We start from the raw sequence: 144179 nt of genomic DNA on the forward strand, positions 1-144179 counted from the left end.
CATTAGCACTCAGGAATGCATTTAATTCACTATCAAAATCCTTATGGTGTCCGATACCCAGCCCTTTGCTGGAGGTTATTAGAGATAAATTGATGCCTGTCATTACCTACAAAAGAGAAACAATGAGAGGCAGACCCACCACTCTGTTGGACTGTTTGATTGCTCAAACCTGCAGACAAGTATTTGGTTTACCCAAATATACAGATCAGGCCCAGGTTTGACTAGAGTTTGGTCTATTCAGACAGGATTTTGGAAGTAGGCGTGTGTCACAATTCAAGAAAGCTGCACGCCGTATGTTTAAGGTAATTTAAGTTTATTGTGAGTACATACAAGTCGTCTCCTTCTCGGGAGAGAAAGCCAGGGCTAACCGCCTCTTGTGGAATCCTGTAACAATCAACAACGTTTCAACAAGTAATAATTGTAGGCAAGTATGTAAAGTGTAAAACATCAATTACAAATGAAAGAAAACAGGGAGACAACAATAGTTTGTATATGTTGTATACTATGGTCTGTATTGAAAGAATATTTCATAGAATTAGTATATCAGCGCTATTAACATTGTATGTGGGTGTCACCCAAACATTCATATGCACAGAATGGTGCAAGAAATATAATTTAAAGATTGGTTACAAAACAAAATACTGAGAGGACGTAAAGCAATCAACGAATTCAAGAAACCAATAAACGCCAAAGAATGTGCTGAGTGGTTAAAAGCGTTTCAACCTGCACTTAATTCAGGTCATCATCAGGACCGGGTTACAGAGAATTCAGTAAGTGCTGTACAAAAAGAATGGAAAGGGATAGAATAAAACTACAGAAAGGATCAGGGGAGGTTGAGCAATGGCCAGATGAAGGTAAATGGCGGGATACCTGTAGTGGAAAGGAAGGTTGCTTCAATTAATGCATCCAAGAATCGGTATATGTGATTTTCAACCAGAACAGTATCAGAAGGGAGTGTTCACATTCTGGTAAACACACTGAGAATCTTTGAGGAATAAAAAGGTGTGTTTCAGCGTAGAATGGCTAGGGGCACTCCACGCTGAAACACATACAACTTATACAAACTATTGTCTCCCTGTTTCCTTTCAGTTGTGATTGGTGTTTTACACTTTACATACTTGCCTACAATTATTACCTGTTGAGACGATGTTGATTCTTACAAATTAACTACTCAGGTCTAGACTGGGTTTTTGGGTTATCTCCTGTGGGTTTTTCCTGCTACTTGTTGAATCCAGGCCTTTCACTCGGAGAAACCATGCCAAGACTCCGCGAGGATGCCACAGAGTGCGTTTAAAAAAGTGCGCCATAGGCTGAGTGCAGCACAACTGGACATGTTGGACTACTTATTATGAGTACTTATTATGGCACAAGATGTCTACAGCGAGCCCGGCATTACTTCACAGACATTACCTAGAGAAATCCATAATCTACATATTCGAATATCATCTCTCGGCTCTGCCAAAAAAAAAAGAGCAGGGCTCTCATTGTGATGGCAGCTGGACCGCCACCTACAGGACGTGGGTGGCGGTCCGCCTGTCATCCAGGGTATTGATCCGACTCCTGCATTACAATGCAGCCATTCTGACCGCAGAGGTCGAGGGTAGGACCGCCACCTCTGACAGGATCAAAGATCCCGTCGAGGCATCTGTTGCAATCCTAATCCTACAATGGGGGTGGTGTGTGCGCAAGCACTGGCGTAGAGATTAGGAAATCCTATTCCGACTGCCTGTTCATGGTGGTCCCACCACCATGAAAGGGCAGACAGAAAGGGCCCCGTAAGCTGCTGTTAAGGCTACTGTTGTGCCCCCTACACATCAATGCACCTTGTGCCAGGCACTAGATGGTGCCTGGCACACGGTGCATGGATGTGCAAAAAGTGCCTTTTTCTACTGCAGCTTGTGCTGCGCTCCTTTTCCTGGGCCGCAGCACAAGCCCCTGTGGAAAAAAGCATTTTGCGACTGGCTGCATGGCGGTCTTATCCTAACAGGGAAGGTGGGACCGTCGACTGGTTGTCTTCTTTTTCAGTTTAAGAAATACATAAAAACATGGTTGTTCCCTAAGTAATCCTTCTGTGCTCAATTTCTCCTTTGGTCTAGCGCCTTGATACCTCCCAGTAATTGTATGCGCTAAATAAAACATAACAAGGGTCACCTGCCCGATCCATGGCGGTCAACGGTCTGACTGACCGTCTTCTTAGTAAGGACCTAAGTTTCTAAAAATGTCCTGTACAAATGAAGGAGCACAAAGTTTTATTTAGAAGATAAAGATCTAGTAGCAAAACAATAGCAAACTATACACAATCTTAAAGACACAAACATACTTTGTTAATATCGCTCCAAAATACCTAAATTCAAAATTCATATTGGATATGTTTGGCATTCACTCCACTTGATCTAGCCTTGACAGAAAACCTGAGTTGCAGGCTCTGTGGGGCAACAGAATACACATTGCTGCATGTTTTATTGATGTGTCTGGCACTTTTGAAAGAACGGTGCCTAATGCTTCGTCCATTGTGTATACATCTCTCAGTCCGGATGTGCAGGCAAGCCATCATGGATGTGCAGAATCCCGTATACGTAAGACTAAACTACAATAACATAAAATGTATGCTCATCCATGGGACTGAAGTAGGCTTAGTGCAGGACATTTGAGTATACACATATAGTTAATTTCACTACACGTGGACTTTTTAACGTTTACATTTTAATTTCAGAATGGGCAATCACGGGATCTTGTTTGATGCAAATTTGCAAATTATGCATGTGATGTTCTTTTTTGATTCCCGCAAACTTATGCTTAAATTAGAATTTTATAAAATCTATGCTCACCTACATGATATCAGTAGTTTTGGTGCAGGATATCTGAGCATTCACATGTAATTGTTTTCTCCGTACGTGGACCTACAACGTTTTAAAGCATGGATAATCACACGAACCTGTTCGATGGAAATTTGCAGTACCTTGTATAAATATTTATTTCTTTGATCAACTTTTTTATGCATATGATGGGCTTTTTTTGGCTATTTGTTTGTTGATATTTGAGCAACAGAACATACAGACTGCTGACTTGCTCCTCTTCTCACCCTTTCATCTATAGACCATGGGACATAGAACTGCTGACTTACCACTCTTCCTAACCTTTCATCTATTAGCCATGGATTATATTATGGACTGCTGACTTCACAGACTGCTGGCCAGCAGTTGTACAATGCTGGCCACCAAATCATTGCTTAAAAACAAGAGAACTTTTTTGATTTCAAGCTTACCGAGACTAGTTATGCTGTGACTTTATTATGTTTGAGGGAGAAACGTTGTTTGACATCTTGCGGGTGAGATCCGGCTAATATAGTCTTTAATATAGTAGCCTGGCGAGCATGAAAATCCAAAAAGAAAATGCTTCTTTGCTCTTCTCATTTTTGGTGTTTCATGCATAATATAATGTAATTGTGGTGATGTCTTGGGAGAGTGCAGTTGATGGGCTCAGTTTGCCAGCAGTGCTGGTGCCAGAAAATGGTAGCCATACAAAATGTTTCCATACTGCCCAGTCCTCTAAAAGCAAGTTGTTATTATTATTGTTTGGACATTCTTTTGTTTATAACTAACTCTAATGCGATAGGCAGAAAAAACACAAAAATAATGCAATCTCCACACAAACTTGACAAGCATACAAAGCTAGTGCTCAACAGTTAGAATGAGGTGAGGGCCTATTTAATGCAAATAAAATGAAAATAATGATTGGCTCTATTAGGAGTGAACGAACTCTGGGGCATATCAACAAGGGCTTTATCTCTGCTTTTTTGGCTTTAAAAGCCAAAAAAGCAGAGATAAAACTAGCGCCCTATCAACAACAGGGTGCTAACATGCAAATTTGCATGTTAGCACCCTTTTACTCTACGCTTCCCCTTGCATCTCTAATGAGATGCAACGGGGGCGTTCCAGAGTAAAATAATAGGAGAAATGTCGCTAAGCGACATTTCTCCTATTATCAAGAATATCGCTAACCCTGTTAGAGACAAAAAAAGCAGCGCTAACCGCGGTTAACGCTGCTTTTTTACGTCTGCTAATTTTCAGACTTAGCCATGATATCCTATGGAAGGAGGATATCATGGCTAAGTTTGCCTGTCCCTATCAACAAGCTAACGTGTGATTATCGTTGGGTTTCCAGCGATAATCTCACATTAGCCTGTTAGCGTGTAGATTTTTATCGCTATTGAGATAAGCGTTGCTAATAGCACGCTATTGCAGCGATAAAAATCAACGCTAGCCGGCGATAATTATCCTAGCGCTAAGTGCGCTTAGCGATAATTATCGCCGGTTGTTGTTGATATGCCCCTCTCAGCGGTGAAGGCAGAGGAGAGCAGATTTCACGGGAAGCATTGGCATCAAGGAAAAATTCCCCTCCACATCCCATTCCAGCTAGATAGGGACATGGACATTTCAAAAGCTCTGTTTGTTTATTTGTTAAGTGTAAACCAACATGAAAACAATCATCATTGCAACGTAAACATCTTCAACATTATCTTTAGTGGCATCAGGAACATGTCCCCTCACTGAGTCACTCGCTCAGCCTTTACTGCCTGTAGGTTTCCCTCCTCCAACAAGCGTGTGATTGAGTGATGTGATGGTCATCTGCAGGATTACCAAGCTCTCATTTGACCGCATTAGTAAACTGCATTTACTCAAACGTCACCTGCAGTGTGTCTGAGATTGAGCACATCTCTTTCCTTTCTGTCTTGCAGAGACAGCACAAACTGCAATCCGGATTCTTCCAAGGAGGAATTTCAATAAAAAAGCGTAAGGCCAACCGCCTTTGCTTGCAAGTAATTGTTAAAAAGCCACTAGTCAATGGAAAATAATCTCTTACAAGCCACAGAAAATAGCACGAGTGGGGATTCGACCTGCTGACTCCAAGATATGAAGTTTTGAGAGCCTGCAGCTTTTAGCGTTGATCTCACACAACTTCAGTGTAGACATCTTAGAGTCAGTCTGCCCCAGTAAGCAAACGGACAACCCTATGGTGCAACCATCTTACATTCAAGCTTGCGTTCAAGTTTTGACAAAAGCATGTATGTATGCCTGCTGCAATGTTAAAATAAACAGTATGTGAAATGCATATGAAATAAATAAAAATTCAAGTGGCAAAGTGTCATGATTGAGTGTATTTCAGTGCCAGACCAGACACAATAGGCCTGGCTGTGGATGGTCAGACATAAACTACGCTAGATCTTGCATGCTGAGATGTGGAAATACACCGATGTACACTTTTTCTTTTTTGTGGGCTATGGAGAGAGGGTAAATCTGATCTGTGGGCGACACCATGTTACAATCCCAGTTATGTTTTAGTTGTCCACAACATTATTATCCGCCACCCGAGTTAGCAATTCGCACTGTGGTACGTTTACTGCCATCCATCTGATTGAGTGTACTTCAGATGTGAAACAGTCTCTCAAACATTCCAATGAAAGCATATATTTGAGACAGAATGATACACCAAACATCTAATAGCATAGTGATGAGGCAAAGATACACCTCTGGGACTATGCAAGATGTGATTGACACAGTCCGTTAGGTGATCAACTTGGGAGAGGGTAATACTACCAACTTAACAAACACAATCTGGTTATGTTACAACTCATTTTTAAGAGAATATATGCACAACCTCTATGAAAATTGAGGCATTCTGGTGGAACACTGACTTGGAATATTGTTGCTCAAGTTCAGCATTCTATTGAATGCCCATTGAAATGGGTGCCTTCCAGCATCTTCATATCAAAATAATGAACCCTTTCTTTACACGGCAACAAGTGGGTCAAAAGGGGAGTACATACCTATCATCACAGGCTTTATATGATTGCCTTTGTGATTCCTGGAAAAAAAAAGTTGACTGGCCATCAGTTCTGAGAGGGAGCATTGGGACAATGTGGAGCCAGAAATGGAGAGGTGTGATTCATGCCAATTATGCATTATGCATGGGCAAAATAGCAGCAAGGTGAGGATTTTTGGATATCTACGATACTCATAACTGCGGGCATCAGTAAGCATGTGCTGCTTGTTGCCTAACTTCAGGAGCATGTGACAGGCTGACGTCATCGGGTGGATGTGCTAGCACATTGTGATTGGCGGCCATCTTGGCACGGACCACCAACAACAACCACAAATGTACAATAGTGATGTACGCACTCATCTGCAGAGAAATAACGAAGATGCAGCCACCTAATTGCTAACTAATCAACAAATCAACTGACCAATTAACTGAAAATTGAATATGGTGTATCATTCCATGGTGATATACATTACAGAGTAGTTAAAACCCGAGGTGAAATTACCAGGAGGATCTGTGAATGTGTGGTTTTGTACATGAACACAGAGTTTTGTGTCTTTACCAATTGAAGTGAAGATATTTAATCTTTTACCGCAACATGAAGGGTGCAACAACCTAGAGGACCAGCTTGGAGTGGTCTCATTGGATAGAGCGATTTGAAGCATATATAGAGGTTGCAAGGGGTTATAGCTGCACTCACAAGCAAAGGTTGGAAATACTGAAGCATTGCCGCGCAGCAGAAGGGAAAATAATTTTGAAACATTTCCTACCACTATTGATGAACAAACATGAGAATGAACTGGAACTTTATGAGACAACTTTGACGAAATTTTAATTGAACATTGAAAGGAAGTTAATGAAGTGGTAACAAGACGTTTATTCATATGCAGAAGAAATACATTTATGGATTACTTTGAACTTGGAGTTTTGTAAGCCAAGTGTAACTACCTATCATTTTGGGGCCAAATACCAAGAGATCAATTGGTGCATAGGATAAAGATTAGTAAATGATAGGAGCCACTGTTATTGATAGATAATTGAAAGTTTGATAAAGTATAACTATAGCTCACTAATTTTATGAAATTGCTATAGAGATGAAGGAGTTATCACACAAAACTAAGGAGGGAGCAAACATTTAAGCGGTCAAACAAGAGATGAGAAATACCCAAAAGGCTGATGGAGATAGGGTAAATGTTTCAGATTTGCATGATTGTGCTGATGGGGGTAGTACTAGCAGCAGGGAAAGTATTTGTTTCACATGTGGCATTCTAGGTCACCTATCATAGAACAATTACATTCCACTGTGGGGCAGATCTGTAAATTATGTCAAACCAAGGGTCATATTGACTGAATGTGCAAGAATAAGAGCTGGTGGAGCGGGCTTAGGGTAAAGGGAACAGTTGCAAAAGTGTTTACAATCAGTTTAGAGAAATAACCCATGAGGAAAAAGTTGAGAATGAACAGTTATATTGGAAATCTGTGAGGTAAAAATAGAAGGACGAAATATAGTCATCGTGGTTGACTCTGGAGCCAAGTACACATTAAGTGGTGATGATATGTTGGTCCAGTTCCCTAAAGAAAAGTTAGCAGCACCAGGTATCAAATTGATAGGGTATGATAACAAATCTGCTGATAGGGTAGGTTACTTTCATATCACATTTGAGTGCAAAGGTAAATCAATCACGTTGAATGTGTATGTAGCTAAGGAAGGTTCTTATCTGCTGAGATTGCCATTGCAAAGAACTTAACAGGTCATTGGATCCTTACCACCTTGATCAGGTGTTGATCTATAGTGATTTTGTTGCTGAAGTGCAAGATACCAAGTCAGTGGAGCAGGGATCTAAATGGTTTTCAGGGGTCTTTTCATCAGCGTTATGCCTACTGAAGTATTTCTCATAGAAGATCATATTAAAAGATTGGGTTACACCCAAAGTAGATAAGGTACACAATGTAGAGAAGACATAACCGAAGTGTAGAAAAGTAGGATCTGCTTTCATGGTTACCCCCACTTTTTGTTATTGTCATTCTTTTTTCTGATTAGTCTGACTGGGATTCTGCTAATCAGGACCCCAGTCAGTGTGTTCTCTCCCTAAATTGAACTATGATATGTACTTTGGTACCTTTCCTAATTAGCTACTGGTGTATCCTTCTAAGTCCAGAGTATATGGTACTAAGGTACCCAGGGCGTAGGTACACCAGGGTTCTCCCATGGGCTGCAGCATGTATTATGGAACCCAAGAGAAACCGCTCAAACTCTGACTACAGGCATGTCATCGCAGTGTGTGAGAGCTGGTGCTAGCACAACTCACCACAGATATAAGTTTCCTTATATCTGAGGTCACTGTACTTACAACCTATAAGTCACCTGTAAGGTAGGCCTTTTAATCCTGAAGGCAGGGTGCTAGAATATAAGTGTGAGGGTGCCCTGCATGAGTAGGACACCTCCTACAGACCCAGGAGTCATTTCTCCAGGCTTTGTAAGTGCGGTCAGCCATTTTATACATATAATGGACATCAAGTAAATTACGAGATGTCTAACTATATATTGGCTGCACTGAAACTAGTCATGTTTGGCATAAAACATGTTGGAATCCTACCCCAGCATCGATTCCAGTGTTGGATGTAGGATCCTATGTACTGGGGGGGGGGTCGCTTATATTCCCGGTACCAGCCTTTCAGGGTCTAACAGCAAACTAGTGCTGCTGTCGACAACAGACATGATTCTGCCTTCCGCTGCTGATGTGAGCTCAAACCCAATAGGTTTCCTGTCACAGGGAGGTGTGGCCACCTCCCAAACAGGACTTAGTGTATCGGGCTGGAGTGGGGGTGCTTGCTAGTGCCACCAGACTGCTTTGAAGGGCACCTTTGTTGTCATCCTTGCATACTCAAGTTGAAACCAGTTCAGGGAGCCGTTGGCTCCCGCACTGGCATTAAACTGGACAAAGGACATGGGAGTATCCTCCCCTCTGTCCAGCCCCTCCACTGGGAGAAACCCCTGAATCGTTCCAATCCTTTCCTTGGCATACTCAAGGGCTTACCTGTGGGTGATTCGTCATGGGACAAGATTCAGATCCAAAACCACTTCAACTTCAACCATCTGGCACCTTGGACTTCGTTGGAATTCACCTGGAACCGAGACTGCATCAAGGAAGACTCCTGCTGCTCCCAGTCTCGTCCTGCCAGTCTTCTGCGTCATCTGTGACTGTGCTTCATCCAGGATCTTTTCCAGGCCTGTAGGCATCAAAGACACCGAAAGTAATCTCCCTTGGAGTGAAGGAGTCACTCCCATGCATCTGCAGGCACCGCAACAAAGCTGACCGGTCTGCTGCTCCTAAGGTCCCATGGACTCTGAAAGGCCCTGCAACACAGGTGGTGGTTCTGCAACCCACTCGAGGCCCGCAATGTCTTTTCACTGAGTTTGAGGCCAGTATCCCTCGTTAAAACTGCTGGAACAGAGCACCTGTGCACCGCAGTGACTTGCCATTGCCAAGGCTTGGTGACTCTGTCCTCCAGAGATCTTCAGGCTACAAGAAGCTCCAGCCTCCAGCACCTCTTGCTACCAAGATCTCCGCCCTCACCACATCCTCTGCGCCGTGGGCCTGCATCCTAGGTCCTCTTGCGACTCCTGTGCCTTTGGCCTGTAGGTCCTCTTGATGGTCTTCTTTGGCTTCAGGGGGATCCCCTGCTTGCTTGGGCTTGCTCTGACTCTCCTGCAATCGGTGAGTCCCTTGAAACTTGCTGGTCCCAATTCTGCACCTTCTTCGTTTTCCGCGTCCGTTGCTGCTGCTAAGGCTTGTTGGTGTTCCCGCCAGATACTGACCCCCCTAGTTCTCGACGTCCAATGTGGGACAGCTTCTGAATGGCTCCTGCTTGAAGGTACTTCTCTTCAAGAATCCATACTTGGATTCCGCCGGACTCTTTCACCTTCTTCACCAGCGGCATCTTCACTGAAGTCCTCCATTGTAGTCTACGGTGGTTTCTGATGTCACTTCACACCTATGCACATGGCTTCCCTGGTGTAGGTATCCTGGTTCCTGGGGTATCCATGGGTGGGGTGACTCTCCAATCTTCTATCGTCCATGGGATATCTTCAGGGTCCACTGGGAAGGGTTTTTCTTCAAAACTGCAACCGTGACTTACCCATTGACTTGCATTGAGTATGCGGCTGTGCTCCCACTCTGCACACGGCCTCCTGGGAACTTACCTTGTGTGGTTCCTTAGGTCCCCAGCTCTTCTGAGTCTTCTGGGTTGACTGGCAGTTCACATTCCACTGTCTTAATATATCATTTGGTCTCCACCTGGTGGCCACTGTGTATTTATGTTACCTGTTCTACTTTTGAAATATTGTGTGTATTGTGTTGATATCTCTGGATATGACATATACCAATGTGTTAGTGAGTGTGTATAATAAATATAACTATTTGTATAACTACACTTTGTGATTCTTTTTCGATTTGTTTAACCTAGACTTCATGATTAGCTCTGGTAAAACAAGCTGCTTAACACTCCTTCTGTACTAAGCCTGAAGGCTGCGCTCCACAGCTACCACTTAGAGAGCTTTCTATGGTTGTATAAGACCACTAAAATCACCATTAGGCTTGTCTCTATTAGTGCAGGGTACTTCACTTAAATAAGTGTGCACCATATACTAAGCCAGCCTTCTACACAAAGATATTGATTCATGAGAAGTGTTATGACCAGTTGTGGTACATAAGCCAAATGGGGAAAACGTTGTGTTGATCTGAGGGATTGAAATAAATGTGTTTGGATAAACAACCACCCTAACCCAATATTGATGAGATGTTGCCATTAATCAAAGTAGTTATAATTTTTGCCATAGTTGACCTCACATCTCCATACCATTGAATGGCACTTTAAAAAGGAATCAAGGCCACTGATGTCCTTTATTACATCAAAGAGTGTGTATCATTATAAGAGGATGCCTGTTCATCTAATATCAGCATCTACTGTATTCAAGTGACTTATCATAAGCTTTTTAAATATCAACACAATGTAATGTACTATCAAAAAGACATTCTAATTTTTGTAAAGGACATGAGAGTGCATTATATTGTGTCCCAACTATATTAGAGAACAGTGGTGGGACTATTCCTAAGGAGAATTGAAGTTTGTAGTGAACTCAGTAAACTATTAAGGCTACTGTATCAGAAAAACGTGAATAGCCCCAAAGAAACCTTTGGTAAAAGCTATAGAGGAGACACCTGCACCAAACGATAAGGGCCACCTCAAGTAATTTTTAAGGTTAGAACTATAATAATATATTCCCATGTTTGCTGACAAAATGGTATAAATGTGGGCATTAATGAGAAAGAATGAGAGTTTTGTGGGGAGTGATAAATGTAGCAAAGAATGTGAGACCATTACAAAGAGATTCCATCTGCTTCTGCTGTGCATCCTTTTGACACTAGCGGCAAATCACTTACTCAAATCGATGTCAGCAATGTACGAATAGGTGCAGGATTGGTGCAATAACACATTACCAAGGTAGTCAAAAGTAAGTATTTGACACTGGAAAAAGAGACTTTACCGTGTTGGTGGGGTATTGAATATTGCCACACATTTGAAATAAATATGGCTCAAAGTTTCCTGTAAGAACCAATTACAGACCTTCAGTCGAATTGTCCACCACTGGTGGATGCATGCAAACAACACCTAGTGTTGCAAGGTCAGGTCCCAGAAAAGAAATGGAAAGAGTTTAATTTTCAAGAAGAATACATTCCTGGGTCAGTACAATTTTGGCAGATTGCTTATTGAGATAATGGCTCTAATAGTGTAGAGATATTTATTCTAGAGGAAGACAAATTGGTGTACATTTGGGAAGTATCCAGGAGGTACATTTCTAAGGATAAATGTAAAGAGGGGGAGATTGAGGATTAAACAATTCAACAAGTCATGAAATTTGGAGCATTTTAGTGGCCTGTACAAATGAGTTTACTGGAAGATGTGTTATTGTATTATAATGTTGCAGAAGAATTATCCATTCATGTTTATTAAGTAGTGCCCTTCATGGGCTAGTGTATTCACAGTTATGCGCACATGTCATTGTAGTATCAACCTGCTCATAAGTAGTGATGGGCAATAATTTGAGCGGGGTGCTGGCAGGCAGTTCACACGCACACACAGTCACTCACACCCATGCATTCACACATGTGCACACATTCACCCACTATTCACGAACGCATACACAGGTGCATACACACACCCATTCACAGCACACACTCACAAATACACATACTTTCATATATACACAAATGCAGACACGCAACAAACAATAAAAAACACTTACTGGACCGGAGCCGTGATATCGGGTGGCCGGAGGGAAGCTTCCGTGGTTCCTGTGGATTGCGAGTGCTGCCTCCTCTCACTGGTGGACCTTCAGCCAATGAGAGGCAGCAGTCCCTACTTCATCACAGAGTAGTTTGGAGTCCATGAGACTCTGTAACATGTCTCACTGATAAACACGTGGCGTGGACACTAAGGGGCTTAAATCTGTAGCGCCCAGACCTGCCGCTATCAGTGACGCTCTGACTCCTCATGAGATGGGAGGGCAAACAAGTGCTCTGCCAGCATGAGGAGGTCATGCCCACAGTGCTGTGACATCTTTAGCCCTGCAAAGTCCAGACATGCAGCCAGGTGCCTACACATTGAGCGCATATATAGTGATAGCCTGCCTGACCTGAACATGAAGAGTGCCTGCAAGGCTGGAAGCTGACCTCTGCCCTGCCTGACAGACACTCTTCATGTTTGGAAAAAGGTGGGTGGTAGGCCCCTTCACCTTTAGGGAGGGGTTGCCGCTCCCCACAAGGTTCGCTGTCATTGCTGAGTTATGCATTTATTTAGTTTATTCTTATTTGAAAGAATGTTTTAATATTTATGGAGGGAAATGTGAGACATTCTGGTGGAATGCTGGTTTCGCATGTTGTTGTTCAAGTTCAGCGTTCCACTGAATGCCAGTTGATGTGGCTCCCCTCTCACATGTAAACAATCTATTTGCACCCGTATAACAAACCCTATCTTTTTGCTCACATGTGACAGATTCAAGAAGAACCTCTGCTCACCCAATCCCCCAGAGAAATGTATGTTGAGTTCAAAAGTTACTCAGCAACGTTGAATTCAAGAATACAACTCATAGGTCCAAGGTTTACCTTTGATCTTATTAACTTTGTCACTATTTGAAGTCAGGCAGGGGTGCAAGGTTGGGACTTGTAGACAGAAGGGCTGTACAAGGTTGGACACCCTTACTGCAAGGTTTTTCTGTAGCCATTTTTCACCCAAAACTCTTTGAGCATGATAAATCTGAATATTTTGCCATCTGAGGGTGCCCCCTTCTCGGGAACGCCTCAGCACCTTTTCTTCATCCTGTGGAAGAGGAAAAAATAACTATGGCCAAAATTTCTTGCACTGCTGAAAAAGTTCTCCCAATTACTCATACAGTCCCTCGTCCTCAGGCAGGCATCCAGGCTCCAGGTCTGTCTTCAGACAGAGCTCCTACAGGGACCAGTCCCCCATGAACAGTCAGTCTTTTTGGAGTCACTAAGCCCTTCTGTCTTTTGTGCTAACGTGAGTTACAGAAAAATGGGGGAACCTGAACATCCATCGGACCCGGGTAAGATACAGTACCAAAATAATGGTCACAGTGGAAATTTGTTTTACCATGAAATCAAAACATCACCTTCATAAATCAATTAATACGATTTATTAATATTCAAATTATGCTTATATTCATATTTAGATGACAGCACAATTATCTGTACATTTCTAAAAAAGGTGCTCCAAGAAAGGGAAGGAGAAGGTGCTCAAAAAGGGTGTGCGCTTGTGAGGGTTGTAGAAAAGGAAAGGCGATGTGCAATATGTACATCACAGGCTTATAGAGGCCTATCCAGCCACATGAAGGCAAATTAAGCAAGAAACATAGTATCCTCGTGACACAGGAAATCAATTTCTTTTGTCTGTACATGACAAGACAAGAAAGACCGTTGATATTTCGACCCCCTTGTGTATGGGTTATTTTATCCTTAGCTTGGGGTCTTCATCATGATATGTGGAGACACCTAGGCGTAATTTAATTGGTTTTATTAATCAGGTGATGGAGAATACGAGTGTAGTTGATTATATGGGAAAGGCAATTAATGTTACCATTAGAACCACATAGACGAATCTGGCAGTAGAATTTGAAACAATGGGCCCGTAGGCTCCCTTTGTGCTACCGTAGCAGCAACTGGAATCCAATGATTTGACTCTTGGAGAGCAGATCCTGTGCCTATGTGCAAACAGTACTCTGGATTCAGAAGTCATACGGTCTTCTTTATCCCACCACCCAGTCTTCATCTTTTGAGAAGTTTCTCCAAGCCGAAGAATGCTCTGAGGGGACAGTCTTATCCTACGCACTAGCCAGTTGGGATGAACCGTCCCAAGACCGGTGCAGTGTGAAAAGTAATTAGCACATGTAGATTCCCTCCCGATCCTTTCCTTTTCCCGGAACAGGCCCAATCACTGACAAAATACCATATAGTGTGGGTAGGTCTTTCATTCTCTAGGTGGCCAGCAGAGTAATTAACTTGGTCCAGCAGGAAGAAAAAAAGCCAACAATTTAATTAATTAAGAACTCAGTCAGAGAAATATGATAAATCTTCAGGTGACTGAAGGAATGCAGATATGATAAAAGTGACAAGGAACCTGCCCTCGGGATCCATGTTCACTCTAAAATTAGAGTGACCTCTGAGTCTCCAGGCCTAAGTATAGCCAAACTGTACTGAGCTGCAGATTTTCCCATAATATATAATACAGTATAGCACCCACCATTTTCAGCAAAGCACTACAGTCATACACCATGGGTGCCCACACATGTATTAGAGGGCCTGAACCAAGTCAGCACCAATGTCTGAGAGGTCCCTGCTATGAAAGGCTGCCTGTGCGCAGGTACCAGGCTGAGCTGGCCTGTGTTCCCACTTGCTCAGCCCACGCAAGTGTGTGTACATGTTCAGTTACAGCCACCCAGAACACCTCACCCCCACTGTGCAGCAGTCAACCTTGTTTTAAAAGACATACACGGGCGGCTAGCACTCCCAATCCATTTTAACAGAGTTTCCAGTGAGTGAGACTCAGTTAGTGAGACTCACTCATAGTAAAAGTCCAAAAGCCGTGTGGTATAAACGTAAACACCCCAAGTGGTTAAACAGGTCAGAACCTATTTTTCGACAGCAGCCATGTGGACTTTTTGAGATACCCCGGTCAACATAAGTTAGCCCACTTCCCTCCATCCACATTGGTGATTGGAGCTTATTTCAGAACCTGGACCCTAAAACGCCGAGTAAGTTTTACTTGTAGCAAAGAGGTTTATGAGAAACATAGATATATATGCCCATGTGGTGTCAAGCCTTTTTCCTGGGGTTTACAGTTGCATGGGCCAGTTGCATGGGCCACTAAGCACTCTAAGCATGATACTGGTAGCGGACCTTATCAATTAAGCATCTGGGACTCAGTCTGCAATGGAAAGTTGGTCTTGCTCAGCCTCGACACTGTGGATAGAGGTTGGCGAGCATTCAGGACAGATCAAAGTAGGTGATGTAGGACAAGTCTGGGTACAGTAAAGTACAAGTATCACAGTTTCAAACTGTAGGCATTACCAAAACAACACACAATAATAAATTGATCATGTAACACAATATAGGAGAAACACTAGGGCTCCGGGCTACACGCGCCATACATTGATCACAAACACTGGCATAACCCTGAGAGAAAAGGCACAATACCACAACAATGTGGATATGGCACTGATAAAAATGATAGGTAATGTTTGCAAATCTATCAATACTGTGAACGTTAATTGATAGTGATCAATATGCTGCAAAAGGAGAGAGTCACAATCCTCCAACTAAAACTGAGTTACTTTGTTATTAGTCATCTATATTTACCTTTTGCGGCCACAGAATGTATGAACACATAAAACAATACAAACACAAAAGAAATATGAGAGCCAGTGCACTATATAGTTTGAAATGTGAGTGCCTGTTGATATATGAGCACCGGTAACTTGCAAAGGAGTCTTGGACTTAAGAAAGTTACTGGTTCTAGAAGGTAAGTCTATTGTTTGGGTTCAGAGAGTCATTTAAAATGGAGATCGCTCTATAGGCCAATGACCAGTGACTCCTCACTCATGGGGGACCAAACTCGGTGAAGAAATATCTTCGACTGTAATCTGGTCCACAGCATTGGCTGCAAGCCCACATGCATTGTGGCTAGCCTCAGGCCACGAGGATCTCTGTCATAACTTGGAAGCCATGAGCAGCTCTTGAGATGAATTCCATAGGAGAAGACCTTCAAAGGCCTCATTCTGAGCAAGACTCTCTCCCTGCTGAAACTGTGCACCTGGTAAATACTCAGATCGCTGGGTGAGGATTTGCCGGGAGTGTAATTTGTGCATAATTCTGTGGACAATTTTCTAACTGCATGTGTCCCACCGTTGAGTAGATATGAAATGTGTGCTATTTGCCTTCAGGGTTCATTTGAGCAAAAAACCCTCCAGTGCTCTTTTAGCTTTGGGATAGATTGGGCCATAATGGGAGTTTGCATTCAAAGCAGGACTAAGACGAGGTTTTGACTTGAGTGAAGACATACACTTTTTTTTGCAAAGTATGCCTTACGAAGAACAATACTGTTATTGTCAATTAATCATATATGCAAAAAAAGTATCTGTATTTTCAAAGAAATGCAGCAAAGTAAAAAAAATCCCAACGCCGCAAATTCTCAAAGTTTTCCATTGACCGTATTGAAGGTGCAGAGTAAAACTTTGCAACTTCTTAGGGCGTTCTGCTTTCAATCTATATGTGCTCTGGCGACGAGGAACTGCTGGAGTCCCTCAGTGCTGAACTCTCGTCGCGTGGCCATTCGAGTAAACCAAAGACCTTGTGTCGAAAGTTACAAGGATCCGGACCTCTACTCACGATGCCAACAATATTTAACTTTAGAGTCCATCACTGCAAAATCACTGCAGAACAAAAATATTCCTTTATTGGTCTGTGATTTCCTCATCCCTTAAAGGAGATGAAAATGAGCCACCTGTCAGCGCTCGTCTCATGTTTCCGCGGCATTAGGACCATTACAGAGCTTTCAGCTTCTCCGTATTTGAACATAATATTGTTGATATTAGTGCTCGGTACATCGTGTAATGCACTTCATCATTCAATAATATTAAAACAGAAAATGTTGCCGTGGGAACGGGCTCAACAAATAGAGCCCAGGCGCCATTTGCGCCGAGATTCTCCATTTGCGGTCCATCAAACTGAGCGCTCCGCCTCCTCCTCTAAAAACGCTGCTCGCGCGCTCCTCTCGGCCATTATCCATGAATGTGAATTGTGGATTAGTTTTGCTTTAGATTATCAGCGTATTGACGTTAGTTCATAAAATAATGCTGTCTAACTATGATTTGTATCATAATACTTATTTATAGCATGAGCTGAGTTTCTACTGGCGACACTAGCTCACACACAGAGGCTGCGTCTGCGGCGGTCGTTCTGTTCCCGCCCTTCATGTCCCCGGCTCTGTTGATGCATCTAAACATTCTGCATAAAAATGTAAACCAATTACTCTGACGGCGGTCCCTTGCGCACAGACATCTCTGCAGGTGCTTGGCTCTCAGTGTGGCTTAATCTGGGCTCTGCGTTTGTACTAGAAAATCCTGGAGCGCTGGCACTGAAATCCGTAAAGATTACATTTTAATAACCAGGAGTAACCTGAAATGTGCAGTGCCTATGGTGTCCGGCCGCCACACTTCCAGAGCCTTGAGCTATTAAAATAGGGATTGAAAACCTGAACACAACAACAGCACACAGAAATTAACATTAAGCACTAAAATTGCGCCAGTGGTAATTCTACTTTAGTACATCTACTTACTTCTCTATTAAAATAAGCATTGTCAAAGCCAGTAGGTCTAGCTTTAATGGCTGAACACACACAAACAAACACACACACACACAGAGCTTTTGTTGGTGTTTGTATTTTCATGTTTCTTGCTTCGGTTGAATGGTGACGGTAATGGCGATAGTAGTGAAAGTAATGGTGGTGGTAGGGTTAGTAATGGTGATGGCAATGGCGGTGGTAGTGTTGGTTACGATAATGGTGTTGATGGTGATGGTGATGGTAATGGTGGTGTTAGACATGATAACAGTGGTGGTGGTGGTGGTGGTGATGGTAATAGATGTCGTGGTTATAACATTAGTAATAGTAATGGTGGCAGTAATAGGTTTGGTAAATGTGATGGAGGTAATGGAAATAGTGGTGATGCTGATGGTGATCGCAACAGTGGTGATGGTGGTAGTAATTATGATGTGGTAATACTGGTGGGAGTAATGATGGTAGTAGTCATTTATGCAGTAATGATAATTCTACTCATAATGGAAAAAGTACTGGTAATAATGGTGGAAATTTTAATGGTGGTGGTAATGGAGTGATAATGATGGTGGAGTAACAGTGGTAGGAGTGACAATGGTAATGGTGGTCATGAGAAACTGGACTATTAATTTGGGAAGTAGTGTCCCAACCAAATGGTGAAAACACAATTGGTTAGGCACACATTTAATGTATAATATAAGTCAATTTATTGTATATTGTTAAGCTATGACTAATAGAATAAAATGTTACAGCAGATTAGCTCATCAAATTAAATCTTTATTGCATATATTTCCGAATTTATAAATAATTTTAAAACAATAACAAAAAAGTCCCACTCTAACATGTTTATTTTTATTTAGTATGCAGAACATTTTGTTAAAAGTTATGTGCTGATTAAAGAGAAATAATTTTTTACTTGATTGCCAAATGTTGAATAGTTTATCTTTTTACCTTTAGTAATTTATTATTATATTTCAAAAGTATATATATATATATATATATATATATATATATATATATATATATATATATATTTGTTTTTCAAAGAAAAAACTACAGATTACAGGTACGTTATAGTTAGGTTGACATTTCACTCTTACAAAACCAGAGAAATTCAGCCGTTATAGTTAGCGGAGTTAAATAACTCCCGTCCCCGCTATGCACTCTTGATGACGTCACATATTACATCACTCATGACAAGGTCAGTGACATCACTGATGGCATCTCAAATGACATACCTGATGACATCATCCACATAATCTTTGATGCACCTTCTTACACCCCAATATAACCTTTCATACACCCACTCCAAATTTCAGACTACCATTCTTGAAACCATTGACACACCAATACCAACCCATAAAGCCACTTACGCAACAAACTGACAGACTGATACACACATTCACCTCCTGGCGCACTTCTGCTTGGGGGATGAAGTCCACTTTAGTCCGGAGTTCCTCAACATTTTTGATCTCTCAGGACTCTCGTGGGATACTGAATAGTAAAAAGGTATAGTTGAGTTCTCAATACAGTCTACTTGTAGGAATGTATATTGTGCCCCTTATTGAGAGCAAGTGTGTAAGAGATATGTAGTGTGATGAGTAGAAGATAAATTGTTTTGTTTTTTGAAATTGTTGCGATTTAGCAGACTCTTGCAGGATTGTGAAAAATAGGAAAGATAAGGTAATCATTGATTACACTCTAGTATATAGACTTGTTACTGTAGGAATGAGAGTTACTGGAGATGGTATTTATCAGAGTCTACTACTTACAACCATCAGCTTGGGAAGAGTTCTGAGTAGATAGTTAAGACTCTTGCCACACCCTACTACGCGCAACCATTATACAATAAAGGGGTTTCAGCAGAGAGGTAAGTCCCGCCACACACTTTACTATGGACAGCCGACCTCTCAGAGAGAGGTCCCAAAGGAGATGTTAGTTCATCCACAGACCCTAGTATGCACACTGATCTTCTCAGACAGAAGTCTGAAAGGAGAGGCCAGTCCCTCTCCACTCACTAGTGCACACACCTGTCATTTGAGAGAGGTCCCAAAGTAGAGGCCAGTCCACCCACACACCCTACTATGCACATACATCATCCGAAGGAGAGTTCTCAAAGTAAAGGCCAGTCGCTCCCCACTGATCCTACTACGCATGCCTGCCATCTGAGAGAGAAGTCTAAAAGAGAGATCTGAAAGGATAGGCCAATCTCTCTCCACTCACTACTACACACATCTGTCATTTGAGAGCGAGGTCTCAAAGGAGAGGCCTGTCTCTGCCCATACAACCTACTAGCACAACCGCCATTTGAGACAATCGTGCACTTCACAGTTTTTTATTATGACAGCAGCTTGCTACCTTAGACGATTCAAAATTTGCATCTCGCTCCAGCAGGTACATTAGTCACCAGACAATGGTTAACCACACCTGAATATAAGTAAGGCCGCTTTTACTGTTGATTGAAAACTACTGGATATACAAGGAACTTTGCAGTGCCAGCCCCCAGTAACAAAACCGCCCCCTCCCATTTCCAGCCTCCCACCAAAACACCTGATGCCCGGTCCAGCCAGTACAGCCTTGCTACCACCCTCCAATGGTGCCTCTCATCTTCACATAGACCATCTCTCACATGTATTTAATTTCTTTTATAGTGTTACCCATCCCAAGTATGTAGGGCAGGGTGTCGGAGAGCGTTACATCACACCACATCATATAGAGACAATGGCTCATATAAAAGTGAAAGTCAAAGTATATGAAATGTTACTTAAGATAATGGGTGCTACAAGGTGTAATCATTCTTTTATCTATCATTCAGAGACAATGACTCATATAAACATGAAAGTCAATGTAAAGGAAATGTTACTTAAAATAATGCGTGATACAAGGTGTAATCATTCTTTTATCTATCATTCAGTCTTTCACCATTCATTATGTCCTTCCATCTGTGTGGCCATCTATATACAAACATATTCAACCATTTGCAAACCTATCCACCATGTATCTTTCCATCCATCATTTCACTTATCCGTGGGACGCCTTTCTGCATTTTTGCTGTGACCTGGTTGGAGTTGGGAGCTTGGAGTTTGCCATCAGCCATCAACCCACTTCTTGCGGAACCCGCTCCGCGGGTCCCGCTGCGCTTGGAGTGCTGCCTGCCATTGTTTACAGGGGGATGCTGAGGGAAGGATATTGGTAGGGGCTGCGAGCGAGCGCGCGCGCTGCACTGGGACTACATATCCCAGGAGCGCCCGCCTGCCTGCCTGACTTGCTACACCTGGGCCGCTCTCCCCGACCCCTCCCCCCTCTCACCGAGCATTTATCAGCTGTTCTTTGGATCTGGCAAGTGGGACGCCTTTCTGCATTTTTGCTGTGACCTGGTTGGAGTTGGGAGCTTGGAGTTTGCCATCAGCCATCAACCCACTTCTTGCGGAACCCGCTCCGCGGGTCCCGCTGCGCTTGGAGTGCTGCCTGCCATTGTTTACAGGGGGATGCTGAGGGAAGGATATTGGTAGGGGCTGCGAGCGAGCGCGCGCGCGCGCTGCACTGGGACTACATATCCCAGGAGCGCCCGCCTGCCTGCCTGACTTGCTACACCTGGGCCGCTCTCCCCGACCCCTCCCCCCTCTCACCGAGCATTTATCAGCTGTTCTTTGGATCTGGCAAGTGGGACGCCTTTCTGCATTTTTGCTGTGACCTGGTTGGAGTTGGGAGCTTGGAGTTTGCCATCAGCCATCAACCCACTTCTTGCGGAACCCGCTCCGCGGGTCCCGCTGCGCTTGGAGTGCTGCCTGCCATTGTTTACAGGGGGATGCTGAGGGAAGGATATTGGTAGGGGCTGCGAGCGAGCGCGCGCGCTGCACTGGGACTACATATCCCAGGAGCGCCCGCCTGCCTGCCTGACTTGCTACACCTGGGCCGCTCTCCCCGACCCCTCCCCCCTCTCACCGAGCATTTATCAGCTGTTCTTTGGATCTGGCAAGTGGGACGCCTTTCTGCATTTTTGCTGTGACCTGGTTGGAGTTGGGAGCTTGGAGTTTGCCATCAGCCATCAACCCACTTCTTGCGGAACCCGCTCCGCGGGTCCCGCTGCGCTTGGAGTGCTGCCTGCCATTGTTTACAGGGGGATGCTGAGGGAAGGATATTGGTAGGGGCTGCGAGCGAGCGCGCGCGCTGCACTGGGACTACATATCCCAGGAGCGCCCGCCTGCCTGTCTGACTTGCTACACCTGGGCCGCTCTCCCCGACCCCTCCCCCCTTCTCACCTATTCGTGCATATATTACGGGCTCTGCTCTTCCGCTGCGCGGGAGCGCGCGGGAGGGCGCCGGGAGAAGCCCGGGACAAGGGCGGGACCGTCTGTGGCCGTCAGGGGCCAAAGGAGGCCGGGCTGGGCCACCCCACTGACGAGTAGGACTCGAGATCTGTTTCTTGTAATTCGTTGTTCTCGGGACTCCATTGATCCATTATATTGTGTGCCCCACTGTGTTTATGTACTCGTAAAACCTATCAATAATGTCTCACATGTTAAATACTACCAGCTTACCACCTCCCCATTCTGAGGGTGGTACGACCATTCTAGGCCCCTTGGACAAATTCTTTTCCAATCGTTCCAATCAAGATATAGACAAAGAGATCTCACTGGCGGAGAAACGTGCAGACCGTAGGCTGTCCATTGAGCTTCTTAAAAGCTCTATGGAAAAAAGGTTGCCGCAAGCCTATCCGGCATTGGTAACCCCTCTGTCCTCTATAACTTTGCCTGGGGTGATTGAAATACAAAACACTTCTCCCTCTACTTTGGAGATTGAGGACGGCCCACTACAAAGATTGGACAATGCCACTCTGTCCACATCTTTACCTTTAGACCCCATTGTTCATTCATCTACAGTGAAAACCATAATTAAAACTAGTATGTTAGGCCTAAAACCATGTGTAAAAAGGAAAAGGATTACTGCCCCAAGGAAACTCCATCCTTCCAAACCCCCTAACAAGGTAAGAAAAGTGGTAAAAAACCCTTTATTTACACAAAAGGCACACAGTGGGGTAAGTGGAAGTGGCGACTTATTAAATGAGGGGGACAATGTAGTTATAGAGAGTTCTAATCCACTATTTAGTGATCCCCAGGGGAACGGGTTGGCTGCGAACATTCCTCCAATAGACTCATTGATACCTGAGCTGGAGAAATTACTAAGGTTGCTTCTGACACCCATTGAGGCCAAAGTAAATAAGCTAATGGATCGATTAGACCACTTTGAGCAGGCCACCTTGGATAATTTTTTCCATACTAAGTCACTAATTAAATTACAGCCCAAGATAACTGAGTCTAGTAGGGCTGAGGAAATTTCAGAAAAAGCACAAAATCTGCCTGTTGTTGTAACACTCCCCCAAGCAGGCTGCACTATAAGTAAGACCCAGGCAAAGGGACCAAGTCAACCGCTTATTTCACCAGAGCAGGTCTGTCCGAGCACTAGTGCAAGGGAAAAAGCATCTAAGGTCCAACACCCTATGGTAAAGGACAAGACTAAGACGGGCCTACAAAACAGCAACACTGTTGCAAGTAACCATCGGCCAATGCCAAGTATTTCCAATCCCGACATAAATATTGGAGCAGAGGGCCTTAATGGCCCCAGGACAACTAAAGCTTTATCCACAAACCCTCAGCAAAAATCAAATATCCCTAACCCTTGTCCTAGTGCCCCGGTTAATAGACCACCACCGACTTATTTGGAGAAACAACCCCGAAAGGTTCCTCCTGTGAATCTTACCCCGGATTCCCACCCTTTCGTGGCGGTTCTCACTAATGTTCCACCTCTTTTAGTCGGTCAAGGAGAAAACTTCCAGATGCTCAAAAATAAAGTAATGCACTGGTTGAAGGAAAATAGACCACTCCCGGGGGGGCTGGACGGGTTGATAATAGGGGTAAGGAGGATCGACTGGATTGGGTACACCAGTAAAAACTTGGGGGGTGACTGTATTATCATCAATTTTCAAGACCCCAGGGTGGCTGGTTGGATTACAAGGCAGGGCTGGGGTATAAGTAGTGGTGGAATTGGTATCGTGGATCTTTCTTTTTTCTACCCAAGACAAACATGCTTATTAAAAGGTGGGCCCATGAATCTAAATAGTTCCACCAATCCTCCGTTGGTAATGATTGCACCCTCACCCTCTACCCTACTGCAATGGCAACCCCAAAATATTGGTTCAAATTATAATAATCTGGAAGGCACTGAATGTTTGAACTGGGGATATTGACCAAAGCTTAACATAAGGGGATGCCTTCCACACCAGAAGCCAATTTGGGTCCCCGAAACCCCGGAAATGACTACTGATGCTGTGTTGAAGGTAATAGAAGGCGATGAAAATGTTGCATCTGTAGAGGAAATTACCGGGGATTTAATGCAAAACATGAGTGGTGAGGTGTTAATGGAACAGAATACTGTGGACAATGCTCACAATTTGGGAGATGAGGATGATGGACAATTGAGTCCCATGGGATTGCCCATTTCTGATATAATGGGTAGTGATAGCCCTGCTATGGAAAGCTTTGTATCTTGGAACGTTGCAGGATTGGGGAGTAAGTTGATGTTACAATCGTGGGCCGACTTTATTAACGGGTTTGAACTGTGTTTCTTCCAGGAGACTTGGGCCTGTGATCCTATTTACCTCCAAGGCTATCTAAATTTTTCAATCCCGGCATGTCGAGGTCCTAGGGGTAGACCCAAAGGAGGCCTCACAGTTTGGATTAGACAGAGTTCCGGACTTACTGTGAAAATGTGGGACTTGGGCTGCAGAGATATTCAAATGCTACGAATTTCCTCAGTAGAGTGGGGTGTGATAGATTTATATAATGTCTATGCCAGAGGTTGTAATAATGGGAGTTCCCCCACTTTAGAGGCTCTATTTAATTTTCTGCAATCAAAGTCCCTTGGAAACAGAATAGTAATAGCTGGGGATTTAAATAGGACTTTTGAGCCTCTAGATAGTACCGAAAACCCATTAGGACAGGAAGAGGACAATCTATGGGGTGTTCCCTCCCTGAATCTTGCCCCTGTCAAACGTTGGTCAAAAGATATTCTTTCCTTAAATGCTATGTGTTTAGAATATGGGATGCGTGCCCTCAATGGTAGAACAAAGGGAGATAAGGAAGGTATGTGCACATATGATAATGGTCATAATAGAAGCAGGATAGACTACGTTATTTGTAGTCTTAATCTTTGGCAGGGGGTTTGTGACATGGAAGTTAAGGGCAGGATAGAAAGTGATCACAACCCCCTCTGTGTGACCCACACTTGGTGGAAGCACACTCAGCCTTATCTACATGCTAGTAATGGGTTGCTCCCAGACATGGCGAATAATATGCGTAGATTGAAATGGCCCTCGGTATTGGCGAATGCAGCCTCCATGGATTTTATTGGGTCTGAAGTGGACAAAGCAATTGTTTCCATGGAATTAGCTAGTGCAACACTGCCAGGATCTAGGGCGATCACTGAAATCCATAACAATCTTTTCGCCACCCTAAAACCATACTTTATGAGAACATGTAAGGGTAATCGCACAGCTTCCTCTAAACCAGCAGGGTGGTTTAACAAACAGTGCAGGGCAGCCAGATTAACACTGGGTAATGCTATTAGAAGCAGGGACAGTGTAGCAATCAAAACTGCCAGGAAGCAATACAATACTAGCATTTTCTTGGCCAAAAAAGACTGGGATGAGAAGCATTGGGAGGAACTGAAGGAGGCTTCTGGAGCAAAGGATTCCAGGCTTTTCTGGAAGATAGTAAAGTGGGGCAGAGGCGGTACCCCAAACAAACCGGATAATAATGTTGCTGAATCCGATTGGGTGAATTACTTTAGGCCCCAATATGCTGAAACAAAGGAGTGGGGTGGTGGGGATGTAATCTTGGCTGTATTTCCTAAGGATGATCTGTTTTCCTCCAAGGAAGTTGAATTTGTAATTAGCTCCGTTCAAGGGGGTAGGGCCCCGGGATTAGACGGGATACCCTCGGACGTTTTTAAAAATGATAAAGATAGGTGGGGCAGATATGTGCTCCTATTGGGGAACGCAATTGCAAAGGGTGCGCAAGTCCCGGAACAGTGGAGGGGAGCCATCATTATACCCGTCCACAAAAAAGGAGATCGATCCCTTCCAGCTAACTACAGGCCCATAAGTTTGATTGCCACCGTCCAAAAAGTAATTGGGAAGATGGTGGTAAACAAACTTATGGACTGGGTGGACGAAAATGATTCTCTTTCCCCTTTTCAGGCAGGCTTTCGAAGGGCTACCAGTACCATCGACCAGGTGTTTCGCTTCACTATGCTACGGTGGGGGACGGTTCTTCTTGGTGGGGGCAGCCTGTATGTCGCTTTTGTCGACCTGCGGGCTGCCTTCGACCTAGTCCCAAGGGGTAAGCTCTGGGCAGTGTTAAGTAAGATAGGCATTCCCGCAGAATTGCTTACTTTGGTTATGAGGTTGCACGAATGCAATTTTGCCAAAGTACAGTGGGGGTCAAATGGCCAATCCTCTACTGACTTCCCTGTGGAGCGTGGGGTGCGCCAAGGTTGTGCAATGGCGCCCTTGCTCTTCACATTATATATCAATGGGATAGTCAGCAGGATGCAGGACGCTAGTGTGGATGCGCCTTCGTTGGCGGGCATCAGGGTTCCGATCCTGATGTTCGCTGACGACACTTTGATAATATCCAAAACCCCAGCTGGATTGCAACGGGCCCTGAATGTTTTTGATGACTTTTGCCAGGAGCATGGCCTGGAAGTAAACATAGGCAAGACCAAGCTGATGGCTTTCTCCCAAGGACAGAAGCCTCGCCCTAGGATACACTTGAATAATATCGGGCTTGAGGTCGTAAGGGAGTTCACCTACTTAGGGGTACAAATCGCAAGTAATTATGGTTGGTCCCACCACATAGAAAAGGCGGTCCTGAAACATCAGCAAATATCGGGGGCCTTACGGGTGGAGCACAATAGATCCAAAACAAAACCCATAAAACCTGTCCTCGCTGTATACGATGCTAAGGCAATAGGATCGGCCTTATATGGGGCGGAGCTGTTTGGCTTTGACAACTTAACCTCATTACAGATAGCTGAGAACTGGTTTCTTAGGGGCATTACGGGATTGCCCCAGAGTACACCATTAATTCCCCTTAGTCTTGACCTGGGAAGAAGATCGGTAACCGACCGAGCCAGACTGCGTCCCATCTTATACTGGAGGCGACTTTGGTCCACCCCTGAAATTAGGCATTATGGGGAAGGCTTCCTGGCAATAATCAAGAGTGATATATTCCATAAAATATCATGGCTAAAAAACCTAAGGGTATTGCTAGGCGAACTAGGTCTTTCCAACCTTTGGGACAATCCGTCGGGGGAAGTGTTCCCAAGCAAAAATATACTTAAAGCACTATATTGGGAATGGATAGATGAGAGGCTTTGGAGAAGGGTTAAATCTGACTCAATGGGAGGTCGCTTTTTGGAAAGTAAAATGTGTCCTGCTTTAGAAAATTACTGGGACAGTATAACTGTTCCTATGGACAGAAAGTTGTTTTTCCAATTAAGATCTGGTTCCCTCCCGTTGAGAGATCTAACAGGCAGGTGGAAGAGTTTGAACACCCAGTGCTGCCTAGCATGCGGCGCAACTAAGGAAAGTGTGGGACACTTCCTATTTGCTTGTAAGGCTTATGCCTCCCCAAGAAGGGTCTGGTTAACCCCTATCTGCAAGAACCTTGGGACATCCAGTGCGGCTGAGGCACAGAGAATTATTTGCACTACTTCTGAGGAGCCTATTGTTATGGGAATAGCAAAGTACCTGGGGTGGGCTTGGTCCATTAGACGGAGAGCCCTTTCTGTTTCTCCTAATGTTTCTTGATTATGTTTTATTTGTATAATGTTTTGTTTTACAATGATTAAGCTTGCGCAACTGTTTTAATGTATTGAATGAAATGCCCTGATTAAGTGTGATGTTTTTATAATATGCATGTTGTGCTTTTATGAGTTTATAACTCGAATAAAGCCTTCTACTACTACTACTACTTATCCATTCCTCCATCCACCCGTTCACTCATCCATTTACTCTTCCACCCATCCATCTATTCACTTATCCATCCAGCTATTTACCCTTTCACCCATCATTTCACTTACTCATCCATCCACCTGGTCACTTATCCTTCCACCCATTCACCCTTTCAGTCATTCATATTCCCTTTCTCTCTCCATCCCCCTTTCCCTTATCCATCTGTCCTTCCACCCACCCACCCACCCACCCATCTACCCATCCCTTCATGAATCCATCCATTGACCCTATTACTCATCCATCTTTTCACTCATTGATCCATCCGTTCTCTCATTCATCCATCCACCCTTTCACTTCTTCACTCATCTATCCATCCTTTTGTCCATCTACCCCCTTTCACTCACTCATCATTCCTTACATCCACCCTTTCACTCATTCATCCAACCATTCACCCTATCACTGATCAATTCATCAATCCATCCATCCTTTCACTCATCCATCCACCCATTCACTCGCCCATCATCTACACTTTTACTCATCCATCCATCCTTTCACTCACCAAACCCGCCCTTTTACCCATCCATCTACCCTTCCACCCATACATCCATTTGTTTACCTTTTCTCTCATCCATCCTTCCACTCACTCACCCATCCATCCATCCATCCTTTCTTTCATTATCTATCCATTAACCATTTCATTCTTCCATTCAACCTTTCACTAATCCATCCAGCCATTCATACATTCCTTCACTTATTTACGCGCCCACCTTTTCATATTATGAGCTAAGCCTTTGTCTGCAGAGTTGCAGACAGAAGAGACCCATCACGATCTTCACCTCGCTGTAGTTCCTAATGCAAGGGGTGGGGTGGGGGAGGGTTCACTATGCCCCTGCACATCGGCAATCTGAAAACTTAGAAGTCACAACTCATGCATGATGCACAGTGCCAGCACGTGAGGTGACTGTGACATGGTGTTGTTTCCATGGCTTTAAGTAGGGTAAAAATACTGGGGGGTCTCTGCAAAGGGGGTGTTCGATGTAATTAAGGGCATGGGTTAAAACACCTAGGCTAAAAATTTGTGAATAGCATAGTGTTCCGCCCGACTGATATAATGTTGTTTCTGTCATTGCAACCAGATATATATCACAGCAAGTAGCATTACACCAACAACAAGCCAGGACTATTGGCTGTGTCAATGGTTGTTAGTTGCTTAAAATAAAAAAGCAGCAAGCATAGCTTTGTTGAATAAAGTATTGAAAATGTGTCATTTCTAAAATGATGAGACCGTGAAAGAACTCTAGCCCCTTCTTTTTAACTTGTTTCACAGGCTTCTTTATATAAACTGTTTTCTCACGTTGCAGCGTGGGCATTTTACCTTTTATCCATTTAACAGAATGCCCTGCTGTACACTGAGGCAGGAGGAGGCCGCCACATGCTTTAACAGCCCAGACCGCCCCATTGTCATTCTGTATGTGGCAATCAGCCTCAGACAGAATGGCACTGGTTGGGGTGGGGCTGCTCTTGTGCTCTAAGAGGAGTGCGAGGCAGTTCCATCAAGGGGCTGAGGCTTCTCGCAGGGGAGCAGTGCTGCTCCCTGTAATGGCCAAAATTACGGACAAAAGGCGTCCGTAAAAGGGATCCTCATGGACAATGGACGTGAGGTCCAAATTACGGAGCATCCGTTAAATTTATGGACGGTTGATCACCCTAAGTATGCCAGAGGTGGTCACCGGAGCAACAAAGCATGTGACCGAAAAGAATTAGGCTGATGTGGGAGTATTGGCACTGTCACCAAGGTGAGGGACTTGCTTCAGGATCATCGGATCACCTCTCCACACTGTGTTATGAATCGGACAATTACCCTGCAAGGAGGAGGCGCAAAGAATCTCCAGTCGCTTCAGTGGCGTAACTGCATGTGATGAACTCTGCACTCGCTGAGTGCTGCGTGCTGCGTGCCTGGGCCATGTACAACAAACTTATCTGATTCTGCTGCTTTAAGTGCCCACAGACAGTGTGCCCTTAGGAACTTTGGAAGCTCCAAGCCTGCAGGTGCGAGTAAGACTCATTTCGGGCCAGTCAGCTTGGACGATCTTGCTTCTTAGTTAGAGCTGCAGTGCTGAAATACTGTTGGATTGAAAATAGAGTCAGAGTGAACTCTAGAGACTCGCACTACTAGTGGTGCTTGCCCTGGATGTTGCCTACAGTGAATAGGGGATAACCACTTTCTCAAGGAGTGAGAAGAAAGTGAGACCCAAGGGACCATCTAAAGAAACACTGGAGCCCTGGCCTAAGGGAAACTGTGCAGTTGTTTGTGAATGTGTAAATATCATATTTTTCCTTTCTGTAGTAGTGGTAGGAATACAATATTTTTTCATAAAAGTGAGTGTTTGACTGGACAATGATTAGTTGCTGCTGCACAAATTTTAAGTTGGGAGGTGGTGTTCACTTTCTAGAATCCACACCTTCCCCCAGAGGGAATCTTGAACTGCTCAACCATGTTACTAATGAGTGTCAAATGCAGAAGGATCACTTATCCCGGTGGTTCGGACCTGGGACATCGGGAGTATAAGGCTTCAACTCCCATAATTGGTCCCATGGCTCTCTAAGAGGGGTCTTCACAGCATGAAAAAGGGTATGCAAACAAGACGCAAAATCTTTGCCAAACTCACAAAAGGTGATAAGAGGAATGCTTGCAATAAGGTTAACCACCGACAGTTGCTCAGCATAGCATTCCAACCCATTGTTCTTTTACCCACCATGCCACCTCAGATATATGCAAATCAGTCTTTACCTTGCTCCAGTAGGAACAGTCCAGCTCAAAATTGCCAAACCAGGTCTTCCCTGAACCAGAGCATAAGCAATCCAAGATCAGTTTCACTCTGGTTGGGAATCTTCAGTCGAGTGCAGCTTGGTTCTAGTGGCACAGGCGTTACATCAAACACACAAAAGGTGAATAGAGGAGTGCCTGCAATAAATCAAACCACTGGAAATTGCTCATGGCAACATTCCAACCAATCTTTATTTTGCCTGCCCTGCCACCTCAGTTTGGACCCAGCTATATGCAAATCAGTCTTGAACCTGCTCAATAGGAATAGTCCAGCCCAAACTGCCAAGCAAGATACTCCATGAACTCGAACCCAAGCAACCCAAGGCCTGGTTCACCCTGATTGGAGCTCTTCAGTCGGGTGCAGCTTGGTTCCAGTGGCACAGTGAGCATGGGACTCATGTCTGGGCATCCCCTTGCCACTTAGGGCAGTACTTCAACCACACAAAAGGTGACAAGGGAATGCCTTCAATACACCTAACCACTGCAAATTGCTCAGTGTAGCATTCCAATCCATCTTTCTTTATCTTAGCATGCCACCTCAGTTTGGACCCAGCTATATGCAAATCAGTCACTGACCCTGCTCAAATAGGAATAGTCTAGCCCGAACTGCCAAGCCAGGTGCTCCGTGAATTGAAACACAAGCAACCCAAGGCCTGGTTCACCCTGATTGGAGCTCTTCAGTCGGGTGCAGATTGGTTCCAGTGGCACAGTGAGCATGGAACTCATGTCTGGGCATCCCCTTGCCACTTAGGGCATTACTTCAAAAACACAAAAGGTGACAAGGAATGCCTGCAATAAATCTAACCAATGCCAATTGCTCAGTGTAGCATTCCAATCCATCTTACTTTATCTTAGCATGCCACCTCAGTTTGGACCCAGCTATAAGCAAATCAGTCACTGACCCTGCTCAAATAGGAATAGTCTAGCCCGAACTGCCAAGCCAGGTTCTCCGTGAATTGAAACACAAGCAGCCAAAGACCTGTTTCATCCTGATTGGAGTTCTTCAGTTCGGTGCAGTTTGTTTCCATTGGCACAGTGAGCATGGGACCCATGTCTGGGCATACCCTTGGCACTTAGGGCTGTAAATCAAACACACAAAAGGTGATGGTAGGAATGCTTGCAATAAGTCTAACCACTGGCATTTGCTTAGGGTTCTCTTCGGCCCCACCCAGTTTGGGGAAAAAAAAACGTAAGCCTCAGGTGCAAGCATCAAAGGTGTCCTGTATACCCTCCTCAGTGTGATTCACTGGGGAGGGAGTATGGGCATTGGCCGACGCCAGCTCTAAAGGGTTTAAATATTAATGTAATTATAACAACTAAAGGAATGAAAACACAAAATATGAATTATTATAAATAAATACAACATGGCAAAAATATAAAAATGAAGACAAACACTCTCACATATTTATAATATGAAATATATAATATTATACATATCAATATGTACGTATGCAATTGAATAAATGAAAATGCAATTTAGAATGTTAGAAATAAGTAGATTAAAATGATCAACAAAAAAAGTGTTAAATATAAACTTCTACCACTGTCAGATAAAATGGCACAAAGATCCACATATATCACCTCACAGAAATGCAAACAACTGTGAGAAATCACAAGGGATATACATACAACAAGGAAAGCACCAACAACAAAAATGTTAACTGGGAATGTACCAAATATTATGCTAATTTTTTTATGGTAGGGCCACAACTAAAAGTAACATTATTAATGTTAGAGAACACACCCACCACTAAATGTAAGAGAGGTATAAGTAAGGCACGTTCTCCAAGACCTCAGAGAAGAAAGCGCTTGCACTCAGGAAGGCACAAGCACTATTTTAAAAGATGTACTGTCAACTACTGGCAATCCCCAATCTAAAAAGATTAATAGCATGTACAAGAAAAGTCACAACCCATGCCCCTGCTGCTCCTATAAGACACAAAGGCATAAACCTTCCAAAACACTTAGGTGCCGATCACGATCCGGTAAAAACCGGGTACGAACCGTCGGACGGAGGCTTTTTTCCGTCCGACTCGTACCCGGTTGTAAAACTTCACGAACATGCAAGTACGATTCGCACGGAAACACCATTTCCGTACGAGTCATACAAAACACCGACCGACGAAAAGATACATACAAATGTGATCCGGGGAAAGCGCCGACGTGACGTCGGGACGCTCTCAGGCAGCGTTTCACGAACCAGGAAGTACGATTCGAACCGACAGTGGTCCGGACGGCAATATTTTTACGGCACCCAAAAAGTGCCGGAAAAGCGAAGTACGCCGCGATGCGAGTGGAATTGGGGCCCTGGTACGCGCCGTACCCCCCCAGCCCCCGTGAGTACGTGCCGTATCCCCCCAGCCCCCGTGAGTACGCGCCGAACCCCCCCCAGCCCCCGTGAGTACGCGCCGAACCCCCCCCAGCCCCCGTGAGTACGCGCCGAACCCCCCGTGTATGTACGCGCCGACCCCCCCGTGTATGTACGGTGCGTACCCCCATGTATGTACGGTGCGTACCCCCGTGTATGTACGGTGCTTACCCCCGTGTATGTATGGAGCGTACCCCCCGTGTATGTACGGTGCGTACCCCCATGTATGTACGGTGCGTACCCCCGTGTATGTACGGTGCATAACCCCCGTGTATGTATGGAGCGTACCCCCTGTGTATGTATGGAGCGTACCCCCCGTGTACGTACGAGTCATACCCCCGTGTATGTACGGTGCGTACCCCCCGTGTATGTATGGAGCGTACCCCCCGTGTACGTACGAGTCGTACCCCCGTGTATGTATGGTGCGTACCCCCGTGTATGTATGGAGCGTACCCCCGTGTATGTATGGAGCGTACCCCCCGTGTACGTACGAGTCGTACGTACACGGGGGGTACGCTCCATACATACACGGGGGGTACGCTCCATACATACACGGGGGTACGACTCGTACGTACACGGGGGGTACGCTCCATACATACACGGGGGGTACGCACCGTACATACACGGGGGTATGACTCGTACGTACATGGGGGTACGCTCCATACATACACGGGGGTACGCACCGTACATACACGGGGGTACGACTCGTGCGTACACGGGGGTACGCTCCATACATACACGGGGGGTACGCTCCATACATACACGGGGGTACGCTCCATACATACACGGGGGGTACGCTCCATACATACACGGGGGGTACGCACCGTACATACACAGGGGGGGTCGGCGCGTACATACACGGGGGGTCGGCACGTACATACACGGGGGGGTCGGCGCGTACATACACGGGGGGGTCGGCGCGTACTCATGGGGGCTGGGGGGGTGTTGGGCGCGTATGCGGGCACATGTCTCCATGGTTGCTATGGGAGTTCGGTGCGGACGGTGTTTTTTCCATACGGTTGTGTCATCGGACGCACGGGATGGATCGTGATTCCGCGGTCGGACTTCACTTTTCACATTTGTACGGTAAATCGTCCGGGGACGTGTCGGGCACTTTTTCCGACCCGAGGACGTGTGGGGAAGTATTCCCAATGCGATTCGTATGGACTTTTTACCATGCGAATCGTGATTGGCAGTTTGTACGGCACTTGTACGATTCGTACGGTAAAAAGACCGGATACGAGTCGGACGGGGACATTTTTTACCGGATCGTAATTGGCACCTTAATTGTAACACATATTGAAGAACACTTTCTTCTGCAGAAGATAAATCATATATACACCACAAAACAATTTACTTACACTAAGCCAATGTACCATGTGAATGATGGATGGCGCCTTCAAATCGTGCCCTCCACCATTCACGCAATTATATACAATACAAGGAGAATATCATTATATTCCCCTTAATAACACACTACTGCCTAAAAAATAAAGTGCAACATATTTTGAACTACGAAACAAAATTAAAACTCAAACTAACAGCTACTATCCTCAAAAATAGTTATAGATTATGAGCAGGCAACAATACAAACATTATTCAAAATCTACCCACACACAGCCGTACTAAGCTGCTATTATCATTTTAATCAAAGCATTTGGTGACACCTCTAAAAATCTGCACTAAGTATAGATTACACAATAAACAGTGAATTTGCCTTTGCAGGTAAAAAGGTAACAGCCCTAGCCTCATGTACCAGTCAGAAAAGTAGCTACCCACTAAAAACAACCAAAGAAATGAGCAAAAATGAAGTACCCTTTTTGGACTACTTTGAAGACACTTTGGGTACCTGACTGCATTGTTCTGGCCACATAGGCCCACCCAAATTCCAAATTCTATGGCATATAGCAACGCAATAGCCCAACAATCCAGTCCAACAATGCAGTGAAAGGAGGACAGAATGCCTTTCAAGCTACATAAGTCTGAAGCCACCCTACCCCATGAAGATTCCTGTAAATCCTACAACAGGAACAAAGCTATGAACAACTAAAAACAGAACAGTCAGTAAGTCAAATTAAATCTAAAACATCTAACCAGACCAAAGACTTGTACAACATTTTATAATTCAAATTACAGCTCTTTGCAAATAACAGAGGAATTCAGTACCGTGAAATGATAGCTAAAACAATACTCGAACCAAACTAAATATCTTACTAACAACAGAACTCCACACAGAGCTACAACAACAAAACACATTTTTAAAAATGTTTACAATCAATATCTTTATTCATTAGCTTATGCCATTAATAGAAATTCAATAGTATAGAACTAGAATGTTGAATAATATTATTACAAACAGTAAAAATATGTCTCCTAATCTATTGCAACAAAATGTTATTTAATCACAGTGCATTGAAAACTCTACATCACATTCAAGAAAAATAACGCATTGCATTTGATATTACAAACAAATGAAGAAATATTGCAACAATACCATTACTGCCCAAAATATATATATGAATTAAGCTTACTGTTTTGTAGCTGATGTCGAAAATCCACCTTTACTCCACAAAAAATAGGTCCAAAAAATGGCAAAATGAAATAAAGAACAGCTCTACCGAAAACAAAGCATTAAAGAAAATGTTAAGTACTCTGAAAATTCTTTTACAAAAAAGTATTAAAAAACAGAAAAATTCTGTACTGAAGCTCGAGAACCTGTGAAAAAAAAGAACATACCTAGCCTCTCAAAACATTCACCGAGATAGATTGCAAACAGTGCAACATTACGTAGCAAATGTTATCAACATAACAACAACAACTATTATAACTACCTACACTACACAAACTACAGTAAGGCTCCCCTTTAGACTATGTTAGAACAAAATGCTAACTGACACAAATCAAAACCTAGAAACTAAGACATTCCACATCATTCCACAACAATACAAACACCTAACAACCCCCTGGCCCCAAAGCCCCCAAAAATAGGTTTAGATACGTCTTACCTTAAAACTTGAGCAGCAGCAGGGAACCACAACCAATTGGAACAAAAACCTCTGATCAATAATGTAAATAGAATACAGAATTCAGGTAGTGGAAAAAAATGGTAGCTTGATAAAAAGAAAAAAAATATTTTCTTATCAAATCATTACCAATGTATGTGGAATGTATATTAAATTGTTAATATTGAAAAAACTGATGCCAATGTTTATGATACATTCATATGTAAGAACAACATTGCATCCCTATTATCGAATGCATTCGTCATGAACCCTCCATCAACCCCGACTCAGAAATACGTGGTCAGTCAGGTGCTGAGACTTAGGCCCGAGGTTACTGATTGACAGGTCACAAGTAGGGTGGCAGGTAGCCGGCAGACAACCCATAAACGGGAAACTCAGATCAATCCCTCAAATAGGTGTAACAGCACCACAATGGCCCAGGGAGATGTTGCAGGGATTCTACTCTGAAACAGAACTATGCTTGGGACCATAGAACATTAGTATGTAGGGACTGAGTCACCATATCACCTCAGTATGCATGAGCCAGAGTCAGACTATCTATAGTGCCTCACTTGCTCTCCTAACCTTACCAGAGAAACAAGTGAATGGGCACCCCAGAACACTCTCCACCCATTCAGGACACACCCTTCTGCTCTCTCACTTGTACTCTTACACAATAAGCTAAACAGGAGACACTAAGGAAGTTAAGAATATTTATTTAAATTATTGAGCTCTGAAATAAAGTATTCGTACAAATGCATACTAAAAATACTGTTAGCAAGGTTAATAAAATATATTCCAAGAAAAGTCCTATCATTTTATAGGACAGAGTAGCCAAACCCAACCCCCTGCTACTGAGGCTTTGTGATTATATATCAAAGATCTCTGAGTTTAGTGGGGGACCCCGTACCTTAGCATACACAGATGAACGTATGACATCTTAGCTGAAGCGGTGTGCTTGTCTCAGAACTCATGTTCCATGTGTCTATTTTGGGCTCATGTGCTCATCTATATGTCAAGACATGTATGTAGATAAACAACATCTGCATTCTTGTGTTATGTCTAGGTGCTATTACCGGGCCAGAAAGAATAACAAGGGACATTGTTATTTGACCTGGTCAGTGGTGTTCAGACTAAATCCTAGGAAAATAACAAAAAGTGAAAATATATGCAGGTTCTGTGTGAAAGTACAATGTGGCACAAAAGCAAGTATGTGTATATAGTAATGTGTGCAAAGAAAATGAGGCCTGCAACGTGCACAGTTAGGTTAACACAGGGAAAATTACAATGGACAATGCAGGAAAAACACACCAGAGATTGAGCCCAATAAAGCACATAGGTAGCTGTAGGGGTGCACTCATTCCCAAAAACACCATCAAGTTAGATGTCACATTAAATTAGGAACACACAGCCAATCAGGACACAGCATGCACAGTACATGCAGTGATCCCGTGCCCATCATGCCGGACATCTGGACATGCTACCCACTGGACCCCTTTGTGTCCACGCAAGGTTGATGCCCACCTGCATTTTTTTATCAGTGGCCTTATTTATGATTTATACCAAAAAAAGGATCAACAGAAACACTTTACAATACCCCCAAAAATGTATAAAACCTTGTTCAGACTGATTGTACTTTGAGATAGCCCTTAGACACCTTTCCATATCTATGCTTCCGGCCGAACTGTTTAATTAAACCAACTGTTTGTATTTTGCCAAACGCCTTTTGTCTATTGTTTTTTCAAGGTAAATACATTTTTGAGTAACAAATGTACTATAAAAAGTCAAAATTCACAATTCAAAACAATTGTTTTATTATATATATATATATATTACCTACTGGCGGTCGCCAGTAGGTAGTTATAGTTAGGACCACGTTTCCATAGGAAATCCGCAACATTCTATTTTGAATAACTTTGGCGCCGGTCGACGAATCCTCGCGAAGGTTTCAAAATAGGTGGGGCGCTACGCTCCGCTCCTACCCTGAAAGTCTCGGGGGGATTCGTCAAGCGGGGGCTGAGATAAAAGGGGGGTCCCAAAACGCGTTTTTCCCATGCATTTTTCCATAGGACCTTTAGACACAGCTACAGCCCGAACGGCTGAACAGAATTACTTGAAATTTGGCAGAGAGGTAGTCCTCAGGTCAAGGAAGTGCCTTTTGTAGGTTTGGTGTAAATCTGTTCAGTAGATTCAGAGAAAATAGCCTTTAAATCAATATATATATCTGAGCCAGCTTACGGTGCGCTTACGGTGCGCTTACCGTACGCGTACGGTGGCGTGCGCGAGCGTGATTTTGATTGGCTGTTAGATCTTAGTAAACATTCGAATCGGTCGAAACCAGGAAGCGGCGGCCGCCATTTTCTCTCTCGCTCTCTGAGTTGGGCAGCAAAAACGATGCCAAAAAATGTCTAAAGAGGCAGTTTCTTGAGATCCTAACCACCCAGCATTAATATAGGGGTCCCCAAACAACCCCCAAGCCCAAAAAAAAAAAAATTTTTTTTTCAGTAAATCGCCGATTACGCTTACCGTACGCGTACGGTAAAAAAATTTATAAAAAAAAATTATCCACACCCTCCCCACCCCGTGTGCAAATGGTGCCCGATGGGCACCATTTGTGCATGGCTTATTACAGGTAAGAAATAAACAAAGAATAAATTTCACAAAGATGCGCATAATATGTCCCCCATGTGCGCACGGTGCGCGAAGCGCATCGTGCGTACATGGCCCATCCCGCATAACGTGGGCACAACCACCGTGCGTGCACGGCACTAACTGTGTAAAGTGGGCGCGCGGTGCGCTTTGCGCACCGTGCGCGCACGGAACGAACTGCGTTAACTGGGCGCGCACGCCACGAATGGCGTAAAGTAACTTAGCATTTAAAAAACCGTACAAATTCACTGAAAAAACCATAGGTTTCACACACGTTATAGTTAGGAATTAGCATTTAAAAAACCTTGCAAATTCACTGAAAAAACCATAGGTTTCACACATGTTATAGTTAGCTGGACATTTTATTGATAAAAAACCAATGAAATTCCCCCGTTGTAGTTAGTGCAGGCAACTATAACTCACGCGACCGCAATCTTCTGCTGATGACATATGTGTCTTTATGAAAAAAAAATATTTGTAATATATGTATAGCTAAAATTTAATGGAAGAAGACATGGGCAAATAAGTGTCTAAATACAGTATTAGCATCAGCAGAGGATTGCGGTCGCGTGAGTTATAGTTGCCTGCACTAACTATAACGGGGGAATTTCATTGGTTTTTTATCAATAAAATGTCCAGCTAACTATAACATGTGTGAAACCTATGGTTTTTTCAGTGAATATATATATATATATATACATATATATATATATATATATATATATATATTATCTACTGGCGGTCGCCAGTAGATAGTTATAGTTAGGACCGTGTTTCCATAGGAAATCTGAAAATTCTATTTTGAATAACTTTGGCGCCGGTTGACGAATCCTCGTGAAATTTTCAAAACTAATGGGGCGCTCCGCTCAGCTCCTACCCTGAAAGTCTCGGGGTAATTCGTCAAGCGGGGGCTGAGAAAAAAGGGGGGTCCCAAAACACGTTTTCCCCATTCATTTTCCCATAGGACCTTTAGTTGAAGGTACAGCCCGAACGGCTGAACAGAATTACTTGAAATTTGGCAAAGAGGTAGTCCTCAGGTCAGGCATGTGCCTTTTGCATATATGGAGTCAATCTGTTCAGTATTTCCTGAGAAAATTGCAGTTAAAAGTACATAAACGTGCGCGAGCGTAATTCTGATTGGTGGTTACATGTCAGTCAACGTTCGAATCGGTCGAAATCAGGAAGTGTCGTCCGCCATTTTATTTGTTTTGGGTGCACAGTGAAAAAGAGAGGTGGTGAACGTGAAAAAGGGGCAGGGTAGAAAGTTCCTGACCCCCTAGCCTTTGTCAGGGGGTCCCTGAAGGACCCCGAAGGGTGAAAAAAACATTTTATTTTTTGTAAAAAAAATCACGGGGTGCGCGCACGGTGAAAAAACCTTAGAAAAAAAGTATAATAATACATACATAACTTAGCATTTAAAAAACCGTACAAATTCACTTAAAAACCATAGGTTTCACACACGTTATAGTTAGGAATTAGCATTTAAAAAACCTTGCAAATTCACTTAAAAAACCATAGGTTTCACACATGTTATAGTTAGGTGGACATTTCACTCGTAAAAAACCAACGAAAATCCCCTGTTATAGTTAGTTGAGATAACTATATCTCGCGCGACCGCCACTCTATCACAAGGATGATGTCATCTGTGATGTCATGAGTGATGCCACTGACCATCTCATGAGTGATGTAATATGTGACGTCATGAGCAGAGGATTGCGGGCGCGCGAGTTATAGTTATCTCAACTAACTATAACGGGGGAATTGCATAGTTTTTTTATGAGTGAAATGTCCACCTAACTTTAACATGTGTGAAACCTATGGTTTTTTAAGTGAATATATATATAGGTAGTTATAGTTAGGACCTATTATCCATAGGAAATCCCCAACATTCTATTTAGAATAACTTTGGCGCCAGTTGATGAATCTTCGCGAAATTTTCAAAACTCGTGGCCCGCTCTGGTCCGCTCCTATCCTGAAAGTCTCGGGGTGATTTGTGAAGCAGGGGCCGAGAAAAAAGGGGGGTCCCTAAACGTGTTTTCCCCATGTAATTTTCCATAGGGACCTTTAGCCGCAGCTACAGCCCAAACTGCTGAACGGAATTACACCAAATTTGGCAGAAAGGTAGACCTTGGTTCAGAGTCATGCCTTTTGCTTAAATGGTGTAAATCTGTTGAGTAGTTCCTGAGAAAATCAAAAGTAAAATCATATGTATGTCTGGGCGGAGCCTAACCACACATCTTATCGTGAGACCTGATTGGCTGTCAGCACTTCATCCAAGAAGTGTTGGCAGCCATCTTGGGACCAATATATATGATAGCACCTCATTAAAAAGCATTGCAGTTAATAGAAGGTTTTAAGACTTTAGTTACATTATAATTCATTTGTTGATGGTACCATACTCATTTTAGGAATTGTGGTATGTTCTAAGGTGATTTTACCATGTGAAAAAGGCTTCTGCTGGGATATCATGAATCATGTGTGAGAGAAAACTATTTTCTCATGCTTTCCCACAGAGGTTTGGAAGGTGATCTATAAGCTAAACTGAGAGCATATTTTCTGTAAATTCACATTATCTTTCTCAGTCATGTGAGAATGAAGGCTGACATTCTCAGTAAAACATGTACATCCAACAAGGGCAGGGACAGTCAGTTGATTCCTTTGTGTTCTACTGCAGCGTCCCAGAGTATTCCAAAGAACAACTAGAGTGCTAACAGTCCTAATTATGATAAATGTATGGCACGTCTGAAGCCATCTTGATTGGAATAAAGTGGTAACTCTTAAAACATTTAATTTAAAAAGGAACAAAATGAGGGGGTGCATTTTGCCATAGAAATTATGATTGGTGCTGAAAAAAGAAAAATTAGGGGACATTTTGACTTCTCAAATCCTCTTCTATTGCATTCAAATATTCTGATATGCAGACTGAAACATGCACTTTCAATACCAGCAGCAGACTTCCCTGGTGAGCAGTAGCTTTATTAAAGTGATCTAATGAGCAACTAGAGTGCTAACATTCAGAATTCATGGCAAATGTGTGACACATCTGAATGCCTTCTTGATGGAACCAAAGTAAAAAACTGAAAGTATTTCCTACTGAGGAGACTGCAGTAAATGAGGAAATTAGTAAACTTCATAACAAATAAGTCTCCCAAGATGGCCACCGGAGACAAAAGTAGCACAAATATCACCCAGATGTAGCCCAAGTATAGCCCAATGACAGAATGTCCCAGAGTGTTCTAAAGAACAACTAGAGCGCTAACAGTCTTACTTATGACAACAAAAGTATGGCACACTTGAAGCCATCTTGTTTGGAATAAAGTGGTAACACTTAAAACATTTATTTGCAAAGGAACAAAATGAGGGGGTTCATTTTGCCATAGAGATTATGATTAGGCCTGGGCAAAAATTCCGTTCCGTTTGCGGAAATTGCGATAATTTGGCATTTCCGCGTTCCGCGGCAAGCGCGAAAATGTCAAAATTTCCGCATTCCGCAGCTTAGCGATAATTTTTTTCTTGCTCGCGCTGTAAAATAATACATTCTCGCGTGCGCGCGATCGCCTTACCTGAATCCCCGCGTTCGCTGACAAGTTTTCCCGATCCGGTCGCGTTCTCCACGAGATGTTGGATTGTTGGTAGCCATTTGCGCTGTCTCGCGACAGTTCGCACCCGCAGTAACGTCATGCGTCGCGCGATCACGTCTTTCGTCTCGCGATCATGCACCCCGAGACAAGTGAAAACAAGATGGCCGCGCCCGCAAGCAACTGCATGGGTAAGTTGGCGAGCCGCGACCACGCAGAAAATACCGCGAACGGGCGGGAAAAAAACGATATTTGCGAAAGTAAATTTCGCAAATTCCGCCCACCCCTAATTATGATTAGTGCTGGAGAAAGAAAAATTAGGGCACATTTTGACTTCTCAAATCCTCTTCTATTTCATTAAAATAATTCTGACATGCAGACTGAAACATTCACTTTGAATACTAGCAGGAGACTTCCCTGGTGAGCAGTAACTTTACTACAGTGATCTAATGAGCAACTAGTGTGCTACCATTCAGAATTTATGGCAAATGTGTGACACATCTGAATGCCTTCTTGATGGAACCAAAGTAAACAAGCATTGAAAATGCAATAGGTCTCGCCCTCGTTTAAGTTAAAGAAATTCTGTTTGTAATTAGGTGGCTTTTTAACTTTGCTTGTATTAGTGTTTTTCAAACTTTCATGTACATAACATGCATATGTATGCATATATGTATATGTAGTCATGCATTTATATTTGTATTTATATAGATATTCAGATTATATATATGTTTATATATGTATGTATATATATATATTTATATACACATGCATATATAAATGCATATGCATATATATGCATATATATATGTGCATATGTGTGCGTGTAGAGAGAGGTAGAGGGTAGAGAGGTAGAGGTGTAGAGGTAGAGGTGGAGAGGTAGAGAGGTAGAGAGTAGTAAAGAGAGAGGTAGAGAGGTAGAGAGTAGAGAGTGAGTAATAGAGAGTGGAGAGTGAGTAGTAGAGAGTAGCAGAGAGAGTAGCAGAGAGTGAGTAGTAGAGAGTAGTAGAGTGAGTAGTAGAGAGTGAGTAGTAGAGAGTAGTAGAGAGTGAGTAGTAGTGTGAGTAGTAGGGAGTAGTAGAGAGTGAGTAGTAGAGTGAGTAGTAGAGAGTAGAAGAGAGTGAGTAGTAGAGAGGAAGTAGTAGAGAGTGTGTAGTACAGAGTGAGTAGTAGAGAGTGAGTAGTAGAGAGTGAGTAGTAGAGAGAGTAGTAGAGAGTAGTAGAGTAGTAGAGAGTGAGTAGTAGAGTGAGTAGTAGAGAGTAGTAGAGAGTGAGTAGTAGAGAGTGAGAAGTAGAGCGTGAGTAGTAGAGAGTAGTAGAGAGTGAGTAGTAGAGAGAGAGTAGTAGACAGTGAGTAGTAGAGAGTAGTAGAGTGAGTAGGAGAGAGTGAGTAGTAGAGAGAGAGAGTAGTAGAGAGTAGTAGAGAGTGAGTAGTAGAGAGTGAGTGGTAGAGAGTAGTAGAGAGTAGTAGAGTTAGTAGTAGAGAGCAGTAGAGAGTGAGTAGTGGAGAGAGTAGTAGAGAGTAGTAGAGTAGTTGAGAGTGAGTAGTAGAGAGTGAGCAGTAGAGAGAGTAGTAGAGAGTAGTAGAGTAGTAGAGAGTGAGTAGTAGAGAGTGAGTAGTAGAGAGTGAGCAGTAGAGAGTGAGTAGTAGAGAGAGTAGTAGAAAGTGAGTAGTAGAGAGTAGTAGAGAGTGAGAAGTAGAGTGAATAGTAGAGAGTAGTAGAGAGTAGTAGAGAGTGAGTAGTAAAGAGTAGTAGCGAGTGAGTAGTAGAGAGTGAGTAGTAGAGAGTAGTAAAGTGTGAGTAGCAGAGAGAGAGTATTAGAGAGTAGTAGAGAGTGAGTAGTAGAGTGAGTAGTAGAGAGTAGTAGAGAAAGAGTAGTAGAGAGTGCGTAGTAGAGAGTAGTAGAGAGTGAGTAGTAGAGAGAGAGTAGTAGAGAGAGAGTAGTAGAGTGAGTAGTAGAGAGAAGTAGAGAGTGAGCAGTAGAGAGAGAGTAGTAGAGAGAGAGTAGTAGAATAGTAGAGAGTGAGTAGTAGAGAGTTATTAGTAGAGAGTAGTGGAGTAGTAGAGAGTGAGTAGTAGAGAGTAGTAGAGAGTAAATAGTAGAGTGAGTAGTAGAGAGTGAGTAGTAGAGAGTGAGTAGTAGAGAGAGTAGTAGAGTGAGTAGTAGAGAGTAGTAGAGAGTGAGTAGTAGAGAGTAGTAGAGAGTGAGTAGTAGAGAGTGAGTAGTAGAGAGTAGTAGAGAGTGAATAGTAGAGTGAGTAGTAGAGAGTGAGTAGTAGAGAGAGACTAGTCGAAAGTGAGTAGTAGAGAGTAGTAGAGAGTGAGTAGTACAGAGAGAGTAGTAGAGAGAGAGTAGTAGACAGTAGTAGAGTAGTAGAGAGTGAGTAGTAGAGAGTGATTATTAGAGAGTAGTGGAGTAGTAGACAGTGAGTAGTAGAGAGTACTAGAGAGTGAGTAGTAGAGTGAGTTGTAGAGAGTAGTAGAGAGTGAGTAGTAGAGTGAGTACTAGAGAGTAGTAGAGAGCGAGTAGTAGAGAGCAAGTAGTAGAGAGTGTGTTGTAGAGAGTGAGTAGTAGAGAGTAATAGAGAGTGAGTAGTAGAGAGAGTAGTAAAGAGTGAGAAATAGAGAGGGTAAGTGAGAGTAGTATAGCAGAGAGTGAGTAGTAGAGAGTAGTTAACAGCGAGTAGTAGAGAGTGAGTAGTAGAGAGTGAGTAGTAGAAAGTAGTAGAGCGTGAGCATTAGAGAGAGAGTAGTAGAGAGTGAGTAGTAGAGAGTAGTAGAGTGAGTAGTAGAGAGTGAGTAGTAGAGAGAGAGTAGTAGAGAGTGAGTAGTAGAGAATAGTAGAGAGTGAGTAGTAGAGAGAGTAGTAGAGAGTAGTAGTGTAGTAGAGAGTGAGTAGTAGAGAGTGAGTAGTAGAGAGAGTAGTAGAGTAATAGAGACTGAGTAGTAGAGAGTAGTAGAGAGTGAGTAGTAGAGAGTGAGTAGTAGAGAGTGAGTAGTGGAGAGTGAGTAGTAGAGAATAGTAGAGAGTGAGTAGTAGAGAGTGAGTAGTAGAGAGTCGTAGAGAGTGAGTAGTAGAGAGTTAATAGTAGAGAGTGAGTAGTAGAGAGTAGCAGAGAGTGAGTAGTAGAGAGAGAGTAGTAGACAGTGAGTAGTAGAGAGTAGTAGAGTGAGTAGTAGAGAGTGAGTAATAGAGAGAGAGAGTAGTAGAGAGTAGTAGAGAGTGAGTAGTAGAGTAGTAGAGAGTGAGTGGTAGAGAGTAGTAGAGAGTAGTAGAGTGAGTAGTAGAGAACAGTAGAGAGGGAGTAGTAGACAGAGTATTAGAGAGTAGTAGAGTAGTAGAGAGTGAGTAGTAGAGAGTGAGTAGTAGAGAGTAGTAGAGAGCGAGTAGTAGAGAGTGAGTAGTAGAGAGTGAGCAGTAGAGAGTGAGTAGTAGCGAGAGAGTAGAAGAAAGTGAGTAGTAGAGAGTAGTAGAGTGAGTAGTAGAGAGAGAGTAGTCGAGAGTAGTAGAGAGTGAGTAGTAGAGTGAATAGTAGAGAGTAGTAGAGAGTGAGTAGTAGAGAATAGTAGAGAGTGAGTAGTAGAGAGTGAGCAGTAGAGAGTAGTAGAGAGTGAGTAGCAGAGAGAGAGCATTAGAGAGTAGTAGAGAGTGAGTAGTAGAGTGAGTAGTAGAGAGTAGTAGAGAAAGAGTAGTAGAGAGTGAGTAGAAGAGAGTAGTAGAGAGTGAGTAGTAGAGTGAGTAGTAGAGAGAGTAGTAGAGTGAGAAGTATAGAGTGAGTAGTAGAGAGAGTAGTAGAGTGAGTAGTAGAGCGTAGTAGAGAGTGAGTAGTAGAGAGAGTAGTAGTTGATAGAGAGTAGTAGAGTAGTAGAGAGTGACTAGTAGAGAGTGATTAGTAGAGAGTAGTGGAGTAGTAGAGAGTGAGTAGTAGAGAGTAGTAGAGAGTGAGTAGTAGAGTGAGTAGTAGAGAGTGAGTAGTAGAGAGTGAGTAGTAGAGTGAGTAGTAGAGTGTAGTAGAGAGTGAGTCGTAGACAGTAGTAGAGAGTGAGTAGTAGAGTGAGTAGTAGAGAGTGAGTAGTAGAGAGAGAGTAGTAGAGAGTAAGTAGTAAAGAGTAGTAGAGAGTAGTAGAGAGTGAGTAGTAGAGAGTGAGTAGTATAGAGATAGTAGTAGAGTGAGTAGTAGAGAGTGAGTAGTAGAGAGAAAGTAGTAGAGAGTGAGTAGTAGAGAGTAGTAGAGAGTAGTAGAGAGTGAGTAGTAGAGAGAGAGTAGTAGAGAGAGAGAGAGGTAGTGAGTAGTAGAGAGTGATTAGTAGAGAGTAGTGGAGTAGTAGAGAGTGAGTAGTAGAGAGTAGTAGAGAGTGAGTAGCAGAGTGAGTAGTAGAGAGTAGTAGAGAATGAGTAGTAGAGTGAGTACTAGAGAGTAGTAGGGAGCGAGTAGTAGAGAGCAAGTAGTAGAGAGTGTGTAGTAGAGAGTGAGTTGTAGTGAGGAATAAAGAGTGAGTAGTAGAGAGAGTAGTAAAGAGTGAGAAGTAGAGAGTAAGTGAGAGTAGTAGAGTAGTAGAGAGTGAGTAGTCGAGTGAGTAGTAGAGAGTAGTTGACAGCGAGTAGTACAGAGTGAGTAGTGGAGAGTGAGAAGTAGAGAGTAGTAGTGAGTGAGTAGTAGAGAGTGAGTAGTAGAGAGCAAGTAGTAGAGAGTGAGTAGTAGAGAGTGAGTAGTAGAGAGAGAGTAGTAGAGAGTGAGTAGTAGAGTAGTAGAGAGTGAGTGGTAGAGAGTAGTAGAGAGTGAGTAGTAGAGAGTGAGTAGTAGAGAGAGAGTAGTAGAGAGTGAGTAGTAGAGTAGTAGAGAGTGAGTGGTAGAGAGTAGTAGAGAGTACTAGAGTGAGTAGTAGAGAATAGTAGAGAGTGAGTAGCAGAGAGAGTAGTAGAGAGTAGTAGTGTAGTAGAGAGTGACTAGTAGAGAATGAGTAGTAGAGAGTAGTAGAGAGAGAGTAGTAGATAGTGAGTAGTGGAGAGTGAGTAGTAGAGAGTAGCAGAGAGCGAGTAGTAGAGAGTGAGTAGAAGAGAGTGAGTAGTAGAGAGTGAATAGTAGAGAGTGAGTAGTAGAGAGTAGTAGAATGAGTTGGAGAGAGTGAGTAGTAGAGAGAGAGTGGTAGAGAGTAGTATCTAGTGAGTAGTAGAGTAGTAGAGAGTGAGTAGTAGAGAGTAGTAGAGAGTAGTAGAGTGAGTAGTAGAGAGTGAGTAGTAGAGAGTGAATAGTAGAGAGTAGTAGTAGAGCGTAGTAGAGAGAGAGTAGTAGAGAGTGAGTAGTAGAGAGTAGTAGAGAGTGAGTAGTAGATAGAGAGTTGTAGACAGTGAGTAGTAGAGAGTAGTAGAGTGAGTAGTAGAGAGTGAGTAGTAGAGAGAGAGAGTAGTAGAGAGTAGTAGAGAGTGAGTAGTAGAGTATTAGAGAGTGAGTGGTAGAGCGTAGTAGAGAGTAGTAGAGTGAGTAGTAGAGAGCAGTTGAGAGTGAGTAATAGAGAGAGTAGTAGAGAGTGGTAGAGTAGTGGAGAGTGAGTAGTAGAGAGTGAGTAGTAGAGAGTGGTAGAGTAGTAGAGAGTGAGTAGTAGAGAGTGAGTAGTAGAGAGAGTAGTAGAGTAGTAGAGAGTGAGTAGTGGAGAGTGAGTAGTAGAGAGCAAGTAGTAGAGAGTGAGTAGTAGAGAGTGAGCAGTAGAGAGTGAGTAGTAGAGAGCTAGTAGTAGAGAGTGAGTAGTAGAGAGTGAGTAGTAGAGTGAGTAGTAGAGAGAGTAGTAGAGGGAGAGTAGTAGAGAGTAGTAGAGTAGTAGAGAGTGAGTAGTAGAGAGTGATTATTAAAGAGTAGTGGAGTAGTAGGGAGTGAGTAGTAGAGAGTAGTAGACAGTGAGTAGTAGAGTGAGTAGTAGAGAGTAGTAGAGAGTGAGTAGTAGAGTGAGTAGTAGAGAGCAAGTAGTAGAGAGTGTAGTATAGAGAGAGTAGTAGAGAGTAATAGAGACTGAGTAGTAGAGTGAATAGTAGAGAGTAGTAGAGAGTGAGTAGTAGAGAGTGAGCAGTAGAGAGTAGCAGAGAGTGAGTAGTAGAGAGTGAGTAGTAGAGAGTAGTAGAGAGTGAGCAGGAGAGAGAGAGTAGTAGAGAGAGAGAGTAGGAGAGAGTGAGTAGTAGAGAGTAGTAGAGTGAGTAGGAGAGAGTGAGTAGTAGAGAGAGAGTGGTAGAGAGTAGTAGCTAGTGAGAAGTAGCGTAGTAGAGAGTGAGTGGTAGAGAGTAGTAGAGTGAGTAGGAGAGAGTGAGTAGTAGAGAGAGAGTGGTAGAGAGTAGTAGCTAGTGAGCAGTAGAGTAGTAGAGAGTGAGTGGTAGAGAGTAGTAGAGAGCAGTAGAGTGAGTAGTAGAGTGTAGTAGAGAGTGAGTAGTAGAGAGTGAGTAGTAGAGAGTGAATAGTAGAGAGTAGTAGTAGAGAGTAGTAGAGAGAGAGTAGTAGAAAGTAGTAGAGAGTGAGTAGTAGAGAGTGAGTAGTAGAGAGTAGTAGAGTAGTAGAGAGAGAGTAGTAGAGAGTGAGTAGCAGAGTAGTAGAGAGTGAGTGGTAGAGAGTGAATACTAGAGATTAGTAGAGAGTGATTAGTAGAGAGAGAGTAGTCGTGAGTGAGTAGTAGAGAGTAGTAGAGTGTAATAGAGAGTGAGTAGTAGAGAGTGTGTAGTAGAGAGTTGTAGAGAGTGAGTAGTAGAGAGTAGTATAGAGTAGTAGAGTAGTAGAGAGTGAGTAGTAGAGAGTACTAGAGAGTGAGTAGTAGAGAGTGAGTAGTAGAGAGAGAGTAGTAGAGAGTAGTAGAGAGTGATTAGTAGAGTAGTAGAGAGTAGTCAGTCAGTGTCAGTCAGTGTCAGTCAGTCAGTGTCAGTGTCAGTCAGTCAGTCAGTGTCAATCAGTGTCAGTCAGTGTCAGTCAGTCAGTCAGTGTCAGTCAATCAGTATCAGTGATTGTCAGTCAGTCAGTTTCAGTCAATCAGTGTCAGTCAGTGTCAGTGTCAGTCAGTGTCAGTGTCAGTCAATCAGTGTCATTAAGTGTCAATCAGTCAGTGTCAGTCAGTCAGTGTCAGCTATAGCAGCTCTGCTGACCTGGTTCTCTGGCTCTAAAGCAGCTCTGCTGACCTGGTTCTCTTCCTCTAAAGCAGCTCTGCTGACCTGGTTTCTCTGGCTCTACAGCAGGTCTGCTGACCTGGTTATCTGGCTCTAGAGCAGCTCTACTGACTTAGTTCTTAGGCTACAGAGCAGCTCTGCTGATCTGGTTCTCTGGCTCTACAACAGCTCTGCTGACCTGGTTCTCTGGCTCTAAAGCAGCTCTGCTGACCCGGTTCTATGGCTCTAAAGCAGTTCTGCTGACATGGTTCTCTGACTGTAGAGCAGCTCTGCTGACCTGGTTCTATCCCTCTAGAGCAGCTCTGCTGGCCTGGTTCTCTCCCTCTAAAGCAGCTCTATTGACCTGATTTCTCTGGCTCTAAATCAGCTCTTCTGACCTGGTACTCTGGCTCTAGAGCAGCTCTGCTGACCTGGTTCTTAGGCTCTAGAGCAGCTCTGCTAACCTGGTTCTCAGGCTCTAAAGCAGCTCTGATGACCTGTTTCTCTGGCTTTAAACCAGCTCTGCTGACCTGGTTACTCTGGCTCTAAAAGCAGCTCTGCTGACCTGGTTCTGTGGCTCTAGATCAGCTCTGCTGACCTAGTTCTTAGGCTCTAGAGCAGCTCTGCTGACCTGGTTCTCTGGCTCTACAACAGCTCTGCTGATCTGGTTCTCTGGCTCTAACGCAGCTCTGCTGACCCGTTCCTATGGCTCTAAAGCAGTTCTGCTGATCTGGTTCTCTGGCTCTAGAGCAGCTCTGGTGACCTGGTCCCTTGGCTCTAAAGCAGCTCTGCTGACCTGGTTCTCTCGCTCTAAAGCAGCTCTGCTGACCTGGTTCTCAGGCTCTAGAGCAGCTCTGCTGACCCGATTCTTAGGCTCTAGAGCAGCTCTGCTGACCTGGTTCTCTGGCTCTAAAGCAGCTCTGCTGAACTGGTTCTATGGCTCTAAAGCAGCTCTGCAGACCTGGTTCTCTGGCTCTAGAGAGGCTCTGCTGACCTTGTTCTCTTGCTCTAGAGCAGCTCTGCTGACCTGGTTCTCCGTCTCTAAAGCAGCTCTGCTGACCTGGTTCTCTCCCTCTAAAGCGGCTCTGCTGACCTGGTTCTCTGGCTCTAAAGCAGCTCTGCTGACCTGGTTCTCTCCTTCTAAAGCAGCTCTGCTGACCTGGTTCTCTGCCTCTAGAGCAGCTCTGCTGACCTGGTTCTCTGGCTCTAAAGCAGCTCTGCTGCCCTGGTTCTATGGCTCTAAAGCAGCTCTGCTGATCTGGTTCTCTGGTTCTAAAGCAGCTCTACTGACCTGGTTCTCTGGCTCTAGAGCAGATCTGCTGATCTGGTTCTGTGGCTCTAAAGCAGCTCTGCTGACCTGGTTTCTCTGGCTCTACAGCAGCTCTACTGACCTGGTTCTCTGGCTCTAGAGCAGCTCTGCTGACCCGATTCTTAGGCTCTAGATCAGCTCTGCTGACCTGGTTCTCTGGCTCTAAAGCAGCTCTGCTGAACTGGTTCTATGGCTCTAAAGCAGCTCTGCTGACCTGGTTCTTAGGCTCTAGAGCAGCTCTGCTGACCTGGTTCTCTGGCTCTAAAGCAGCTCTGCTGACCTGGTTCTGTGGCTCTAAAGCAGCTCTGCTGACCTGGCTCTCTCCCTCTAAACCAGCTCTGCTGACCTGGTTTCTCTGGCTCTAAAAGCAGCTCTGCTGACCTGGTTCTGTGGCTCTAGATCTGCTCTGCTGACCTAATTCTTAGCCTCTAGAGCAGCTCTGCTGACCTGGTTTTCTGGCTCTATAACAGGTCTGCTGATCTGGTTCTCTGGCTCTAACGCAGCTCTGCTGACCCGTTCCTATGGCTCAAAAGCAGTTCTGCTGACCTGGTTCTCTGGCTCTAGAGCAGCTCTGGTGACCTGGTCCCTTGGCTCTAAAGCAGCTCTGCTGACCTGGTTCTCTCGCTGTAAAGCAGCTATACTGACCTGGTTTCTCCGGCTCTACAGCAGCTCTGCTGACCTGGTTCTCTGGCTCTAGAGCAGCTCTGTTGACCCGATTCTGGGGCTCTAGAGCAGCTCTGCTGACCTGGTTCTCTGGCTCTAAAGCAGCTCTGCTGAACTGGTTCTATGGCTCTAAAGCAGCTCTGCTGACCTGGTTCTCTGGCTCTAGAGAGGCTATGCTGACCTCGTTCTCTTGCTCTAGAGCAGCTCTGCTGACCTGGTTCTCCGTCTCTAAAGCAGCTCTGCTGACCTGGTTCTCTCCCTCTAAAGCGGCTCTGCTGACCTGGTTTCTCTGGCTCTAGAGGAGCTCTGCTGACCTGGTTCTCTAGCTCTAAAGCAGCTCTGCTGACCTGGTTCTCTCCTTCTAAAGCAGCTCTGCTGACCTGGTTTTCCGCCTCTAGAGCAGCTCTGCTGACCTGGTTCTCTGGCTCTAAAGCAGCTCTGCTGACCTGGTTCTATGGCTCTAAAGCAGCTCTGCTGATCTGGTTCTCTGGTTCTAAAGCAGCTCTACTGACCTGGTTCTCTGGCTCTAGAGCAGCTCTGCTGACCTGGTTCTCTGGCTCTAAAGCAGCTCTGCTGACCCGGTTTCTCTGGCTCTACAGCAGCTCTGCTGACCTGGTTCTATGGCTCTAGAGCAGCTCTGCTGACCCAATTCATAGGCTCTAGAGCAGCTCTGCTGACAAGGTTCTCTGGTTCTAATGCAGCTCTGCTGAACTGGTTCTGTGGCTCTAAAGCAGCTCTGTTGACCTGGTTCTCTGGCTCTAGAGAGGCTCTGCTGAACTCGTTCTCTGGCTCTAAAGTAGCTCTGCTGACCTGTTTCTCTCCCTCTAAATCAGCTCTACTGACCTGGTTGTCTGCCTCTAGAGCAGCTCTGCTGACCTGGTTCTATGGTTCTAAAGCAGCTCTGCTGACCTGGTTCTCTTGCTCTAGAGCAGCTCTGCTGACCTGGTTCTCCGTCTCTAAAGCAGCTCTGCTGACCTGGTTCTCTCCCTCTAAAGCGGCTCTGCTGCTCTGGTTTATCTGGCTCTAGAGCAGCTCTGCTGACCTGGTTCTCTGGCTCTAAAGCAGCTCTGCTGACCTGGTTCTCTCCCTCTAAAGCAGCTCTGCTGACCTGGTTCTCCGCCTCTAGAGCAGCTCTGCTGACCTGGTTCTCTGGCTCTAAAGCAGCTCTGCTGACCTGGTTCTATGGCTCTAAAGCAGCTCTGCTGACCTGGTTCTCTGGTTCTAAAGCAGCTCTACTGACCTGGTTCGCTGGCTCTAGAGCAGCTCTGCTGACCTGGTTCTCTGGCTCTAAAGCAGCTCTGCTGACCTGGTTCTCTCCCTCTAAAGATCTCTGCTGACCAGGTTCTCTGACTCTAAAGCAGTTCTGCTGACCTGGTTCTCTGCCTCTAGAGCAGCTCCGCTGACCTGGTTCTTGGGCTCTAAAGCAGTTCTGCTGACCTGGTTCTCTCCCTCTAAAGCAACTCTGCTGACCTGGTTTCTCTGGCTCTAAAGCAGCTATGCTGACCTGGTTCTCGGCCTCTAGAGCAGCTCTGCTGACCTGGGTCTCTGGCTCTAGAGCAGCTCTGCTGACCTGGGTCTCTGGTTCGAGAGCAGCTCTGCTGACCTGCTTCTTAGGCTCTAGAGCATCTCTGCTGACCTGGTTCTGTGGCTCTACAACGGCTCTGCTGACCTGGTTTCTCTGGCTCTACAGCAGCTCTGCTGACCTTGTTCTCTGCACTCACGATGCACGCACCCGACTTCGCGAAAATATATTTAAAAATAATATAAGTTTATTATATGTACAAATATATTATTTTAATGAATATTTTAGCTAATCTCTTGCCCTAATATGTATATTATAGACACATACATATCATTTTGGAACATAATTTTTTTTTTGCGGGAGTCACACACCCAGCGCGCCCCTTCCAGTGTATGATGTCTTGCGGGACCCGCAACCGCGCAAGCATCTCAGATCGTAATGCGCATGTGTCGCGAATGCGCGGGAGCAGGAGAAGCGGACTGGTCGCATACCAATCGCGCACATCACGTAATATTAAATGTATATGATGTAACTGAAAAACATGCAGCCGTCGCACACCGTACGCAGATCCTTCACGACTTTTCTAAAATGGCGGCTAGAATGCGCGTACCCACCATGATGTGTACGCTTTGAGTGTGCGACTCCGAAAAAAATTTGGATTTTTTTTAAAGAAAATAATATAAATATATTAAAATGAAAACAAGAAAATGAATCAATATTTCAGTTTGATTTTTTAAAATTTTTTTTGCAATTTTTAGAAAAATATATAATGTTATTTAATGAATAAAATATTTATAAATAAACAGTTAAAAAACTGTAGAAAATCAGTACAAAAAAATGTATAACTACTATCACACTTAAAAATTTGCATTTAAAAAACCTTTGAAATTCACTGAAAATAAACATAGGTTTCGGAGACGTTATAGTTAGAAATTAGCATTTAAAAAGCTTTGAAATTCACTGAAAAAAACATAGGTTTCAGAGACGTTATAGGTAGAAATTAGCATTTAAAAAACCTTAGAAATTCACAGAAAAAACATAGGTTTCAGGGGTGTTATAGTTAGCTGGCCATTTCACTCATACAAAACCATAGAAATTCCTCCGTTATAGTTAGTTCTGCTAACTATAACTCGCACGCCCGCAATGCACTGCTGATGATGTCACATATTGCATCATTAATGACATGGTCAGTGACATCACTGATGACATCTCAAATGACATCACTGATGACATCATCCACGTGACAATCTGATACACCTCATCATACTCTAGTATAACCTTTCATCACTCTCTGTAAATACAGAGTACCATATTTGAAACCATTGACACACCTATACCAGTTACTACATACCCACTCACTGATTCCTAAGTCTACACACACAACTACCCATTCAACAACAGAATCATTTATACATGCAGTCACTAATTAATAGAACACTATCAAATGCACTTATACACATATATAGACAATGACACATCAGCAGTCATCTTAGTCGGTTATGCAGTCATCCTACTCACTAATGAAAAAAATTAATCACACTTACATTTACTCACTTACACAATCATCCAACAACACCTCATTTATTCAAACACATAGTAACTCATAGATAATATGTTAAAAAATTACCATTACAATTATACACTCATTCATATAGTTACGCTCACAATCACTGACTCTTACACATACTTATTTATACACACCAACTCTCACATACAATGCCTTTTATATTTTTACTTTGTTGAAAATGTACAACTAAAACATATATTCGCTCACCAACACACAAATAAATACACTCAGTCACCCAAACAACTGTTTCCACATGCACTCTTAAACCTATACACCTAGTCAATCAACCATTCACACATCTATGCATAGAGTTACACACACCCCATCCAACCACACACAAACTCAGTGTCCCATACAAATACTCACCCAACTAATCAATAACTAATATACACACTCATGTAGTTAGTGACCAACTGATGCAGCATGTTATACAACAACAGAGACAGTGATGCACACATTCACATAGTTTAGTTACAAATCCATGTATTAAATGAGCCACTTTTAATTACTCACTTAAACAGACAGTCAGACAGCTACTAAATCCTCCATCCAGACAGGTATATATCCACTCAATCTCCAATACAGATTGGTATATATATAATACATATTTAAATTTCAAACTAAACTATATTCACTGGATGATGTCATCAGTGATGTCATCAGTGATGTCATTTGAGATGTCATCAGTGATGTCATCAGTGATGTCACTGACCATGTCATTAATGATGCAATATGTGACATCATCACCAGTGCATTGCGGGCGCGCGAGTTATAGTTAGCAGTACTAACTATATCGGAGGAATTTCTATGGTTTTGTACGAGTGAAATGGCCAGCTAACTATAACACCCCTGAAATCTATGTTTTTTTCTGGGAATATATATTACCTACTGGCGGTCGCCAGTAGGTAGTTATAGTTAGGACCACGTTTCCATAGGAAATCCGCAACATTCTATTTTGAATAACTTTGGCGCCGGTCGACGAATCCTCGCGAATTTTTCAAAATAGGTGGGGCGCTACGCTCCGCTCCTACCCTGAAAGTCTCCACCCCGTGTGCAATTGGTGCCCGTAGGGCACCAATTGTGCATGGCTTATTAGAGATGAGATAAACTAAAATATTTGAAAAAAAAATAATTAAAAAAAAAATTATCCACACTCTCTCCACCCCGTGTGCAAATGGTGCCCGAAGGGCACCATTTGTGCATGGCTTATAAAATATACGAAAAATTAAAATATTACCTTTCAAAACGAAGTGCATCATATGTCCTCCATGTGCGCACGGTGCGAGAAGCGCATCGTGCGTACATGGCCCATCTAGCGTAACGTGGGCACGCGGTGCGCGTAGCGCACCGCGTGCCCACCGTGCGTGCACGGCACTAACTGCGTAAAGTGGGCGCGCGGTGCGCGAAGCGCACCGTGCGCGCACGGAACGAACTGCGTTAAGTGGGCGCGCACGCCACGAATGGCGTAAAGTAACTTAGCATTTAAAAAACCGTACAAATTCACTGAAAAAACCATAGGTTTCACACACGTTATAGTTAGGAATTAGCATTTAAAAAACCTTGCAAATTCACTGAAAAAACCATAGGTTTCACACATGTTATAGTTAGCGGAAATTTTACTGATAAAAAACCAATGAAATTCCCCCGTTATAGTTAGTGCAGGCAACTATAACTCACGCGACCGCAATCTTCTGCTGATGACATATGTGTCTTTATGAAAAAAAAATATTTGTAATATATGTATAGCTAAAAATGTATGGAAGAAGACATGGGCAAATAAGTGTCTAAATACAGTATTAGCATCAGCAGAGGATTGCGGTCGCATGAGTTATAGTTGCCTGCACTAACTATAACGGGGGAATTTCATTGGTTTTTTATCAGTAAAATTTCCGCTAACTATAACATGTGTGAAACCTATTGTTTTTTCAGTGATATATATATATACACACACACATATATATATACATATATATATATATATATATATATATATATATATATGTATATATATATATGTGTGTATATGTATGTATAGATATATATATATATATATATATATATATATACATATTACCTACTGGCAGTCGCCAGTAGGTAGTTATAGTTAGGACCTATTTTCCATAGGAAATCCACAACATTCTATTTGGAATAACGTTGGTGTCGATTGATGAATCTTCGCGAAATTTTCCAAACTTTTGGCCAGCTCCGGTCTGTTCCTAACCTGAAAAATGTCACGGTGATTCGTCAAGCGGGGGCTGAGAAAAAAGGGGGGTCCCAAAACGCATTTTCCCAATGCATTTTCCCATAGGACCTGTTGACGTAGCTACAGCCCGAAGTGCTGAACGGAATTACACCAAATTGGGCAAAGAGGTAGTCCTCAGTTCAGACTCGTGCCTTTTGCTTAAATGGTGTAAATCCGTTCAGTAGTTCCTGAGGAAATCAAAAGTAAAATCACATATATATCTGGGCGGAGCCTAACCACACATCTCATCGTGAGATCTGATTCGCTGTCAGCACTTCATCTAAGAAGTATTGGCAGCCATCTTGGGACCAATATACACAATAGCACCTCATTAAAAAGCATTGCAGTTAATAGAAGGTTTTAAGACTTTAGTTACATTATAAATCATTTGTTGATGGTACCATACTCATTTTAGGAATTGTGGTGTGTTCTAAGGTGATTTTACCGTGTGAAAAAGCCTTCTGCTGTGATATCATGAATAATGTTGGAGAGAAAACTATTTTCTCATGCTTTTCCCACAGAGGTTTGGAAGATGATCTATAAGCTAACCTAAGAGCATATTTTCTGTAAATTCATATTACCTTTCTCAGTCATGTGAGAATGAAGTCTTACATTCTCAGTAAAACATGTACATCCAACAAGGGCAGAGACTGTCAGTTGATTCCTTTGTGTTCTATTGCAGCTTCCCAGAGTGTTCTAAAGAACAACTAGAGCGCTAACAGTCCTACTTATGACAAACGAATGGCACACCTGAAGCCATCTTGGTTGGAATAAAGTAGTAACTCTTAAAACATTTAATTTAAAAAGGAACAAAATGAGGGGGTTCATTTTGCCATAGAAAGTATGATTAGTGTTGCAGAAAGAAAAATTAGGGCAAATTTTGAGTGACTTCTCAAATCCTCTTCTATTTCATAAAAAAATTCTGACATGCAGACTGAAACATGCACTTTGAATACCAGCAGCAGACTTCCGTGGTGAGCAGTAGTTTTACTACAGTGATCTAATGAGCAACTAGAGTGCTAACAATAACATTCAGAATTTATGGCAAATGTGTGACACATCTGAATGCCTTCCTGATGGAACCAAAATAAAAAAACTGAAAGTATTCCCACTGAGGAGACTGCAGTAAATGAGGAAATTAGGAAACTTCATAACAAATGATTGATTGATTGATGTGGAACTTGTATAGCGCATCTATCGCCCTACGGGCATCTTGGCGCTTTTGACTAAGAACTACATCGAAAGGTGACAGAAGGAGGTCAAAAGAAAGACCCATCTTAATTAGACTTTGGGATATAGCCAGGTCTTGAGTCCCTTGCGAAATTCAAGTAGGGAGGTACACTGTCGCAGGTTCGCAGGGAGCTTGTTCCACAGGCCAGATGCTACAGTGCTGAAGGATCTTCCGCCTACCCTAGTGCGCTTGAATCTCAGAATTGTCAAAAGATCGGCTGTAGATGAGCGAAGATGCCTGCTTGGTAAGTAGCGGGCAAACTTATCCTGTAGAGGGGCTGGGCCCAGTCCATGTATTGCTCTAAAGGTAAGGCATAAGGACTTAAAAACGATCCTTTCCCCCACGGGAAGCCAGTGTAGGTCCCTTAATGCTCTGGCCGACGAGGAACAGCGTCGCCTGCCTAGCACTAGCTTGGCAGCAGCTGACTGAATCCTCAACAATCCTTGGAGGATATACTGTGGAGCTCCCAGGAAAAGGGAGTTACAGTAATCAAGTCTGCTTAATACCGTGCTGCGCACCACAGTAGCTCGCGACTCCCTAGGAAGCAGGGGGAGTATGCTCCGAAGTAGCCGCAGCAGGGCAAAGCAGACGTTGGCAGTTTTACTTGCCTGAGACACCATTTGGAGGTCGTCATCGATGATCACCCCAAGGTTACGAACCTTCTTAACAGGTGTAAGGGAATCTTCCTCCGGTGTAAGGCGAAAATCGGGAGGGAGATATTTCGGGATCCTGAAAGGCGAACAAAATACCACCTCAGTTTTGCCGCTATTAAACTGAAGAGAATTCCTTCTGAGCCAGTTTGTGGTCTGATTCATGCACTGATGGAAGCGGTCCATGGAAAGCGCGTCATCGCCCTCTAGAGAGAAGGCCAGTTGCGTGTCGTCGGCGTAATTCACCAAGCTAACTCCGAAAGATTTAATCAGCGGGAACAGGGGCCGCAGGTAGATGTTAAAAAGGATGGGACTGATAGCGGACCCCTGCGGCACCCCGTATGCAACTGGCGCTCTGCCGGAGGAGAACGGTGACATGGTGACGACCTGCTGTCTGTCTTCTAGGTAAGAACAGAACCATTGCAGCGCTCTGCCCTTCACGCCTAACTGCCTCAGCCTCTCTAACAGGATTGGGTGGCTCACCGTATCGAATGCTGCCGACATGTCAAGAAGCACCAGAATCATAGCATTTCCGTTGTCGGCACGCATTCGAAGGTGGTCCAGCATGGTGGTTAACGCTGTTTCGGTACCGTGACCAGGACGGAAGCCGAACTGGTCCCTGTCGAGCAGAGAGTTCTCCTCCAGAAACTGAGACAGAGTCTTACTTACAGACTTTTCCAGTATCTTTACCGGAAAGGGCAAAAGAGAGATGGGCCTGAAATTAGCTGGCTCCAGAGGGTCCAGGTTCGTTTTTTTTATCAGTGGGGTTACCACTGCTAATTTCCAGCATCCAGGAACAGATCCGGCCGTCAGGGATTGATTACAGATTGACCTTAACCAGGGAAAGGTGTTGCGTCCATAGAGCTTCCACATCTTATGGGGAAGAGGATCTAAGGGCGAGCCAGACGACACACTTTCGATCAGAGTGTCAAAGGCCTCGTAAGAGAGAGGTTGAAAACTGCCCAGGCTAGCAGTTGGATTATGATCTCCGTCAGCTGGGCTGATTATTTCCTCAGGACTGACCTGGAGATTGTCCTGCATTTTGTTCACAATATTGGAGATCTTCTCCTGGAAAAAGGAGGCAATTTCGTTGCACAGAGTTTGCGAGGGGGCGACTCGGTTATTCATGCAGTCTGGATTGGAAAGGTCGCGGACGATCTTAAAGAGGGCTTTGGACCCGTTAGAAGCCTGGGTGATGGAATTAGCGTAAAAATCTGCCTTGGATTTTAGGATGAGAGACTTATATTGCAATTGAACTAGTCTTAGCTCCTTTTTGTCTCCTTCGAAGTAGTTTCTTCTCCACTTCCTCTCTGCTTGTCTGCGAGAGAGTCTGAGATGATGTAATTTCTCATTGTACCAGGGCGCTGATCTTTTCCTTACCCTCTTTAAGGATTTTATGGGGATATGCTGGTCTAGCAGTTCGGTAATATATTCCGTGAAAGACCTATAATTATCCTCCACAGACCTGTTAGAGGAGAAAAGATTGACATCAAAGGATGTAGTTATGGAGTCCATCTTGGCCAGTTTGGCCCATTCTCTGTCCATCCTGTGAAGGTGCCGCTGGCTAGGTAGGTTCTTTTGGCAGGGCATTGCCATATTTAGAAGGACAAGAAAGTGATCGGTCCAATTCAATGGCACTATATTGGAGACTTCAATTATAGCTGGGTTAGCGAAGACCAGATCTAGAATACGTCCCTTCTGATGGGTGGGGCTGGACACCAATTGATGGAGATTCAAGGTGGAACACGTGTATAGGAGGTTTCTCAGTTGGCCACAAAGGCCTCCATCCTCGCTAAGGTTGAAGTCACCGAGAATGACCAAATTAGTGTGAGTAAGCTTTAGGTTGGTGATAATTTCAGCAAGGAGGTGGAAGTGTGTGATCGCGCCCGGTGGTCTGTAACAGAGCATCCCCGAGAGCAGGTTTCCACTAGGGGCCTGAAGTGAAAAGCCCAGGATTTCTATACCCTCGACCTCATCGATCTGGCAAGGTCTGAAGTCCAGAGCATCCTTAAAGATTAAACCCACTCCTCCTCCTCTGCCCGTACTGCGGGGCTTGTGGAGAATTTTATAGCCGCTAGGACATGCCCCGCTCAGGCCAACGGCAGATTCCGTGGTGGCCCAGGTTTCTGTTACAAAGAGTGCATCCAGTTTCAGGTCTTCCAGTAGACTAAACACATCGGTAGAGTGCTTGACCAGCGACCGACTGTTGATTAGGCCACAGACAAGATCGGCCCCAGCTGTCTCAGGACCCTTAAGAGGATTTATCTGTAATAGTTGTGTGCGGCTGTATGTCACTCTTTCTAACTGTCGGATAACATTACTGGCGCTGGGAGCGTCCGGGACGCGGACGGGCGCAGACGGGCTTGCCTCTGGCGCGCCTCCGGCGCGCCATCGGCGTGCCCGCTGTGCGCGCGCGCTGCGCGCTTGCATCAGGTGGTCTTAAATAGATACACAACAGGCCTCCCAACCGCTAGAGCGCCTCGCAAAAATGGCGGCAGGTAGTGGCACACTAACAGAATACCACACCCAAGATGGCGGCGCTGGATGAAAGCAGAAATCGTCACGCTAAAGCAGCGTGTGTAAGATGGTTTTACAGTGCGAGTAAGAGAGCTGCTTTCGAACACACAGACTACAAGGTACGTTTTCAGGTTTGCAAGTTAAAACAAATTTCAGAACAAGGAGTAAAAACGCGCCACACGGCGCTGTGACTAAACAGGTTAAAAAGCACACAAACACTCGTTCTGCCACTTGCTGATGGCCTCAGTCAATTAGGCTGCGCGCTTGCATCAGGTGGTCTTAAATAGATACACAACAGGCCTCCCAACCGCTAGAGCGCCTCGCAAAAATGGCGGCAGGTAGTGGCACACTAGCAGAATACCACACCCAAGATGGCGGCGCTGGATGAAAGCAGAAATCTTCACGCTAAAGCAGCGTGTGTAAGATGGTTTTACAGTGCGAGTAAGAGAGCTGCTTTCGAACACACAGACTACAAGGTACGTTTTCAGGTTTGCAAGTTAAAACAAATTTCAGAACAAGGAGTAAAAACGCGCCACACGGCGCTGTGACTAAACAGGTTAAAAAGCACACAAACACTCGTTCTGCCACTTGCTGATGGCCTCAGTCAATTAGGCTGCGCGCTTGCATCAGGTGGTCTTAAATAGATACACAACAGGCCTCCCAACCGCTAGAGCGCCTCGCAAAAATGGCGGCAGGTAGTGGCACACTAGCAGAATACCACACCCAAGATGGCGGCGCTGGATGAAAGCAGAAATCGTCACGCTAAAGCAGCGTGTGTAAGATCTCCCAAGATGGCCACCAGAGACAAAAGAGCCCAAATGTAGCCCAAATATCACCCAGATGTAGCCCAAGTATAGCCCAATGACAGAATGTCCCAGAGTGTTCTTAAGAACAACTAGAGCACTTACTGTCTTACTTATGACAAAAGTATGGCACACCTGAAGCCATCTTGATTGGAATAAACTGGTAACACTTAAAACATTTAATTTAAAAAGGAACAAAATGAGGGGGTTCATTTTGCCATATAAATAATGATTAGTGCTGAAGAAAGAAAAATTAGGGCACATTTTGAGTGACTTCTCAAATCCTCTTCTATTTCATTAAAAAAGTCTGATATGCAGACTGAAACATGCACTTTTAATACCAGCAGCAGACTTCCGTGGTGAGCAGTAGCTTTACTACAGTGATCTAATGAGCAACTAGTGTGCTACCATTCAGAATTTATGGCAAATGTGTGACACATCTGAATGCCTTCTTGATGGAACCAAAGTAAAAAACTGAAAGCATTTCCTACTGAGGAGACTGCAGTAAATGAGGAAATTAGGAAACTTCATAACAAATAAATCTCCCAAGATGGCCACCAGAGACAAAAGAGCCCAAAGAGCCCAAATGCAGCACAAATATCACCCAGATGTAGCCCACACGTAGCCCAATGACAGAAGTGTGCAAAACACTTATTTTTTGTGTATTTGCAGTTTTATATAGTGCAGACTTCTCAGGTATTGGAGTGCTTTACATGAGCATTGGTTACATCACACAAGATCAAATTCATTTTGGTTGTAGACATGGGGAGATTAAGTGATTTGACCAGAATCACAGAATGTTGAGCTGAAGCAGAAACTCCAACCTGGTTTCCCAGTTGCAAAGTCTGCAGTTCTGGAAGTAACACCACATCCTCTCCCCTAGGTGCAACATTTAATCAAGTGGTCAACTGGATAAAAAAACATAAAGATTACAAATAATTTAAAAGTTCTTTGTCGCTATTTGAAAACTCAGAAAATATGTCCTCATTTTAGTTTTTTAGAGCACTAACCATAATTTTGATGCAAATAAGACCCTCTCATATATGTAATTTCTAAAGGAAATACTCTAGGTATTACAGTTTTGATTACATCAAGATGACATCAGGCGTTCCACACTTTTGTAATAAATATAGGGGCAGATTTATGTTCCCAGGCGCATCCCTGCAAATCAGCATGGATGCGCCAGGGAAGATGCGTCACGCAAGTTTGCCCTTGCACCACCGCAGATGCGCCGCATTTACAATGCGGCGCATCGAGGAGCAAGGACAAGCAGATACGTGATGCATCTGCCGGCGTAAGGTTGGCGCAGTGCTGAAGTTGCGTCGCGCTTGCGACGCAACTCCAGCACTGTTCCAACCTACCCTATCCCTAACATGGTGCGTCAAGCCTTACGCCTGCTTCAAGCAGGCGCAGGGTTTTGACGCATCAGTGTTGGGATAATGACTCTCTTATCTTATAGATTTCACTGAGTCACTTTTCAGGGGTGTTCCTGCGACGAAACGCCCCCCCTGAGTAGACACGCCCACATGAAACCTGACGCAGGTTTCATGTGGCGCAGGGCTTTACACCGTAACGCATCTCCATAGATGCGTCACGATGTAAATGGGGCGCAACATGGTGCAGGGTTTACGCCGACGCTGCGTCACATAAGTGACGCAACGGCGGCGTAAAAGGGGCGCAAGTCCCTCATAAATCTGCCCCATAGAATGTTAGCAATATAGTTGTTCATTGGGATAATGTTGAGAGGCAGAGGCCAGGGGCACAGACTCTGACAATTGAAGGCAGGTAGGAGAGTGCAGATGCAACAATTTGACCACACTGGGCAGGCAGGAAGGGCAGTGGCAGCACAACAGACTATGGAGGGCAGTGGAAAGGGGGGCAGGGGCAACAAACCAACAATACAGGAGTGGCAAGAGAGGCTGTGGCAATATAATAGACCATTGTGGGCAGAAGGAAGAGGCAGTGGTAGTACAACCATACATGCCAACAGACCCGTTTCAGCCAGGAAACGTCCAATGTTTTTAAGCTCACATGGACTTTATTTGATCTGTCTCCTGTCTACAATCTCCTCTTTTTCAATGTAACTCAAAGGGGAAAATCAATACCCCAGTTTTTTTTCAAACTCTCCCTCTTACCAAGTTCAAAATGTTCACAAGTATGGTACATTGGATCATGGTAGGCAGGAGGAATTGGGGTAGGGACATGGACTCAGATAACAGAAGACAGGAGGGACAGGGAGAGGTGCACCAAAGTGACCCTACAGGGCAGGCATCAGGGTTTGCAGCAGCACAATACACCAAACAGCGCTTTCGGGATGGGAGTGCAGCACAACAATCCATAGAAAGCAATAGGGAGGGGACAGGACCATGCACATGGACAACAGAGAATAGAGGGGAAAGAAGCAATGGTAGCTAGCTGACCATAATGGACAGACAGGAGAGAAAGCTGCAGCATAACAGACCATAAAGGGCAGGAGGGACGGATCAGGGGCATTACAATGGAACAAACAAGCCAGGAGGGAGGGAATAGAGGTCTGCACATGGAAACAGAGGGCTGGGGGCAAGGGGGCAGGGCAGGAGCAGCAAGATGACCATGGAGGTCAGGCAGGATGGGCACTAGAAACAAGACACACCATGGAGAGCAACAATGAGACTATGATGGCATACACACAGACCATGGAGGGAAGGTGGGAGGGGGTCAGGGGCAGCTAGCTGACCACACAGGGAAGATGGGAGGGGCCGGGGTAGCACAGAAGACCATGCATGGCAAGCGGGAGGTTTAGTGGCAGCACAATGGCTATGATGGGCAAGAAGGAGGGTGCAGGGGCATGCACAAAGGACCATGGAGGATAGAAGGGAGGGTCAGGACCTGGGCACAGACAAGAGAGTTCAGGGGAAGGGGCCTCACAACAGACCACGCGGGGCAGGCAGGAGGAGCAGTTGCAGCACAACAGACCAGGGAGGGCAGAAGGGTGTGGCAGGAAAATCGACCATGGAGGACAGGAGGAAGGGGATAGGGGCATGGCATGTGGACAGGCAGGGTGGAGGTGGCAGGGACAGGCTACAGTCATCTGACAATGCTAGGCAGATGGGAGGGGAGTGGCAGCTCAACAGAACACTCAGAGTAGATAGGAGTGGCAGGTCCATGGAACATGGTGGGCAAAAAGGATGGAGCAGGGGCATGCACAAAGACATCGGAGGGCAGGGGGAAGGAGAATAGGGGCAGCAAGCTAAGCACAGAGGCTAAGCAGGAGGTCAATGATGGGCCATAGAATTGGGCAATGGAGGGCAGGAGGAGTGGACTGGTACATCATGCTAAATGGAGGGCAGTGGCAGCACATCAGACCATGCATGGCAGGAGGGAGGAAGCTAGTCCATGGATTCAGACAACAGAGGATAGGGAGGAGGTGGATGGGGCAGTACGCTAACTGTTCAGAGAAGGTGGGTATTAGGAACGTTATTGTTTTTAAAATGTGTGCCTGTGTGAACTACTTAAAATATGAAGAAGTATGCAGCATAATCTCACTTTTATTCAGGAAGAAGAGGACGTTTGTGACTGGGACTCTGGGCTCAATTGGCATAAATACCCCCTGACCCTCCACCCTCTATCGCAAAATGTAATGCCCGTGAAAAGGGTAGGTGGACGCAGTGTTATTTAGAACATAGTCCTGAGAGCACGATTGAAAATGAAAACTAGATATAGTATATGGTATAAACTATGCACCCAAAAGTGTGATATAAGATGAACCAGGGCGTGAAATATAATATGCAATACATTGTGCGCAATGACAGATTCATTGGAGAGCGCGAGATAGCACAGGCACTAGCGCGTGCTATGCGATATGCGCCTTGGAGTGTAATATGCACAGGGCAGTGTTGTGTAACCTAACTAGTCTCTAAAGTTGTAATATAAAATATGTGCTGGGAAGTGTAACGTTGCATATGCACTGTGACAAAGATATGGATCCCAGATTGTAATATGTATGGCATAGCACTGTGCGTTATAACATAGGCATCGAGGAAGGCACGTTAGATGGGGCAATATAACCCGTGCGAAGGCAAGTGTGGCATGACATATTCACGGGGTGGTGTTACAGTGCACATGGGTTAGAGAGTGTCATAGCATACGCACTAGCTGGTGGAATACAACACAGAGGTGTGAGGCACTCGGCGGGCACTGGTGGGTGTAACACAGCATTGGGCTCAGCCAGGAGCACGCTGTGACTCTCAAGTGAGGTTTGTCTCCTTTCCAGAGAGTAAAATAAAAAGTATTACACATCCGGCGGTGGATGTGTGTTTTATTAACCGTGAGGGGGGTTTCTTGCATAGTTTGGTAGAATTTTAGTCGAATCCCTTTGAATGGCTTGGTGTGCGTGTATATTAAATGTGCCTGTCAATAGCTACCCATGTTTGTATAAATAAACGACAAGGGTGTCTACTTGGAGAGTACCCACCGGCGGGGGCGCCGGGATTAGGCACGGTAGGGCGTCAGAGACGTCAGAGCTTCACTAGCGGTGTAAATACATTCCATGTGGATTCATTCTATGTATAGTCGCCTTTTAATGAATATCACGCAAATCGTCATGGTGATAGGTACATACGGTTTGTCCAGCATGTCCTAGGTGTTTCTATAAAAAAAAAATTTTTAAATAATAAAAAACAAAGGCCGGCCCCGGGGATGGGGTCCCCGGGGCCATAAGTGGCCTGATGACGTGGGCAACGCAGCCCCCTCCTAAAGAATTTTTTTTTTTAAAAATGGCCATGACCCGGGGGTTGGGGTCCCCGGGGCCGATTAAGGCCTTGGGAGGGCCAAAATTATTTTTTTCAACCAAAAAAATTAGGGTACAGGCCCTGGGGGATGGGGTCCCCAGGGCCAGTAAATTAGAAAAAGAAGGGGGGCCACACAGCCCTCCTTCTTAAAAAAATAAAATAAATAAAAGACCGGCATCGCGCCGGAGGCCATGCCCCTTCCTTGCAGCACTCTGCAAACGCGCCCCCTGGCCAGTTGTAAGTTGGGAATTAATTCCCCTTCAATACTGAGGGTCCCTGAGGGCCAACTAGCCCAACAGGTATCTCCAGTATGCGCCAGGGATCTGCGTTGCAGACAGGTGTTCTGAGGACATGCCCCTTTTTACACCTCTATGCAACGCAGCTCTGTGGCGCTTACTGGAGGTACCTAGTGGGCTAGTATGACCCTAGGGACCCTTAGGATTCAAGGGGACTTAATCTCTCAACTTAGAATGGCCACAGGGCGCGTTTACACAGTGGTGAAGGGAGGGGACGGGGCCTGAGGTGACGTGTGCAAACACGCCCTGTGGCGCGTTTTAAGTTGGGGAAATAATTCCCTTTCAATCCTGAGGGACCCTGGGGGCCAACTAGCCCACTAGGTGCTTCCAGTAAGCGCCACTGCTCTGCGTTGCAGAGAGTTGGTCCAGACAGTGCCACTTTTTACACCTCTCTGCAACGCAGCTCTGTGGTGCTTACTGGAGGTACCTAGTGGTCTAGTTGGACCCTAGGGACCCTCAAGATTCAAATGAACTTAATCTCCCAATTAAAAACGGCCACAGGGCGTGTTTACACAGTGGTGAGGGGAGGGGACGGGGCCTGAGTTAACGTGTGCAAACAAGCCCTGTGGCGCGTTTTAAGTTGGGGAAATAATTCCCCTTCAATCCTGAGGGACCCTGGGGGCCAACTAGCCCACCAGGTGCTTCCAGTAAGCGCCACTGCGCTGCGTTGCAGAGAGGTGGTCAAGGCTGTGCCCCTTTTTACATCTCTCTGCAACACAGCTCTGTGGCACTTACTGGAGGTACCTAGTGGTCTAGTTGGACCCTAGGGACCCTCAGGATTCAAGGGGACTTAATCTCCCAACTTAAAACGGCCACAGGGCATGTTTACACGGTGGGGAAGTGTGGGGACGGGGCCTGAGGTGACGTGTGCAAACACGCCCTGTGTCGCGTTTTAAGAGGTTGTTTTAATCCCCTGCCCTATTACATACTAGGGGCTTACAGAGGAGGTCATGCTGATCACAGGGGAACCCCAACGCTTAGTGTTCCCTAGTGTATGTAGGTGTTTTCACTGTATTCTGCACTGGCACTGGCTCTAGGACTGGTTAGTCAGACTCAGTTACCACCAGTATTCGTCTGAAAAAGTTGAGGGTACAGGATGATTTTGCAACAAGGCTTCTTTCTGCTCTTCTGTTTGTTCTTTCTGCACGTTATCCTTCTTCCTGAACTTTTCTTCGTCTTTGAGGACTTCTGTTGCTTCTTTCTGCATTTCTTTTTTTTCTTTCTGTGCGTTTTTTCTTCTTTCTTCACATGTCCTATCTCTGTAGGCATAGTTAGAAATTAGCATTTAAAAATCCTTTGAAATTCACTGAAAAAACCATAGGTTTCAGGCACGTTTTAGTTAGGAATTAGCATTTAAAAAACCTTAGAAATTCACTGAAAAAACCATAGGTTTCAGGGGCGTTATAGTTAGCTGGACTTTTCACTCGTACAAAACCATTGAAATTCCCCCGTTATAGTTAGTTCAGCTAACTATAACTCGCGCGCCTGCGATGCACTGCTGATGACGTCACATATTACATCACTCATGACATGGTCAGTGACATCACTCATGACATCACTGATGACATCTCAAATGACATCACTGATGACATCATCCTTGTGATAGAGTGGCAGACCTCCTCTCCCCCTAATATAACCTTTGATACACACATTCAAAAATAGAAACTAAAATTTTCAAAACAATGGACATACCAATATTAGTTACAACAACCTATTCAGTAATTCTAAGATCCACATACACATCCACTCATTCACCAACAGTCCTATACAGTCACTGATACATGTACTCACTCATCATATGTACTAATACACCTATACATCCTGTTACACAACGCCACTCATCCATAGAGTTACTCACACATAGTCACTCATGCTAATAAAGAATCAAACATCCATTTACTTGCATATACAGTTATACACACACCACCACACTTACTTCTACAGAAACTTACACATACTTAGTCTTTTAAACAATCACTTATAGAAACACATACTTATTCATACAGGAACTCTTTCAATCTCTCACTCTCACATATACTCACTTATATACACCAATAGTCACATATACTAGTTTAAAACATATGCAGTTACTCATAAAGACACTATTGAGACATTCATTCACTCACTAACACACCCATGCACACACTCATCCACCCATACAGTCCTGTACACATGCTGTCTTCAACACATACAAACAGTGAGTCACTCATTCATGCACCTATGCACTACGTAATACCCCCACCGAACCATACAGACACTCAGACACTCATACTGATACTCAAAAAAACAACTAATAACCTATATAGACACTCATGTAGCTACTCACCAACCCATGCAGCCACTTATACACAAAGTGAGAGACTGATACAGATATTTACACATTTAAACATTACTCACTAAGCCATGTATTCACTAAGATACACTTAATTAGTCAGTTATACAAGTAATTTTTCAAAAACAAATTGTCAGGGACCCCACAAGTCTTACCTTTTATACTTGTGGAGCTATCTCGCAGGGACGCCGTGAGCAACCTCCACCGTTTCCCTCCCTACCTGATCAAAGGGAAGAAGCAGACCCAGGCATGGAGGAGACCAGGGAAAGATGCCGAAACGGATCAGGGAAAAGATGTCGTTGTGGATCAGAGATGAAATCACCCTAGGCCGGGAATGTTCTCCGAGGAATCACCAGCTGGCAGGTGGTTGTGGGTTTACAACGCGCTCCTGCGCGGTGAGGGTCAAAAGAAGGAACAGTCGTGACCACGCTTCCCTGTGCGTGTCACAACTGTGTGGGTAAGGGCTCCTGCGCAGTGAGGGTAAAAAAGAAGGAACAGTCGTGACCACGCTTCCCTGTGCGTGTCACAACTGTGTGGGTAAGCGCTCCTGTGCGGTGAGGGTCAAAAGAAGGAAAAGTCGTGACCACGCTTCCCTGTGCGTGTCACAACTGTGTGGGTAAGTGCTCCTGTGCGGTGAGGGTCAAAAAGAAGGAACAGTCATGACCACGCTTCCCTGTGCGTGTCACAACTGTGTGGGTAAGCGCTCCTGCGTGGTGAGGGTCAAAAGAAGGAACAGTTGTGACCACGCTTCCCTGTGCGTGTCACAGCTGTGTGGGTAAGCGCTCCTGCGCGGTGAGGGTAAAAAGAAGGAACAGTCATGACCACGCTTCCCTGTGCGTGTCACAACTGTGTGGGTAAGCTCTCCTGCGCGGTGAGGGTATAAGTAAGTCCGTAATCACGCTTCCAGCGTGTTATGGAGGAAGACTGGGTGGAACGTTACTCCTTTCCGTAGTAAGTTGGTGATGGGGTAACGATGCCAGAGAACCCCGTAATGAAGCGCCTGTAATAATTGGCAAATCCCAAGAATCTCTGGACCTGTTTAGTGCTACACGATGAAGGCCATTGAAGGACTGCCTTGACCTTTTGGGCATCCATTTTTACCCCTTCTGGGGTTAAGATGTGACCGAGGAACTCTACCCTGGTGGTGTGGAACACGCTTTTCTCCATTTTCACGTACAGGCCGTGCCGCTGTAGTTGTGTTAAGACAGCACGGACGTGGTTGATGTGTTCTGGGATATTGTCGGAGAAGATCAAGATGTCGTCAATGTAGACGACGCAAAACAGGTCCAAGTATTCTCATAGGACTTTGTCTATGAAATATTGAAATGCAGCCGGAGCGTTGCAGAGCCCGAAGGGCATGACTAGGTATTCGAATAGACCGTATTTCGTCCGAAAGGCGGTCTTCCATTCATCGCCTTCCCGGACCCTGACGAGATGGTAAGCCCCTCGCAGATCGAGTTTGGTGTAAACGGAGGCGTTCTTTACCTGGTCCAGAAGGTTGGAGATGAGCGGCAGAGGATAGCGATTCTTAATGGTTATGGCATTTATGGCTCTATAGTCAACACATGTCCTTAGATCTCCTTCCTTCTTAGCTACAAAGAAGAGAGGGGACGAGACAGGCGATTTGGAGTGACGGATGAATCCGTTTTGTAGGTACTCTGCCAGATAGCTCCGTAGATGGAGGTATGGAGGTTCTCCTTCTCTGTCAGGGAGTAGACACGGCTACAGGGAAAGGTCGACCCTGGTATGAGGTCAATCCAACAATCGAAGGAGCGATGAGGTGGCAAGGTATTCGCTCCTTTTTTATCGAAGACAGAAGCCAAGTCTGCATAGTCCATGGGTACACTGTCATGGGTGACCGTACCTGTCTCTATCATAGGCACTGATTTAGCTGGTATCGAGGTTTCACTAACCGCCTTCTCAGGAGGATAGCAATTGGCAGTGCAGTGAGAGGAGTTCAGAGTCACAATCCGGGTCCTCCAGTTCATACGAGGATTGTGTGTCTCTAACCAAGGAAGCCCCAGAATGAGCTTAAACTGAGGTGCATTGATCACGGCAAAGGCGATTTCCTCCGTATGTCCGTTCGTGCACGTCATCTGCATGGCTTCGGTTTGGTGCCGTATGAGTCCGGAAGTTAGGTCGGTGCCATCCACAGCCTTCTCACTTTCTGGTCTACTCATAGCCACAGTTGGAATGTCTAATCCCTCCATGTAACCCGTGTCGATGAAGTTCCCTGTCGCACCTGAGTCAATGAGAGCGGTGACTGCCCACATCCGGCCAGTCGAGGAACGTAGCTTAACTGACAGACCCATGTGTCTGATGTTGACAAACGAGGCGGTGGGGGGTTTTCGCATGGAGGTAGAACCCAGTAGACCAACCCCATCGCCTACTGGGTTTTGTCGTTTCCCGCTCCATCCGTACGTGATCTTGTGAGAGCAAGGGATTTGTGGGTTGTTGATTTGGCTGGTTTCACAGGGCATTCTTTGACGAAATGTCAGTTTTTCCGCAATAAAGACACAGGTTTTGTTTTCGCGTTTGTCTCTTTCCTCCCGGGTCAGAGGACCGCGGATCCCGCCGATTTGCATGGGTTCGGGTGTCTCCTGGGCCTTCACCGGTTTGAACCTGTGTTTGTTGCGAGAAGAGAGGAATTGGACTTCGGTGCCTTTCTGTTTTTCGTTTTTTCGCTCCTGCAACCTGAAGTTTAGTCGTACTACCAGATCAATGAACGACCCCATATCCTCCGGGGGGGTCAGCCTGTTGTGCGAGAAGATCTTTGATGTCGTCTCGCAGTCCCCTATAAAAGACTGACACCTGTTTATGGGCTGGCCATCGTGCTTCAATCACCAGTCTGTTAAATGTGGTGATGTAGTGTAGGAGATCGGAAGACCCTTGCTTCAAATTCAGGAGCTCATTGTCCGCGGCCTGTATGAAGGTGTGGCAAGCAAACATGCTTCGCAGGGCTTCTTTGAAGACAGGGAGTCTGTATAACATGGGATCATCGTTCTCGACCAAGGCAATCGACCACTGGGCAGCGTCTCCCCCGAGATAGGACAAGATGAATGCAACCTTAGAGGCATCATCAGGGAAGGCGGAAGCCCGTGCTATGAAATGTAGTTGGCATTGGTTTAGGAAGATGCTAAATTTAGCGCTATCGCCATAGAAGCGTTCTGGAGGAGCTAATTGGACGGGGTGAGGAGCAATCACCTGTATGGGTGAGGAATGGCTCTGTTGGTCGGGTACCGCCCCCCCCAGTTCTGGGCCTGACCGCCGGATCTGGACCCCAGGTCCCTGTCTGTCCTGGCGAGATATGTCAACGTGGGCTTCCAGTTCTGTCAGGGACCCCACAAGTCTTACCTTTTATACTTGTGGAGCTATCTCGCAGGGACGCCGTGAGCAACCTCCACCGTTCCCCTCCCTACCTGATCAAAGGGAAGAAGCAGACCCAGGCATGGAGGAGACCAGGGAAAGATGCCAAAATGGATCAGGGAAAAGATGTCGTTGTGGATGAGAGATGAAATCACGCTAGGCCAGGAATGTTCTCCGAGGAATCACCAGCTGGTAGGTGGTTGTGGGTTCACAACGCGCTCCTGCGCGGTGAGGGTCAAAAGAAGGAACAGTCGTGACCACGCTTCCCTGTGCGTGTCACAACTGTGTGGGTAAGCGCTCCTGCGCGGTGAGGGTCAAAAGAAGGAACAGTCGTGACCACGCTTCCCTGTGCGTGTCACAACTGTGTGGGTAAGCGCTCCTGCGTGGTGAGGGTCAAAAAGAAGGAACAGTCGTGATCACGCTTCCCTGTGCGTGTCACAACTGTGTGGGTAAGCGCTCCTGCGCGGTGAGGGTCAAAAGAAGGAACAGTCGTGACCACGCTTCCATGTGCGTGTCACAACTGTGTGGGTAAGCGCTCCTGCGTGGTGAGGGTATAAGTAAGTCCGTAATCACGCTTCCAGCGTGTTACGGAGGAAGACTGGGTGGAAGGCGCTCCGGCGCGGTGAAAGCAAGGCAAGTCCGTAACCACGCTTCCAGCATGTCACGGGGGAAAGGGACTGTGAGGTGCACCGGCACGGTGCAATCAGACAGGGGTGAGTCCGGGCTCACGCTCCCAGCGTGTCACGGGGGAGAGAGGCTAGAGGCGCTCCGGCGCGGTGTGCCCAGGCAGGGTGAGTCCGTGACCACGCTTCCAGCGTGTCACGGGGGAGAGAGGCTAGAGGCGCTCCGGCGCGGTGTGCCCAGGCAGGGTGAGTCCGTGACCACGCTTCCAGCGTGTCACGGGGGAGAGAGGCTAGAGGCACTCCGGCACGGTGTGCCCAGGCAGGGTGAGTCCATGACCACGCTTCCAGCGTGTCACGGGGGAGAGAGGCTAGAGGCACTCCAGCGCGGTGTGTCTAGGCAGGGTGAGTCCGTGACCACGCTTCCAGCGTGTCACGGGGGACAGAGGATAGAGGCGCTCCGGCACGGTATAACAGGCAGGCGAGTCAACAGGCGACCAAGCTGCGACACGTCCAGTACTAGAAGCACTAACGGGAGTGGCCGCCGTGGTTAAATGCGGCCACACCCGGAAGTGCTTCCCTAGGTCCTCGTGAGCACTAGACCGCGGAGCAGTGTGTGCTCTGAGAACCGGAAGTTGGTTCCGCCATAGACCGTCCCTGGCCGGAACCATGACACAAATCATCCATTTAGACACTTATATAGCCATTTATTCTTCCATCGACCTTGAGATATACATATATAAAACATATGTAATTTTCAGAAAAACACACATTCACTGGATTATGTCATCAGTGATGTCATGAGTGATGTCATTTGAGATGTCATGAGTGATGTCATGAGTGATGTCATGAGTGATGTCACTGACCATGTCATGAGTGATGGAATATGTGACGTCATCAGCAGTGCATTGCGGGCGCGTGAGTTATAGTTAGCTGAACTAACTATAACGGGGGAATTTCAATGGTTTTGTACCAGTGAAAAGTCCAGCTAACTATAACGCCCCTGAAACCTATGTTTTTTTCAGTGAATTTCTAAGGTTTTTTAAATGCTAATTCCTAACTATAACGTGCCTGAAACCTATGGTTTTTTCAGTGAATATTATCTATATATATAGAAATATATTTATATATATATATATATATATATATATATATATATATATATATATATATATATATATATATATATATATGAACAAACTGGGAATCTCATTGTGGAGGATATGTCTCTTTTACAAGATGTGTCAGAACTCGAATTTGGAGAAAACATCCAAGGTAACCCTTTAAATATGATAGAATCAGTTGTTGGTCTGGATATTTACTGCAGAAATCGAACACCATACAAACCCAAATCGGTGTTCCTTTCCAAAATGCCCAGAGATAGCATCGATATCTTTGCAGAAAACATGATTAAAGACCTTAAAGAACTAGCAATCAAATCCAGCAAAGAGTTTACACGTTCTAATCACAATCAAAGAATAAACTAGGAGAATCTCATGCAAAAAATTAAAAAACGCCAGGATGTCGTCGTGAGATGGTCTGACAAAGGTGGGAACGTGGTGCTCTGGCCCGTTGAACAATACGACAAGCACTTAAACAACTACAAGATATAGAGTGCTACTGCAGAATAAGTCCCACCTCCATCTGCAGTGTGAAAGAAAAATTCCATAGGGCCCTATATGAATGGAGATGCTCTAATCTAATTTCCAAGCAAGAATTTGAATTTCTCAAAAACGATTATCCAGTGACGCCCCAGTTATACCTTATACCTAAAATTCATAAAAATGTGACAAACCCACCCGGAAGACCCATAATAGCAGCTATTGGGGGTCTATTTGAGAACATGTCAAAATGTATTGATTTCTTTTTACAGCAGTATGTCCGTGAACTTCCATCTTTTATTAAAGACACTGGTGATTTCCTGACCAAGATCTACGACATACACTGGAAAGATAACTATGTGCTGATGACACTAGATGTCAACACGCTATATACAAGCATCAGGCATAAAGATGGACTCAACGCTTTGAAACATTACTCGGGCAAGAGACCCATCGATTTATACAAACACAGTGCTATGTTGCTTGAAATGTCTGAATGGTGTTTAGAAAATAATATTTTTGTTTTCGATAAGCTGTTTTATAAACAACTTTGCCGCACGGCCATGCGTACCTGCTTCTCCCCCAGCTATGCAAATCTGCATATGGGCTGGTGGGAGGAGCAGGTACTCATCAATTTGTACAAAGAGGTCATGATAGAAAATGTGGTTATCTATGCTAGATACATAGATGACCTTTTTATTCTGTGGCAAGGTACGGAAGAATCTGCTCTTACCTTTGCCAATGAGATCAATAAAAACTCTTTGAACCTTACCTTTACCTGTCATACCATCACGTCTTGTATTCAATTCCTAGATCTTGAGGTCTATATCGAAGACAGCAAAATCCAAAATAGAAGTTACAGAAAGCCCACATCCGGTAACTCAATTTTAAGCTTCAGTAGCTTCCATGTTACCAAATTGAAGGAAAGTATCCCCTGCGCAGAGTGACTTTGGATGAAGTGCAACTGCAGCACAGAGAGCAGCTTGACTAATGCCACCAATACACTTTTTGATAGGCTAAAATCTAGAGGATACAGTGCCAGCACCTTAGGTAAAGCTAACGCCAAAGCTAAAAATACCACAAGGAAAGAACTATTGTTCCCCAAATCTAAAAGTAGCAATTTATCTGATACACCAAAAGAAGATAAAGGTGAAGAAAAAAAAGAAAACCTATGATATAGGGACTCCAAGACTTATAACCAGTTTTAACACCTATCATGGTACTCTGCGCAAAATACTATATAAACACTGGCAAATTGTGCGCAGCGACCCTATTCTCGGACAAAAAGTACCAAGAACACCTCCAATTTCCTTCAGGCGAAATCGATGTGCCAAGAGATAGTGCGCAACGCCCCCAGTATCAGCAAAGGCACAGATTGGCTGAAAACTAATAAGGGCTTTACCAAATGTGCTAAATGCAAAGCCTGTCAGCATGGCACTAATACTAAAGAAATCAACCCCCCATTGAGACACTCTCCCTTTATTATAAGGGGAACTTTCACTTGTAAAAGTGAATTTGCTGTGTATCTGCTGCAATGCACGTGCAATAAACGCTATATAGGGAGCACCATCCACCCTGTACATGTTCGTATTCTGCAACATCTGATGGCCAGCAGCAATGATGACCCTAATTACCCAGTAGCGAGACATATTAACCAACACCATGGAGGGAATGCGAGTGATCTTTCCTATTTTGTGATAGACACTGTTCCTAAAAATCCTAGAGGAGGGAATAGACAACTAGCACTCCGAAGACTTGAATCTAAATACATCATTCTCTTCAATACAAAAATCCCACATGGTATGAATGCTGATGAAGCTCTGTCCGTACACCTATAGTCCATTCTGCTCGTCCTGCTCCGTTTTTACTTCAGGCTCACTTGTCATTTCTTTTTTATTTCCGAGTTACTTGTGAATATATGTAATACCCAAATCTTTTCTTTTTCATTTTTCTCTCTTCGTTCTGCTTCTCTCTGCCTTTACTAGTTCAGAATGCTTAGTTCTTACCATACCATTAAGATAACCTAAACTACCCGCTTCTTAGATTCTTGATATTATAATCGTAAAGAAAAAGCCAGTTATTACTGCCCACTGAGGCTCCATTTGCTAAGGTGCAACTCTTAATGCAACTCCAATTTATGGATATACTCATTGATGAATCATGTTGTTGCTTAGTTTATGCATATTTAGTAGTTTGCACTGTGTGGCGTAAGTTATTCTTCTATATTATATTATAATTGTATTTCTTGTCTCTAGCGGGTAAATAAGTGAACAACATTCTAAATCAAATTGGGTAAACTGACCCTGCATTCTGTTGAACGTACTGCTATTATTCTGAGAAGTATCACTAGGATGTAAATATCGTTACCAAGAAAAAAGAGAGATCTGGTATAATTAACAGTCTGTTTCTCAGATCATATATTCGGACACAAATATATCTGTTTCAGTATATTTGTTACCTCCCTTTTTTTCTTTGATATTGTGTATCTGTGCCCATGTAATATATGCAAAGTATTCTGCAATTTATTTTTTGGAAATGTAATGGTATTTTGTTTATACTTCTATGTCTATGATTGCAATTTTGCCATGAGAACCACTTGAGTAACTCAGCATTTATTGATTGCCTATTGTGATGCCCGTTGTTGTGACAAAGGCGGCTTGCCGTCAAAACGCGTCGTGGTCTTTTCCCTGTCAATAAACCCTTTCCTGCTTCAATACTCACGGAGTCTACGCCTGTCATTGTGCCAATGACAGGACTGGTCGCATATATATAAAGATATATATATATATTTTTTTTTTACAAATGCCTTGAAAAACCAGGGATGATGACGCCGTGTGCTGGCTAAATTTCATTTATTGTCAGTCAGCCGGTTGACCTGCAGGTCAGGCGAAACGCGTTCAACCGGCTGACTGACAATAAATGAAATTTAGCCAACACACGGCGTCGTCATCCCTGGTTTTTCAAGGCATTTGTAAATTTTAAGCAGACTTTGCTAGGGTAGTCCGCGTTCGACGACGCACCCTCTGATTAGGAGAAGCGGCGGCAGCCACCCAAGCGCGGAGGAGAATATATATATATATATAAATATATTCCAAAAGCAAATGAAGAAAAACGCCGCACTCGCTCCAGTGTAGTCAGTTGGTGTTTATTGACTACATAGCTCTTCACCTACGCGTTTCAAGCTGGATACAGCTCCTGATCACGGTAGTTTTACAAGTCTTTTTTCAATTTCCTTATTTTATACCAAGATGTCACATGAGCTGATGGTGGTGCATTGTGGACTTGGTAGTCCGTCTAATGTTATAATAACATTTATTTTGTTGTATGGGTTCATTTACGTAATGGTTCATAATCAATTGTGATGGATGGTTCCTTATCAATTGAAAATTGAAAATTGATTAAATTAATTTAATTAAATTAATTAATTTAAATTGAATTAAATTAAATTAAATTAAATTAAATTAAATTGTTTGGCCTGAGTGGCCTAAAATGAGCAAAGGGGATGAGGAGATGCATGTACATCTGTAGATCTCTGTACAAATAAGCATAATGAAATTTAATGACTGCCATATCTCAACTCTTCTCCCCTTCCATTGCGTACCATGTTTCCTTACTTATTCTCCCTTCTCTCTTTTCTATTCTTATCTTTGACTCCCATCTTTTCCTCATAATTCTTTCTCTCCTTCTTCTTTTTCATTTCTCTTTTTCTCGGAGTGATTAGATGTCCATGTCAAGTTATTGGTATAACACATTTCTTTGTTGATTAGTTTCAAAAAAATTTTTTATGTAATAACAGGGCACTCAGCCCCCAAAACTATGAGCAATAATACGAGCAGATAATAGCAACTATGCTAAACGCCGTAATTTAGGAAACCTAACCTTTGCTCATTTTAGGCCACTCAGGCCAAACAATTTAATTTAATTTAATTTAATTTAATTCAATTTAAATTAATTAATTTAATTAAATTAATTTAATCAATTTTCAATTTTCAATTGATAAGGAACCATCCATCACAATTGATTATGAACCATTACATAAATGAACCCATACAACAAAATAAATGTTATTATAACATTAGACGGACTACCAAATCCACAATGCACCACCATCAGCTCATGTGACATCTTGGTATAAAATAAGGAAATTGAAAAAAGACTTGTAAAACTACCGTGATCAGGAGCTGTGTCCAGCTTGAAACGCGTAGGTGAAGAGCTATGTAGTCAATAAACACCAACTGACTACACTGGAGCGAGTGCGGTGTTTTTCTTCATTTGCTTTTGGAATTTCAAACGAGGATGGGTCCTTTCCTCGACGCCGGCACCAGCACTAATGTGTTCCCCTCATAAGGATATTATTGCTCATTATATATATATATATATATATATATATATATATATATATATATATATATATATATACCAAGAGAAAAACGGGTCCTTCCGGGATCAGTCCCTTCGCCAGGTGTTGCGTCGACCGGCAGAAACCCAAGCCGGTAAATAAGTATCAAAAAGTTTCTTCAAATGACGATGCACACTCAGGAGTCCATTGCATCCACAGGTATTTATTTCAAACAATCGCTACGCGTTTCGACACACCGAGTGTCTTGATCACACGATGATTCGTGTGATCAAGACACTCGGTGTGTCGAAACGCGTAGCGATTGTTTGAAATAAATACCTGTGGATGCAATGGACTCCTGAGTGTGCATCGTCATTTGAAGAAACTTTTTGATATATATATATATATATATATATATATATATATATTATCTACTGGCGGTCGCTAGTAGATAGTTATAGTTAGGACCGAGTTCCCATAGGAAAACGAAAAATTCTATTTTGAATACCTTTGGCGCCGGTTGACTTATCTTCGTAAAATTTTCAAATTTCAAAACTAATGGGGCGCTCCGCTCAGCTCCTATCCTGAAAGTCTCAGGGTGATTCGTCAAGCGGGGGCTGAGAAAAAAGGGGAGTCCCAAAACGCGTTTTCCCATAGGACCTTTAGTCGAAGGTACAGCCCGAACGGCTGAACAGAATTACTTGAAATTTGGCAGAGAGGTAGTCCTCAGGTCAGGCATGTGCCTTTTGCTTAAATGGTGTAAATCAGTTAAGTAGTTCCTGAGAAAATCTAAAGTAAAATCACATATATATCTGGGCGGAGCCTAACCACACATCTCATCGTGAGATCTGATTGGCTGTCAGCACTTCATCCAAGAAGTGTTGGCAGCCATCTTGGGACCAATATACATGATAGCACCTCATTACAAAGCATTGCAGTTAATAGAAGCTTTTAAGACTTCAGTTACATTATAAATCGTTTGTTGATGGTAACATACTCATTTTATGAATTGTGGTGTGTTCTAAGGTGATTTTACCATGTGAAAAAGCCTTCTGCTGTGATATCATGAATCATGTTTGAGAGAAAACTATTTTCTCATGTTTTCGCACAGAGGTTTGGAAGGTGATCTATAAGCTAACTGAGAGCATATTTTCTGTAAATTCACATTATCTTTCTCAGTCAGGTGAGAATGAAGTCTGACATTCTCAGTAAAACATGTACATCCAACAAGGGCAGAGACTGTCAGTTGATTCCTTTGTGTTCTACTGCAGCTTCCCAGAGTGTTCTAAAGAACAACTAGAGCGCTAACAGTCCTACTTATGACAAACGTATGGCACACCTGAACCCATCTTGGTTGGAATAAAGTGGTAATTCTTAAAACATTTAATTTAAAAAGGAACAAAATGAGGGGGTTCATTTTGCCATAGAAAGTATGATTAGTGCTGCAGAAAGAAAAATGAGGGCACATTTTGAGTGACTTCTCAAATCCTCTTCTATTTCATTAAAAAATTCTGACATGCAGACTGAAACATGCACTTTCAATACCAGCAGCAGACTTCCCTAGTGAGCAGTAGTTTTACTACAGTGATCTAATGAGCAACTAGAGTGCTAACATTCAGAATTTATGGCAAATGTGTGACACATCTGAATGCCTTCTTGATGGAACTAAAATAAAAAACTGAAAGTATTCCCACTGAGGAGACTGCAGTAAATGAGGAAATTTGGAAACTTCATAACAAATAAATCTCCCAAGATGGCCACCAGAGACAAAAGAGCCCAAATGTAGCCCAAATATCACCCAGATGTAGCCCAAGTATAGCCTAATGACAGAATGTCCCAGAGTGTTCTTAAGAACAACTAGAGCGCTTACTGTCTTACTTATGACAAAAGTATGGCACACCTGAAGCCATCTTGATTGGAATAAACTGGTAACACTTAAAACATTTAATTTAAAAAGGAACACAATGAGGGGGTTCATTTTGCCATAGATATTATGATTAGTGCTGAAGAAAGAAAAATTAGGGCACATTTTGAGTGACTTCTCAAATCCTCTTCTATATCATTAAAAAATTCTGATATACAGACTGAAACATGAACTTTTAATACCAGCAGCAGACTTCCGTGGTGAGCAGTAGCTTTACTACAGTGATCTAATGAGCAACTAGAGTGCTCACATTCAGAATTTATGGCAAATGTGTGACATATCTGAATACCTTCTTGATGGAATCAAAGTAAAAAACTGAAAGCATTTCCTACGGAGGAGACTGCAGTGGAAAAGGGGGCAGGGGCAACAAACCAACAATACAGGACTGGCAAGAGAGGCTGTGGCAATATAATAGACCATTGTGGGCAGAAGGAAGAGGCAGTGGTAGTACAACCATACATGCCAACAGACCCTTTTCAGCCAGGAAACGTCCAATGTTTTTAAGCTCAAATGGGCTTTATTTGATCTATCTCCTGTCCACAATCTCCTCTTTTTCAATGTAACTCAAAGGGGAAAATCAATACCTCAGTTTTTTTTCAAAATCTCCCTCTTACCAAGTTCAAAATGTTTGCAAGTATGGTACATTGAATCATGGTAGGCAGGAGGAATTGGGGTAGGGACATGGACTCGGATAACAGAGGACAGGAGGGACATGGAGAGGTACACCAAACTGACCCTACAGGGCAGGCATTAGGGTTTGCAGCAGCACAATACACCACACAGCGCATGCGGGATGGGAGTGCAGCACAACAATCCATAGAAAGCAATAGGGAGGGGACAGGACCATGCACATGGACAACAGAGAACAGATGGGAAAGAGGCAATGGTAGCTAGCTGACCATAATGGACAGACAGGAGAGAAAGCTGCAGCATAACAGACCATAAAGGGCAAGAGGGACAGATCAGGGGCATTACAATGGAACAGACAAGCCAGGAGGGAGGGAACAGGGGGACTGCACATGGAAACAGAGGGCTGGGGGCAAGGTGGCAGGGCAGGAGCAGCAAGATGACCATGGAGGTCAGGCAGGATGGGCACTAGAAACAAGACACACCATGGAGAGCAACAATGAGACTATGGTGGCATACACACAGACCATGGAGGGAAGGTGGGAGGGGGTCAGGGGCAGCTTGCTGACCACACAGGGAAGGTGGGAGGGGCCATGACAGCACAGAAGACCATGCATGGCAAGCGGGAGGGTTAGTGGCAGCACAATGGCTATGATGGGCAAGAAGGAGGGTGCAGGGGCATGCACAAAGGACAATGGAGGATAGAAGGAAGGGTCAGGACCTGGGCACAGACAAGAGAGTTCAGGGGAAGGGGCCTCACAACAGACCGCGCAGGGCAGGCAGGAGGAGTAGTTGCAGCACAACAGATCAGGGAGGGCAGAAGGGTGTGGCAGTAAAATGACCCATGGAGGAGAGGAGGAAGGGGTTAGGGCATGGCATGTGGACAGGCAGGGTGGAGGTGGCAGGGGCAGGTTACAGTCATTTGACAATGCTAGGCAGGTGGGAGGGGAGTGGCAGCTCAACAAAACACTCAGAGTAGATAGGAGTGGCAGATCCATGGAACATAGTGGGCAAAAAGGATGGAGCACGGGCATTCACAAAGACATCGGAGGGCAGGGGGAAGAAGAATAGGGGCAGCAAGCTAAGCACAGAGGCTAAGCAGGAGGTCAATGATGGGCCATAGAATTGGGCAATGGAGTGCAGGAGGAGTTGACTGGTACATCATGCTAAATGGAGGGCAGTGGCAGCACATCAGACCATGCATGGCAGGAGGAAGGAGGCTAGTCCATGGATTCAGACAACAGAGGATAGGGAGGAGGTGGATGGGGCAGCAAGCTATCTGTTCAGAGAAGGTGGGTATTAGGAACTTTATTGTTTTTAAAATGTGTCTGTGCGAACTACTAAAAATATGAACAAGTATGCAGCATAATCTCACTTTTATTCAGGAAGAAGAGGACGTTTGTGACTGTGACTCCGGGCTCACTTGGCAGAAACACCCCCTGACCCTCCACCCCATCGCAAATGTAATGCCCGTGAAAAGGGTAGGTGGACGCAGTGTTATATAGAACATAGTCCTGAGAGCACGATTGAAAATGAAAACTAGACGTAGTATATGGTATAAACTATGCACCAAAAAGTGTGATATAGGATGAAGTATAATATGCAATACATTGTGCGCAATGACAGATTCATTGGAGGGCGCGAGATAGCACAGGCACTAGCGCGTGCTATGCGATATGCGCCTTGGAGTGTAATATGCACAGGGCAGTGTTGTGTAACACAACTAGTCTCTAAAGTTGAAATATAAAATATGTGCTGGGGAGTGTAACGTTGCATATGCACTGTGACAAAGATATGGATCCCAGATTGCAATATGTATGGCATAGCACTGTGCGTTATAACATACACATCGAGGAAGGCACGTTAGATGGGGCAATATAACCCGTGCAAAGGCAAGTGTGGCATGACATATTCACGGGGTGGTGTTACAGTGCACATGGGCTAGAGAGTGTCATAGCATACGCACTAGCTGGTGGAATACAACACAGGGGTGTGAGGCACTCGGTGGGCACTGGTGGGTGTAACACAGCATTGGGCTCATCCAGGAGCACGCTGTGACTCTCAAGTGAGGTTCGTCTCCTTTCCAGAGAGTAAAATAAAAAGTATTACACATCCGGCGGTGGATGTGTTTTTTATTAACCGTGAGGGGGGTTTCTTGCATAGTTTGGTCGAATTTTTGTCGAATCCCCTTTGAATGGCTTGGTGTGCGTATATATTAAATGTGCCCGTCAATAGCTACCCATGTTTGTATAAATTAACAAGGGTGTCTACTTGGAGAGTACCCACCGGCGGGGGTGCCGGGATTAGGCACGGTAGGGCGTCAGACACGTCAGAGCTTCACTAGCGGTGTAAATACATTCCATGTGGATTCATTCTATGCATAGTCGCCTTTTAATGTATATCACGCAAATCGTCATGGTGATAGGTACATACAGTTTGTCCAGCATGTCCTAGGTGTTTCTATAAATATAGATATTTTTAAAATAATAAAAAACAAAGGCCGGCCCCGGGGGATGGGATCCCCAGAGCCATAAGTGGCCTGAGGAGGGGGGCAACGCAGCCCCCTCCTAAAGAATTCAAATTAAAAAAAGGCCATGACCCGGGGGTTGGGGTCCCTGGGGCCGATTAAGGCCTTGGTAGGGCCAAATGTATTTTTTTCAACAAAATAAATTAGGGTGCAGGCCCTGGGGGATGGGGTCCCCAGGGCCAGTAAATTAGAAAAAGAAGGGGGGCCACACAGCCCTCCTTCTTAAAAAAATAAAATAAATAAAAGACCGGCATCGCGCTGGAGGCCACGCCCCCTCCTTGCAGCCCCCTGCAAACGCGCCCCCTGGCCAGTTGTAAGTTGGGCAATTAATTCCCCTTCAATACTGAGGGTCCCTGAGGGCCAACTAGCCCAACAGGTATCTCCAGTGTGCGCCAGGGAGCTGCGTTGCAGACAGGTGTTCTGAGGCCACGCCCCTTTTTACACCTCTATGCAACGCAGCTCTGTGGCGCTTACTGGAGGTACCTAGTGGGCTAGTTTGACCCTAGGGACCCTTAGGATTCAAGGGGACTTAATCTCTCAACTTAGAACGGCCACAGGGCGCGTTTACACAGTGGTGAAGGGAGGGGACGGGTCCTGAGGTGACGTGTGCAAACACGCCCTGTGGCGCGTTTTTAGTTGGGGAAATAATTCCCCTTCAATCCTGAGGGACCCTGGGGGCCAACTAGCCCACCAGGTGCTTCCAGTAAGCACCACTCCGCTCAATCAATCAATCAAAGCATTTATATAGCGCACTACTCACCTGAGGGGTCTCAAGGCGCTAGGGGAGGGGGGGTCCGCTACTGCTCGAACAGCCAGGTCTTGAGCTGCTTCCTGAAGTCCTGGGTCAGGCGGAGGTGGGTCGGGAGGGAGTTCCAGGTCTTGGCGGCCAGGTAGGAGAAGGACCTTCCTCCTGTTGTGGCTCTTCGGATGCGGGGGACGGCGGCGAGGGCGTGGCTGGTCGATCGAAGCTGGCGTGTGGGAGCGTAGAAGTTGAGGCGGCTGTTGAGGTATCCTGGGCCTTGGTTGTGTAGGGCTTTATGTGCGTGGGTGAGGAGGCGGAAGGTGATTCTCTTGCTGACCGGGAGCCAGTGCAGATCTCTCAGGTGTCCGGAGATGTGGCTGCGACGGGGGATGTCCAGGATGAGTCGTGCTGAGGCGTTCTGAATCCGCTGGAGTCTCTTCTGGAGTTTGGCGGTGGTTCCGGCATAGAGGGAGTTGCCGTAGTCCAGACGGCTGGTGACGAGGGCCTGGGTGCCCGTCTTCCTGGTTTCGGTGGGGATCCACCGGAAGATCTTACGTAGCATGCGCAGGATGTTGAAGCACGACGAGGAGACAGCGTTGACTTGTCTGGTCATGGAGAGGGAGGAGTCCAGGATGAAGCCCAGGTTGCGTGCGTGGTCTGTTGGTTTGGGTGCGCTGCCCAGGGCGGGGGGCCACCAGGAGTCATCCCAGGCGGAGGGTGAAGATCCCAGGATGAGGACTTCCGTCTTGTCCGAGTTCAGTTTCAGGCGGCTGTTCATCATCCAATTGGCTACGTCTGTCATCCCTTCGTGTAGGTTGGCTCTGGCGGTGGCGGGGTCGTTGGTGAGGGAGGGGATCAGCTGGGTGTCGTCGGCGTAGGAGATGATGTTGAGGTTGTTTTGGCGTGCGATGGCTGCGAGGGGGCTCATGTAGACGTTGAAGAGGGTTGGGCTGAGCGAGGAGCCTTGAGGAACGCCGAAGATGACTTCGGTGGCTTCTGATCTGAACGGGGGAGGTGGACTCTCTGTGTCCTTCCGGCGAGGAATGAGGTGATCCATTCCAGTGCTTTCTCCTGGAGTCCGATGCTGCTGAGGCACCGTACTAGGGTACGGAGGCAGACAGTGTCGAAGGCCGCGGAGAGGTCTAGGAGGATGAGGGCCGCTGTTTCTCCGTTGTCGAGCAGGGCTCGGATGTCATCGGTGGCTGCGATCAGGGCGGTCTCGGTGCTGTAGTTGGCCCGGAAGCCGGACTGCGAGAGGTCGAGGGATCCGTTCGTCTCGTGGAAGGTGGCCAGCTGCTTGTTGACGGTCTTCTCGATGACTTTTGCAGGAAACGGGAGCAGCGAGATGGGGCGGTAGTTCTTGAGGTCGGTGGGGTCGGCTGATGGCTTCTTTAGTAGAGCGCTGAGTTCGGCGTGCTTCCAGCTCTCCGGGAAGGTAGCGGTGTCGAAGGAGGTGTTTATGATGTCCCGCAGGTGGGGTACGATGACAGCGTCGGCCTTGTTGAAGATGTGGTGAGGGCAGGGGTCGGTCGGAGATCCGGAGTGGATGGAGTTCATCGTGCGGATGGTGTCTTCGGTGCTGATCGGGGTCCAGGCGCGGAGGGTGGTGGTGGGGGGCGGTGGTTCAGTCGTGGCGTGCGTCGGTTGAGTGCTGAAGCTGTTGTGTATGTCCACGATCTTGTTGTGGAAGTAGGAGGCGAGGGAGTTGCAGAGGTCTTGCGAAGGGGTGATGTCGTTGTTTCCGGCGTTGGGGTTGGAGAGCTCTTTAACGATGTTGAAGAGTTCCTTGCTGTTGTGTGCGTTGCTGTCCAGTCGTTCCTTGAATGCAGTTTTCTTGTTCGGTGTTGGGTCTCTGCGCCAGGTTCTCTCGAGGGCTCGGCAGTTCTTCTTGGAGCTCTTGAGTTTGTCGGTGAACCATGGGGCTTTCTTGCTGCCGGGTCTACTAGGCTGGGTCTTCAGAGGGGCGAGGTCGTCTGCGCAGTTGCTGATCCACTTCGCGAGGTTGGTGGCGGCCTGGCTTGGGTTCGTTGCACTGGTGGGAGGGTTCATGCTCAGGGAAGTCGCGAGCTGGTCGGCTGTGATCTTGTTCCAGCTTCTGTGTGCAACCTGTTGCTGCTGGTGGTGGATCGTGGACCTTCTGAAGCTGAAGTGGACGCAGCTGTGGTCCGTCCAGTGGAGTCGGGTGGCGTGGCTGAAGGCTATGTCCTTGCTCGATGAGAAGACGGGGTCGAGTGTGTGTCCGGCGTAGTGGGTGGGGGTGGTCACCAGCTGCTTGAGACCGAGGTTGGCGAGGTTGTCCAGCAGGGTGGTGGTGTTGCGGTCGTTGTTGTTCTCCAGGTGGAAGTTGAGGTCCCCGAGGAGGATGTAGTCAGCAGAGGGGAGGGCGTGCGGGCTGATGAAGTTGGCAATGTCTTCGCTGAATTGTGTGCGAGGTCCCGGGGGTCTGTAAATGAGGGTGCCTCTGAGGGTGGTCTTGGGGTTGATGTGGATCTGGAAGTGCAGGTGTTCGGCGGGTGCGAGGGTGTCGTCGGTGTTGGTCGTGATGCGGATGGTGTTCCTGTGGATGATGGCGATGCCTCTTCCTGTCTGGTTGACGCGGTCCCTCCGGATGATCTTGTAGCCCTCCGGGAGGGCGATGGCGATGTCGGGCGCTGAGGAGGCGTTCATCCAGGTTTCCGTGAGGAAGGCAACGTCTGGAGATGTTGTGTCGATCAGGTTCCAGAGTTGGACGGCGTGTCTGTGGACGGAGCGGGTGTTGAGCAGGATGCACTTGAGGTGGTTGCTGCTGGTGCTCGGCTTGGTCAGAGCAGGTGTAGTGCAGGTCCGGATGCAGGTGAACTTGCAGGAGTGGCAGCAGAAGGGTCCTTGGGTGCGTCTCGGGGTGGCTCGGTAGCAGCCCGGGCTTCGACCGGCATTGAGTGCGTAGAGTTCGGCGGCGTCGTAGGTCCGGCGTGTGGGCTGGTGTCTGCGGGTGCCAGGGGTCCTGGCACTGGGCGCGGTCCAGGCGCGGACGGGCGCAGTCGGGCTTACCTTTGGCGCACCTTCGGCGCACAGTCGGCGCTCCCCCTGCGCGCGTCTGCTGCGCGGTCGCTCTGGGGGCGTCATAAGTGAGGAGCCGGGAGGGCGGGTCAGCTGGGTGGCGGGAGCGGGGCGGCCAATGGTCAGGAGGGGGGCGGAGTCGGCGGAGGTCTGTGGCGGGAAGGGGGTCTGAGGGCGGCTCAGCGGCGGCTGGGTCGTCCGGCGGACGGGAGGAGACACAAGGAAGGGGGAGGGCAGCGGGGGGGGAAAGGGGTACACAGAGGGCAGCAGGACAAATAGAAGGGAAAAAAGCAAGTCTAGTGGCAGAGGGGAAAGAAAAAGGAAAACGACAAAGGCAAACGAGGCAGCAGGAGGGGGCAAAGAAACACAGGCAGCAACGAGGCAAGACAGCAACGAGGCAGCAGAGCAGGGCTCAGGCAGGCAGCGGGCAGGAGCAGCGGAGTGGGGGCGACCTCGCCTGGTGAAGGCTCAGCGGTCGTTGCGTTGCAGAGAGGTGGTCTAGGCCGTGCCCCTTTTTACATCTCTCTGCAATGCAGCTCTGTGGCGCTTACTGGAGGTACCCAGTGGTCTAGTTGGACCCTAGGGACCCTCAGGATTCAAGAGGACTTAATCCCCCAACTTAAAACGGCCACAGGGCGTGTTTACACAGTGGGGAAGTGAGGGGACGGGTCCTGAGGTGACGTGTGCAAACACGCCCTGTGGCACGTTTTAAGAGGCAGTTTTAATCCCCTGCCCTATTATATACTAGGGGCTTACAGAGGAGGTCATGCTGATCACAGGGGGTCCCAAAGCATAGTGTTCCCTAGGGTATGTAGGTTTTTTCACTGTATTCTGAGTGTCTTTTAACATAGCACTGGCTCTAGGACTGGTTAGTCAGACTCAGTTACCACCAGTATCCGTCTGAAAAAGTTGAGGGTACAGGATGATTTTGCAACAAGGATTCTTTCTGCTCTTCTGTTTGTTCTTTCTGCATGTTATCCTTCTTCCTGCACTTTTCTTCGTCTTTGAGGACTTCTGTTGCTTCTTTCTGCATTTCTTTTTTTTCTTTCTGTGCGTTTTTTCTTCTTTCTTCACATGTCCTATCTCTGTAGGCATAGTTAGAAATTAGCATTTAAAAAACCTTTGAAATTCACTGAAAAAACCATAGGTTTCAGGCACGTTGTAGTTAGGAATTAGCATTTAAAAAACCTTAGAAATTCACTGAAAAAACCATAGGTTTCAGGGGCGTTATAGTTAGCTGGAGTGATGTAATATGTGACATCATCAGCAGTGCATTGCGGGCGCATGAGTTATAGTTAGCTGAACTAACTATAACGGGGGAATTTCCAATGGTTTTGTATGAGTGAAAAGTCCAGCTAACTATAACGCCCCTGAAACCTATGGTTTTTTCAGTGAATATATATATATATCTATATAGCAGCAAAACAAGGAGTTCATGGCACTCCAAGGTACGGTGCACTCATGGGGGGGTGTCGGGTATAAAACATCCGTGGACGCGTTTCTGGCTCTTGCCGTCAGCAGTCATTTAAAAGGTTCTGCCAATTAACTTTTTTAGCGATGGGAGCGCCATCGACACTGCATTAGACAATAGATGATGAACATGGTGACGCCCCAATGCCAGCCATTCATTGGCCAAGGATCCACCAACCATATGGCACAACCGTTTAAATGACTGTCGTTTTATTGACGGCTTTTCCACACTGATGACAGCAAGAGCCAGAAACGCTTCTGCAGATGTTTTATAGCCGACACACCCCCGTGAGTGCACCAGACATTGGGAGTACCATGAACTCCTTGCTTTTGCTGTTTTTTAAGCAGTTTCCACCACTGCTTCCCGATTGCACCCGCCACGAGTTCGGCGGTTGAGTTCTGTGCTTTGGAGATATATATATATATATATATATATATATATCAAGGCCGTGGGGCCAAAACACATAGCAGGGGCTAAAGCACTTCTAGCAAATCTTTATACTTATCATTCTAAGTCACAGGAGTTATTTACTATTGTAAAATTACTATCCTCCTTGGGTCGGATTTCCACGGCCACTGTGCCATCAGTGGAGGGATGCCATGAGATTGCCCATTTCTTTTGGGATAAGGTTTCTAATATCTATGATTCCTTTTAGAAGGAGATCAAAGATGCACCATGCCTTAAAGCTTGGTTTGAACCATTGGTTGCAAGGACAGGACTCAGGCTATCCGAATGACCCTGCCTCGCCCATGATTTTGGGATGAGGGAGGGAGGCTATTCTACCTGGACTGTGTGACCGGCTCAATAAATCTTTTATATCGGGGCACGCCTCTTTGAGGTAGAAGCAGGCCATTGTTGTGCAACTACTGTAAAAAACCTACCCTAGACCCTGCAAAGCCAGAAAATCTTAGGCCTATTTCCCTACTTCCCTTCTTTGCCAAAGTGGCCGAGAAGCATGTAAAGGATCAGCTAATGAAGTTTGTTGAGGCCTAGGACCTTTTGCATTAGACCCAATCAGGCTTCCGCCCACAGTTATGCACAACACTACTGTTAGCATTCAAATCAATGATACTGATAGTGGATGGGGGTAAAACTGCTGCATTGATCATGCTAGACCTAAGTGATGCCTTTGAAACCTTGTCCCATGGCCTTTTGTTAGCGCTGCTATGGAACTGTGGTGTCAGGAAGATGGCTCTGCACTGGCTTGCCTCCTTCCTTCAGAATTGCACCTTTCAGGTGATTCAACAACTATTCTTTTCAGAGGCTATCTTACTAGGGCAGGGGGTGCCTCAGGGCTCTGCTCTGAACCTCATGCTATGCAGTCTTTGCATGTGCCCCCTTGCTGATGTTATCGAGCGTCACACCTTTAACATCGTGTCGGAGGCTGATGACACGCAACTTATTATCACCCTTTCTCAGATTGAGGGAGCCTCTGCAGCTCAGCTGAGCTCTTGTCTGGCCGATTTAGCGGAGTTGATGGACCAGAGTTGCCTCAAGCTGAATGCCAGAAAAACTGAGTCTCTCTTAGTAGGAAAACAACCATCTATCTGATCCTCTGCATTGTGGCCAGATATAATGGGGCCAGTTCCGACCCCAAAGCTGAAAGTGAAGTACCTCAGCATCTGGTTTGATGCTAATATACCATTTGACAGTCAGATCTCCTGCCTGGTGGGAAAGTGTTTCGGAATTTTGAAAATGTAAGCTGAATCCTGGGCTTTCTTTCAGAGGTGACCAGGAAATCAGTAGTCAAGGCACTGGTCATGTCCAGGCTGAACTACTGTAATGTGTTATACCTAGAAACCTCACAGGGTAGATTGGCAAAACTCCAGAGAGTGGAGAAGCAGCTGCACTGCTGCTGCTCATCATCCCATGGTGGTTGTCAATGGGGTCAGCCCTTGACAAATTACATTCGCTTCCTGTGAGGAAGAGAGTATTCTTTAAAACAATATGTCTCTGCCACAAAATCATGAGTGGGAATAAATCCAATACTTAAATTCCCTGTTAAAGTCTTATCAACCTAGAAGAAGCCTCAGGTCTGCTGGGGCCTTGCTCACTGTCATTCCCAGGGTGAAAAAAAGCATGTATGACTGGATGCTCCTTTGGCTTTGTGGCCCCTGGACTACCATGCCTTTAAATCTGAGACAGGAAGGGTCTGGGTCATTTTTTTGTAAGAAACTTAAGACCTCGTCCCTTAGGCCCACACAGGGCCGGTCCAGTCTCTTATTTAATGGCCAGTACTGGAGTTAGCATTAATAGCGCGAGTACAATCCGGAAGACGTAACCAGGCACTCTAGAGTTTCCTTTACAAATATAATTCACTGAAAAAACCAAAGGGTACAGGAATGTTGTAGTTAGGCTCAGATTTCACTCAATACAAAACCGGTGAAATTCAGCAGGTATAGTTACCTGAGCTAACTATAACTTATGCCCCGTAATGCACTGCTTATGACCTTCCATATTACGTCACTCATGACATGATCAGTGACTATATCAAGAGTGATGTAACATGTGCCCCCCGTGTGCATGCACAACAGTTACTGCACGACATGGACTTTCGAGTCCATGCCGTGCAGGAACCTTGTGAGGCGTTCCCATTGCCTTGCCTTTTTCCAAGGCACCGCTGCCTTTGAAAGAGGGACCACCCTGGGACCACCACACCACCCGCCCGCTAGACCAATTTAAAGTCGTAATCTGGCAGTCAGGTTTTGGAAGTGCCGGGGCTTAATGGTGGCATACCGCCCGCCACTGCAACGCTGAAAGTCATACTCGGGCCCTAAATGGGTCACATTTGCTCTTCCCTCTCCAAAGTAGGGCATCTTTAGGTAGGTGTTTGACATTATAGCAGTCATATTTAATATTTCCACTCCAAATTAAACTATCTTGGGGGAGGTGTTCCACACTAAAGAGGTCAAATTTACTATTCCCACTCCAAACTAAACCATCTTGAGTAAGGTGTTGAACACGAGAGGTCAAACCTCCTATTCCCACTCCACAGTACACTATCTTGGGAAATGTGTTGGACACTAAAGGGATCATATTTACTATTCTCATTCAAAATAAACCCTCTTTGGAATGTGTTGGACAATAAAGAGAGTACCCAAAAAGTACATTATACACAATACATACCACTACAAAATCATTAGAATATATACTAAAATCTATAACAAACTCATACTGAAATAAAGGTACAAATTATTAAATAAAAAATACATGAAAACACTGAAACACAATCCCAAAAATCTCTCAGATTCCACAATAAAACATGTACACTGTAAAATAAAAAAAAATGTTACGCTATTTCAAAAAGATTTTAATATTGAAAAAAACAAATAAAATGTAAAAGATACATCGATAAAATATTTTTAAAAATGACAAACTACAATTAAATTAATTTGTACGACTATAACAAAATTTGAATACAAAATCATTATTTTTATAATAACTGTATAAACTAATAATTTAAATACTTGTTTATTGAAAAACATTAACAAAACAAAGTTTATATTGAAAGTATAATTTCGTTTTTTTTTTTGTAAAATGTATAAAACAGTATGACATTTATTATAATTGTATTTACAATTTAAAATTTTTAAATATTGAAGAATCAATACATCTGCCTATTACAAAAGCATCATAACTTCTATAAAATATATAAATAAAAACAAATATTTACAACTATAAAATGTAAAACAAACTTTTACAAGTATTTTTTTCTAAATTAAAGTATATATTTCATAAAAAACCAAGGAGGACGACTTTATTGTTTTTTTAAATTCTCTCCCACCCGTTTCTTCTGTGAACCCAAAATCTTGCTACTATCATATTACCTTAACAACTTTATTTGTATTTTTTTCTTAGATACACAAAACAATGATATTAAAAACATACGTAAAAAAAGATATACTTGTCACTTAAAATCCTGCTGACCAAATTTCCTGCATCCCGATATTCTTATGAAGATATTTTGGCATCACATCCTTGTTGCCAAAAATCTGTAGAGCTGAAGTCTGTAGCCAAGATGTAGTTTTAAGTATATTTATTAAGCTCAGTTACAAGTATATGATTTGTAGAGATGCAGCCCCACCGGGAGCAGTCTGCCTGCTGCTCAGACCATACTCCAACTGTCACACTCAAGCATCCAGTCACCCAAACATTCCATTCAAGACCATCACACCAACATTCCATGCATCACTTTCACACTGGCTGAGCAGCTAGGCAGAAAGTTACAGAAAGTAACCAGATAAATATACTACAGGTTACAACATAAACTCAATATGTTTTCCAAACACCCTCCCAGGCCAATCAGATTCGACAATACAGTACTAGACTCAGGTCTTTGAGCAACTTATTTGCCATGTTGTCCTCGAATATCTGTGGCTATCCACAGAACTGTGAGGTCATAGCAATGGCAAAACCATGCTGTACCAAAACCAAGTACCACAGATAAAACAGCATTACATTACTTTACATGTCATGTGCAGTGTTGATTTTTGTTGCATTTATGCCTGTTGTATATCATGATGCACCAACTCTTACTTTAGAAGGTAATATTTTTGCATATGCTCCCTCTATATACCTTTGTGTCTGATGGTTGATTTCCTGCAAAGCACAAATACAGTCACACTGCGCGAATCACCAAGTAATTTCCCTGTAATATTTACATTCGAGACATTGCATTATAGTTAGTCAAAAATGTCTTAAGTTATAGAAAGGACACGTAATTCCACTGGATGAACCCAGCTATTTTTTTTAATTCAGATAAGTTAAGAAGCCCACAGTTTTGCTGTGGAAATAACTGTATATTAGATAATAATACATTGTTATTTATAAAAATGTTCTGTGCAACAATACAGAAATGTCATGCAAAATCATGACAGTTTATAACACTGGTATGAAATGGCTCTTCATCACCCAGCACTGTCACTGCTAATGGAGAAGATTGCACTTGTTATGCATAACTTAATTTTCAGTGAAATACAAAAGGTGACAGGTAACATTTTTAGTTTATTAAATGTGAGCAAAGCGGGTACTTTGCAAAACAACTTATAAATGTGCTCTAAAATATTCATTTTTACCAAGAACTCCGACTGCATGCAAAACAGAGCTATCCTCTTCTGTTGAACTTTCATCATCACAAATTCATTATTGCAATGTAGGTATTTCAGTTTGTCCCTCGCTAACATGAAGATTAGAAAATATAATAAATAAACTCATAAATGAATTGAAAATATGCTTAAGAGTAGGTTCGACAAAAAAACATTTCTCCATGAAATGCAGGGTAGCTGAACTTATACTAGTAGAATCCCTATTCGGGCCAGGGCTGGCCATCCTTCACTCGGGCATTTCCCCAGCAGGCTGAAGGCTTAGAGCTGATGTCAGAGTTGGAAGGGCTGCCATGTCCCAAGCATGCCCCGGCAGAGTGGGGCGGCTTATAACATTTTAGCCAGGGCTGATTTTGGTTTCCAGCCCACACAACAGTTTGCATAATTTACATGGTTGGGTGCAATACAACACACATGCCCTAGTGATACTATTTAACCTACAATGAAATTTAGAATTCCTTGGGCTTTCTTGGGAAGGAGAGTTAGTAGTGGTTTCTTGGCTTAGATAGTGTCATTGTTCCACAGCACACGTAAGTTGATATCAGACTTACAGAGTAGGTGACCCCGCAAAGTGTCATATAATCAGCTGTGCAGTGTGTCTGGGTGGGATGGGCTATTGATTAGATCCAAAATCCTCAAAGCAAGGAAAGATCAGAGGATGTGTACACTATGCCCAAATGCTTTGGTCCATGCCGACACAGCCCGAATAATGCACCTGCTTAAGTTAAGTTACTGCTCAAGTTCAAGTGCAGCATACAGGATCTTCAACTCTTCAATACACAATGGTTTATTATGTCCTTTTCAGCACACTAATCCTCCCCAGCCTGCAACTCTAATTGTTCAAATAGGCTAACCTGTGATGAGCTTCCATCCTCATGCAATGAATGAACTGCAGCAGTTGTTGTCAATAGCAACTTTCCGATGGGCAGGAACGTACGGAGGGGCTGTAAGCCAGCCTCAGCCGCAAAGTAATGCACCTTAACCGTTTTGGTAGCAGACGTTTCCAAATTTTTGAAGGAAAAAGTAGATACATCTAACATGACAGCGTCCAACATGACAGTGAAAATGTGTGTAACTTGAGTACGTGTGTTAACCTGTCAGAGTTATCTCAGTATAGTAACCGTCCTTGTTAACCTGTCAGAGTAATGTCAGTATAGTAACCGTCCTTGTTAACCTGTCAGAGTAATCTCAGTATAGTAACCGTCCTTGTTAACCTGTCAGAGTAATGTCAGTATAGTAACCGTCCTTGTTAACCTGTCAGAGTAATCTCAGTATAGTAACCGTCCTTGTTAACCTGTCAGAGTAATGTCAGTATAGTAACCGTCCTTGTTAACCTGTCAGAGTAATCTCAGTATAGTAACCGTCCTTGTTAACCTGTCAGAGTAATGTCAGTATAGTAACCGTCCTTGTTAACCTGTCAGAGTAATCTCAGTATAGTAACCGTCCTTGTTAACCTGTCAGAGTAATGTCAGCATAGCACCCTCAAAAGTATCCTCCAAGTGGGTTGGGGTTACCGCCTTCATCACTTTACAATATAAAGGTCACTTTGAGGCTCGGGTGTTGTTACATATCAAGTCCACCTTAAATTCCAATTTTTGGAATGCAATACGGTCATTTAATTTGATATCGGTAATAGGGGCAGCACCTTCAAAAATTATGGATGTTAACAGCGGCAGAAGCAGAACGAATTTTGGGTCCAAATACTCTTACAGTTTAACCATCCTCAATACTATGCTTATGGTCCTGTTTGTGGCTTCAGGGGTCAGATGCAACAGATCCTATGAGCTTGGTTACACATGACGAGAAAGGTAAGCCACGTGCATGCTATCCTTTAGATGGCAGAGCTTTAGAAGTTTATTTAAATGTGCACATTGAACAGTGATTTAAGCATGTCTCCGATTCATTGCACTCATTTTAAAATAACATGATAATTGTCCATAGATAGTAGAGTTCTGAACAGGGATATACAATATTTTATTTAGGGCTAATACTTTTATTTGAATTATTGCAATACATAAGTGTAAAAACAATTATGTCAAAATCTTCAGGGTGGAAGGAAATGTAACTAACCATTCAATCAGTAATAAATAGTGAAGAACAATTATTTACTTTTTACCTTATTTGGATGTATACAATCCAAATAAGGTAAAAAGATAACAAGAGTACAGCTGTAAATATACGCATAATAAAGCATAACTAATTGAGTATCAAACAGGATGAGTAATTGGGAGTGACGTGATAGAAATGTTAGAGAAAAAGAAGCATGAAAATAAAAAAGAAATAGAGGAAAAGAGAGGGATAGAAGGAGATTGGTTAAAATAAAAAATTACGACGAATCCTGAAGATAGAATCGAATAAACCCAACACAACCGAATTGTGTTAAATACATTTTTAATCTTTTTCTAAAGTATATTAGCTGTGGAATATTCTGAAGGGCTATACCGAACATGTTCCAACAACAACTTAACTTTTTCCATCATTTTTATTGACATTTCGAATTTCGGTCAACGTGTATAGATGACTTTCATTTAGTTCCCTTGGTAACAGAACAGCAACTTAACTTAATGCAACATAGAGAAATGCTAGATGTCTCTATGGTGGAGAACCTCACATGTAGTGTGATAACAACCAAATACTGATATACAGAGAAGCCCACTTGGCATCTCCTTTCTTCCAGTTGGTCCTTATACACATTCAACATGCACTGGTAATACAATGGTATCTATAAGTACTACAAACAGAATGGGAAGAGGTGTGGGCCTCACGCCCCCAAACCTGACCTGCTGTAAGTGGGTGGTCATGTAAAAAAGAAGGAGTCTAATACCATACCACCCATGCTGCCTCTCAAGATGGAAATAAAAGTTCAGAGGTCAGTTGTATGAAAAGGTGCTTAGAGAATCATCAATATTTTCACAAATAGTCTCTATACAGGTGAACTTAAAACATATATCTAGTTATAGGGTTCAGGTGGGACTGATGCACGATGAGTAAATGGCCGTGGGCATGGGTATCAACTGAACACAGATTGTTGCAGGAAATTTGTGTGGAAGCAGAACTGTGCCTGGGATCACAGAACGTCAGAATGTTGAGACTGAGTCAACATACCACATCAGTACCTATTGGTCCAAATCTGACTAGCTCACAGTGCCTTAACTACTCTCCTAACCTTCCCAGAGTAACAGGTGAGTAACAGCCTAGAACACGACTCTCTAGTCCACAAGGGAACCGTGGAAAGAGATCATGACCTTTTGTTTCTCACTCATGCATTTCCATAATAAACAAAAGAAAGACACAAGGAAAGTTGACAATATTTATTGAAACAACAGTTGTCTATTATGAAGCATTTCTGCTGTGATTAGGAAACATATACAACTAAGCAATAAAATCAACATTGTGAGCAAAAGCAAACTGTATACAATGAAACGCCCTATCCTGGCGAAAGATATATCTGCCTAAGACTACCCTCACTACATGTACACAGAGATGTATCGGTTATCTCTGGGATTAGCACTGGACCCCATAACTGGCATTTTGTAGTTAGGTGTTTGCATCTAAGATTGTGCAAGAATGGTGCACCTGTTCCAAGACCTTTCCCCTCTGCTGGAATTCTCATCTCTGTTTTCCAAAGGCAAGTCTCAGTTTATACGATCAGAAGCGCTGAGACGGAAAAAAACAGCTATGCCCCAATGTTGTGTCCAAACGTTAGGAGATATTGCTCTACCAAGCACAGAAAAATAGGGCACTGTGTTGTTAAACCTTGCATGAGATGTTCAGACTGCATGCCAAGAAGAAGAACTGAATAACATGTACAGCATATGTCTAGAATAACATCCTGGCACAAAAAGAAATGTGTTATATGTGGCTGTACAAAGACAAGCAGCCTACAACATGCAGTTAGGCTAAAATAAGGGAGGATCAAAGTAGGCCCTAAAGGGAACTTACTACAAGATCATGGTGCTTGGTCTGAGACAGCAAACACAGCATAGCTCCAAAACAATTATGTCACCTTCACCTCGTATGCTTCTGACACTTTCTAAGTACAGATGATATTCCGCTAATTTTGTGTCTGAAGCCTTCCAAAATACAAGCTGGTTTGATAGGTTGTACTTTAAATATTCTGGCCTCCGCCTAAACGGGGAGTATCTCGTTTTCTGCATTGTACAATGTATGCATAATTCTATACATTGGTGCCATTTGGTTTGTGTATGCTAATCTTTGTTTCATCCCCATGCCTGGATAGTGTTGCCACCTGGCCATTTGTTTACCATCCTGGTCTGTATTTTTATTTTAAAGCAAGTAAAATAAAATTGAAAAACAGTGAATCCAGTATTTTTAGGTATGGTGTGAGCCAAGATGTTTTGCTTTTACTAAAGTTATATGTTTATTACACTTCTTTGTAGGGGCTTTCATACAGCCCTCATCGTCTATTGCTCCGTTGTTATGACGTCCACATGTTTCTTCCAACCACAGCAGCATATAGTATGGGGCATAGGTCCCCCCACTTCAGCCCTGGCCAACTTCATTGTGCTTTTTCACAAGGGGCATATCCAAACACAGTGCCAGGGACTACTATGGCAATGTGTGCTTTTTGAGACTAAAAATAAAATTCTAGCTTTATGGCAAGTTTTTCTATGTATATTAGCGAGGACCCAGCAGCTTCCCCAACAATACTAAAACAATGACAAAACAAAACAACCATTTAGAAGCCAAATGGCAGGAGGCAAATGCCAGATTTAATGCTTACCCTTTTTAAAATATAAATCTTAAAACAGCAAGTACCTGAAGAAACCAATATAAAATTCTTTGAGAGCTGTCTAATCATTATCCAAATGTTTATTAAGGCGAACAGAGGGAAAATTGCCACCGTATACAAGAATATAGAAATCTTTCGACGCATTCTTTTCAGCGAACAATACCGAGGGGTTTTCGAAAATCATGGATAAGCAAATGGTCTGTATATTTTTTCTGAAAAAGATGGTAGCCCTGTGGCTGGAGCAGCATTCTTTTCGGTCTAACCTCTCACAATCAGCATCAGACACATGCACTAAATATACAGAAAAGTTTGAAGCCTCTTAGAGGCCATATTCAGTTGCTGGCACTGGAGGTTACCACAGGTTGTGTGATTCTTTTCGTCTGCAGGGACGTATTGTTCTTTGTATTTTGTATTTATAAGGTGCATTAAACCAAAAATGCATCAGAACGCGAGCAATGGCCAGAAAGCCAGCCTGGGAAAGACTGCAAGAGCATCCTTACGCTTGGGAGAATCTGCAGGTTGTGAGATGCTTATGAAATAAAGAGTATGAATTCAGACTCATAATATGTCAGGGTAACCTATTCCATAGGGTAGATGCAGGCAGAGAGAACGTGCGACCTTCCCTGGCCTTCCACCACCAGGGAGGGATCGCCCTCCTGCTCGCTGCAGATGTAAGGTCTCTGCTTGGCACATAAAAGTTGAAAGCTGTTCTCAAGTACCAAGAGCCCCGCTGATGGACAGGCCTTTAAAGGTCGCCCGCTCTCTCACGGTAATCAATGCAGCGACCGCCATCCCTCCTGTAGTGTCCTGGGTGACAGGGTAGGCCTAGGGGCATGGGGGACCACTCAAACTAAGAAGGGACACAACAGCCAGGGTCACTGTAGTGGGCCGAAGACCACGAGCGGTCTCGCGCCCGTTTATTTATACCTTCGGGCGTGCCCGCCCTCCGGGTGCGTGGGTGCGTGCTCAGCGTGCTGGAACGGGCCGGGTGGCTCCGTTACCACATCCCTCCAATCTTTTAGATACAGAGATCATTTATCACGGAACAGTTCTGCTCTTGCGCACACCACGCAAAGTCTCTGAGTCTCTTACTTGGGGCTGGGTTTGGCCGAAGGCCATACGGCTGGCTCCGGGGACCATCTCCTTGGCCGGTTCCACAAACTCCTCTGCCACTGGGTGCACTTGCCTCTTCAGAGGGCCTGTCCTCTCGGTCTTCCGCACCAGGCGGTGGAGGTGCGCTCTGCGATGTGCTCGCCTGCTCTCCTGGTGAACTGCACCCTTCTCGGGCCTCGAGCTCCTCCTCCAGCGGGTCAGTCTCAGGAGAGACGGAGGTGATTCTTTTGAACCACGACGCATTTCGCGTCACAGTCCGTGTTCCTCTCCGGGCTGACACCATGGTGCCCTGCACCCCGGTCACTTCCCACACTTCCGGTTCAAACGGGGTGCGATACTTCCAATTCGGGTACCGGTCTTTCAGGATGACCCCGTCTCCCACCTGGAGACTCCTCGCCTGGGCTCTCCTCGCCCTACTGGCTTTCTCGTTGGAGGTCCGCCTTCTCCCTTGAGCTGCCTCTTGGTCTAGCGGCCGAGGCTGCCACACGTGACTCGCCGGGATATTGTCTCTGGGGGCCTTCTTGAACAGAAGGTGCGCTGGCGCACACCGAGTCGTACAGTGAGGTGTCCGGCGGTATGCACTTAGGAATTGCGAGAGGCATTGATCCGCGTCTTCCCCTTGTTCGACTCCGATCCTCAGAGCCCGGTTCATCGTGCGCATAAATCGCTCCACCTCTCAATTCGCCTGGGGCCACTGTGGGGTGATCTTCCTGTGCCTGACCCCTCGAGCTGCTAAGTAGTCCTGAAACTCTCGTCCCTGGAATGGTGGCCCATTGTCCGACCGGACTTCCTCAGGTAGGCCCATCATGGCAAATATGCGGTCCAGCGCCGCTCGCACCTGGTTGAATGCTGTGGAGGAAACCACTTCCACCATCGGGAACTTGGAGTGTGAATCCACCACCACTAAGGTGTGTCGCCCATCCGGGAAGGATCCAAAGTCCACACTCAACTTGGACCAGGGTTCCAGACATGGGTCCTCCGTAATCACCGGATGAGGTGCCGGCTCGCCCCCGGTGATGTTACACGAGTGACAGTTGCGGATGACTTCTTCAACCAATGCATCCATCCGAGGGAACCACACCTTGCTCCGCAGCCTGGCCTTGGTCTTGGAGACGCCTTGATGCCCTTGATGCGCCAACCTAACCACCTCTCCTTGGAGACTCTTCGGAATGACGAGTGTTGCTCCTCTCCAGACCACGCCATGCGGCCCCTTGCTGAGTTCACTCTGCGCGTTCCACATTTGCTGCCGATAGACCCTCTCATCTTCAGTGAGGGCCTGCACCCCGTCCAGGAAGTTCCGCCAGTGGTGAGTTGCCAGCGTGCGCTTCACCTTTACGAGGCAATCGTCCAGCTCTGTGGCTTTTCCGATGTCTTCCAGCGTGAGTGCCACCGGGCATGCTGCTTGCGACACCAATCGGACGAACTCTTCCGTGCCTCGCTCATCTGACGGATCAGGGCGCACCGGCTCCGGGTGTCGGGACAGGAAGTCCGCCGGGTTGTTTGCCCCGGGTCGGAATACTACCTCAAATCGGTAAGCTTGCAATTGGACTGCCCATCTCTCGATCCTCGGGGGCCCTAGCCGCGCCGTGCCGGCGAAAAGCGGGACAAGGGGCTTGTGGTCGGTGACCACCCGGAAGTCGTGACCATATAGGTAGAGATGAAAATGCTGACAGGCCCACTTGATGGCCAGCGCCTCCCGCTCAATCTGCGCATACCGCATCTCCGTGGCCGTCAAGGCCCTGCTGGCGTATGCGGTCGGGACCCATTCCTTTGCCTCCGTTTCCTGCATCAGGACCGCGCCCAGCCCAACGGGGCTCGCGTCCACCACCACCTCTGTCCTCCGGTGGGGTCTGAAGTAAGCCATGACCTTGTCGTCGATCAGCGCGTCCTTGACCGCTTGGAACGCCAGATCTTCTTTCGCCCCCCAGGTCCAGGGCTGACTACTCTTCGTGAGAAGCCGGCGCGGCTCCGACAGGGACGCCAGGTTGGGAATAAAACGTCCACAGTAGGTTGCCATTCCTAGAAAACTCCTGACCTCGGTGGCTGAGGTGGGCCTCGGGGCAGCTCGGATCGCTTCCGCTTTCTTCGGATCCACTCTCAGGCCTTCCCTCGAGAAGATGTAGCCGAAAAACTCGACCGACTCCTGGTAGAAGGAGCACTTGGCCTCGTGCAGGGTGAGGCCGCTGTCCGCCAGCCGCTGCAGCGTGTCTCGCAGATGCCGATGGTGCTCTTCCAGAGTCTTTGAGAACACCAAAATGTCGTCACTCAAATTGATGACTCCCTGGAGACCCGAGAGAGTCTCCCTTATAGCATTTTGGAACACTTCGGCCGCTGACGAAATTCCGAAACTCAACCGCTTGTATCTCCGCAGGCCAACGTGGGTGGAGAAGGTGGTGATGTTGCGGCTGTCTGGGTGGAGTTCGAGCTGATGGTACCCCGCGTTGAGATCCAGTTTCGTGAACCACTGCGCGCCATTGAGGTCGGCCACGATATCGTCCATGGTGGGCGTGAGGTGTCTTTCGCGCTTGACTGCCTTGTTCGGGAGGCGCATATCCACACACAAACGGATGGCGCCTGGCTGCTTGGGTTTGGGCGCCACAACTAGGGGGGACACCCACGGGGTGGGACCTGATACCTTCTCGATTACCCCTAGGTCCTCCAACTTCTTCAACTCCTCCTCCACCCGTGGTCGCAGGAGGAATGGTATTCTCCTGTGACGCAGCGCCATGGGCCGGACCGTCGGGTCCACGTGCAGTTTGAACTGTTTTCCGCGTAGGCACCCTAGACCTCGAAACAGCATTGGGAAGTCCTTCAACATCTCCCTTGCATGCAGGTCATGCACCTGATTCGCGAAGAACACCAGCGCCAGATCTTCGGCGGTGTGGCAGCTCAGCAGGGTGCCCCTCTTGCCTTCCGCCACGTGGAACGTCGTGGCCAGCTTCCTGCCCTCACTGACGACCTCAACGTCGATCACCCCTCGCAGGGACAGTGGCTTGTCACTGTCATATGTGAAGATCTGGGCTTTGGAGGGCCTCAGGGGTGGTCGTGGCGACAGCCTCTCATACTGGCAGCTGTCCATGACGTTCACCGACGCCCCCGTGTCGATGAGAGCACTCACCGGGGATCCGGCCACTGTGATGTCACACATGGGCGGCGGTCTTCTCCTCGTGCCTTCCCGGCCCACGAATGAAACGAAGAATACCTCCTCTTTCTCCACCTCCTCATCGAACTCTGACTTGGAGTTTTCGCGCAGGGCGGCGGATTCCTCCGCCGTCAGTTGGTGCACGCGCGCCGCAGCTCCACGCGGGCCGGAAGCACCGCCGCGCCCCCTTCTGCCGCCTCTGCAGACGTTCGCGAAGTGGTTCGCCCGTCCGCACTTCAGACACGTTTGTCCTATTGCGACGCACCGACCGCCAGGCAGGTGACCTAGGCCGCAGTTGCCACAGGCGCTGCCCTGCGGAGCCCTCGCGGCTCCTCGCTGCTGGTTCGGTCGCTTCTGCAGCACATCCACCCTCTCTTCCTTGACTGCCGGCGGTTTCGGGGCCGCAGCTGGCCGGTTGAGGGCAGCCTCTATCTCGTCCGCCCGAGCGTTGGACAGCTCATGAGACCGGCCCAGGATCAGGATGTCATCTAGGGAGATGCCTGGCTGCCGTAGGATAAGGCGCCGCAACGGGACCGACCTGCAACCCTGTATGAGCTGAGCCCGAATCTCTGCTCTCTGGTCCGGTAGCTCGCAGGACAGCGAGAGTTTTCGGAGGCGGGCATAGAAGACGTCGATGCTTTCGGTTTCCTCTTGTCGCGCCCGGCGGAGCTTAAACCACTCAAAGTCGGGATTAGTTTGGGGATCAAAGTGGCGGTTCAGGGCCCTTATGGCGCCCGCATAGTCGTTGGCGTTCCCCCTATCCGGTAGGGTCTCGAAGAGGTCGTACAGTTCTTCACCACCATAGCACATGAGGAGAGACCTCTTGACCGTATTGTCCGTCTCCCGCACCCCGACAAAGTAGTGCTCCAGCCGTCCGATCCATGAGCGCCACCGCACCGCCGCTGTGGCGGGGTCAGACAATTCGCTGAACGGCGGCAACGGGGCTACCGCACTGTGTCCAGGCGCGGCGGCCGCGGGCTGCGCGGCGGCCGCTTGCTGTGGCGGCTGCGCTGCACCACCTCCGCTGGCGGCAGGGGCGGACATGCTCGTCGCTCCTCACTTTCACCTTTTAGGCCGATGCAGGCCACCTGCCTGTTGCTGCGCAGAGGCGAGACCAACGGCTGTGCTCCGGGACGCAGACAAGTTGCCTGGCTGGTGCTGCACGTGGGCGAGACCACCTGTTCCTTTTTTTTTTCCTTGTTCAAGCTTTATTGGCCTGATCTTTCCCTGCAGGCACCCCCGAGGACGCCTCTTGCTGCACGTCTCCCTCGGGGCCTTCCCCTGCCAGAGTACCGACGAGCCCTTCAGATGCAGACGCTGGCAGGGCTCACGAGGGCCGACTCCTCCCCTCCGATAGAGCTCACCTGCAGTGCGCACGGGTCAGGACTCTCAGCGCGAGGGCGCGCTCGACGAGGTCCGCTCCGTTCCACCTCCGCGGAGAGCGCCGGACACGCCAGGCAAGACAGCAGGTGCGCAGGAGAGGCGAGGCGCGGGTAGGCTCCGTCCTCGTCGCCAATGTAGTGTCCTGGGTGACAGGGTAGGCCTAGGGGCATGGGGGACCACTCAAACTAAGAAGGGACACAACAGCCAGGGTCACTGTAGTGGGCCGAAGACCACGAGCGGTCTCGCGCCCGTTTATTTATACCTTCGGGCGTGCCCGCCCTCCGGGTGCGTGGGTGCGTGCTCAGCGTGCTGGAACGGGCCGGGTGGCTCCGTTACCACACCTCCCTAACAGAAAGATGTTTGAACCTCATCGAGTTTCCCAGATTGAGACTCCTTTTCGTCATCTCGGATTTCCTTCAGCCACCCTCCAGGGGGCGTGAACCCACCTCGGCTGCATGTTCAGATCCACTGGCGGTCTGAGAGGACGCATGTTTGATGCAGAAGCAGCATCTGTTCGAGAAACACTCACAGGAAAGGTTATCGTTCCTCTCATCTCTCCATCGGAAGCTCTTCAAGTTCCAACCGGAGGGCAGCATTGTATTGTCTCAAGGCGCACACAACAAGCCTAGGGAGCATCAATGTGAGCCTCCGTTGCCCATAATGCATCTCTCAACATAGAGACGTGAATCCTCTGTCGAATGCGCAGAAGTCTGGTGTTTGATGAGGAAAAGTGTTTCGTCACTGATTAGCAAGTGGGTACTAGCTGGACGGGAGAATGAGTCACGTGATGAATGTATGGTTGTGTGAGTGAATGGATTGATGAATGAATAGATGCAATCATGGATGGAATACGATGCATGCGGCCTCTGTTCCTTAATCCTCCATCCTTTGTTAGAAACAGCTATGTACAACTTTACAATAAAAACGTAACTGCATCACGGTGTCAGGGTTAGCATTACACAACAGTGGCTACTCTCACACCAAGGATGCGAATTTTGTCCTGTCTAGTGTATGCTCGCCACGCCGCTTGTCACTTGGGCTTTATTTGCACACATCAACCCACACAGAGAGCTGCAAAGCGAGCCTCAATCACACGCAAAAAATATTTACCACTTTGGCGTCAGTGGTGCAGGCTCCCCAGGCAATCACGGAGAAGAGACACCACACGGCCATTAGGAAGAAAGGAAAACAGGCAGGTTAGTGGGTAGCAGCACTTAAGGCATCTCTCCCACACAGCCAGATACAATATCATGTGGGCATCAGGCGTAAACGCTTCCATTAACCCCAAAGCATCGGCATGGTGCAGGCAGCAGCAGTGAAAGCTTCCCCCACACACAAGAACCGTATGTCCCTCTGTAGTGCATGCATCCCTAGCACAGACAAAGCAGGTAACAGATAAGCATTGTGGATGCCACATGCACACTGCCCTTATCATATTTGGTCTGTGGGCGATACTAGAAGTGCGATTAAATTGTAAATACTTGTATGAAGCAAGAGACCTGCAAATAGAAGTGCTGGCCCTTCAAAAATAATAACAACGATAATCTCTTTCTTTTGTAGCGCTTCTTACAACATCTGCTGTTTCTAGGCACTTTAAAGAACAGATGTTACCATTACTCGAAGTAATGGGGCTCCGTTTTTTCATGAACATATTTTGTTGTTTTCAACCACTTAGAGCCTCATTTATATTTGGCAGTGAACTGTCCTCCGCCAGGGTAACAGAGTAAATTACTCCATCGTCCTGACAGAGGTGTTCACCGCCAAATTTTGAAATGTCCATTGACCAGGGGATGTTTCAAGCATTAACCGAAACCGCGGTCAAGGGGATTCCTGCCACTCCATTGTAACTTTGAAGGTCAGCTCCATCAAACATGAGGGAGCCATACGTCAAAGTAAAACATTTTTATACTTTCAAAAAGAAAGTCCGAAAGTGGGATTCTGTTTTGAATATAAAAAAGTGCCACCCACGCAAGTAGCCTTAAAGAGGGAACTCAGGCCTGCCACTGCAGTGCCTGCGCGCAGTTTGGTTAACTGCCATGTTGTCCTGACAAGTGCACCCACTTGCCAGGCCCTAAGCTTTCTATGCACATCAAACACCCCTATGGTAGATCTAGAGTACCCCCCTGGGCAGGGTTCAGTGTATGTGAAATGTAGGACATGTACTGAGGTGTGAACCATGTCCTGACAGTGAAATACTATACATTTCATTTTTTAACTGTTGCAAGGCCATATTTCCCATAGGACAGAATGGGGAAGGCTGTGTAATATGTTTCCAGCCTATCTTCCCAAAGGCTTATGATATAGAGGTGAAGTTTAGTGTGCCTGAACTCACAATTCAATAACACATCTTTTTGTGAAGGTGATTTTTGTATTGTGTTTAGAAACCACTCTTTTAGAAGTGGCTGGAGTTTTGTGCTCTGACATTTCTGTGTGTCTCTGCCTGGTTGTGGATTGACTGTCTGGATCTGAAAGTGATAGGATCTGGGGAATGTCTTGACCTAGGGGAAGAGGTGAGATAGCAACAGGCTGACCTGCATCTGGAGTGTAGGGGGGAGGAGTAGCCCCTGGAGGGGAAGAGGCCTGGGCTGCCACCATAAAACAATGGCTCCATCTCCTGCTGAGTGATTGAGGATCCAGACCCCCACTATCAAAGGAAGAAGGTGTCACTGGCAGGGAGACACCCAGAACTGGTTTAGATGGGGGTCAGTGCCCCCGTGAACAAAAAGACTTCAAATACATTGAGGGGTATAACTATGAGAGCTGAAACCCCTGGACTTTGGAATGGAATGGAAATGGAACTGTTCAAGACTGTAAAGGACTGAACCTACTTCGTGGTGAAGAGGAACCTCTGACAAGGAAGAAACAGCTGAATAGAATGAAGGAAAGGACTGACCCTTGCTTTGTGTTCAGGGGCTGGCCAGCAGTTTGCTGCTTTAACCAAGGAGAGGCTAAAGGGACTTTGCTGTGTGCTGTGTCCCCCTGCTTGAAAGGACTTTGCTGTGCTGTGTCCTGAAGTAATTTAACCCCAAGGGCCTGAGGTGAGCTGACTCCCTGTTGTGGAAACTCAGGAACACAAAAGTTTCCAGAAGTGTCTCAGCGACCCTGTGTGCGTGTGTTTTTGCAGCCTGAGATTTTTTTAGGAATTGCCCTGTGATCATGGGCACCTGGATTCCAAGCGAGTCTCAGGGACACTGTGTGCATGTGCTTTTTGCAACCTGAGTCCTTCGTTAGGATTGTCCTGTGATCGTGTGCACCTTGAATCCAAGTGAGTCTCAGCGACGCTGTGTGCGTGTGCTTCTTGCAGCCTGAGACCTTTGTGAGGATTGCCCTGTTATCGTGCACACCTGGAACTCAAGTGAGTCTCAGCGACGCTATGTGTGTGTGCTTCTTGCAGCCTGAGACCTTCGTGAGGATTGCCTGTGATCGTGTGCACCCAGAACTCAAGTGAGTCTCAGCAACGCTGTGTGTATGTTCTTCTTGCAGCCGGAGATCTTCATGAGGATTGCCCGGTGACCGTACACACCCAAAGATCATGGGAGTCTCAGCGGCGCTGTGTGCGTGTGCCCTGTGGCAGCCTGAGATCTTCGTTAACGCCACTGCCCGGAATTCGCAAAATCACACCGGAGACCCAAGTCGCGAGAACAGAAGAGGAGAGCGAGATCGCACCCTCCAGGTAACGTGTGTCGATGCCTGGGACGGGGTGCGGGCTCAGAGAGAGACGCCCTCGGCCTCTCCCATTCTTGCAGCTCGAGCCTCTGCTTCAGCTCATATCGTGGCCCGTGCTTGCCAAGGAGAGGTAGTATGGGGGCCGGTGAGCGGAGCTGCCCGTTGGTTTACACCATACCCTTGTTGGGGGCATATGTTGGCGGAACTGACCGCGAGTCAGTACGTGTGACGGAGAGACCATCTAAAGCACCGTGATCAGTGCTGGAGTGTATTACGCATTGCATTATTTCTGCATTACAAACTAATGATTGTTGCATTATGCATTGCATTAGTGTGCAGAACGAACTACCTGATTGTTGCATTACGCAGTGCATTTTTTCTGCATAACGATCTGCCTGATTGTTGCATTACGCATTGCATTAGTTTGGAAAACGTACTACCTGATTGTTGCATTATGCATTGCATTATTTCTGCATAACGAACTGCCTGATTGTTGCATTACGCATTGCATTAGTTTGCATAACGAACTGCTTGATTGTTGCGTCACGCATTGTATTATTTTGGCATTATGAACTGCTGGATTGTTGCATAACGAACTGCATTATTTTTACATTGCAAAGGGCCTGATTCTTGCATTACGAACTGCATAGCATTGCATTAGGACTGCATTGGATCATGTAGAATTTCTCATTAATACCGCCAGAACCTACAAGGGCTGGTTGACCTAATAACCGGCCAGGAGGCATATTACAAATACTCATATGTTGGATTTTTATTGTGTGGTCTCATTGTATATCTTTTTATATAGACATACTTGTTTTTTCATGAAACTAGTGTGAAGTCCTTTTGTGGTGTCATCATTGGGTCACTGAGAGCGTGATTGCAAATACTTTACACATTTGCCTTGACGATAAGCCTGACTGCTCATGCCAAGCTACCAAGGGGGTGAGCAGGGGCTATCTGAGAAGGTGTCCTTCCTTTCCCTGACGTAGAAGCGAGGGTCCCTACTTGGCCTAAGGTACCTACCTCAGCCAACTAGGGAATCCGGTTCTAACAGCAGACTTATAGCAGAAGCTCTGGTGGCTCTTACTTTGTTGGGCTGTTGGAGAAGGCTGACCACGTTGGAGATGGCGTAGTCTATGCTGTCATCAATCTATGGTCCGTCCGTATATAAATTGGGATAGCAGACCATAGACTTGGCGGGGAGGGTACTCCGTCGTGGTTGCAAAGGAGTTCTCTCTCCCTCAAGATTTAAATGGGCCCCTTAGTTTATTGTGATTGTCTTTTTAAAGCAGATACATACAGCAATCGCTCATGAATCATACAGAGTAAGGAGACCAGATGAAACTGAGCATGGCCATGTTAAGACGTCCTAAATGTATTTATCATCAGTACAGTCCTGAATAGCTCCAACCCGGCTTCAAAATATTGCAGTATTTAGCGCTGCATCCTCTGGTCTGATATATTGTTCTTTCGGCAGTAACAGTACTCAATATACTGACTTCAGGAGGACGGACTGTGGTGCAGGTTAAAGTACCCAACACTTTTTATACAAAACAGTGTACACAGACAGAGAACATACGGTCACGAGAGGGGTGGAAGCAGTAAGAGCTTCAAAAGCGGATCAATCTGGAACTGAAAGAAATTGCTTCCACTACGCAGCAGAAAACCCATCTGCAAGTCCACGCTATTGGAGTTGCATAGGGCTCTTCTGTGATTTCTCGAGGGCTGCCTACAGATAGCAGTAGCTGGTGACCAGAGACCATTTGTTACCAATACACATATACATACATATACAAATAAAAACAAGAAAATGGCCTTTAAGCTTTATACATTGACTGTTGGCATGGTTTTAAAAGCTGGATTGGTTAGGTGGATTGTAATTAAGCCAAGGCATTTTGTGGATTGCTACATGAGCTTAAAGTAGTCTACTGTGGTAACCTCTCAGCTCTTGCGCCACATAATAACTCATTGTCTTTCTAAAGCTCCACTCACAGGTGCACGTGGCCCCCGCTGCACTACCATGCACTATTTGCCACTGGGCCACTTGTATTTTGGCTTTGCCATTGCTTGTTGAATTGCTTCACAAGCACTGGCAAATTAAACAAATAAATGTTAATAGAATAAATTATATGTGTACTTCCTTAAAATTATACTATGTTGGAATTGTTAGCTTCAGTTTGTTGCAGTTCCATTAGCCATTACTCGACATCCATAGACATATCACCAATGTTGGGTGTGCAAGATTACAGAATCACAGACTGCTACTGGAGGTCCCTGTTACCATGTTACTTCACTTGATTAAAAGGGGTGCAGTATTACAGGCCTCTGGAGCGCCCTGAAGCCTTCCATCAGGACTAGATGTGAAGTTCTATATTATGACATCTACCAGAAGTCTATGAAGCCTGCAGCCAGCACAAAGTATAACATCTTGCAGCCAGGTGCCAGTGCTGGGGGGTAAAAGGTTAAAGTCACTAGTTACTAGTGGCCCATGGATACAACACTAAGGTTGGGTATAAATGTCCCTGGAGTTTGCCACTAGTACTTGCTGCACAAGTGTGCTAGATCACTAGATGCTACATTAGGTGCCTGTAGAGACAGGCTTCAACAATGAGTACCCATTGGTGCAGGACCACAGGCCCCTACAGGGATCCCTGTAGAGCCAGGCTCCAATTCTGGATGAACAAGGGTGTACTACCATAGGCCGTTAAAAAGAGCCCTGTAGAGCACATCTCCAGCACAGATGGTGCTATAAACGTAGAAAATGTCTCTGTTCTTTACTATGGGACGATCTCTTGCTCGACTGTGGAATTTTCTCTTATGCATAAGTACAGAGAAAATGTAAGAAGTTTATTACATTTGATTTTTTTAAATTAAAAATATTGTTATGGTTAATATTATTTTGTGAATTCATTATATATAGGATTCCTCTTTCCGAAGCTGCAGTGTCCCTTTAATGAAGCCGGCAGAGTCTAATCCAAGGCTCAATGGAGGGCCGAGAATAATTGTCCATAATTAGCAGTAGCGAAGGTAACCCACTAGAGGGCATCAATTGGCAAAATGAGACCTCAGATCCCAACGTGCATTTGAAAATAAACTTCCACCAAGGGAGGAGCACTGAAAGCCCCCAATTACGGAAAGACTCAGGGGAAATGCGGTAGCCATAAATCACCTCCGCTGACACGGCCTCTGAGGAGATGCAAACAGCGGCATCGAAACGCGTCAGGCCATGGACTTCAAAGGGATGTTAAGCTGCCTGCTTGGTTTAAATAGAGTTTGTTACTCACCTACAGTATTGTGCGGACTCAAGCTGCTGGGCGTTTTTGGTTACCTACATACATACATATATATCTACATATATATCTACATATATATATATATATATATATATATATATATATATATATATATATATATATATATATATATATATATATATATTATCTACTGGCGGTCGCCAGTAGATAGTTATAGTTAGGACCGTGTTTCCATAGGAAATCCGCAACATTCTATTTGGAATAACTTTGGCGCCGGTTGACGAATCCTCGCGAAATTTTCAAAATAGGTGGGGCGCTCCGCTCCGCTCCTACCCTGATAGTCTCGGGGGGATTCACCAAGCGGGGGCTGAGAAAAAAGGGGGGTCCCAAAACGTGTTTTCCCCATGCAATTTTCCATAGGGACCTTTAGTCCAAGGTACAGCCCGAACGGCTGAACAGAATTACTTGAAATTTGGCAAAGAGGTAGTCCTCAGCTCAGGGATGTGCCTTTTGCATATATGGAGTCAATCTGTTCAGTAGTTCCTGAGAAAATCAAAAGTAAAATCATATATATATCTGGGCGGAGCCTAACCACACATCTCATCCTGAGATCTGATTGGCTGTCAGCACTTCATCCAAGAAGTGTTGGCAGCCATCTTGGGACCAATATACATGATAGCACCTCATTAAAAAGCATTGCAGTTAATAGAAGGTTTTAAGACTTTAGTTACATTATAAATCATTTGTTGATGGTACCATACTCATTTAAGGAATTGTGGTGTGTTCTAAGGCGATTTTACCATGTGAAAAAGCCTTCTGCTGTGATATCATGAACCATGTTTTAGAGAAAACTATTTTCTCATGCTTTTCCCACAGAGGTTTGGAAGGTGATCTATAAGCTAAACTGAGAGCATATTTTCTGTAAATTCACATTATCTTTCTTAGTCATGTGAGAATGAAGTCTGACATTCTCAGTAAAACATGTACATCCAACAAGGGCAGAGACTGTCAGTTGATTCCTTTGTGTTCTACTGCAGCTTCCCAAAGTGTTCTAAAGAACAACTAGAGAGCTAACAGTCTTACTTATGACAAAAGTATGGCACACCTGAAGCCATCTTGATTGGAATAAAGTGGTAACACTTAAAACATTTAATTTACAAAGGAACAAAATGAGGAGGTTCATTTTGCCATATAAATTATAATTAGTGCTGCAGAAAGAAAAACACATTTTGACTTCTGAAATCCTCTTTTATTTCATAAAAAAATTCTGACATGCAGACTGAAACATGCACTTTCAATACCAGCAGCAGATTTGCCTGGTGAGCAGTAGCTTTACTACAGTGATCTAATGAGCAACTAGAGAGCTAACATTCAGAATTTATGGAAAATGTGTGACACATCTGGATGCCTTCTTGATGGAATCTAAGTAAAAAACTGAAAGTATTTCCTACTGAGGAGACTGCAGTAAATGAGGAAATTAGGAAACTTCATAACAAATAAATCTCCCAAGATGGCCACCAGAGACAAAAGAGCCCAAATGTAGCCCAAATTTAGCCCAAATATCACCCAGATGTAGCCCAAATGTAGCCCAATGACAGAACGTCCCAGAGTGTTCTTAATATTAACTAGAGCGCTTACTGTCTTACTTATGACAAAAGTATGGCATACCTGAAGCCATCTTGATTGGAATAAACTGGTAACACTTAAAACATTTAATTTAAAAAGGAACACAATGAGGGGTTTCATTTTGCCATAGAAATTATGATTAGTGCTGAAGAAAGAAAAATTAGGGCATATTTTGAGAGACTTCTCAAATCCTCTTCTATTTCATTAAACAATTCTGATATGTAGACTGAAACATGCACTTCTAATACTAGCAGCAGACTTCCGTGGTGAGCAGTAGCTTTACTACAGTGATCTAATGAGCAACTAGAGTGCTAACATTCAGAATTTATGGCAAATGTGTGACATATCTGAATACCTTCTTGATGGAATCAAAGTAAAAAACTGAAAGCATTTCCTACTGAGGAGACTGCAGTAAATAAATCTCCTAAAATGGCCACCAGAGACAAAAGAGCCCAAATGTAGCCCAAATATCACCCAAATGTAGCCCAAATGTAGCCCAATGACAGAAGTGTGCAAAACACTTATTTTTTGTGTATTTGCAGTTTTATATAGTGCAGACTTGTCAGGTATTGGAGTGCTTTACATGAGCATTGGTTACATCACACAAGATCAAATTCATTTTGGTTGTAGACATGGGGAGATTAAGTGATTTGACCAGAATCACAGAATGTTGTGCTGAAGCAGAAACTCCAACCTGGTTCCCCAGTTGCAAAGTCTGCAGCTCTGGAAGTAACACCACACCCTCTCCCCTTGGATGCAACATTTAATCAAGTGGTCAACTGGATAAAAAAACTAAGATTACAAATAATTTAAAAGTTCTTTGTCGCTATTTGAAAACTCAGAAAATATGTCCTCATTTTAGTTTTTTAGAGCACTAACAATAATTTTGATGCAAATAAGACCATCTCATATATGTAATTTCTAAAGGAAATGCTCTAGGCATTACAGTTTTGATTACATCAAGATGACGTCAGGCGTTCCACACTTTTGTAATAAATATAGAATGTTAGCAATCTAGTTGTTCATTGGGATACTGTTGAGAGGCAGAGGCCAGGGGAACGGACTCTGAAAATTGAAGGCAAGTAGGAGAGTGCAGAGGCAACAATTTGACCACACTAGGCAGGCAGGAAGGGCAGTGGCAGCACAACAGACTATGGAGGGCAGTGGAAAGGGGGGCAGGGGCTACAAACCAACTATACAGGACTGGCAAGAGAGGCTGTGGTGATGTAATACACCATTGTGGGAAGAAGGAAGAGGCAGTGGTCATACAACCATACATGCCAACAGACCCGTTTCAGCCAGGAAACGTCCAATGTTTTTAAGCTCAAATGGGCTTTACTTGATCTGGTTCCTGTCTACAATCTTCTCTTTTTCAATGTAACTCAAAGGGGAAAATCAATACCCCAGATTTATTTCAAAATCTCCCTCTTACCAAGTTTAAAATGTTCGCAAGTATGGTACATTGGATCATGGTAGGCAGGAGGAATTGGGGTAGGGACATGGACTCGGATAACAGAGGACAGGAGGGACATTGAGAGGTGCACCAAACTGACCCTACAGGGCAGGCATCAGGGTTTGCAGCAGCACAATACACCACACAGGGCATGCGGGACGGGAGTGCAGCACAACAATTCATAGAAAGCAATAGGGAGGGGACAGGACCATGCACATGGACAACAGACAACAGAGGGGAAAGAGGCAATGGTAGCTAGCTGACCATAATGGACAGACAGGAGAGAAAGCTACAGCATAACAGACCATAAAGGGCAGGAGGGATGGATCAGGGGCATTACAATGGAACCGACAAGCCAGGAAGGAGGGAATAGAGGTCTGCACATGGAAACGGAGGGCTGGGGGCAAGGGGGCAGGGCAGGAGCAGCAAGATGACCATGGAGGTCAGGCAGGATGGGCACTAGAAACAAGACACACCATGGAGAGCAACAGTGAGACTGACGGCATACACACAGACCATGGAGGAGCTAGCTGACCACACAGGGAAGGTGGGAGGGGCCATGGCAGCACAGAAAACCATGCATGGCAAGCGGGAGGGTTAGTGGCAGCACAATGGCTATGATGGGCAAGAAGGAGGGTGCAGGGGCATGCAAAAAGGACCATGGAGGATAGAAGGGAGGGTCAGGACCTGGCCACAGACAAGAGAGTTCAGGGGAAGGGGCCTCACAACAGACCGCGCGGGGCAGGCAGGAGGAGCAGTTGCAGCACAACAGACACCAGGGAGGGCAGAAGGGTGTGGCAGTAAAATGGACAATGGAGGACAGGAGGAAGGGGATAGGGGCATGGCATGTGGACAGGCAGGGTGGACGTGGCAGGGACAGGTTACAGTCATCTGACAATGCTAGGCAGGTGGGAGGGGAGTGGCAGCTCAACAGAACACTCAGAGTAGATAGGAGTGGCAGGTCCATGGAACATGGTGGTCAAAAAGGATGGAGCAGGGGCATGCACAAAGACATCGGAGGGCAGGGGGAAGGAGAATAGGGGCAGCAAGCTAAGCACAGAGGCTAAGCAGGAGGTCAATGATTGCCCATAGAATTGGGCAATGGAGGGCAGGAGGAGTGGACTGGTACATCATGCTAAATGGAGGGCAGTGGCAGCACATCAGACCATGCATGGCAGGAGGGAGGAGGCTAGTCCATGGATTCAGACAACAGAGGATAGGGAGGAGGTGGATGGGGCAGCAATCTAACTGTTCATAGAAGGTGGGTATTAGGAACTTTATTGTTTTTAAAATGTGTGTCTGTGCGAACTACTTAAAATATGAACAAGTATGCATCATAATCTCACTTTTATTCAGGAAGAAGAGGTAGTTTGGGACTGTGACTCCGGGCTCACTTGGCAGAAACATCCCCTGACCTTCCACCCCCCATCGCAAAATGTAATGCCCGTGAAAAGGGTAGGTGGACGCAGTGTTATATAGAACATAGTCCTGAGAGCATGATTGAAAATGAAAACTAGATATAGTATATGGTATAAACTATGCACCAAAAAGTGTGATATAAGATGAACCGGGGCGTGAAATATAATATGCAATACATTGTGCGCAATGACAGATTCATTGGAGAGCGCGAGATAGCACAGGCACTAGCGCTTGCTATGTGATATGCGCCTTGGAGTGTAATATGCACAGGGCAGTGTTGTGTAACCCAAGTAGTCTCTAAAGTTGTAATATAAAATATGTGCTGGGTAGTGTAACATTGCATATGCACTGTGACAAAGATATGGATCCCAAATTGTAATAAGTATGGCATAGCGCTGTGCTTTATAACATAGGCATCGAGGATGGCACGTTAGATGGGGCAATATAACCCGTGCGAAGGCAAGTGTGGAATGACATATTCACGGGGTGGTGTTACAGTGCACATGGGCTAGAGAGTGTCATAGCATAAGCACTAGATGGTGGAATACAACACAGAGGTGTGTGGCACTCGGCAGGCAATGGTGGGTGTAACACAGCATTGGGCTCAGCCAGGAGCACGCTGTGACTCTCAAGTGAGGTTTGTCTCCTTTCCAGAGAGTAAAATAAAAAGTATTACAAATCCGGCGGTGGATGTGTGTTTTATTAACCGTGAGGGGGTTTCTTGCATAGTTTGGTCGAATTTTTGTCGAATCCCCTTTGAATGGCTTGGTGTGCATGTGTATTAAATGTGCCCGTCAATAGCTACCCATGTTTGTATAAATAAACGACAAGGGTGTCTACTTGGAGAGTACCCACCAGCGGGGGCGCCGGGATTAGGCACGGTAGGGTGCCAGACATGTCAGAGCTTCACTAGCGGTGTGAATACATTCTACGTGGATTCATTGTATGCATAGTCGCCTTTTAATGAATATCACGCAAATCGTCATGGTGATAGGTACATACGGTTTGTCCAGCAACACAGCTTCCCTCCTAAAGAAAAAAAAAAAAAAAAAAAAAGGCCATGACCCGGGGGTTGGGGTCCCCGGGGCCGATAAAGGCCTTGGGAGGGCCAAATTAATTTTTTTCAACAAAAAAAATTAGGGTGCAGGCCCTGGGGGATGAGGTCCCCAGGGCTAATAAATTAGAAAAAGAAAGGGGGCCACACAGCCCTCCTTCTTAAAAATAAATAAATAAAAGACCGGCATCACGCCGGAGGCCATGCCCCCTTCTTGCAGCACTCTGCAAACGCGCCCCCTGGCCAGTTGTAAGTTGAGGAATTAATTCCCCTTCAATACTGAGGGTCCCTGAGGGTCAACTAGCCCAACAGGTATCTCCAGTATGCGCCAGGGAGCTGCGTTGCAGACAGGTGTTCTGAGGCCACGCCACTTTTTACACCTCCATGCAACGCAGCTCTGTGGCGCTTACTGGAGGTACCTAGTGGGCTAGTTTGACCCTAGGGACCCTTAGGATTCAAGGGGACTTAATCTCTCAACTCAGAACGGCCACAGGGCGCGTTTACACAGTGGTGAAGGGAGGGGACGGGGCCTGAGGTGATGTGTGCAAACACGCCCTATGGCACGTTTTTAAGTTGGGGAAACAATTCCCTTTCAATCCTGAGGGACCCTGGGGTCCAACTAGCCCACCAGGTGCTTCCAGTAAGCACCACTGCCTTGCGTTGCAGAGAGGTGGTGCAGGCCGTGCCACTTTTTACACCTCTCTGCAATGCAGCTCTGTGGCGCTTACTGGAGGTACCTAGTGGTCTAGTTGGACCCTAGGGACCCTCAGGATTCAAGGGGACTTAATCTCCCAACTTAAAATGGCTACAGGGTGTGTTTACACAGTGGGGAAGGGAGGGGACGGGGCATGAGGTGACGTGTTCAAACACGCCCTGTGGTGCGTTTTAAGAGGTAGTTTTAATCCCCTGCCCTATTATATACTAGGGGCTTACAGAGGAGGTCATGCTAATCACAGGGGGACCCCAACGCATAGTGTTCCCTAGTGTATGTAGGTGTTTTCACTGTATTCTGAGTGCCTTTTAACATAGCACTGGCTCTAGGACTGCTTAGGCAGACTCAGTTACCACCAGTATCCGTCTGAAAAAGTTGAGGGTACAGGATGATTTTGCAACAAGGCTTCTTTCTGCTCTTCTGTTTGTTCTTTCTGCACGTTATATTTCTTCCTGCACTTTTCTCCGTCTTTGAGGACTTCTGTTGCTTCTTTCTGCATTTCTTTTTTTTCTTTCTGTGCGTTTTTCCTTCTTTCTTCACATGTCCTATCTCTGTAGGCATAGTTAGAAATTAGCATTTAAAAAACCTTTGAAATTCACTGAAAAAACCATAGGTTTCAGGCACGTTATAGCTAGGAATTAGCATTTAAAAAACCTTAGAAATTCACTGAAAAAACCATAGGTTTCAGGGGCGATGTAGTTAGCTGGACTTTTCACTCGTACAACACCATAGAAATTCCCCCGTTATAGTTAGTTCAGCTAACTATAACTCGCGCGCCCGCAATGCACTGCTGATGACGTCACATATTACATCACTCATGACATGGTCAGTGACATCACTCATGACATCACTGATGACATCTCAAATGACATCACTGAAGACATCATCCAGTGAATGTGTGTTTTTCTGAAAATTATATATGTTTTATATATGTATATCTCAAGGTCGATGGAAGAATAAATGGTAATTCCCCCGTTATAGTTAGTTGAGCTAACTATAACTCGCGCCCCTGCAATGCACTGCTGATGACGTCACATATTACATCACTCATGACATGGTCAGTGACAGTTAGCTGAACTAACTATAACGGGGGAATTTCATTGGTTTTTCACGAGTGAAATGTCCAGCTAACTATAACATGTGTGAAACCTATGGTTTTTTCAGTGAATTTGCAAGGTTTTTTAATTGCTAATTCCTAACTATAACGTGTGTGAAACCTTTGGTTTTTTCAGTGAATTTGTACGGTTTTTTAAATGCTAATTTTTGTATTATTTAATTTAAAAAAATTTTTTTTATTAAAAATAAAATTCCTAAAATTCCTATGTATTCATTTATATATTATCTGTATATTTGTATTTGTTTTTTTTTGTAAATTTCAATTAGGATAAAGTTGATTATTTTTTTTAATTTTTGCAATTAATTTTTCTCCACTTTTTTTTTTTTATATAAATGCTTGGGGTGCGCGCTCTGGGCGCGCTCCTAGTACAATTTCGTAAGTTTTTTATGAATACCGTCGTACGTTATTTACGTACGCAAATATACGTCATAGTGCGCGCTGGGAGCGCGCACCCAGTACGTATGCGTACGTACGTACGTATGCGTGCGTGCGTCCTACGCGCTCCACGTGGTTTACTTCCGCATACGCAAAAATTACGCGCAATAACGGTCGCGTATACGCGTGTTCAACGTATGCGCGCTAGGTACGCGCATATGACGTATGCACATGCGCTCCTACGCGTTCGTGCATACGTAATCACGAGGTGCGCGCTCGGAGCTTGCGCAGTGCGCTCACCTCGGGTTTATGCATAATAAAACAGTACTTCTTATTGGTTATCATTACTTTCAGTTTCTAATTGTTTCAATACCACACCCAATCCCCTCATGGCAAGTCATGTGATCAAGAATCATCACTTTTGATGGGTTTGAAGTACTTTCAGTTCCAAATTCTTCCCAAACCAAACTACTCCCCTCATTATTAGTTCTGATTCCTTTGGAGAAGGAGTTATTCTGTTGTTGAGAGACAATGGCTGAACAGCAACCATCTTCAGACAGTGATCTGGACACTCTTGAGAGGCAGAGGAGCAGGAAGCAGAAAGACAGCTTTATATGGCAGTTTTTCACTTTTCCAGAGGGACAAAAAAAGGTAAATGCACCTAAAGTTACATGTGTACTTTGTGATAAAGTCTTATCTCGTGGGAATCCTAACAAGAAATATTCTTTTAGCATTCACACTATGTTGAGACATGTTAACAAAATGCATCCAGTAACTTTTCGTCGAGCTTCTGGAGCAAACTCTCCACCTGCTCTACCGACGACATCTGCAGCAGCTCAGCCGAGCACATCTTCGGCAGCTCAGCCGAGCACTTCTTCTGCAGTGGTGCCTTTGCCTTCTTCCCCACCTCTTTTTGGACCACCTTGTTTGGCTAGGTTGTCCACACGCTGCACTGATTGCGGTAAACTTATTTCTGTGGGTGAGACCAGTCTTGATCTCATTCAGAGAAAATTTGATGCCCATGAGTGCAAGTAGGCCATAGATGTTTTTTCTTTTTTTTAGTTTTTCTCTTCCTGTTTCCCTCCATTAACTCGAAGGCTCTTTTAAGAGCCACTTATAAACTAAACCCCCCAAAAATTTTGTTGAGGGATTTTTTTTTAATGTTTTTTTGAGGTGCGCGCACCCTGCGCGCACCCAAGGGTTTTTAAAAAAAATATATATTTTTTTTTTAAATTTAATGTTCATAAAGAGGTGAAGAAATGGAAGCATGAAAAGGGAGGATTGAGTAATACTAATATTTTTCACTTATTTTTTTAAAAAAAAAAAAAAAATTCTAAAAAATTTTTTTCAAGTATTTTGCATGGCAACAGCATTTTTTTTTGATTTTTTTTTTCCAGTTCTGCAAAAAAAGAAAAAAAGTATTAATATTCAATCATACATTACAAAAAGCATTACATGTTTTTACATATTTTACTAAGCAGTTTTTTGCCCTTTTTTTCTGTTTTCAGAATTTTTTATTTTTCACTTAAAAAAGTGAAAACAATTGTATTCATCATTTAACAGCGGGCAAAAAAAAAACAATCTGAAAGATTGCTTAAAAAAAGCCCCAAAACTTTCCTCACTAAAATATACCTTGTTAGAAATATTACATATATATTACAAGTACTTCTCTAGATGAATAACATTTTTCTAGACAAACCGTCTTTAAACCTTGTCGCAAAAGCACGCATGCCAAAATAATTTCTGTCAAAGGAGTCCACAATTGTTTTTATTACTTTTCCTTTAGGCCAAATAGTAATTTCAAAATCCTTTTTAAGTGATATCTTCAATTATAATCATTTAAAATTACAAAAAATGCTTCCTTCAGATGCAGTTTTTAGTTTTCAAAATTTAGGTTTCAGAAAAATTAAGTAAGAATTGGGTAAATCATAAGGCAAACGTTGTTTGAAAATCAATTGGGAATCATTACCCAGTGTCCAGCCTTTTTCACATTTAAGATAAACTGTGTAATGTCCAGAAGTTACAGTAGGTCCTTCATGAAAAATTATTGCAACTGTAACAAAAGTTTTTCCAGAAATTGATAATTGTTGTCCTGTAAACTTCTTTATTAAAGTGTCCAATTTTGAACCATCAGTTCTCCAACGTTGCATCATTAAAATTACATACTGACCATATTTCTGTAAAAATAATGTAGAAAACATGTCTGATTTACATTCAGAACATTCCATGTTGTGATTGGCATCTTTAACTAATTTACTAAAAGTCACTGATTTACTTTGTGGTAATGGTAAAAATATGAACCTTTCTGAATCAACATTACTACTACATGTGTTCATACAGTTTTCACAGCAATGTTCCCACTTGTAAGAGACACCAAATAAGTTTTCTACTTCTACTCCTTCATCTTCTAGTACACTCAAAATATATATTAAGAATTCCTGAGCATCTTGCTGGACATTTTCTTTAAACTGTGTAGAACCAGAACATACATCTAAAAGATTTCTAACATCAGTAGCACTTTCTATTTCAGTTTTATCAGTACTCAGCTTCTCAAAAAGGAGACTCAGCAGAGAACACAATCTTTTTCCATGATTTACTATTATCTGTTCTAGCAACTTTTCAAGATAAAATACAACATTCAGCACTACATTTGCATAGCAGTTGACACCAGAGCTATTTTCAAAATGGCAATCAACAACCTCTTCAACACTGTCCTTTTTCTTTTTCCTTGCTATCACATCACTGTCCTTTTGTTTTTTGTTCTGTTCATCCACATTACAGATAATCTCCTTTTCCGAGAAACAACATGTTTTTCAATCACAGGATACTGACCTAAATGAGGAGCATAGGTTCTTCTTAATCTATTATACTCCTTTACACAGTTTGTATCAGCACTAACTTTTGAGTCATCAAAGTCTATCATAAATAAACCAGATAATGTTTTTACTCGTGACAGAGCAACATATGCCATACCTTCTTTGAACACAGTAGAACCAATGTTTACAAAAGCACTATCTACAGTCAATCTTTGAGACTTGTGAATAGTTACAGCATATGCTAGAGAAAATGGAAACTGCTTTCTACGCACATATAAGTCTTTCACAAGCATGAAACGAACTGAACAACGACAAATGTCTTTAACTTCTTCTATCTGATCAAATTTTATTTTTAAACATTCAATTCCTTCTTTTTTCTGATAATTAATAAAACCCACAACTCTTCCCATAGCTCCATTCACTAAACCTTTTTCTACATCCAAATTTCTCTTTAAAATCACTCGACAATTCATGCAAACATATAGATTTTTTTCTAATCAAGCTGTTTTGGAAATATTCTTCTCTAGTGAATCCAATTTATTTTTCAGTTTGCCTGTTAATGTAAAAGTAATTCTTTCATGCTGAATTTTGTCCTCTGCTTCCATTTTCTTAATCTCTTCGTTTTCCAATTTCAAAAGTTCCTCATTGAATATTGAGCACTCACGTAGTGTTGGCATTAAGCAGATTACAGTATTTTTTTCTGCAATGTTCTGGTATATTTTCTCTGCAACTATTTCTTCATTTGGAAATAAGTTATGTAGCAACCGACTCTGTAATGCTTTTTTACCAACTTCTGTGAGTAGTCCAATTCTGATATCTTTCAGAATACTTGCATAATCTTCGTCGTTTGCTTGTCTCATATTGGTAGTGAGTTCTTTGTACTCAAAGAATGACCAAATATTCGCATTACCAATGCTTCCTAATGACTTCTTCGTGTCTTCATGTGTCACAGTATTAAACACTGGTTGTCCTTTAACTGGAGTGAGCTGCAGAAGATCCCCAAAAACTATGACGTGTTTACCTCCAAATAACACGTCATAGTCTCTCTTAAGTATTTGTTGCATTCTTAAATGCACAAAGGCAAGCATTAAATTTGAAACCATGCTCACCTCATCAATAATGAGAACTTGCATCTTCTTCAACACTCTTGAAACTTCGAGGCATGCTTCTCCAGTTAGTTTTTGGTATTCTATTTTGTTCTCATGCTCCACTGGTAACATTAGCAAGCGATGTAAGGTAATTCCTTTTATGTTATAGGCTGCTAACCCAGTTGGAGCAGTTACCACACAAGACAAATTTGAAGCTGTTTTTTGCTGTAGGTAGCTTCTGATGACTTTTATTAAGAAACTTTTACCAGTTCCAGCTTGTCCACTCACATACATCCTGATTGGTTCAAATGATGTGCATGAGCACTCTTTCTTTTCATGTAGTAATCCATGATCAATTTTTTTGATGACTTCTTCATAAATTTCTTTTTGTTCTTCATTCAGTTGTTCTTCCAGATTTAGTAAGTCAATTGAATCTTCCTGTGCTTGATTCATAGCCGTTTCTACTTCAGTCATGGCAACTGCAGCTTCATTTTCAATGATCGGTTGTCCTAGGGGATCTTGACTAAGTGTTCCTGAACTTTGGCTGTCTTGAGAACTGTCTCTAGCTACTTCAGCTGCAATTTTTGCTTCCTGTTCATTTTCTTCATTTAACATTTGGACATAAGTTGTGAAAGTACTGCATTCTATGCTGTCTTTGCTAGCATTAAAAGAATCTTCATAGTTTTGAAATTCTCCCAGTAGTTCGTCCTCTGAACGCTATGGTTTAAACAGCTGTAAAAGAGCCAAGTAGTAAAATTCCTTTTTGTCAGTAGTTTCGCAACTGAGCTTCCTGTGATTTATCAAACTTCCTTTTGTGTGATTCACCAAACATCCTTCCTCACCAATGACTTTATATTTTCCATTGTTGATGTCTTCTGTGGCTTTCCGTGAATAAATGTAGTTCTGCAGCACTTCATAGAGACACATGTTCTCAAGATGATGACTTCTCTTTGGGTAATATGTGTTCAACATGTTTGATTTCAAAATATCTGTACTTTCTGGGTCATTCTCGGCCAAATATTCAATTTCTCCAACAGATTTCAGTACCCGATTTCTCATTCCTGCAAGGCCTAAGCTTACCCAAATTATTCTTCTGGATTTCGAGTAAAGACTTGCAGATGATAACCTATCTGAGCATTCGTAGGATCCAATTTCTCGATGCGATAACATCTTTAAACTGAAACTGTACAGCTTCTTACTGACAGTCTTCTCGTGAGAAATCTCTTCCCACATTTCCTTCAATTCTGTTTTCTCAGATTTAGTGATGTAAGATGTCACATACCGAGCAACAGCAATAGAATTGTTTGCCACATACTGAATATCCATGTTAGCATTCCACATGGATAAAATCACTGGGTTGAAGTCATTTATAAATTTTGACTCTTCATTTCTTTTTAGGTTGTAGGTATTTTTGGGAGATTTTCTGGTTATAGTATGTCGCACAGCTGACATAAAACTGTTGACTCTTCCTTTTGAAAGAACAGGTCTAGGAAATCCAAATCGACACTTTGTGTAGAATTTATCTTTGGTCTTGTACTTCCGTCGACAGTATTTTCCACACCGATGACTTTGGAAACGTAAAACTTGTTCTTTTAACTTTTTCTCTTCTGTGCTTTTAGGTATAGCACATGTTGCATATTCTTCAATGAAAGATAACACTGCTTCATCAGTATCTGTTCCAAACTTTGGGGCATCCTTGATCCACAACAGCATATGAATATGAGGAGCACCTCTTGCCTGGTACTCTTTTCTCCAAAAGAAATCCACTACTTCTCCAAGAGGTGGATTTTTTTTTATTGCAGATGAAGGACATCATAGCCTCAAATCTATGATTGAAATATCTGCAAACATTAACTGGATCCAAAGAGCACAGTTCTCCAGCTGTCTTGTATTCAATGTTTTTAATGTTTGAATTTGCCTCTCTTAAATAATCCAGTAAATCATCCCAAGCGTACTCGGCACAGCTTAGGGTAAGGAACCATGTTGGAGTTCCTAAATTCCGTAACATGCATTTTAATTCACCATGGCGTCGGTACCAATATTCATTTGTCCCACGCTGACAAGCCATCAGATTGATCAGTTGTGTTTCCAAATGATCATCTCGGTGCTGCACTTTCTCCATAAAATCCATAGCAGACACATTTTGTAAATGTACTCCACTTTTTAAAATGTGATTTACTGCATACGATAATGCAGACAAGTCACTTTCAAATAAAAGATGGAACAAATAAGGAATACTTTGACGAAATCTTGGATCTTCTGCATATAGTCTTGTAGTCCGATACTCAGAAGCTGGAATCTGTTCTGGACGTTCATCGTATCGTCCTCCTTTTCCTGTAGGAAACAGCTGGGGAAAACATCGAGCTTCCAAGCTCTCCTCCCATACACTCACGGGAGTTCCTTTCGCTTTCTTCATCTGAAACAGATCAATAGTGTCTCCCATAACTTCTTTTGAATGAAGAGGATGTATGCTAAAATGTTCATAAATTTCTTCTTCCTTTGATTTGTCCACTTTTTCAATTTGACCAGTTGGTGTTTCTGTGTCTTCTTGTAAATCTTCTTCTTCTTCTTCTATATAAATTGATTCATACCATTTATTATTTTTTTTCATATACAAATTTGCTCTTTGTACTTTTCGTACATCCACCAGCTCTTGCCAAATCTTCTTATTCTTTGTAGGTACACCATTAACCAGAATTACTAATGGTTCAGTTTCCAAAGTATCTGCATCAATAGTTTCCATATTTTTTTTCAAATCCAAGGGCAAATACACCACTCTTCCATTTAAACCTCTCAGTAAATCAGAAGGAGGTAATTTACCAGTTTTGGGCTCCATACGTACTATGGTCTGGAACGGATGAACACATTGAATAAGTATAGACTCATATGTATTTAATTCAGAAAGTTCGGTAGGAATAGCATCCAATTCTAAATTATTATGTACAGCTCTGGTCGGCATTCTATTTTCTTCTAATTTATTATAACAGTATTAACAAATACGCTGATCTTCACCCAATTCAAAACAGTTTTCAAGAAATATATATGTTGCAAAATCCTTCCACTTATAATTATCTTCATTTTCACTTTTTTATACAGATCAACACTCCTTGTTTGAATTTTATAATGACTTCTGCGGCAACAAATACAAGTAATATTTGGTGTTTCATTAGAGGTGATAGTAAATTTTGTCATTTCATCCTCAAAATTTTTAGTAATAATGAGTTCTACATTCTGTTCCTCATTTTCCTCATTTACTGTGTCCTATTCTGCACTTTCTTGTTCTGGACCAAAGTAACAAAACTGAATCTCATCAGTAACCTTCACTACATCTGATACAGATCCACGGAACAGAGCATTATTCAACTCATTCAACTTTACTGCTGGACTTTTAGCAAAATACAATGTTCTCACAAACTTTCTCATTTCAGTATGATGAACAGCCAGCATCCTAAAATGATGAAAAACACTTTTACACACTTTTCTAGATAGACAAGCCAGAGAATGTCCCTGCAAACCAGTATTTTCTCTCACTCTGCATGGATCTAGTGTTTGAAGCACCTTCATCTTCTGTTTTACACTCTTTTTACTATATTCTCTTAGAAAGTCACGTAATTTATCAATAGATTCCTGACGCACAGTACAAATACTACTACAGTTCCAAGTGTACACTGGGGCTTTTGGACGTCTCCCCATAGCCTCAGCAGCCATTACTTCTTCCTCATTTCTAGGGACCATTTTCTCTTTTTGCATCACACAACCATCCTTAACTTCATATGCTCTACCATTAGTGTCAACTGCATGCAACAAACTATTACTTTGAAGATAAGTCTCTTCATTAAAAAATGGTTCAGTACTTGAACTGTGTTTCCATTCTCCCAAGAACACTTTACAAAAGTTACTTTTTTTCACTTCTCTTTTCCTTTTGCTTTGTGACTTCATTGCATTCACTAATTTTTCTAATCTACGCATCCTATTCAAAATTTGAATAAAAAGTTTTCTTTTTATTTCCAAAGCCTTACTTACAATATTTTCTATATTTTTTTTTTCTTAATAAATTTAGATTTTTTGTTATATTTTTTCACATCCTTTAGCAAATTTAACATCACTCTTCTCTGAAACATTTTTCGACTAATGTTTTTAAAATCTAATTTTCGTGTTAAATCTGTTTGACATACTTCTGATTGTACATTAGCTTTTTTTTTTTTCTGTTGACTGTGTTGTGGCTTTGTACATAAAACTCTCTTTGTTTTAAAGTTATTTTTGCCATTTTTTTGTTTTTTGAAAACTTTTTAAAGAAATCTCTGCTCTGCTTACCAGTAGACTTTTTCTTTTTGCCATCACCAGCTTCTCCTGCTATTTTTTTTTCCCAGTTTTGTCCAGATATACTTGTTGTTGCTTTTCTTTCCTTTTTCTTGTCCTTAAAGGCATTTTTGTTTCACTGTTGCTCAGCAATACCTGCAAGGAACTAAAAAAAAAATCCTTTTTGTAATTATAATTCATTTAAATATTTTTTTTTACTTTTCATTTATTTCAAATGTTTTTCCATTTGTCTCTCATTTGTGATTTACTAATTTGTGCACAGTACTAACCACCACAGTTGAAAAAAAACAAGCTGCCCCTTTCCTGCAAGTGCATTTTTTAACAGAACAACTGCAACACAAATTATATCTGTGGCCACAATTTCTGTGCACACACAGCCTCATGGTGTGCTTCTAAGCAGAAAACAGAATTTGATTTGCAAATTCAAAGCACATTTACTACTCTGGTAGATCAAGTGATAATTGCTGTTACAGCCTTACACATTTTACCTGGAAAATCACAGAGGCAGAAAAGAGCACATTTCATAACAGCTACTTCATACCATAAGTATCTGCAACCTGGCTGAGTGTTTAGAGTAGAGCAAAGAAAAAGAGGCCTTGGTGATGTTGAATGTGTTTGCATTACACACAGACCTGAGTAGTACGCATGGGAGTGTTGGAGAAGCTGCTGCGTGTGTCCCAAGAGTGTGTTTCTGCAGACTATGTATTGTTAGCTGCAAGAGACATAAGCAAGGAGATTTCCAGAACTGCATGAAGACTACAGGGATGTACGTAACAGTGCATGTGTGCTAAGGGATAATTTGTGTAAACACAACAGGCTGCCCCTTTCCAGGAACTGCATTTCTTACTGAACAACATCTTCACAAATTAAATCTCTGCCCACAATTCCTGTGTGCACACAGACTCATGCCATCTTTTTACGCACATAACACAGGCTGCCCCTTTCCTGGGACTGCATTTCTTACTGAACAACATCTTCACAAATTAAATCTCTGCCCACAATTCCTGTGCGCACACAGACTCATGCTATGTTTTTTGGAACAAAACAGTGTCCCTGAATAGTACCAAATTACTGTTACAGCCTGATACATTTCCCTTATCATTTACAGAAGCAGAAAACAGCACATGTCCTAACAGCTCCTTAAGACCATGTTCATATGTTACAGGGTGAGTGATTAGACTAGATCAATTTAAATGAGGCCTTGGTGACGTTGAATGTGTTTGCATTACACAGTGCTATCTGAAACAGCACACAGAGCTGAGTACTACACATGAGAGTGTTGGAGAAGCTGCTGCGTGTGTGCCAAGAGTGTGTTTCTGAACACTGTGTATTGTCTGGTGCAAGACAGATGAGCAAAGAGACTTCCAGAACTGCATGAAGACTGCAGGGATTTATGTAACAGTGCATGTGTGCTAAGGGATAATTTGTGTAAACACAACAGGCTGCCCCTTTCCAGGGACTGCATTTCTTACTGAACAACATCTTCACAAATTAAATCTCTGCCCACAATTCCTGTGTGCACACAGACTCATGCCATCTTTTTACACACATAACACAGGCTGCCCCTTTCCTGGGACTGCATTTCTTACTGAACAACATCTTCACAAATTAAATCTCTGCCCACAATTCCTGTGCGCACACAGACCCATGCTATGTTTTTTGGAACAAAACAGTGTCCCTGAATAGTACCAAATTACTGTTACAGCCTGATACAGTTCCCTTATCATTTACAGAAGCAGAAAACAGCACATGTCCTAACAGCTCCTTAAGACAATGACCATGTGTTACAGAGTGAGTGATTAGACTAGATCAATTTAAATGAGGCCTTGCTGACGTTGAATGTGTTTGCATTACACAGTGCTATCTGAAACATCACACAAAGCTGAGTACTACACATGAGAGTGTTGGAGAAGCTGCTGCGTGTGTGCCAAGAGTGTGTTTCTGAACACTGTGTATTGTCTGGTGCAAGACAGATGAGCAAAGAGACTTCCAGAACTGCATGAAGACTGCAGGGATGTATGTAACAGTGCATGTGTGCTAAGGGATAATTTGTGTAAACACAACAGGCTGCCCCTTTCCAGGGACTGCATTTCTTACTGAACAACATCTTCACAAATTAAATCTCTGCCCACAATTCCTGTGTGCACACAGAGTCATGCCATCATTTTAGGCACATAACACAGGCTGCCCCTTTCCTGGGACTGCATTTCTTACTGAACAACATCTTCACAAATTAAATCTCTGCCCACAATTCCTGTGTGCACACAGACTCATGTCATCATTTTAAGCACATAATACAGGCTGCCCCTTTCCTAGGACTGCATTTCTTACTGAACAACAACTTCACAAATTAAATCTCAGACAACAATTCCTATATACACACAGACTCATGCTGTGTTGGTAGGCACAAAACACAGGCTGCCCCTTTCCTGGGTTATCAATTCTAACAGAACTAATGCTTTTTTCAAATGTGCTGCCATTTTCCTCTCTTTTCTTTCAAAGTGATTTCTGATAAATGCTAACCATCACAATTAAAAAGAAGCTGTCCTTTTCTTTCAACTGCAAGTCTTACTTTTCAACAGCAACACAAATTAAATCTCTGTCAACAATTCTTCTCTGCACACAGACTCATGGTTTGATGGTAGGCACAAAACAGTATTCCTCATTGTTACCAGTACACATTAACTTATGCTGAAAACATACTCCATAATATTTTACATATTCAAAACAGTTAAATATCTCGCATAACAGAAAATGTAAATCACAACTTTAAACAAATAATCATAATTCTTTTATTTATATCAAAATTAACCACAAACACCCCCTCTCAAACTCATAACTCACCTTTAAAATTAGTTAGTTGTGAAAGAAATGTGGCAGTCACACAGCAGTTTATCAGACCAGAATCTCTGAGCTGAACACCTCTCTCCTCTCAGCAGAACCAGTTAATGGCACAGTTTCCCTCTCTTTTTTCACACATATACATGTTAATTTCAAATCTCAGTGCTTCCCACATTTTTTCAAATGAAATCACACATTTCTATTGGTTGAAAACTTCAACCCCTTTCCAAATGTACCCTTCCCCCAACTTGACTTCTGCCTGCTACCATAGCAACAGGTCATGGAACACAGGTGTGAGCAGAGAGGTCAGAAGTTCAACAGACAATGTTTAATTTCCAAAGAGGAAGAGTGCTTGACTTTTCAAACCTAACAGCAAATCCAAACTAATGTTCTTTGTTCACACATTTTTCTGAACCAATACAATACATGCTTTTTAAAATTTAAACATACAGCCTAGTTTTTAGTGTAGAATGGTTTGAAACAGCCAATGAGTTCTTTTTATAAAAAAAAGTATGTGTGCCCCCATTTTTCAACTGTCTTCAATTTCTTTTTGCCTTTCTACTGAAAGACACCTCCTGAGTGCATCCAGATCTCCTTTGAAGATGTTCACAGTGTGGATTGTAGGTCACAGCTATGTCTTCTGGAGTGAAAAATTTGCAGAAAAAAGAGGTATGGTGAGAGACCTTGCTTTGCCAAATGTAGACATCAAATAGATTGGTCAGAGAGGGTTAAAGTGGCACCAATTAATGCCTTTGGTGAAAACCTTTCTACATCTCCCACAGCCTAACCTTATTATTGTGCACTGTGGTGGAAATGACCTAGGCACTTTAACTGGGGTAGGTCTGGAAATGCTTATTAAGGACACCTTTGTGCAATTGATGTCACTTTTTCCACAAACTGCCTTCGTATATTCTAACATATGCCAAAGGCAAAAGTGGAACTGGTCCAACCAATTTTGTCCGCAGATTGACAAAGCAAGGAAGCACGTCAACAAATCTATTTCTGCTTTCCTCAGAGACTATGGTATGGGTTCCATATACCACAACAACTTGCGTTACAACATGCAAGACATTTATAGAGGAGACGGTGTACACTTCACTGATGAAGGCAACAGAGTCTTCCTCTTGAACTTTAGACTCTGCATCGGTACTTACTTGTAGGTACCAAAAAACAAACAATAAACACAAGGGCTCTTTTTAGAGCCACCTTATATCTAAACACTTAAATGCGATTTTTTATTATTTTTTTTTGGGTGCGCGCACTCGGCGATATTTTTTTTCAAAATATAAATCTTTTTTTTGCCCTACAACGTCCTACTGTGACCCCCTTACAATGCCTAGTGGGTCAATATCTCCCCACTCTGCCCCCTTTTCAAGTTCTCCCCCTTTGTTTATCACCCCCTCTTTATGCGAAAGACAAAATGGCGGCCGCCACTTCCTGATTTCCACCGATTCGAATGTTTACTGACATCTAACAACCAATCAGAAGTGCGCTCGCGCACGGCAAGGTGCGCGCACAGTACTTGCTCAGTGCGCGCACGCTGCGCGCTTACAGATATATATATTGATTTAAATGCTAATTTCTCAGGAAATACTGAACAGATTTACACCAAACCTGCAAAAGGCACTTCATGGACCTTATGGCTAGACGAAACGCGTCATGCTGGGTGAAATAAAGAAAGAATTACAAAACCCAGAAGTGTTCCGTAATTGTTCCTAAAAGAGGGGAACTTTGTTGTTGGTTTATTGATTACGTGCATGCCACTTGCACGAAGGAGCACCCGTCACATAAGGAGTTCGGCGGATTTGTGGCAATTGTTTGGAATATATATATATATATAAATACACATATATCAACAATAAAATTAAATAAAACTTCTAGTTCACTATTAAGTTAATATTCAAATAAACATTTGATGAATCTAAATATTATAAATTAAAATTATTTTTCTTAAGTTTAAATTGAAACAATAAAATAAATTCCCACACAAAGTAAAAAGTATTATGCATTAGTATTTATTCCAAGTGATGCACAGAATTTATTATAAGTAATTTAAAAATATTTTAATACACTGTATTGGTACATTCATATTTAAATGCAATAAAAAGTTTTTACAAATATTATATAATTAAATGAAATATATGTATAATTTTTTATTATTTGTTAAATTTATATGGCCCAACAGCTACCCAGAGGTTTTCCGGCGCCTACGGACCCATGCTAGAATAATAAAGGACAGACTCTAGTGGTTTGAGGCCTTTACGGAACTTGTGGCAAATAGGTTCGTGGCGGAGTGAAAGTGGGAGAGAATTCCATAGTAAAGGGGCCAAGTAAGCAAAGGACCGTCCACCCATACGTGCGCGTTTGATCCTGGGGACTTGAAACTTAGCCTGATTTGATGATCTACTGTTCTTATAAATTATGTTTAACATTAAATTATATTTATTTATATTTTTAACTACTTTAAGTAATTAAATTAAATGTAACCTTAGTTTCTATGGGGTTTTATTTTAAGTCACTAACTCCATTTTCATCTGTGGGAGGGGGTTGCAACAGCAGTGGTTGGACATGTATGGTGCTAGACTTCAGCTCTGAGCTGGAGTACATTAAGGCTGTTTTGGGTCACTTTTTGGGTGTAGTAACTACAGAAGTGCAGCATGAGAATAGTTATGAGCCAATTATTTTGTGGGTGGGTTGACATCCCTACCTAAGCTCTACCCTGACCTTCCATAATCCTAACCTTACTCCTCTTTCAATCCCTACCCATTATTCGTAAACATCACTCATTTTGCAGCCACTCACTGTGTGCCTCCCGCATTCACTGCTAAAATGTATATCTACGTGTACAAAGACTCTGCTGTCGGGGTGGAGATCTCTGTACCTACAGGTATAGGAGAGACCCAGCATAAACTCAGCACCTAAGTTTGTGCATTGCATTTTGTAGTACATTTTGAAGTACTGCAAAATGCAGTTTGTCAATAGGCCACAGAGTGTACAAGACTGAAGCTGCACATGTGGTTAAAAGGCAACATTCTCCACTCTCACTCCAGCAGTGGTGATCTCCTTCAAGGAGTTCTGCTTTGTATTTTTACCATGGGAAATCAATCTGACATGACAGTATTTATTGCTGGATGCGGGTATATGTTTGTAAGTATTGTTACTTTGTTCTCCTCTGTTTTTTGCAAGTGTGTACATACTTTAGGATTTCAGATGCTGTGGATTTTTTTACCCATGACGATTTGTATCTTTGTTTCATTGTTTTGTTTTGAGACGACTTTGAAGTCTCTAAGGTAATGCCTTCTCTTTTCATTCATTTCATTTGATAACTTTATTTCGGTCAGAAGACCATAAAAGCGTACAAACATACATCCTCAAATACATATACACAATAAAACAATAAATAACATTTCAAAGTTAAAAATCCTATTTTTTCCTTTTTTTTAAAAGAGATTAAACTTGAAGTCATCAATATGAAAGTAGTTAGGTTAAGAACGTTAGTCTCCTTCGCCACATGCTGTAGAGATAGCGGGATACAGCGAAAACAATTTTTGGGTCGGTGTCATAAACTAGAATCCTGTAGGCCTGCTTAAAATGACGAAAACCCAGGTTCCTACAAATGGGGATCAGCCAACTTTTCCTGATTAAGTGATACGCAGGGCAAAATAGCAGAGCGTGTAAAACAGACTCAGATTTATGGTTACAAGCAGGACAGCTTTCCAAGTTTTGTGCCTGCCACTTAAAGGTAAAAGACCTAACCGGTAAGGTACCATACCTTAGCTGGATGTACAATTTGCGTGCAAGTGGGGGTTCTATTTGGTCCATGAATTCCTCGAGTTTGAAGTCTTGTTTAACCAGGAGGAATTCCAAGGTCAGCCTACCCGTAGTTGAAGAACTCAGGTGTGAAGAAGAGTTTTCCATGGACACCAAAGAAAGAATTTCTTTCTTTGAAATCGCAGGGCAACTTTTCTCCGGATTCTCCCACATTTCCAGAAGTCCTAATGAAGTACAAACTTTATTAATATACAAAAGCCAAGGGATCTTTTTTGATTTAAGTGCAGGCCAGATCTCAACAAACTCTAATTTAAATGAGGTCAATTCAGGCACAGACCAAAGCCTTTTCCAGTAGAGGATAGGTTTTGCACTGATGATCTCCTCTATGGGGACCAACCCAAGATCAAGCCTAAGAGGGATCAACGGTGTGCTGGAAGGAAGCCCCAAGAGAGATCTTAAAAAGGATTGCTCAGCCCTTGAAAGAGACACTGACTGCTTGTGTCCCCAAAGTTCGGCCCCGTATATTGCGGCCACTCTAGCCTGTCTACAATAAATTTCAAGGGCGGGAGAGACTGGCTTAAAACTCGATCTTTTAAAAACTTTATTCAAGCCCCCTGTCAGTTGAGCGAGCTTTAGTGTTGACTTAACAATCTGGGAATTCCAAGAAAATTTCTCAGTTAAAGTCACACCCAAATATACAAAGGTTTTAACTCTCTCGAGGGGAATACCAAATAAAACTGGGTTGGGGCGCACCCGCACAGGGGGGTTAAAAATCATATATTTGGTTTTTTCCAAATTTATTTCGAGTCCTCTTATTTCACAGAATTTGGCGAAACCATTCAGCGTGTTTTGTATGCCCGTTGACGTTCTAGATAATAACAAAGTATCATCCGCGAACATCAATGCGGGCACACGTCCTGAAGCTAGTCTGGGAGCGTCAGTATTTTTTATAGAATTTAAATGGTCAATGAGGCCATTGATATAGAGGCTGAACAGTGTGGGGGCCAGGACACACCCTTGGCGAACTCCTTTTGAAACAGAAAAGCGATCAGTGAGTTCGCCGTATTTACCACATCTTACTTGGGCATAGTTATTGGTATGAAGCCTAACTAAGACAGCCAATAGGTAAGATGGAAGGCCCAGGTCTGCCAGAACTTGCCATAGTTTAACACGAGGGACCAGATCAAAAGCAGCACGCAGGTCCACAAACACCAGGTAGAGGCTGCCACCCTCAACCAAGGCAGTTTTCCAATACAGGACCTGCAGGCGAAAGATCTGGTCTAAGGTGGAAGTACCAGCCCTGAAGCCTCCCTGAAAAGTGGTCAGGATTTCATTCTCCTCAATCCAGCCAAGGACCCTGTCCAAAAGGACTCTCCCCATTAGTTTTTGTGAGGTGTCTATTAAACTAATAGGCCTATAGTTGGAGGGAGTCAATGGGCAACCCTTTTTAAAAACAGGTACAATTTCTGCCCCAAGCCAAGTATAGGGCACTTCACCCCCCTGTAGAATGCTATTAAATAAGACAACCAGGTAGGGTGCCCAGATCTTTGGTTGGAACTTAAATAGATCTCCGGGCAGTTTGTCAAGACCTGGTGCTTTATTTGAGAGCATTTTCCCAATTGCAGATTCCACCTCGGCCAAAGTAAAAAATTCAATAGAGGCAAGATCCATTTGGACAAGAGAAAAATCAAAGGTATCTGCAGAAGTTCTATCAAGGTCATGTGTTCCATACAAGTCACAAAAGTGTTTTTCCCAAATTGAGGCAGCTATATTTGGGGCAGGTGCAGAAGAGTACCCATTTACTCCAGTTGCAACAATGGACCAAAATGTTTTAGTGTCCTTACAACAGAGCGCATGGCCCAACTGTTCCCACAGTACAACTTCCCCTGCTTTCTTTGCTTCAACAATAGCCTTTTTATATAGAGAACGATTAATTTTAATTGCTTCTCTATCTTTTATTTTTATTACAAACAGCAGGTCCTTTTTAGCTAGGCGGCACGTTTTATTAAACCATCTAGCCGTTTCAGTCCTTGGATATATGGTCCTTTTTACTGGGTACAGAATATCCCGTAATGCAATGACCAATTTCCCATGGATATCGGTAGGGCTGACCAAGGGTCCGGCGACCCCCATCTTTTCAATAAATGGAATTATTATACCATACAGTTCCGCCAACTTACTGCTAGAGATTTGGAATACTGGCCACTTTACTCTTCTTCTACAGTTTCTAATTATTAGTGGTTCGGGTACAGGATTTTCAACCAGGGTCGAGTTTTTAAGCCCGAAGCTTCCTGGTTTGAGTGTCAGGACTAGAGCGTTGTGATCGCTGTCCAACCTCTCCATGACCATAAAATCATAGAGTCTATCCCAATACTTAGCTTCAATAAAGATATAATCAATTATTGAGGTGTAGCTAGCTTTATTAAAGGTCTTTTTCCCAGGTCTATCTGGCATTACCCTACCATTACACGCTCGCAATGATGCATTTAAAGAGAGAGACTGCATTTGTAAGACAAGGGGAGTCCATGCTTTTACCGGTGGAGTAAGTGGATCAGGAATATTCCATAATATATCCACTTCATCACGGTCTCCCATACTTGAGTCCAATAAAGGCTCAAAATGGCAGTTGAAGTCCCCGCCCAGAATTATCACAGTAGAGGAATCAAGCGACTGCAGTAGGTTAGACAATACAGTAATTGCCTCTGATTCCAGGCCCCTCTTAGTCGGTCTTGAATATACATTTATCAGGGCAATATCCACGCCTTTTTCCACTTCCAGGAGAACAAATTGTACATCCCGTGATTGGATTGAAATAGCCTTTGCTTTTACACCCAGGTGGGAGCCAACCCATATGGACAACCCTCCCGAGGGCCTTCCCCTGCTACTCTTGCATGCCAAAATATCAAATATTGCAAAGCCCGGAGCCACAATCTTTTTAAGCAACCAGGTCTCTTGGAGCATGCAGATATCAAATGAGGAAATGAATGAGCTCCACTCCGGATTAGAGGATTTATTTTTAAGGCCGGCCACATTCCATGAGATAATTTTAATACCACTAACATTAGGTGATTGGTTAGGGATTCGGTAGTCTGGTAAGCCAGCACAGCTACTCAATTCGGGAGGACCAACTACCACCTCTAGGTTGGGTACACAGTTATAGAGAGTGCATAAAGTAGAGGCGGGGGTAATTAAATCTGGGCTCGAAGTCCCCTTCATTGGACTTGGTCCTTTCCTTAAGTTGGATGCATCATTATAAGGTAGCTCAAAAATCGCCGATGGGCCAGGCTGTAATTTATCAGGGGGCAATAAGGGCTTTTGCCTCATCTGTCAGTCACAGCCATCAAGATTAGAGAGAGCCTGGTATCTATTTGAGACATCCAATGGTGTAAAAGGGACAAAATCTTCCAGCCTCCTACTACAGTTTCCATATTTCTGTGGGAGTACTATATCCTGCCTTTGGAATTTATCAACATTCGTTTGTTGAGAGTTAGTTTTGGGCATATCATGCTCATACGTACGGGATACACGGAAGTTAGTCAAGGACAGAGGAAAAAGGGAAGCCCCAAAATGTCGATCTCTACTCACGTGGGTTCTAGGGTAGAAAAAAGTTAATTCCAGGGGAGTAATAGCAGTACCTGGGATCTCCACAGGATAGTTAAGAATGTACCTTACTGCTATTGGATCCCTGAAGTTAATAACAACTAAGTCCCCATTGATATCCTTCTCTCTGCTACCCAGCCAATCAAGTCGGCGAACATGAAGTATTTCGCCGTTGATGTAATGGGGAAGTGGGCGGTTTTGACTCAGCCAGTGAATGATCTTATTTTTAAGCTGAAAAAAACCCTCTTTCTTACCGTCTGGCAATCTAGGTACTCTTGCCAGCACTACAACAACTTCTCTTTTCTAAATATTTGCAACAGTTGGCAATGAAGTGGGTTTCATCTTTCACAAAGCAACTGCCAATTAGTTAATTGACACTCAGATTTATTAGCAAACGTATTGGTGCAACAAGTCAAATGTATTTATTTTTAATTAGCATCTTATCCAAGCAGCACCACACTTTTAATGGTTCATGTAAATTTGAATTAATGAGTGTAGTTCAAAAAGCTGAAAGGATGTCAGAAACAATCTACAAGAAATATTCTCCCTCAAAGCAGCAGAAATTTACTGATATCTCGTTTCACCCAGTGGGGCTTTATTCTGTCTCCCAGTATCTCCTACAGTGTTTGCTAGAAATTTCTCCAGCACAGGAAGCAAGATGATGGGCAGAAAATGGCACCTCACCATCAGTGAACAAGGCTGCAGGGCAGCTGAAACGCATATGATCACACAACATTAAAACTTGAAACTTGAAAACCTTGTTGTGTGCAAGGAGTTGGTGAAAGATTACGGACAGTGCTGAGTCCAAATGAGACAACACGCCCTTCAGTCAGGAGCACAGTGGCAGCCAGCGAGTTGTGATAAAGATATATATATATATATATATTCACTGAAAAAACCATAGGTTTCAGGCACGTTATAGTTAGGAATTAGCATTTAAAAAACCGTAAAAATTCACTGAAAAAACCATAGGTTTCAGGGGCGTTATAGTTAGCTGGACTTTTCACTCATACAAAACCATAAAAATTCCCCCGTTATAGTTAGTTCAGCTAACTATAACTCGCGTGCCCGCAATGCACTGCTGATGACGTCACATATTACATCACTCATGACATGGTCAGTGACATCACTCATGACATCACTGATGACATCTCAAATGACATCACTGATGACATCATCCAGTGAATGTGTGTTTTTCTGAAAATTACATATGTTTTATATATGTATATCTCAAGGTCGATGGAAGAATAAATGGGTATATAAGTGTCTAAATGGATGATTTGTTTTTGAAAAATTGATTGTATAACTGACTGATTAAGTGTATCTTAGTGAGTAATGTTTCAATATGTAAATATCTGTATCAGTCTCTCACTTTCTGTATAAGTGGCTGCATGGATTGGTGAGTAGTTACATGAGTGTCTATATAGATTATTAGTTGGTTTTTTGAGTATCAGTATGAATGTTTGAGTGTCTGTATGGTTCGGTGGGGGGTATTACGTAGTGCATAGGTGCATGAATGAGTGACTCACTGTTTGTATGTGTTGAAGACAGCATGTGTGCAGGACTGTATGGGTGGATGAGTGTGTGCATGGGTGTGTTAGTAAGTGAATGACTATCTCAATAGTGTCTTTATGAGTAACTACATATGTTTTAAACTAGTATATGTGACTATTGGTGTATATAAGTGAGTATATGTGGGAGTGAGAGATTGGAAGTGTTCCTGTATGAATAAGTATGTGTTTCTATAGGTGATTGTTTAAAAGACCAAGTATGTGTAAGTTTCTGTAGAAGTAAGTGTGGTGGTGTGTGTATAACTGTATATGCAAGTAAATGGATGTTTGATTCTTTATTAGCATGAGTGACTGTGTGTGTGAGTAACTCTATGAATGAGTGGCGTTGTGTAACAGTATGTATAGGTGTATGAGTACATATGATGAGTGAGTACATGTATGAGTGACTGTATAGGACTGTTGGTGAATAAGTGGATGTGTATATGGATCTTAGAATTACTGAATAGGTTGTAACTGGTATTGGTATGTCCATTGTTTTGAAATTTTTAGTTTCTATTTTTGAATGTGTGTATCAAAGGTCATATTAGGGGGAGAGGAGGTCTGCCACTCTATCACAAGGATGATGTCATCAGTGATGTCATCAGTGATGTCATTTGAGATGTCATCAGTGATGTCATGAGTGATGTCACTGACCATGTCATGAGTGATGTAATATGTGACGTCATCAGCAGTGCATTGCGGGCGCGCTAGTTATAGTTAGCTGAACTAACTATAACGGGGGAATTTCAATGGTTTTGTACGAGTGAAAAGTCCAGCTAACTATAAGGCCCCTGAAACCTATGGTTTTTTCAGTGAAATTTTAAGGTTTTTTAAATGCTAATTCCTAACTATAACATGCCTGAAACCTATGGTTTTTTCAGTGAATTTCAAAGGTTTTTTAAATGCTAATTTCTAACTATGCCTACAGAGATAGGAAATGTGAAGAAAGAAGAAAAAACACACAGAAAGAAAAAAAGGAAATGCAGAAAGAAGCAACAGAAGTCCTCAAAGATGAAGAAAAGTGCAGGAAGAAGGATAACGTGCAGAAAGAACAAACAGAAGAGCAGAAAGAAGCCTTGTCGCAAAATCATCCTGTACCCTCAACTTTTTCAGACGGATACTGGTGGTAACTGAGTCTGACTAACCAGTCCTAGAGCCAGTGCTATGTTAAAAGACACTCAGAATACAGTGAAAACACCTACATACACTAGGGAACACTATGCGTTGGGGTCCCCCTGTGATTAGCATGACCTCCTCTGTAAGCCCCTAGTGTATTTATAGGGCAGGGGATTAAAACTACCTCTTAAAACGCGCCACAGGACGTGTTTGCACACTTCACCTCAGGCACCGTCCCCTCCCTTCCCGACTGTGTAAACACGCCATTGGCCGTTTTAAGTGGGGAGATTAAGTTCCCTTGAATCCTGAGGGTCCCTAGGGTCCAACTAGACCACTAGGTACCTCCAGTAAGTGCCACAGAGCTGCATTGCAGAGAGATATAAAAAGGGGCACGGCCTAGACCACCTCTCTGCAACGCAGCGCAGTGACGCTTACTGGAAGCACCTGGTGGGCTAGTTGGCCCCCAGGGTCCCTCAGGATTGAAGGGGAATTATTTCCCTAACTTAAAACGCGCCACAGGGCGTGTTTGCACACTTTAACTCAGGCCCCGTCCCCTCCCTTCACCACTGTGTAAACATGCCCTGTGGCCGTTTTTAGTTGGGAGATTAAGTTCATTTGAATCCTGAGGGTCCCTAGGGTCCAACTAGCCCCCTAGGTACCTCCAGTAAGCACCACAGAGCTGTGTTGCATAGAGGTGTAAAAAGTGGCACGGCCTGGACCACCTCTCTGCAACGCAGCTCAGTGGCGCTTACTGGAAGCACCTGGTGGGCTAGTTAGCCCCCAGGGGCCCTCAGGATTGAAGGGGAATTATATACCCAACTTAAAATGCGCCATAGGGCGTGTTTGCACACGTCACCTCAGACCCCTTCCCCCCCTTCCCCACTGTGTAAACACGCCCTGTGGCCGTTTTAAGTTGGGAGATTAAGTCCCCTTGAATCCTGAGGGTCCCTAGGGGCAAAATAGCCCACTAGGTACGTCCAGTAAGCGCCATTGCAGAGAGATGTAAAAAGGGGGACGGCCTGCACCACCCCTCTGCAACGCAGAGCAGTGGCGCTTACTGGAAGCACCTGGTGGGCTAGTTGGCCCCCAGGGTCCCTCAAGATTGAAAGGGAATTATTTCCCCAACTTAAAACGCGCCACAGGGCGTGTTTGCACACATTAACTCAGGCCCTGTCCCCTCCCTTCACCACTGTGTAAACAAGCCCTGTGGCCGTTTTTAGTTGGGAGATTAGGATCATTTGAATCCTGAGGGTCCCTAGGGTCCAACTAGCCTACTAGGTACCTCCAGTAAGTGCCACAGAGCTGCGTTGCAGAGAGGTGTAAAAAGTGGCACGGCCTGGACCACCTCTCTGCAACGCAGCTCAGTGGTGCTTACTTGAAGCACCTGGTGGGCTAGTTAGCCCCCAGGGGCCCTCAGGATTGAAGGGGAATTATTTCCCCAACTTAAAATGTGCCATAGGGCGTGTTTGCACACGTCACCTCAGGCCCCGTCCCCTCCCTTCCCCACTGTGTAAACACGCCCTGTGGCCGTTTTAAGTTGAGCGATTAAGTCCCCTTGAATCCTGAGGGTCCCTAGGGGCAAAATAGCCCGCTAGGTACGTCCAGTAAGCGCCATTGCAGAGAGGTGTAAAAAGGGGCGTGGCCTCAGAACACCTGTCTGCAATGCAGCTCCCTGGTGCATACTGGAGATACCTGTTGGGCTAGTTGGCCCTCAGGGACCCTCAGTATTGAAGGGGAATTAATTCCCCAACTTACAACTGGCCAGGGGGCGCGTTTGCAGAGTGCTGCAAGGAGGGGGCATGGCCATCGGCGCGATGCCGGTCTTTTATTTATTTTAATTTTTTTAAGAAGGAGGGCTGTGTGGCCCCCCTTCTTTTTCTAATTTATTGGCCCTGGGGACCCCATCCCCCAGGGCCTGCACCCTAATTTTTTTTGTTGAAAAAAATAAATTTGGAAGGGGGCCGCGTGGCCCCCCTCTCATGGCCTTAATTGGCCCCGGGGACCCCAACCCCCGGGTCATGGCCTTTTTTTTTTATTCTTTAGGAGGGGGGCTGCGTTGCCCCCCTCCTCAGGCCACTTATGGCCCCAGGGACCCCGTCCCCCGGGGCTGGACTTTGTTTTTTATTATTTTAAAAAAATATATATTTATAGAAACACCTAGGACATGCTGGACAAACTGTATGTACCTTTCACCATGACGATTTGAGTGATATTCATTAAAAGGCGACTATGCATACAATGAATCCACATGGAATGTATTTACACCGCTAGTGAAGCTCTGACGTGTCTGACGCCCTACCGTGCCTAATCCCGGCGCCCCCGCCGGTGGGTACTCTCCAAGTAGACACCGTTGTTGTTTATTTATACAAACATGGGTAGCTATTGACGGGCACATTTAATACACACGCACACCAAGCCATTCAAAGGGGATTCGACAAAAATTCGACCAAACTATGCAACAAACTCCCCTCACGGTTAATAAAACACACATCCACCGCTGGATGTGTAATACTTTTTATTTTACTCTCTGGAAAGGAGACGAACCTCACTTGAGAGTCACAGCGTGCTCCTGGCTGAGCCCAATGCTGTGTTACACCCACCAGTGCCCGCCGAGTGCCACACACCTTTGTGTGTATTCCACCAGCTAGTGCGTATGCTATGACACTCTCTAGCCCATGTGCACTGAAACACCACCCGGTGAATATGTCACGCCACACTTGACTTCGCACGGGTTATATTGCCCCATCTAACGTGCCTTCCTCGATGCCTATGTTATAACGCTCAGCGCTATGCCATACATATTACAATCTGGGATCCATATCTTTGTCACAGTGCATATGCAACATTACACTCCCCAGCACATATTTTATATTACGACTTTAGAGACTAGTTAGGTTACACAACACTGCCCTGTGCATATTACACTCCAAGGCGCATATCGCATAGCACGCGCTAGTGCCTGTGCTATCTCGCGCTCTCCAATGAATCTGTCATTGCGCACATTGCATATTATATTTCACAACCCGGTTCATCTTATATCACACTTTTTGGTGCATAGTTTATACCATATAATATATCAAGTTTTCATTTTCATTCGTGCTCTCAGGACTATGTTCTATATAAAACTGCGTCCACCTACCCTTTTCACGGGCATTACATTTTGCAATGGGGGTGGAGAGTCAGGGGGTGTTTGTTCCAAGTGAGCATGGAGTCACAGTCACAAACGTCCTCTTCTTCCGGAATAAAAGTGAGATTATGCTGCATACTTGTTCATATTTTAAGTAGTTCGCACAGACACACATTTTAAAAACAAGAAAGTTCCTAATACCCACCTTCTCTGAACAGTTAGCTTGCTGCCCCATCCACCTCCTCCCTATCCTCTGTTGTCTGAATCCATGGACTAGCCTCCTCCCTCCTGCCATGCATGGTCTGATGTGCTGCCACTGCCCTCCATTTAGCATGA

The sequence above is a fragment of the Triturus cristatus genome, chromosome 5_2 (assembly GCF_964204655.1).
Source record: "Triturus cristatus chromosome 5_2, aTriCri1.1, whole genome shotgun sequence".
NCBI lineage: Eukaryota > Metazoa > Chordata > Amphibia > Caudata > Salamandridae > Triturus > Triturus cristatus.